Source organism: Mus musculus, chromosome 15 (assembly GCF_000001635.26).
Source record: "Mus musculus strain C57BL/6J chromosome 15, GRCm38.p6 C57BL/6J".
NCBI lineage: Eukaryota > Metazoa > Chordata > Mammalia > Rodentia > Muridae > Mus > Mus musculus.
In genome coordinates this window covers 34,052,367-34,196,545 of record NC_000081.6, presented here as the reverse complement: position 1 = coordinate 34,196,545, position 144,179 = coordinate 34,052,367, and the positions used below count along the sequence as shown (strand labels likewise).

Sequence of the window (144,179 nt, the reverse complement as noted above, 5' to 3'; positions counted from 1 at the left end):
TTTGAAGGGCTGGATCCGTGGAAAGATATTGTATGAATTTTGATTTTATCATGGAATACTTTGGTTTCTCCATCTATGGTAATTAAGAGTTTTGCTGGGTATAGTAGCCTGGGCTGGCATTTGTGTTCTCTTAGGGTCTGTATAACATCTATTCAGGATCTTCTGACTTTCATAGTCTCTGGTGAGAAGTCTGGTGTAATTCTAATAGGCCTGCCTTTATATGTTACTTGACCTTTTTCCCTTACTGCTTTTAATATTCTATCTTTATTTAGTGCATTTGTTGTTCTGATTATTATGTGTCTGGAGGAATTTCTTTTCTGGTCCAGTCTATTTGGAGTTCTGTAGGCTTCTTGTATGTTCATGGGCATCTCTCTTTAGGTTTTGGGAAGTTTTCTTCTATAATTTTGTTGAAGATATTTACTGGCCCTTTAAGTTGAAAAATCTTCATTCTCATCTACTCCTATTATCCGTAGGTTTGGTCTTCTCATTGTGTCCTGAATTTCCTTGATGTTTTGGGTTAGGATCTTTTTGCATTTTGCATTTTCTTTTATTGTTGTGTCCATGTTCTCAATGGAATCTTCTGCACCTGAGTTTCTCTCTTCCATCTCTTATATTCTGTTGCTGATGCTCGCATCTGTGGTTCCAGATTTCTTTCCTAGGGTTTCTATCTCGAGTGTTGTCTCATTTTGGGTTTTCTTTATTGTTTCTACTTCCCCTTTTAGGTCTTGGATGTTTTTTTTTTTCAATTCCATCACCTGTTTGGTTGTGTTTTCCTGAATTTCTTTAAGGACTTCTACCTCTTTAGCAGTGTTCTCCTGTATTTCTTTATGTGAGTTATTAAAGCCCGTCTTGATATCCTCTACCAGCATCATGAGATATGATTTTAAATCTGAGTCTTGTTTTTTGGGTGTGTCGGGGTATCCAGGACTGGCTGAGGTGGGAGTGCTGGGTTCTGATAATGGTGAGTAGTCTTGGTTTCTGTTAGTAAGATTCTTACGTTTGCCTTTTGCCATCTGATAATCTCTGGTGTTAGATGTTCTAGCTGTCTTTGTCTGGAGCTTGTTCCTCCTGTGATTCTGTTAGCTTCTGTCAGCACTCCTGGGAATCCAACTCTTTCCTGAGTCCCAGTGGTCAGAGAACTCTATGCAGGCAAGCTATCCTCTTGCCTCCTGGCTGAGGATGAAGGCCTGAAGGGACCCTGTCCAAGAAGCTCTGTTGCTTCTGCTGCCCACGTGCTCTCCTGTGTAGCCTGGTCTCAATGATCCCAAGATCCTGGGTGTGCTAAGGCCTGCCCAGTTCGTGCCCAAGAGGGCAAGGGGCTGGAGCCACCAGGAGGAATCTCAGCCTCTGGTTGGGTGGGGTTCCTTTGTCCCTGTTCCTGCTGGCACAAGACCCTCTGGGATTCTTTGGAACTGATGTTGTGTTCCACTCACCAGGGATCCCAAGGTCCTGGGTGTGCTGGGGGCCTGCGGTATAGAGAGTCCTCTGGAGACCCTGGGACCCTTTGCTGGGTTCTCAGATCCCATGAACACTCTTTAAGGTGAGCTCAAGGAAGACAGAAACCTTTCATGGAGCAGAATGGGCAAAGGCTCACTTGATCTGGTTTTCAGTATGACTTCAGGCTGTGAAAGAGGAGCTTCTTTCCTCTCTCTCTCCAGAAGACTGAATGTATATAGATTTAACATAAAGAAACACTTTTAAGTCTGTACTTAAAAGACAACCAAAGAAAACTTACAATCTGGAATATGTGACTATGATAGTAGATTTAGTCTAATTTATCAGAATTCCATTGATTAATCATTAAGCTATGAACTATGACGTTTTACTACAACAGTAGCATTGTAAGGGGAAGGAATTGGATGCATTTTCATTCCTTTGATATATCTTAAATCACTTTCTTATCACCGTTTAAGCTTTCACTTGCATTTACCAACCTTAAAACACTTTCTTAGACCCTAAAACTCTTTCTTAGATCCTCACAACCTAAGCTCTAATGGCCTCAGACATTACATAAACTTTTCATCTTTTTTTCTGTCCCAATAACCACATTAATTCCTGGTAGCAGTCACTGTAATATAAGTTCCTTTATATAAGAGATATAAAAAGTTATATCTGAAACCTGTTTGCATTATTTTAAATTAAGAGACTAAGTAGTTTTAACTGTTGGCATTTCCCCTAGGCTCTGCCCAAGTTACTCACCAATAGCAAGGTACAGGCTTGCGTATAAGAACTGTAGTTACTGTGCATGCTCTCTCTACCTAGTCTCCTCTCCCTCCTCTCTTCCCCACATGTGTCCGGCCTCTTCCTCTCTTCCTCTTTCTTATGTTCTCTGTCCCCCCTTTTCTGGCTCTACCCCCTTCTCCAGGTCCCAAATAAACTCTCTTTTATAATAAGCTCGTCCTATGCCTGATCTCTCAGAGGGAATGCCTTGGCATGGACTGGCCCAGACCATTCTGCCACTTCACTGTCACCATTTTATAAAACACAACAACTGTGGCCATTTTGTATTCAGTCTCCATTTTGCTCAAAAGGTGAAATTAAGTTCAGGTTCTCAGACTCCTTTCCCCAGAAGTGATTATACCATAGCTGACACTGAAAAATTCTTCTAAAAGGTCATGACACTATGGTTGTATTACTTATTCTCTGTTATCTCAGTGTTCTGAAACTCCCCTGTTCACTACCTCTCCACTATCCCTCTTTCTTCACCTAGGACCATTCAGTTTAAAGGTTAGCTGATAATACTTCGTCTAGTTAGCCAAAATGTAGCACTGCCTCCACCCTTGCCTTCTGAACTTCTTATCCTGATTTTTTCCTATAAAAAGCCTGTCTTGAGAATAGGCTGGTAGCACAGTTAGCCTCCTGAGTTCTCTTTTGTGGTCCTGATCAGTCTCAGGGTGTGTATCCAATAAACTATTCTTGCTTAACTAGAGATTGGTGTTCATATAGTTAGTATGGCGACTGCTGAACCCCAACATTTGGTCCATTATTTCCATCTTGGTCTAGACTTTTGGAGACCCAAGAGAAGAGAGCTCTTAGGATCAGAGGAGGTCAGGAGACATCCTGCTTCCTCTCTAGTTCCCCCTGGGGGAGCACCAGGTTCTGGGTTCCCTTGAACCATCTGGTTCTCTTCCCTCTTCCTCTTCTCGACCTCTAATGGTTGTCCTTGGTGTGCTAGTCTGCCTGTGTATGTCAGTTTGTGTCTGCAGTTTCATTTTTGTTGTGTGATTGTTGTTCTGTGTTTCATATTCAGAGGGGGGAAATGGTTAAAACTTTATCTGTTGGCAGTTAACTCCTGGGTTTAGTTTTAACTCATTTCAAGGATTTTTGGGAAAAGTGCCCAGTTGAGAGAACAACAACTGATAAACTGGTGTTGCTCTCAGAGCCCTGCCCCTGCCTTGGGGAGTCTAGCTCTGTTGAGTAAGCTCTGCCTCCTGCCTGGATCAGGCCAGCAGCAAGCCAGGGGTAGCAGTAGTGTCTTACCTTCTCTGGTAAGAAAGCTGATGGCAAATTCGTTTACAAAATCTCTGTGCCCATGAGAACTGGATTCCACACGTGCTCCTTCCTTGAAATTAAAATTTTGTTGTCTGTTTTAAATGTATAAATACATGTGGCCACTATATCTTTATTTTTGACTAGTCTTAAATGTATAAGTTTACTATGTTCTGCATGTCTTGACTATAAAATATAGATTTATAATGTATTGTTAAAATTTTGTAAGATCAGGACTGGAGAGATGGCTCAGCAGTTAAGAGCACTGACTGCTCTTACAGAGGTCCTGGGTTCAATTCCCAGCAACCACATGGTGGCTCACAACCATGTGTAATTGGATCTGATGTCCTTTTCCCGTGTATTTGAAGAAAGCAACAGTATACTCATATTCATATGTCCTTCAGAACTTTGATTTGAATAGGAAAGAGTATGCTTTTGAAGACTGGTGGCCAGAGATGGGTAATTGCATTCTTGAGCTCCTATTGACCTAAGATGGAGACAAACACCAAAAAGCTGTGTTTGCCCTCCATGATGGGTAAGAAGGAGCGATATGCACATGGACCTAAGACAGACATGGCCTTCTAGCCACTCTATTCCTCAGACAGGATCATGGAAAACAAATAAATCTTGTGCTCCCATTCAGCTCATCTTAAAAAAAGAGGGAGGGGGAACTGTACCCTTCCCCCAGCCTTGAGTACGCTAAATGGAACACCTGATGGTTTTACAATCTGACTGGAATCACTGCCTGGCCTCTCCTCATTTGCAGTTCCATACCAGAGCTTTGAGGAGTTGACTGCCTGCTGAACTTGCTTTGCAACTCAATCCAGCTAAAACAAAGGATGGGTGTAGTGACTGGTTTTGTGTGTCAACTTGACACAGGCTGGAGTTATCACAGAGAAAGGAGCTTCAGTTGGGGAAATGCCTCCATGAGTTCCAGCTGTGGGGCATTTTCTCAATTAGGACCAAGGGGGGAGGACCCCTTGTGGGTGGCCAGTAAGAAATATACCTCCATGGCATCTGCATCAGCTCCTATTTCTTGACCTACTTGAGTTCCAGTCCTGACCTCCTTTGGTTATGAGCATCAATTTGAAAGTGTAAGATGAATAAGCACTTCCCTCCCCAACTTGCTTCATGGTCATGATGTTTTGTGCAGGAATAGAAACCTTGACTGATGTCACGGGACTCCGGTGGAGTCAGCTTGTCAGATGAAAGTCTGAAAGCTTTCTCATGAGGAAAGAGTTTCAAGGAAACTTACTCCCGGATCTTTGGCTATTCCCCTAACCCATAAAATTAATTTTCCAAATCCACATTAGTCTAGTGTATGGATCCACGTGCACTCTATATAGTATTACCTTATAGTAAATGCCTTTTAAGATTGTATTCTAACATAGCTAAAGCCTTTTCCCAGTGTTCTTAGATTCCAGATAGCAGCAAGGAGTTTAACCTATTCAGTAACTAATTAAGCTCTACCATAAAACAATAAAACATCTGTCATTTACTCAGCTGTCTGTAGATAGAGACTAAAAGTCTCACTGAGATAGAAATCTTTTACTACAGGCTACATTCCATGTCAAGTATAAGTTGATATACTACCCTGATAAGGGGGAACTCTCCAGACAGGGTAAGTTTTACTAGACCTAAGAATTTAGAGCTCCTGATAACACACTACTCTTAAGGCCTATCAAGAGTTAACAACCCCCTGATGCTTTTAGGCTGATCCTAGGCAGGGCTTGTTATCCCTCATGTAAACATTTAATTAGTCCCTGCAAATTCCTTTCTGCTGTAACTGGTGAATTTCAGTGTATCTTGTCTTTTTGTGATTTGTATCCTCTGATAATTCGTTGTAATATAAGTCTGAAGCTCAACCAGAACATTACATTCAGATTCAACACCTCTCTTGTGTGTTTGACTGCTTGTCAATACATCCTAATCTTTGCTCATCTACTCTAGAGACTCTTTCCTACGCAGGCACAGGGGACCAGAGGGCCTGCGGCAGACTGAGACAATGGGTTTGTGGGTTTTACCTATATAAGCACAGAGCTGAAAATTAAACTTTGAGCCTTAATCAGAAACCTTTGTCTTGGCTTCATCCTTCTCTCTCCCACCCATTCTTTTTCATTTCCAGTCTCCCTTTCAGGTATACCCAGTTCATCCATGACTGCTGGACAGCTACACTCTGTCTCTCAAAAGCCATTGGTTGCCTAGTTGGTCTAGCATGGGACCTTGGAAGAGAGAAAAGGAAGAATCTAAGAGCTAAAGGACCAAGATGCTTACTGCAAGGTAGTATATTCTAGACAAGAATTCGCAACATGGTTGTGTAAATAAGACCTGCATATTGACATCAATTTACATGCTAAAATATACCTCTCAATTTTTGTTATTTTTAAGCATTTCTTTCATTATTAAAAAAAAGTTTGTTTGTTTATTTATTTATTCAATTATGTGTAGGTGCCTGTGGACAGATTCCTTCAGAGGCCAGAGGGTGTTGGATCCCCTAGAACTGGAGTTATAGGTGGTTGTGATTTAACTACTGTGGGTGCTAGTAACCAAACCTTCTAGGTTTTGTGCAGGAATGGCAAGGGGCCTAACCACTGAGCCATCTCTCCAGGCCCTAAATTTATTTACTTTCTTTTTAAAAAAAATGTGTATGAGAGTTTGTTGGCATGCATTCATGAATACCAGATGTGTGCCTGGTAGCTACAGAAGCCAGAAAGGAATGTACTTACAGATAGTTGTGAGTCACCATGTAGATGCTGGGAACTGAATCCTGGTCCTGGTCCTCTGCAAGGTATTCTGCTGAGTTGATTCTCAAGGCACTAAAACATTGCTTTTAATGGCAAAATTGAGAAACATTGTTTTCTGAGGAGAACAAGGTCACGTGTAGGCAAGGCTGCTGTGCTCTCATGTTTTTGAAAACTGCCTTTTCAAAACCCCAACCCTCAGTCAGTGGCCCCGAGTGAGACACCAAGATGCAAATTGATGCAAAAGCAAGAGGCTTATTTTCTGGTGCATGGGGGTCGACCTTCAATTAGTCCCTAAGACCCGAGTTACTAAGAGGGCAACCCCAAATGGCTATTACAAGCAGTTTTTATACTTCTTAGGGTCACAGGTTACATCAGCAAGGTTACAGTTCAAACTTATTAGCTAAGCATATTGACCTTTAAATAAATTGGCTAGCAAGCATGACACACATTTGAACTCTACCTGGGACTTTCCAGAAGGTCAGGTGGCTATCAGAACATTCTGAGAATTTTTTACTCAAGAATGTTCCTGTGGGTGAAGAATAGACCTTGGTCTAGCCTTGACTCCAGGCAGGAGGGGAAGCTGTAAGGATAGAGTGTGGGACTGGAAAACACCTTAGGGTCCCTCACCTTCAGCTGCTGATACCCCTGCCCACCTCTCCTCTTCAGCACTGAGGCTCCTGCTGTGCACCATGTGAGGAACATCTTTTAAAAATGAAACACAATCTATCATGTTTAGATATACATGCCAGACATCATTAAAAGTACCACGAGTCGATTGTCTTAAGGAAAAAGTAAGACAATATTTAATAACTACACTATTGTTTTATCTACCATTTGTGTTAAAGTCTAGGTAAAAATATGAAGACCTAGGTAACTGTTGCCTGTCTAGCCTGTCATTTTGTTCTGTACCTCTCTCTCTCTCTCTCTCTCTCTCTCTCTCTCTCTCTCTCTCTCTTTTTTAAAACTTCCTCATATGTTGTTTTTGCTGTTACTAGTAAACTTTCTCATGCCCAAGTTGATTACACATGTTCTGTTGTGTTCTATGCCCTTGGAAGCAAATCACGATTGTGATGGTTTGTATATACTTGGCCCAGGAGGTGTGGTCTTGTTGAAGTAGGTGTGTCACTGTGGGTGTGGGCTTTAAGATCCATATCCTAGCTGCCTGGAAGCCAGTATTCTCCTACCAGCCTTCAGATGAAGATGTAGAACTCAGCTCCTCCTGCAGGATGCCTGCCTGGGTGTTGCCATGTTCCCACCTTGATGATAATGGACTGAACCTGTATGCCAGCCTCAATTAAATGCTGTCCTTCTAAGAACTGCCTTCATCATGTTGTTTGTTCACAGCAGTAAAACCCTAAGACAATGACAGAAGTCAGTAAAGTCAGTTGAACTGCTTTGTATAGTTACCACAATAAGCTTAGACCTGAAACAATCAGGTCGCAGCACTTCCTAAACCTGTGTACACATTTTTATGGTATTTGCTTTTATAAGCTGCCCCTGGGATGGACCCCAATATAAGAGAGACACCTGCATCAAAATAAGAAGACTTCCATTTTTAGTAGGGGGTCGAGTAAAGTTTAAGTTCCCAAGACCTCCCCGGGAACTAACATTCTTGGCAGAAAGAGACATGTACGTGGGCAAGTGACATCCTGGTTGGAAAGTTAAGACATGAATGTTAGACAAGGCAAGTCCCCTGCCACACTTGAATACCCCAACCAATGAGAGCAGGATCAGTGTACAACAAAGCAATGTTCCTAAAGAAATCCCCTAAATCCTGATTGGTGGAATAACTTGGCACAAATATTTGTGGATTTTAGGCTTAAAAGCCCTGTAGGATCCTAACTCAGTGTGAGGGTACAGTTTCTGAACCTGAACAGTGGCCCTGATTGATCAGTCCTCGGGTGTATGCTCAATAAACTCTCCCTATTTGGCTGTGATTGATGTTTGTGTGGTTTGTGAGGCAATCCCTGGACCCCAACAGTTTGCTCACACATAATTGGGAGCCTTTAAGGGTTTAATGGGGCCATGAAATCTCAGAGCTGCAGGCATTTGGAATCCACTTGAACCAGCCATTTTATATTCCTGAGCTAAGGCTCAGAGAGGCCAAGCAACTGGCCTAGGGTCTCACAGCTAATCCATAACAAAGCTAGAGTTTGATCCTACAGAACATCACCTCTGAAAACTGATAAGTAAGAGAGGTTTTGGGGAGGAAGGTTATGGGTCCAAAGCACAGAGGGGTACGAATAGCAGCCCTAAGGTGTCAGAGGTAGTGGCTGAAAAAAGGAGCCAGGTGGTCAGGTGTTTGAGATTGGTGTCTTCCACAGGGGTTGGAAAGTCAAGAAATGCCCAGTGGTAATAGTCTATGACTATGGCCTCTGGTCATGGGCTGTTGACCAGGCACTGCCTTGCAGGCATGACCTTAACTACTAGGGGCTATCACTAGGCCAAGCTGTGCTGGTGTTGTAGAGAACAAAGCTCAGTTCTAGTGCATCAGGACTCTGAGGGCCCAGAAGACCGTGCAGTCAGACTGGGACCTGACTCCAACTTCTCTCTCTCAGATGACTCTACCCTCTCTCTTAGATGGTCTCATTCACAAGGACTTCTCTTTGGTTTGGTTTGGTTTTTATAGTCTGAAGCAGTTTTCTGCAAGTTAAATAGTGAGCAGAAACAAAGATTGCATTTAAATCCAGCTTCCTTATTGAAATGCAAGTTAAGGTCAGACTAGATTAAACAAATTCTTGGGAAGGTTTTGCAAGGAAATTTCCATTGAGTTAGTCAACCATTTTAGATCGCACGATGCAATCTCTATGCTATGCTCCTAGCCACAGGATTTAGCACACTCCAGAGAAGATCTTTGAACCAGTCTAATGTCATTTTGTTGCTGATAATGTTTAGCATCCTTTCTATTTTTTCCATGAGGGAAAAAGTATCAAACTGCTGTTTTAAAAATGAACTGTAGGGGGCTCAGTGGTTAAGAGCACTGACTACTTTTCTAGAGGTCCTGAGTTCAATTCCCACAACTACAGGGTGGCTCACAACCATATGTAATGGGATTTGATGCCCTCTTCTAGTGTGTCTAAAGATAGCTACAGTGTGCTCATATAAACAAAATTTTGAAACAAACAATAACAACAAAACAAACTATGTTAACATCTGGAGTCCATCCTAAGCTAAACAAATGACTGAAATAATAAATAAGAGACAAATCCTCCATGCAGAAAAATTCCAACTAGTTTTATGTAGCTACTTTGCCAGAAGAAGGCAGTATAGTGACTGCCTTCAGAAGAGCACAGAGTGGGCGAAAGACCATGGTGGTGAAACCGGTCCTGTCAGCTAGTTTTCCCTCACAAGGGTGAGGCAGCCCAGATAACCAACTGAAAAAGAGGAAGGCTTGCTTAGGATCATAGCTTTAGAGATTCCAGTCCAGGATTAACAGGCTGTTTCTTTGGGCCATAGTGGGGAGCACCTCATGACGGGTGAGCAAAACCACTCCCCTCGTAGCCTGGAGGGGAGAGATGGGAGGAGAAAGGGTTTAAAAGTTAACCCTCTCCTTTGGAGAGACTGATCACACAACTTAAGCTCACACAAGATCCCAACTCTCAAAAGTCTTGCCACTGTTAGGAACAAGCAGACTCCATTTAGTCATAGCGAGAAACTAAATTCAAGGTCCTAGGCCCTAGGGGAGCCTCCTAATAGCTCAACAGCTTCTATTTTAAGGAAGTTGTTGTCTGAGTCCAGATATCCGAGAAACAACTTGTAAGGGAACAGTTGTCTAAGCCCAGCCATCTATCTCAAGGACAACTTTTCTATATTGCTGACAGGGTCAAATAGGTTCACGTTCCCAGGCCCAGGAACCTGCTTCCTCACCTGATTGGTGAAAATTCCCTTGATCAACCCCTTATGTCAAAATACGATTGGACAATGCTACAGCTCACCCAATCCTCCTTGCTTTGTGATCTCATCTTTTATATATGCTGTATAATTTCTCTTCAGGGTTGTAGTTCAGCTTCTGAGTTTTTTCTCTGGCCCTGATCCATCAGGAGCAGCTTGATTATAATAGATTTTTTGTCATCTGCATTGAACTGGTGTTGGAGTTTTGTTAGGTTTATGTTGGATTTTAAAGAACCCCACAATACCAAACCTATAACCAAACTTTTACCTCATGGACCTTTGAGGGAACATTCCAGATCTAAGCCATAGAAGCTTTCTTCTGAAACAGTCATGTACCACACAATGTTTTGGCTAATGGGGTATGTCCCATGTAATGGTGTCCCCTGAACATGCAATAGAGTTGAAAATTACTACAGCCAGGCACAAACATAGTTGTTGTAAGATGGTAGATCATGATATTTGGATGTTGTGGGAGGGGGTGTTTGTGGGGGGAGAGGAGGTGCTGATGTAAATGAGCACACCACACTGCTTCTGGTGGAAAAGGATAGCCCATAGGTTCATACTTGTACAACATAATGTCTGATCCTAGCTATGTTACTGGCTCATACCTTTACTATACATACTATACTATTTTTCTGGATAGACATGAATAAATGTGTATTTACCCCAGATGGGGCACTGAAGACAGAATATAACTTGCTGAGCTAAAGAACTCTCTGGGGCCACTTACCAGTGAGTATGAAACCAAGACAGAAGCCACATTGTCATACATTGAAACATTGTTGCACATTGTTACAAAGTCTCCCTGCCTTACAAGAGTACATTGCTGTTTCCTAAGTCTAATGTATCCTGCAGACCATGTTTCCTATCCTTATGCTGAACTTGTGACCCCCATGGTGTATGCCCAACCCTTCGCCTTGCTAAATTCCTGAACCTGTGATACAAGATTGTCCCTTTGTCTTAAAAAAAAAAATGTGTCTTCCCAGACCCCTTGATAACTCTCCTTCTGTAAGATATATTCTTGCACTTATCTACCCCAGGCAGTCTTGAGCCCTGAGTTCCCTACTCTTCTGTCCAGGTGCCAACAGCCAATTATCTCCACAGCTGTTGTCTACCAATCTCAACCCTTCCCTATAAATGAGACCTCAAAAGCCATTGAGCTGCTGCTCTGTGAAATCTGGACTTTGGGAGAGATTTGTTCTGCCAGCCCCCCTGATGCACCTCTAAATACAGCTTGCTTTAACTAGACAGTAGGAATTGCCCCCCACCCCAAGGTCTAACAGTGAGGAGTTATTTCCAGGAGTGTGGGTGAGCAACTGTAGCTGCATCACTGGAAAGCCCACCCTGACATGAGTGACAGCTCAGGAGAGCTGGGTTGCTGGAGCTCTCTGCACAATTTGCAGGCAGTCTGGCCAGCCCAGGAGCCTCTTCTTGGCATTTGAACTGAGAGGGGCTTAGGAATCTTTTCAGTTTCCAAAGTTTACTGAGTCTCCTGAATGATGTGTGTCTTCCCTGCAGGGTGTTTCAATTCTGAAGAAGTAGCTCTATGACACTATGTTATAATTTTTTGAACATTATTTTAGTTAAAAAAACAATACTTCCGGGCTAGAGAGATGGCTCAGTGGTTAAGAGCACTGACTGCTCTTCCAGAGGTCCTGAGTTCAATTCCCAGAAACCATACATAGTGGCTCACAACCATCTGTAATGGAATCTGATGCCCTCTTCTGGTGTGTCTGAAGACAGCTACAGCATTCTCAATCATATACATTAAATAAATAAATAAATAAAAAAGAAACAATACTTCTGACCAGGTGGTGGTGGCACATGTCTTTAATTCCAGTACTCAGAGTTCAATACCAGCCTGCTCCAAGACAGCCAGGGCTGTTAAACAGAAAAACCTTGGTTTAAAAAAAAAAAAAAGAAAGAAAGAAAAGAAAAGAAAAGAAAAAGAAAGGAGAAGAAAAGAAAAAGAAAGAGACAATACTTCTATTTATAAAGAAAATCCTGCTGTCAGTCAAATGCATATACACAAAAATAAGTACAATTAAAAATTGAAAATTTGTTCTTTTTTTTAAAGATTTAATTATTTTATGTATATGAGTGCACTATTGCTCTCTTCAGACACACCAGAAGAGGGCATCAGATCCCATTACAGATGATTGTGAGACACCATATGGTTGCTGGGAATTGAACTCAGAACCTCTGGAAGAGCAGCCAGTGCTCTTAACTGCTGAGCCACCTCTCTAGATCTGAAAATTTTTTTCTTAAACCTTGATGGTTATGCCCTTCCATCTGAGGCCTGTGGTTGCCCTGTGGCTACCAGGCCCCTTCTCACAGAGTTCTGAGGTGCCCTGTCTGAACTACCGCAGGCAGGCAGCTTCCGCTCATAAGGTCTTTCCATACAGCAGTCTTTTTGTGTTAGCTGAGACTGAGGGTGGGGGTGTTGAGGTAGAGTGAGGTGTTCCAGAATGTTTCACTTCAATTTTAAAACCAAGAGCTCCCAGGAAAACTGAGACAAGTTGGCCACCTTCAGCAGCTTTGTCCCTGGTCTTCGCCACCACCATCCAGCTTTGTAGAGTGACCAGAAGATCCACACAAATCTGGTCATGTCACTGCCTTACTGGAAACCCTCGACAATGCAACCAGTTTTGTGTTCCCCTTTCCTTACCTGCTCAGTTCCCTTCCCCCATACACACACACACACACACACACACACACACACACACACTCCTTAAAGACAAGCCCCTTACACAAGGACAGGAGCTCTTTAGGATCCAGTCCCTGATGTCTTTGGCTTTGTTGTTAATCAGGAGTCCTCTCTCTGGCCAGCTGCACTGTGGCATTCATGAACCGAACCCTGCCAAGAAAAGATTGTCAAGTCTTTTTTTTTTTAAGGTTTATTTATTTATTTTATGTATATGAGTACACTGTAGGCTGTACAGATGGTTGTGAGCCATCATGTGGTTGCTGGGAATGAAGGGCTCTCACTCCAGTCAGCCCTGTTCGCTCTGGCCTTAAGATTTTATCATTATATCTAAGTACACTGTAGCTGTCTTCAGACAGCTACCAGAAGAGGGCGTCAGAAATTTAATCTCCTTCTTGTTACATCATAACCATCTGCTTATGAGCCACCATGTGTTTGCTGGGATTTGAAATCAGGACCTTCAGAAGAGCAGTCAGTGCTCTTAACCGCTGAGCCATCTCGCCAGCCCAAGTAAAAGTTGAGACGTGGGGCTGGCGAGATGGCTCAGTGGTTAAGAGAGCCGACTGCTCTTCCAAAGGTCCCAAGTTCAAATCCCAGCAACCACATGGTGGCTCACAACCATCCATAACGAGATTTGACTCCCTCTTCTGGTGTGTCTGAAGACAACTACAGTGTACTTACAAATAATAAAGAAATAAATCTTAAAAAGAAAAAAAGAATTAAACATTGGACCTTGATCATTTGTTTAAAAAAAAAAAAAGTTGAGACGTCTGTAAGCCATAAAGTCTTTAGGAGGCTAGAAAACTGTCTACAGAAGCCTTGTCCTTGATGTGACCTCTTCTGAGTTTTATCTGGTCCTCCTGGTTTGAGTTAGGGTATGTATCTGTTAGGATGATCTCTGGCTACTGAAACAGAGGCCCAATGATTCTGGCTTAACAAAAAGGAGATTAAACTTCGTTCCCAAGTGAAATGACGATGGAGATATAGTGCTAAGGGCCATGGGTTTTCACTCATGGGTTGGGGGCAGGGTTGGGTATCCTAATTCTGTTCTTCATCTCTGTCACATTGTGGTTTAGTGCTGAGTGGACCATAGTCACCTGTCACAAGAGGCACCAGACCCCTTCAAGCTACCCTTCTCTATACCACAGAGCAGGATCATGATTAATCTCTGCCCACATCTGGCTCCAGAAAATACTCCTAGAGAACGTCGTTTGTCCCAAATACATCTACCTGCTTGGTTATGGAGAGCTTACCCTGGGCTCTACCAACATTCATCCTTTGTCCCAGAATTACTCCCTTACTCCCTAAAGACCAATCAGTAAGATAAGGAAAGAAATCACAGGCCTCCTCTTGACTGACAAGCACAGTGTTAACCTGCATCTAGTAAGACCCTCAATTCTTTTCTTCTGGTTGTTTTGAAATATTCACAGTGCCCCTTACCATGCAATCTAACACCAGAGAAATCTTATCCTAAGTGTGGCCCTGTACTTGCTGATCAGTCTCCTCCCACTCTGCACTTGCTGATCAATTTCTCCCCACTCTGTAATTGCTGTTCAGGCCTCCCCACCCCACCCCTGCTCTGCACTTGCTGATCAGTCCCCCTGCTCTGCACTTGCTGATCAGTCTCCCCCCTCCACTGCCCTCTGTACTTGCTGATCAGTCTCTCCTTCTCTGCACTTTCTTTTCCAGCTTCTGATAGCCACTAATCTCTCTATTCCAATTGATAGACCAAAACAGGAACAATATACTTTGCAGGTTAAGGGTTCTGTTTGCAGTTGAGACAGCTAAGAATAAGTTCCTGTTTGTCCTGTGTAGGTTAAGGTTTCTGTTTGTAGTTAAATAATAAGTTCCTGTGTTAAGTCCTTGAAAATTAAGGTTTTTCCTTGTAATGAAGAAGTTCCTGTTTCTTATATCTGATGTAAGCTGTGAAACACGTTTTTCAGCCTAGATCAAGCATGTGACCCCACTCACGTGATGTATATCCTTACTTGTGTTCCTTCCCTTTCATTGTATTTTTAAAAAACTTTTTATTAATTCTGTGAAGTTCACAGCAGGCACTCCAATCCTACTTATCTCCTCAACTCTCATATCAGCCTATTGTTTCTTTCTAACAATGTATAACAACCTTCCCTCTGGCCTCTATAAACACCTTATCTCTCCTATAAAGAGGACCTCAAGAGACTGGCAGATGCTGCTCTCTCAAATCCCAACTTAGGGGAGGGAGGCAGCTGCCTGGTCAGTCCTGGGTGTACCCCAAAATATGGTTCTCTATAATTGGCCTTTTCTCCTCAAGATTCTCAGGTTTAACAGTATAAAATTTGTTTCTCTAGATTTCACAGATGAGTTAAATCACATAGCATTTATCTTCTTTTGTCTGGTTTATTTCTCTTAATGGTCCCCAGTTCCATCCCTGTTGCCTCAAATACTTGGATTTCATCCTTTCTGAAGGCTGAACTGTGGTGTATTGTGCATGTGGGGCACTTTTCCCTTCCGCCTGGAGCCTGAATTCGGCCTTCCTGTCCCCAGATGCCCACTTCTTTGTTCTTTGTTAGTTCCCCCTCAGCCCCTCCCTCTTCCCCTCACTGTATGCTTAAAAACCTGGCATTTCAGCCTAATAAACTGAGACCTTGATAGGACCCCCTTCTTGGTCTCCACTTCTCCTTTCCCTCCCTCCCATTTTCTCCCAGGTTTGCAGTCCTCCTCGCACCCACGAATAACTGAGTCCTGCTGGATGGGACAGCCATGTTTTTCCTTTCCTGTTTATGTCTTTTTTTTTTTTTTTTTTTCATTTAAGGAGGAAAAAGGAATTGCTTATCCTTTCTTGTAAAATTGCTGGAAAGACAGAGAAGGAGGAAGTGTTGGTTCTAGGCTGAACTCTCAAGGCCTCCATAGTCTAAAAGGCCACTTAGTCTAAAGAACTAATAAAATGCATAAGACATATTATGCATTTATTTAGTAGTAAAATATTATAGAAACAGTGCTGTAATCTCAAGAAAATGACCACACAATCCAGAGTATAGTTGGCAAACCAAGAAGTTTTCCTTGTACAGAATGCAGGCAAGGAATACCTCCCCTGGGGGAAGGGGGCCCTAACTCAGAGGAGTACTGTGTCTGGTCACTCTGTGAATTCATAGTTCAGCTGTCATTTTTTTAATATATATTTTTATTAGGTATTTTCCTCAATTACATTTCCAATGCTATCCCAAAAGTTCCCCATACCCTCCCCCCCACTCCCCTACCCACCCACTCCCACTTTTTGGCCCTGGCGTTCCCCTGTACTAGGGCATATAAAGTTTGCAAGTCCAATGGGCCTCTCTTTCCAGTGATGGCCGACTAGGCCATCTTTTGATACATACGCAGCTAGAGTCAAGAGCTTCAGGGTACAGGTTAGTTCATAATGTTGTTCCACCTATAGGGTTGCAGATCCCTTTAGCTCCTTGGGTACTTTCTCTAGCTCCTCCATTGAGGGCCCTGTGATGCATCCAATAGCTGACTGTGAGCATCCACTTCTGTGTTTGCTAGGCCCTGGCATAGTCTCACAAGAGACAGCTCTATCTGGGTCCTTTCATCAAAATCTTGCTAGTGTATGCAATGGTGTCAGCATTTGGAAGCTGATTATGGGATGGATCCCCGGATATGGCAGTCTCTAGATGGTCCATCCTTTCGTCACAGCTCCAAAATTTGTCTCTGTAACTCCTTCCATGGGTGTTTTGTTCCCAATTCTAAGAAGGGGCAAAGTGTCCACACTTTGGTCTTCGTTCTTCTTGAGTTTCATGCGTTTAGCAAATTGTATCTTATATCTTGGGTATCCTAAGTTTCTGGGCTAATATCCACTTATCAGTGAGTACATATTGTGTGAGTTCCTTTGTGATTGGGTTACCTCACTCAGGATGATGCCCTCCAGGTCCATCCATTTGCCTAGGAATTTCATAAATTCATTCTTTTTAATAGCTGAGTAATACTCCATTGTGTAAATGTACCACATTTTTTGTATCCATTCCTCTGTTGAGGGGCATCTGGGTTCTTTCCAGCTTCTGGCTATTATAAATAAGGCTGCTATGAACATAGTGGAGCATGTGTCCTTCTTACCGGTTGGGACATCTTCTGGATATATGCCCAGGAGAGGTATTGCAGGATCCTCCGGTAGTACTATGTCCAATTTTCTGAGGAACCGCCAGACTGATTTCCAGAGTGGTTGTACAAGCTAGCAATCCAATCAGCTCTCATTTTTATGTGATTGCTTAACTTAAAGCAACACTGCTGATAAGCAAGGCTTATCAAAAACATCAGAAAGCTTGTACTGGAGAGATGGCTCAGCAGTTATGAGCACTGGCTGCTGCTTTTCAGAGGTCAGTTCCCAGCAACCACAAGGTGGCTCACAACCATCTATGTGAGGAATAAAATAAAGAGGGCTGGAGAGATGACTCAGCAGTTAAGATCACTGACTTCTCTTTCAGAGGTCCTGAGTTCAAGTCCCAGAAACCACATGGTGGCTCACAACCATCTGTAATGGGATCTGATGCCCCTCTTCTGGTGTGTCTGAAGACAGAGACAGGGTACCCACATATATTAAGTAAATAAATAAACAAGCAAATAAATAATAAATAAATAAATCTTTTTTTAAAAAATAAAAAATAAACAAACAAATAAAAAGAAAAAGATTCTAGCTTAAAAAACAAAACAAACAAACCCAAAACCTTCAGAAAGCAGGAGCAACCTTGAGCATAGGTGCAGCCTTTGGCACAGAAGCAACGTTGAGATTGAAGCAACATTTCAATCTTAGAAACACACACACACACATTCACACACACTGATTAAATGTTTAAAAATTTTAAGGCAAAGAAGATTGTTCTGTACATGAATTATACAATCTGAATAATTCCTGTGAAAAGAGCTCAATTGTATATAGGTAGTTCACTACTATAACTTTTTTTTTTTGTATAGAATAGTTTGTTCATGGCATGGGGAGGGGAGTTGAAAGCGTTGTAGAGACAGAGAAAGGCAGAGAAAGTAGAGTAGAGGCTGGCCATGAGCACATGGAGGGAGGGGGGAAGAGAAGGGGAAGGGACAAGAGAACAGAGGAGGAGCTAGAAGGCAAAGGAGCTACTATATACTTTTAAAATATGTTACAATGTACTACAATCTGCTCACCCTTCTCCTGGGAGACTTTGCTGCCATTTCCAGCTTCTAACTTTTTTTGAATTAAACTTCAGTGAACATTCCTGTAGCTATTTTTGTATAAACAGAAGTTTCATCAATCTAAACAAATGTCTCCATTATAATTATTGCATTCTATGGTCATTGCTCATACAGTTTTAGTGTTAAAAAAAAAAAAGAGTCTGGAGAGATGGTTCAGCAGTTAAAAATGCATAATACTTTTGGGGAGGACCTGAGTTTAGTTCCCAGTATTCACATTAGGCTGCTCACAGCTGCTTTTAACTCCAGCTCCAAGGACTCTGATACCCTCTTCTGGATTCCATGGGTACCTGCACTCACACATACACACACACATGCATGTATACACACATATACATACAAGAAAAAAATAATTAATAAAAAACTTTTAAAACAACTAAATAAAACTCATTAAACTATTTTCTAGAGTGGCTGTACTATTTTACACTCCTGAACAGCAAGGCTGTGTGGTTGGGGTGTAGTCCAGTTGGTTGAAGACTTGCCTGGCATGCAGGAGATGCTGGGTTCCACCCACCACATTGTATAACTTGTAGTGACACATGCTACAATCCCAGAACCTGTGAGCTGGAGGTAGAATTCCAGATAAGATGTTCAGGGTCATATCCAAATACATAGCAATTTCAAGACAGCAATTTTTGAGATACTATCTCAAAAATACAATGCATACATACATACATACATACATACATACATACATACATACATATGTACATACATACCAAAGACTTTCAAAATAAAAGTAACCTGAAAATAAGTCTAACTCCTGTTGAAAATTAAATGTTTTGTTAAAATTAATGTGCTTAAGATTAAAAGCTCCAGAATGTTGAAATCTGCTGAGGTGTAATAACCTATAAGCTCCACTTGGGGGCAGTTAACCTGGTCACTACCTGAAGCTTGAGCGAGTCACAAATACTTTGAAACAGTCATTGTCTCAAGCAGGCTTTGATAAGCTGGTAAAACTGAGGTGAGACCAGCAGGCTATCTCCCTATCTTAATTTGAGATTCTTTTTTATTTTTAAAGTAATCAATATTTTTCACACTGAAACAGTGCTGTTGACTCTTCTTATTTTAAACCCTAAATTCTTTTCAACGATCCAATGAAAATCAGTATTAAAGCGGCTAGAGCAATTTGTTGCTCTTACAGGGGAGCAGGTACCACCAACACAGTGCACACAGAGACTCGCAGGCAAGACATCCATACACACAGAATAAAAATAAATCTTTCCTAAGGGACTGGGTGGCTGTGGGCGACAAGTGGTGTCCCACGGTTGGCCCACCACAGGGCTAGGGCTCAGGGTCCTCAGCACCGCAGATGCTGCTGCTGGATGCCTCGGAAGAGCTGAGAACGAAGTGAGGCCCGTGAGCCGATTCTAGCCCAGGACTGAAGGGAAAGGGCAGAAGGAGAGCTCCGCCTGGTTCTCTCGGGGAGAAGTGTCCTGTGCTTGGTTCGACAGCAGCTTGCTTGATGGAGATTGGCTGAGAATGCAGAGAGGCTTCCGGCTCCATTGTTCCCCACAGTGGGTCTCGATGAGTAGAGGAAGTCCACAGTTTTAAGGCGTCTATTGGCATGCCGGAGAGTTGTGTTGAGTGAAACCTCACCCCACTTTCTCAGGGCAGGCCTAAGATTAAATACCTTTTGCAGGGAGGAGTGTCTGGGAAGGAAAGCTTAATTGGCTAAGCCCTTCAGGCCTTTAGGTATCTCACTACAGTGGAGATCTGTCTTGAGGCTACATGACCTGTGGTCATGTCCTCTACCTGTGGAGGGGCTGGGGCATTGCCCTACTTGACTTATGGAGAGCTGAGGCCTTGTGTCAGGAGCCTGGTGTCTAGGAGTGTGCAGGCAAACACTTTCCATCCCTTGCAGTTATCTGCTGAGTCTCCAGGGTTTAAACCTAGCTTGACCAGAAAACAGGCTGCCTTTCACAGTCCCACAGGTGGCAGTGACACACACCTTTGATTCCAGCACTTGGGAGGCAAAGGGAGGTGGATGTCTTGAGTTCAAGGCCAGCTTGGTCTACAGAGTAAGTTCCAGCATTCAGGTCTACATAGAGAAACCTTGTTTGGAAAAACAAAACAAGAACAACAAAAAAGAAATCAGTATTGGGCAGTGGCTCACACCTTTAATCCCAGCACTCCAGAAGCAGGGGCTGGTGGATGCCTGTGAGTTCCAGGATGGCCTAGTCTACATAGTAAATTTCAGGGCAGCCAGGGCTGTGTAGAGGACTCTGTCTCAAAAAAGAAAGAAAGAGAGAGAGAGAGAGAGAGAGAGAGAGAGAGAGAGAGAGAGAGAGAGAGAGAGGGAGAGGGAGAGGGAGAGGGAGAGGGAGGAAGGGAGAGAGAGAGAGAGAGAGGAGAAAATAACAATAATAGTAATAAAAAGAGCCTTATGTTAAGGGGGTCACTGCAGTGTTGTACAGGGAAGCAAACTGCAGGAAGAGATAGAAAAACTCAGATTTGGTTTTCAATTTTCAAGATTTTCTTCAACCTGGATAAGACTTCAGGAAGTCTAATAACAGGTGGTTTGTTCCCAATGTATTTCAGCTCGGTGTAATTTGAAGAAAGAAAGAAAGAAAGAAAGAAAGAAAGAAAGAAAGAAAGAAAGAAAGAAAGAAAGAAAGAAAGAAAGAAAGAAAGAAAGAAAGACTGTCCTGGTACAATATAATCCCTGGTGCACAGAGAAGTGTAATTACATTAAAACTCAGTTCAAGGTAGTGTCATTTCTTCAAAGAAAATGGTTTCTAGACCTATGCTCCTGTGGGCCCGAGAGTCTGGCCGGGTCATATGTAACATAGAGGTCATTTAGGCTATTAGCCACCTCTAGTTCTGGTTGTAGGAACATAATATGGTCTAGCCCAACAGATAATGCAGATCACCAATCATTTCCAATTCTTAGCTTTCTGGATGGAAGACCAGGTTTTTCATCTTTCCCATTGGAAAGACAATCCTGTGTGCATACATGCATTCATATATGTATATACACATGGCGCGCGCGCGTGTGTGTGTGTGTGTGTGTGTGTGTGTGTGTGTGTGTGTGTGTGTGTGTGAGAGAGAGAGAGAGAGAGAGAGAGAGAGAGAGAGAGAGAGAGGGTGGGGTGGGGGAGACAGACAGACGGGCAGGCAGAAAAAGGTGAAAACAGAAGGGAAGACAGAAATTACCAGAAGGGGCAGGAGAGGACTGTTTGAAGTCAAAAATTGTTGCAGTTCAGAAGTTGCCCCCACAAACCACATGAACAGCAATCTCAGTCAAACAAGGATAGTTTATTGAACACACACCTAAAGACTTACCAATCAGGGCAACCGCTTCAGAATCGAGATGAAAGCTTCTCGCCTGTACATTATTCAGGGTCAGTCTATATAGGAGAAAAAAAACCATGCTAGGCTAATGAGAAGGTGAGACGGGATGGGCTGCAGGGGGCTTGTTCTTTTTTCCAAATTTCGTTAGTAAATTAGACATAACAGTTCAAGCTGACCCCTATCCTGCTTGGTCCTGAGTGAAGGCTGCAGCTGGGGAATTTTCCAAGGAGAGCAGTTCTCAGAATGTGACAACAAATATCTGAGCACAGTGTATATATGGTCAATTTAAACTTGCTTTGAGCCAAATTATTTCTCTGTGTCTTATAGTCAGGCTGCCTTTTTCTTTCTTAGCATTATCAATATGGAATGGCTGGCAGGCGTGAGGCAAAATGGCTATAGTTATTTCTAAGAAGTAAGGCCAGGGAACTAGGTTAGAGAAAGACTTCAACAATATACAAAGCACGGGGTATGCATACATGAAAATGTAATGAAACCTGTTATACTGTATGCTAACTTCAAGAATAGTAAGAAAAGCTGGGCGTGGTGGCGCACGCCTTTAAACCCAGCACTCGGGAGGCAGAGGCAGGTGGATTTCTGAGTTCGAGGCCAGCCTGGTCTACAAAGTAAGTTCCAGGATAGCCAGGGCTATACAGAGAAACCCTGTCTTGAAAAACCAACCAACAAACAAACAAAGAATAGTAAGGAAAGGGGATAGTAAGAACTCTACAAAAGAATGTAGGTTGATTTAGGTAGATGAAAAAAGACAAATTCTTCCTTTAAAAAATTACGTTTCATTTTTAAAGTACGTCTTTGTGTCTGGGTCTGTGCGGGTATACATCTATGAGTGTAGATATCTAAGGAGACCAGAAGGCACTGAAACTCTGAAGCTGCTTGCCACCAAACTTGCTGGGAACCATACTTATGTCCTCTGCAGAAGTGGTATATGTGCTTAATATTTGAGCATGAGCCATTGCTTCCACTCTGAGAAGGGCCTGGGGGGGGGGTATTTGTTTTGCCTTGGTTTGGTTTGGTTTATTGTTTTGTTTGTTTAATTGATTGCAGCTTTTTTTGGTTTGTTGTTGTTGTTGTTGCTGCTGCTGCTGCTGTTTTAAGACAGGGTTCCTCTGAGTAGCCTGGGCTGTCTTGGAAGTCATTCTGTAGATCAAACTCAGAGATCCACCTGCCTCTTTCCTCCCAAGTGCTATGATTAAAGGCATACACTACCATACTGGACCAAGAAGGATCAATTTAGCTATTGAAGTATTAGTTTTGGAGCTGGAGAGATGGCACTGATTGCTCTTACAAAGGTCCTGAGTTCAATTCCCAGCAACAATATGGTGGTTCACAGCCATCTGTAACAGGATCCAGTGCGCTCTTCTGGTGTGTGTAAGACAGTGACAGTGTATTCACATAGATTTAAATGAGGGAGTGGCACCATTGAGAGGGATAAGGAGGTACAACCTTGTTGGAAAAAGCGTGTCACTGGGGGTTTGTTTGGGATTCCAAAAGCCCAAGTCTGTTTATGTGTCTTTCTCTCCCTGCAGCCCGTGGACCCTGATGTAGAACTCTTCATTACTTCTCTAGCACCATGCCACCATGCTGATAATGGACTAAACCTCTAAACTGTAAGCCAGCCCCAATGAAATGCCTTCTCTTATAAGAATTGCCATGGTCAAGGAGGCGTGGTGGCACACGCCTTTAATCCCAGCACTTGGGAGGCAGAGGCAGTCGGATTTCTGAGTTCGAGGCCAGCCTGGTCTACAGAGTGAGTTCCAGGACAGCCAGGGCTACACAGAGAAATCCTGTCTTGAAAAAAAAAGAATTGCCATGGTCATGGTGTCTCCTCACATTAATAGAACACTGACTAACATAAGGATGAAAAGTGAAAATTAAGATTAAAAAGAAATGAAATAGATCAATGATTATGACAGAGAATGCAAAGTTTTAACAGTAGTGACAGAGTTGTTCTTTGGTCTTTTGGAAGAGAGAGCCTTGATCAATATATTATGTTCATAGTGTAGGTAAGAGCAAAATTATAGGTGAGGCACCTTGAAGACATTAACAGTACGAACTATAGTCAGTTCTGACTACTTCTAATGCTTCCTATTACAGCCTTTAAATATCCACTGTGTGTGTGATCTGAATTTTGAAAAAATGTTACCTACTACATTTGTTTGTTTGTTTGTTTGCTGGTTAGGGGGCCCACAGGTGCACATCAGAGGACAACTTTCAGGAGTCAGTTCTCTTCTTCTACCACATGGTTCTCAGGAACTGAAGTAGTCACCCTTGGCAGCAAGGATCTTTATCTTCAGAGCTACCTCTCTAGCCCTAATCTAGAAATTTTATACACATTAACCATATAAGACACAAGGTGACATTTTATGTGTGCATGTGTACAGTGTGTATGATGTGTGTGTGCCTGTTTATGTGTAAATATTCATGTATGATAGAGAGTATGTGTATATACATGGGTGTGCATGTATGTATGCGTGTGTGTTGGCATATGTGTGTCTGTGCCTGTGTGTGTGTCATGACCTGTATGTGGAGGTCAGATGACTATCTTGGGTGTAGCTCTTTGTCTTTCATGTTGTTTGAGATAAGGTCTCTTGTTATCTACTACTGATCTGGGTAGACTGACTGGCCCACAGGCTTTGGGGGAATCCTCCTGTCTCAGATTTTCACTGTGTTGTAGGAGTACTGAGGCTACAGACATGAGTCAAAGTCATGATGGGGACGGGCAAGTCTGAAATCAGGAGGTAGACCAGCTAGCAGGAGTCCATGGTCCAGGCTAGAGACAGAAGCCTTTCTCTTCCTGGGCCATCAGACTTTCCTTTGAGGAAACAGATACCCCCCACCACTCTCTGAGGCAGGCCATCTGCTTCTCTCAGTCTGTTGACTCACTTGTTCTTGATATATAAAAGATACTTTCACAGTAACATCTAGACTATGGTGGTTGGCTTGCTTGTTTGAGACTCTTTCCTTTTTTCTTCTTTTCTTATTTGCTTGCTTGCTTATTCATTTATTTATTTATTTATTTATTTATTTATTCATTTATTTATTATTGTTTTGGACAGAGTCTGATGTAGCCCCTGTTGGCTGAGCTTGTCATGTAGCTTAGGATGACCTTGAACTTGTGATTCTCCTGCCTCCACCTCCGAAGTGCTGGTATTATGGGCATGGGCTGCCACCATACCCAGTTTGGAAACTGATCTTTGCCCAAAGTGGTTACCACAGTCTAGTTGATACATAAAATTCATCACTACAGTCTCCAAGACAAAAACAAAAACAAAAACAACAACAACAACAACAAAAAAAAAAAAAACGCCCTCAAGTGAGGGAAGGAAGGACTCATCTGTCTGTCATAACATATCAGAGATGAGGAGTATGAAAGACAGAGGCCCTACCTTACCTCCAGGGGTGAGAGAAAAATAGAGGCCTTCCATTTTCAGATCCCTAAGGTTATAGCCTAGCCCAGGGGAGAATGAGGGATGGATGTAAACGAGAGTCCTACACTGAAGACAGGTGGTGTCTTTCAGCATTCAAGAAGGAGAAAAGAGCAATGAGGGCTCTGTGCTTGACCTCACCTTGACAACCAAACTGACCAGAATGGCTAAGAAACCCACTGCATCTTGCACCAGGTTCCATTGGCAGTAAAAATCACAAGCGTCTGCTTGAGTTGTCTCTGACCCGTACATATTTTAATTCGTTTTTATAAATCGTCATTAGAAAAGCAATTTGCAGAGAATTAATGCATATATGACTTATGACTTAAAAATATTTTTATCCCAATGGATAACTAGAAAAGCAATTCAGTTTATCAAGAATCACACTTAGGGAATTAAAGTTTTTTGAAACATTTATGCAGAAATCATAATGGTAGCTAAACATGCCATGCTAGACCTTCGAGGCTGAGAACCTGGATTCAGGAACAATCCTGGACACTGTGTGATGTTGTGTTGCTCAGCTGCTTCTGGAAACATCTTCTGTATGCATTTCCATGCTTCCCCAAATCCAAAGGGAAATGCTGGAGAATGGTCCTGGAAAGGTGATTCAAATTTATACCAACTCATATTATTCCATTATTCATTTCTGTGAATCTATAAAACTTAAAAGGTAAGAATTACCAAGTGACATTTTAAAAAAGAAGAAATTTGAATGATAATGAGGACATTTAAAGCCTCTTGTGTCCTCTTATGTCACCTGCTGCTTCTTTGAGATTTACTGAGTACTTACTGTAAAGTGAGCAGAACTAAGACTGCACTGAAGGAGAAAGGGAAGTGGGCTCAGCAAGGTTCTCTGATCAGCCAGGAATTCTCAACACAGCTCTGCCTGGGTAAAAGATTGTGAGTGGCTGAGTCTGTTGATGCATGCCTGGAATCCCAGCACTGGGGTTGAGGAGAACAAGACAAGATAGGGGATGGAGAGGACTAGACAGAACACCAGGGCTGCATAGAGAAAATGAAAATAAAACATGAGAAGTATAACAATTCAGTGCAGGGCTGGTGAGATAGCTCAGCGGTTAGGAGCGCAAAGGTCCTGAGTTCAAATCCCAGCAACCACATGGTGGCTCACAACCATCCGTAATGAGATCTGATGCCCTCTTCTGGAGTGTCTGAAGACAGCTACAGTGTATATAATAAATAAATAAATAAGTAAATAAATAAATAAATAAATATTTAAAAAAAAACAATTCAGTGCAAGGACTTCGGAGCAAGATGGCAGACTATAACCTTCTGTGTCCGTAATGAGATCTGATGCCCTCTTCTAGAGTGTCTGAAGACAGCTACAGTGTATATAATAAATAAATAAATAAATAAATAAATAAATAAATAAATAAATATTTAAAAAAACAATTCAGTGCAAGGACTTCGGAGCAAGATGGCAGACTATAACCTTCTGTGTGACCCACACCGAGAAGTAAAGAGAAGTGAAAACAACAACCTCTTATACAAGGAAGAGAGAGTGAGCTTAGAAAATAAAATTTAAAAAAATAAGCAATATACATCTGGAAGTCTCAAAGAAACAGAGTAAGAAGCACAGACAAGAAGAAGCCAATGTGCCTCCATCCCTTGCATCTAGCAGTTGTGGGAGAACACAATGGCCTTTGGTAGGAGTATTTTAATTTTATCTTTTTGGATTTTTAAAGATTTGTATGGTTTTGTTTGGTGTTTCCCTTCTTATATTTGATTGCAAGTTTTCTGGTTGAGAGATTTTTTTAAAGATTTATTTATTTTATGTATACGAGTACATCATAGCTATCTTCAGACACACAAGAAGAGGGCATCAGATCCCATTACAGATGCTTGTGAGCTACCATGTGGTTGCTGGGAATTGAACTCAGGACCGCTGGTAGATCGATCCAGTTCCTAGTTGAGAGATTTTTTTTTTCTCCCCTTTTGTACTGGCTAGTTTTGTGTCAACTTGACACAACTGGAGTTATCACAGAGAAAGGAGCTTCGGTTGAGGAAATGCCTCCATGAGATACAACTGTAAGACATTTTCTCAATTAGTGATCAAGGGGGAAAGGCCCCTTGTGGGTGGGACCACCTCCGGGCTGGTAATCTTGGTTCTATAAGAGAGCAGGCTGAACAAGCCAGGGGAGGCAAGCCAGTAAAGAACATCCCTCCATGGCCTCTGCATCAGCTCCTGCTTCCTGACCTGCTTGAGTTCCAGTCCTGACTTCCTTGGTGATGAACAGCAGTATGGAAGTGTAAGCCGAATAAACCCTTTCCTCCCCAACTTGTTTCTTGGTCATGATGTTTACGCAGGAATAGAAACCCTGACTAAGACACCTTTCTATTTTCTTTTCCAGTTTTTCTAATCTGTTGCTCTTTTGCCCCTCCATTCTTCCTATCTTCCTCCATTAATTAACCCTCCTTCTCCTCTTTTTTTTCTTTTCCAGTTTCTTCCTTCACATGACACACTTTGTCAATTACACTAAATCCATTTCCCATTTTCTATTAGATGTCAGATGCTGATATACAAGTAGGCTTTAATTAATCTTAAATTTATCTCTTGTTCTCGTTTCATTTTTGTTGCTGTGATGAAAACACCCTGGCCAAGCCACACAGTGGTGTAACATACCTTTAATGCCAGTGGATCTCTGTGAGTCTTGGCCAGCCTGATTTACAGAGCAAGCTCAAAGACAGCCAGGGATACACAAAGAGATTCTGTCTCTAAACAAAACAAAACAAAACAAAACAAAACAAAACAAAACAAAACAAAACAAAACAAAACAAACAAAATCCCCAAACACCCTGGCCAAAAGCAACTTAGAAGGAGGAAGGGTTCTTTTGACTTAGTTTCAGATTGCAGTCCATCACTGAGGGAGTGTCCATGTGTCAAGCGGATAATCACATCATATCCACTGTTAAGAGCCCAGAGAAAACTCAATGAGGTGCTCAGTGGGTAAAGGCACTTCTCATCAAACCTGACAACTCAAGTTCAATAACTGTGAGTCATGTGGTAGGAAAGAGCCTTCTCCGCAAATTGTCTACTAACCTCTACACTCCTGCTTAGTTAGGCCAGGTTCCATTCTCCACCCTCGGGAACATTCTTGAGGAAACAGTTCTCAGAATGTACTGACTGATAGTCACCTGACCCTCTGGAAGTTCCAGTTAGAATTCAAATGCTTGTCATGATCTGTTCATGCTTGCTAGCCAATAGATTTAAAGGTCAATATGCTTAGCCAATAAGTTTGAACTGTAGCCTTGCTGATGTAACCTGTGCCCCTAAAAAGTATAAAAACTGATTGTAATAGTCATTCAGAGGTCACCTTCTAGTCACTGGCCTTGAGGGACTAATTGAAGGTCTAGCATGACAAGCAGGAAAATAAACCTCTTGCTTTCGCATCGATCTGCATCTCAGGTGTCTCACTTGGGGGCGTCAAGAAGTAAGTACCACTGACGAGGGTTGGGGTCTTACACATGTATATCAACCTAGTTTATAGCTCAGGGCTCCATTCCTAGGAAATGGTACTACTCATAATGAGCTGATCTTCTGCATCAACTAACAACCAAGACAATCCATCAAAGACATGTCCAAAGACAAACCTGATTAAAAACACTTGAGAACTTGGAGAAATAGTTGGTAGGTAAGAACACTGGCTATTTTTCCAACAGACCGAGTTTGATCCCCAGCATCCACATGGCAGCTAAAACAAAACAAAACAAAACTAAATCACCCCATAAAAGTAGAAGAGATATTGAAATCAACAGATACACAAGCCACAGCACAAAGATGTGAAAAAAGCAAAGCAACCTGATGCCTTTGGAAGAGCCTATCTACCTACCGAATTCACAGAAGATGCCAAACCTCACTAACAAAAGCTATTGATAACCTCCAAGGGAACACAAACATACAGAGATGAACATCTGTACTGATGTTCATCTGAATTGATCAAATACAGAAGGGAAATATGAAGATCAATACAGAACCTAAAGCAGCAGCCAGTGACACAGAGGAAGAAGTCAGCCAATGGGATGGACCTTAACAGATGGAAAAGCCAACACCACTGCAGAGGAACTGGGTATCAGCTAGTCATAATGGAGCACACCTTTGATCCTAGCACTTAGGAGGCTGGGGGGAGATAGGCCTCTGAGTTGGAGGACAGCCTGGTCTACATAGTGAGTTCAACAATAACCAGAACTACACTGTAAAACCCTGTCTCAGCAACATCCTTCCCCCCAAAAAAGAAATTGAATATTTTTAGGAAAAAATAAGTTTTGACAATGAAAACCTTAATGAATAAAATCAATAGCACAATGGAAAAAAAAAAAACAAAAAACAAACCTGAGCTACATCCCTAGCTCAAAAAAAAAAAAAATTCACTTTTTAACTGTTTTTAAATTGGGGTCTAGAAAGATGACTCAGACGTTAAGAACACTTACTTCTCTTCCAGAGAACCCAAGTTTGGTTTCAAGCACCCAGGTCAAATGGCTTGAAGTTACTCATAACCCCAACTCCAGGGGATCTGATGTCATCTTCTGGCCTCCCAAAGTACACAAGTACAAGTGGTATATATACAGGCAAGCAGGCAAATAACCTAACATTTATTTTTTTAATTTTTATTTTATATATGTGAGTACACTGCCACTGTCTTCAGGCACACCAGAAGAGGGCATCAGATCTCATTACAGACAGTTGTGAGTCACCATGTGGTTGCTGGGAATTGAACTCAGGACCTTTGGAAGGTCAGTCAGTGCCCTTACTGCTGAGCCATTTCTCCAGCCCCACACATAACTTTTTTAAAGCTTTAAAAAAATGTATCATATTGTGATGGTTTGTATATGTTTGGCCCAGGGAATGACGCTATTAGAAAGTGTGGCCTTTTTGAAGTAGGTGTGGCCTTGTTGGAGTAGGTGTGTCACTGTGGGTGTGGACTTTAAGACCTTCCTAGCTCCCTGGAAGCCAGTCTTCTCCTAGCAGCCTTCAGATGACGATGTAGAACTCTCAGCTCCTCCTGAACCATGCCTGCCTGGATGCTGCCATAATAACGGACTGAACCTCTGAACCTCTGAACCTGGAAGCCACCCCAATTCAATGTTGTCCTTATACGAGTTGCCTTGGTCATGGTGTCTGTTCACAACAGTAGAATCCTAACTAAGACACAGATTGATTTATTTTTATTTTTTAGATCTGTAAAAGAGGATTCATGTACCAACGTACATTTGTAGGGCTCTGTCGCGTCTGCTCTAGACCAGCAAGAACGACACAACACAGTCGGATTCTTCTCAACAGCCTTTATTGCAGGAATGCCTCGATGCTTCTACGGAGACCCCGGGCGCCCAGGGAGCCCTGCTTACATGCACCCCAGCACAGGAGAAGGCTCCATGGCCCCCTGGGATTGGTCAGTCTGGTGGCACCCAATTTGCATGCACCCTCTTGGGAGGGGTTGGCGCCAAATTCGAATTGACGCCTGTGCAGTGGTGTTGTTTATGACAACGGCAATCGGAAACTGGCGCCATCTTGGAGTTGGCTTCCCACAGGGTTCAGAGGACAATCTGCAGGAGTCCATTCTCTGTCTACCATGTGGATCCCATGGATTGAGCTCAGGTTGTCAGGTTGCCACTCAGTCACCAGGAAGTGAAAGGAGTAGAAGAATTAGGAGGCGTGGCCTTGTTGGAGTAAGTGTGCCCCTGGAGGGAGCTTTGGGGTTTCTAAAGCCCCTGCCAGACCCAGTCTCTCTCTTGACCAGGATATACATCTCAGCTACTTCTCCAGCCTACTTGCCATGTTCACTGCCATGATGGTCTAAGCCTCTGAAGCTGAAAGCAAGCCCCCAGTTAAATGCTTTTCTTTATAAGAACTGTCATGGGCATTGTGTCCCTTCATAGCAATAGAACACTGACTATAATAAGATACTTCTGGTAGAAATATAAATTAATATAGTCACTATAGAAATCAATATAAAAATTCTCACAGCTATACCATCCCTGGGTACTCACAGCTCAAAGACCACACTAATAGATGGTTTCATGTCAAAATGCTGACCATTTTTCAAGGAAGTTGTGTCTACCTGACCTGGCACTGAAGATGTGCACTGACTCTGCTCTTAACTCCCTGGCCAGCCAGCTACCCTTCTATTGTATTGTCTTCCTATAATATAAAGACTGTTAAGCTTATGTGTTTACTATGGTGCCTGTTCCAACTGCGAAAGGTGGAAAGAAACCAACTAAGTGTCCCCCAGTGGATGCATTCTGCATCTTATCTCTGGAATGTAGATACTCCTTAACAGCCTTGGGTGTCAGGCTGGGCTCAGCATGTAACTCATGTCCTTGGAAGTCTTGGGAGTCAGGAAGAGATAAGGAAGAGGGGACTATAATTCATCTTTTTACAGCCTCAGGTGCTAGCAGGGGAATAGGGAGGAGGGGGTGATGACCGGGTCCTTAGCACAAGGCCGTTTGGCTTGTTAGGGTGGGAAGCTGTGAAAGGCTTGCTTTCTCATGGCATGGTCTCCGACACATGGCTGTTCCTATGTAAGATAGAGGAGAAAGTTTATTATAGATATGTAGGAGGCATAGCCAGAGGCAGACACATCTTGGAGAGTCCAGAGTGGTCATGACCCAGAGCCATGTCGGAGGGGAAGGGAGAGAGGAGAGCCAAGTACAACACCTAAAGGCATAGCAGAATTTTAGTAGAACCTTTGTATCTGGCATGAATCTGTCATGATGGCACCTAAGCTTTGAAGAAGCCTTTTGTTAGTGATTGCTATCAGCTCCTCTTCTTCTTCTGGCCAGCCAACCTACTAAAACTACCATGTTATTTCCTTTACTAGATTCTCTGGTAGATCCCCAAGTCTGGGATGTTACTAAACACCATTCTCCTGTTGTCATCCAATTACTGGACTCTATCAGGTATATAACCCAAGCTCAGCAACACCCCCCCCCTCCAGAACTTCAGGGGACTTAAGCCTATCATTTCTGACCTCTTGAGAAAAAAACTCATTCGCCCTACCTCTCCCCCCCCCCCCCTTTAATACCTCTATACTAGCAGTTAAGAAACCTAATGGAACCTATTGCCTGGTTCAAGACCCCAGGCAAATTAAATCTGCAGTAGTACCTCTCCATCTTGTTGTGGCTAATCTTTACACACTTCTTCCCGCTATCCCCTCAGGGACTCCCCATTTCTCAGTCCTAAATCTCAAGGATGCATTTTTCTCTATCTGTCTAGATGTCCAGTCATAGAACATATTTACCTTTACCTGGACAGATCCTGACACCCACTTTTCTACCCAACTTACCTGGACTGTTCTACCTCAGGGATTCCAAGACAGTCTGCACCTATTTGGCCAGACCCTGGCTTCTGACTTACTCTCTTTATCTCCCCCTAAATCTAAGACTGTACTTTGTGTAGATGATGTCCTTTTCTGTAGGCCCTCTCTAGAAATTAGTCAAGCTGACACCTCTGCTCTTTAAATTTCCTTTCCAGTCCAGGCTACAGGGTCTCACCTTCAAAAGTCCAACTGTCTATCCCTCAGATCACCTATTTGGGACTAACAATTACTCCAACCCCAAGGCTTTTACCTAAGATAGAATCTGATTCAGTCTCTAACTGTTCCTTCTACAAAGGAAGAGATTTTATCATTCCTAGGAATAGCCAGTTTTTTTGTTCGTGGGTTCCTTTATTTTCCCTCCTTTCTCGACCCTTATATGAAGCAGTGTTAGGCCCTACCCATGTACCTCTTCTCAAACCTATTACCAAGCCCTTTCAAAGGCTCCAACAGGCTCTCCTTAAGGACCCAGTCTTACATCCCCCTGACCTGACTCCCTTACAGCCTCTCTTTTCCCTCTACATAACTAAAAAGAAAAAAAAAAAAGGGATTTGCCCTTGGAGTCTTAGGTATGGGACCTTCTTTTGCACCTATAGCATACTTGTCAAAAAAACAAAAAAAAAAAACTAGATCTAACCATTCAAGGATGGCCATCTTGTATCCATACCTTAGCAGCCACTGAACTCCTTATTCAAGAGTCAAAAGAACAAAACTTTGGGTCACCTATAACTGTCTTCTCTCCCCACAACTTGTCACAGCTCCTAACTTATAAAGGCTTACAGACTCTACCTCCCTCCAGGGTTTTTTCTCTTCAGGTATCTCTAATAGAAGACCCTACACTCACCTTCCAGTCATGCCTACCTCTCAATATTTCCAATTTTCTTCCTCGACCAAATACTGACCATTCCTTATCTCACTCCCGCACTGAAACTTTAGAGGAACTATTAATCATCCTTCACACATACAGGAGGGCACATTGCCTCAGGCCATCTATACATGATATACAGAGGACAGCTCCCTTTTACATGAAGGGGCCAGAAGTGCTGGCTATGCCATAGTATCAGACACTGAGGTGGTGGAGGCACAGGACCTTCCTGCTCATACCACCAATCAACAGGCTGCACTAGTAGCCTTTACCCGTGCTTTTCGACGGGCACAGGGACAATCCCTCAACATCTACACAGATTCCAAATATGCTTTTCATACCCTCTTATCTCACGCTGCTATCTGGAAGGAGCACGGGTTACATACCACAAAAGGAGGATCAGTAACTAATGCAAACCACATTATGGCCATGCTAAAGGCCTTCCATCTCCCCACAGCTACTGGGATTGTCCACTGCAGATCCCACCAGTTGGATGACTATATTGTCTCCTGAGCTGGTGAGGTAGCTAGAGCTGTGGTCCTTAGGGGCCTAGACTTGTTTCATTCTCCCCAGGACATTCTTTTTTATTTATTTATTTATTTATTTATTTATTTATTTATTTATTTATTTATTTATTCGAGACAGGGTTTCTCTGTGTAGCCCTAGCTGTCCTGGAACTCACTCTGCAGACCAGGCTGGCCTCGAACTCAGAAATCCGCCTGCCTCTTCCCCAGGACATTCTTACATTACAACCTCTATCTCCACCTTCATCCCCGACACCTACCAAACTCTGACTTATCTTTACCAACTCTTTCATCCTAACAGCCAAGCATTGTCTTCTTTTGTTAAGACTCACCAACAGCCTAGTCCTGAGGATTTACCCTTTTTAAAATCTATCACTGCTTCTTGCAAAATCTGTCAGATGTCTGACTCCAACTCAAGGTAGCATAGCACCCCTTTTCCTACCCATCAGGCTAGAGGTTCCCTTCTTGAAACTGACTGGCAACTTGACTTTACCCACATGCCCACTGTCAGACATGCCAAGTACCTCCTGGTCTTGGTGGACACCTTCTCCAGGTGGGTAGAAGCATTTCCCACAACTAACAAAAGGGCTCAGACAGTCTCTGATCTCCTCCTCCAAAAGATCATCCCCCGGTTTGGTGTCCCAGCCTCTCTCCAATCAGAAAATGGTCCTGAATTTACTTCCCAAGTTTCTTATCCTATCTAAGGCCCTAGACATCCCCTGGCATTTTCCTATTCCCTATCACCCTCAATCTTCAGGTAAGGTAGAAAGAACTAACCAGTCTTTAAAAACCACTCTTGTTATAGGACACAATGAAAGCAGATGACCAGAAGACCCAGCAATACCTTTCCTGGGCATATACCCAGAAGATGTTCCAACTTGTAATAAGGACACATGCTCCACTATAATAGCCAGAAGCTGGAAAGAACCCAGATGTCCCTCAACAGAGGAATGGATACAGAAAATGTGGTACATTTACACAATGGAGTACTATTCAGCTATTAAAAACAATGAATTTATGAAATTCTTAGACAAATGGATAGATCTGGAGGATATCATTCTGAGTGAGGTAACCCAATTACAAAAGAACACACATGATATGCACTCAGTGATAAGTGGATATTAGCCCAGAAACTTAGAATACCCAAGATACAATTTGCAAAACACATGAAACTCAAGAAAAAGGAAGACCAAAGTGTGGATACTTTGTCCCTCCTTAGAATGGGGAACAAAATACCCATGGAAGGAGTTACAGAGACAAAGTTTGGAGCTGAGCCAGAAGGAAGGACCATCCAGAGACTGCTCCACCTGGGGATCCATCCCATAAACAACCACCAAACCCAGACACTATTGCATATGCCAGCAAGATTTTGCTGAAAGGACCCTGATATAGCTAGCTCTTGTGAGGCTATGCCAGTGCCTGGCAAATACAGAAGTGGATGCTCACAGTCATCTATTGGATGGAACTCAGGGCCCACAATGAAGGAGCTAGAGAAAGTACCCAAGGAGCTAAAGGTGTTTGCAACTGTATATGAGGAAAACAATATGAACTAACCAGTAACCCCCAGAGATTTTGTCTCTAGTTGCATATGTAGCAGAGGATGGCCTAACTGGCCATCAATGGGAGGAGAGACCCTTGGTTTTAGGAAGATTATATGCCCCACTACAAGGGAATGCCAGGGCTAGGAAGCAGGAGTGGGTGGGTTGGGGAGCAGGGTGGGGGGAGGGTATAGAGGACTTTCAGAGAGGAAACTAGGAAAGGAGATAGCATTTGAAATGTAAATGAAGAAAGTATCTAATAAAAAAAGCACACAATTCAAACAAAATACAGCATTTTAGGAAAACTGCATTAAAGATTTAAAAAGAAATTAAAAAAAAAAACACTCTTGTTAGGCTGTCAAAAGAACTTCACCTTGATTGGGTAAAACTCCTGCCTCTGGCTCTTTTCATGCTAAGAGCTCTCCCCAGGGAACCTCTCCTCATCTCACCCTTTGAACTCACATATGGACATCCAGTCCTAACTCCTGGTCTTTCACCTAAATGCTTTCCCCTCCCAGACCATCTACTCACCCCATTACTTTGCCACCTCCATTCTCTCCTATGGAACTTTGCTGACCACCATCTACTGCAGTCATACACTGTCTCCTGTCTACTGCCTGTCAACATTGGAGACCAAGTCCTTCTATCCCCTCCATACCATCGGCCCTAACCCCTCTCTCCCAAATGGCATGACCCTTTTAAGGTAATCCTTGTGATACCTACAGCTGCTAAATTCAAGAGACTCTCTCATTGGGTCCATCTGTCTCACCTCAAACCTTTCATTCCTCCACCTAAAAATGACTCTTCTTTATACACATCAACCCTAACATGACCATGCTCTATTAAGTTCTGGGCGACGTTGAGACCATCCACCTTGTCCCCAACCCCAGAAAACGAGACTCCACTCTGGCAGCGAAGCTTGACCTCACTGAATTAGACATGGGTTTCTTGTCCTCCCCCTGCTGTTCATTTCCATCCAGGTCAGCCCTTACATCTGGAGATTCGTCAAGAAACCCCCACAGATAACGAACAGTCTTTCCAAATAGGGTCAGGAAACTGCTCCATAGCCAGATGCCAGGAACTGATCCAAATTGCTATCATCCCTGTATCTGTCTGTTATCCCATCTAACTATTATGATTTCTATACTTGCTTTCTCTTTGACCAGACAAGAGATTATTGTAGAAAATGGCCAGATGAATATGGGGGCTGCCCATATTGGTCTTGTCAGATACATATGCTAGGATCACGGACCAATCATTTCTTCTATCAACATCGCAAGACATTCTTTTTCTACATACAAGACCATGGGATTCCAGGTGGGAGACAGGAGGTGTTGGTAAGCTCTACTGTAAAAATCAGCCCAGTTCCCCAGTAAGTACCATCCCTATCCAGAGAAAATATGTCTCAATTGCCCAATCCCTAGATATTGGAAAAGTAGGGGAGATAATCAAACCCTCCTCTGAGGTCCTTACCTCTGTGACATCACCCCTCATCAATGCCACCACCTTGTCATTTCTCCTTTTGCTTTAGACTTTGTCCTCGGCATACCAACTCCTTAATGTCACCAGGCCTGGATGCTTTAAAGATTGCTGGCTATGCGTACCTCCTGGAACTAACTCGCAATTGTCACTTACAGCATCTCTGGTGATATTGCCAAGTAACCTTACCTCATCCTTTGTCAGCTGCCCTGACTCTAATGTTGCCATGACTCCATACCTTACCTCTATCCCTTTCTTTGGTGTAGCAAACTGTTTTAAGACCTCCGGGACTCATTCTGTAGGAACACTGAGCTCCCTGGAATGCAATAGAACCATAACCCTCGATACATCATCTCTGCCACAATGCCCCGCAGACCAGAACACGTCAATTCTCTGTGGCACTCAGGTATATCATCGCCTACCGTCCAGCTGGTCAGGACTTTGCACGTTGGTACTCCTTTTCCCTGAACTGGGAGTAATCCAGGGAAATGAGCCTGTGCCAATCCCAGATGTAAATATGATAGCTGCTCAAAATAAGAGGGCAGTTCAGGCTCTGCAGTGGTGTCCCACGCCTTTAATCCCAGCACTTGGGAGGCAGAGGTAGGCAGATTACTGAGTTTGAGTCCAGGATGATCTACAGAGTGAGTTCCAGGACAGCCAGGACTACACAGAGAAACCCTGTCTCAAAAAACAAAAACAAAACAAAACAAAACAAAGAGGGCAGTTCAAGTCTTGCCAGTCTTGGTGAATAGCCATAGGTGCTGGTACTGGAATTGCAGGGATAACAACTTCCATGACCCAATATAATACATTCATGTCCAAGTTTAAAAGCAATCTTCAAGAAATATCTGAAACTGTACTTAATATCCAGAAACAGATCGATTCTTTGGTGGCCGTGGTGCTTCAGAACCGATGCGGGCTAGATGTCCTGACAGCTAATGAAGCTCCTGTCACAGGATTACCAGTCGCTGCCCACAGAAGAGCTGCTGTCCACAGAGGAACCTGATGCGAACGTTTACCAAGTAGATCCCAATGGTGAAAGTCAGCTACCCTCCAAAATTGATGACTCCCCTAGACAGTAGGTCGTAACTTAAGAGACACACCCTTGTTCCCTTTTCACCATCAGCTTCCCCCTCCCTTTTTCTTTCCTTCTCTTTATAACAAGAAGGGAGGTATGCTGGCATCAGGATCTCTCAAACCTATGACATCACATAGCCGACAGAGCGACCTACAGACCTTTTGCCAAGACAACGGGCACCATATTTCCAGAATCCACTTGATTCACCTCCCACCTTTACCTGTGTTACATCGTTTTCTATATAAATAAGGGGAATGCCCCTTCCCCCTTCTTTTCCCCCTTCTCTTTCTGTTACCACCCCCATACACCCCCACCCCCATATAAACCTCTCACATATGGAATTGTTTTGGCCTAGTGTGCTGTGTTCAGATGCAAGCCACTATTTTAACACATCATGAGCTCCTGCAAATCATTGGCCCTCCTGATGGGCAGGGCAGACAATACAGGACTCATCCCCTTTCCACTAGTGAGTTATACAAATAAATAATGCAGAATCCTAATTTCTCTGAGAAACCCACTGCCCTCATAGATATATTCGACTCTGTAATGGTTACTTATGAACCCTCTTGGGACAATTGCCAACAGCTTTTGCAGGTACTCCTCAGGACTGAGGAGTGAGTGACAGTGACATCCGGAAATTGGTTCTAGGTTCTAGTGGCACGTCAATATAGATGTGGCTTTTCCCTTGGTTTGCCCTGATTGGGATCCAAAAATCTCCTTTATGAGGATAGGCTTAAGGTCTACTGCCAGATTCTAATGAGGGGTCTCCAAAAGGCTGCTAGGAGGTCTACAAATTTGTCTAAAGTAGGACAGGTCATACAAGGTAAGGAGGAGACTCTAGGGGGCATTTCTTGAGAGACTGCTGGAAGCCTACCACACCTGCCATGAACCAAGCATTTGTCAACCAAGCAGTGCCAGATATCAACCGAAAACTCCAATGGCTAGAAAGATTTGAAGGTAAGCGCATGGTTGAGCTCCTGACAATAGCTGAAAAAGTCTTTAACAACAGGGAGACTCTGGAGGGTAGGCAGACCAGGGGACTCCAGAAGGTGGCTTCTGGGAGGGAGAAATCTGATATCTGAGTTAAAAAAAAAAATAGCATATGGAAGAGAAATGGGGAAGCAGGCCTGTTGTGGGAAATATTACAAAAGAAGATGGAGTTGGCATGTCCCTGCACTCATGCCTCTGCCCTGGAGGCCTGACTGGCCACGCACTGGTGGGCAATGGCTGACCTGTTTCTATTTCATAAGGACTCTGACTCAGAACTCCACAGTCTCCTCATCCAGCCCACTAGGTTCCTAATGGCAGGTTGTTACCATGCCAACCCCGTGCTTCAAATCCCCCACGGCCTTTGTGGTGCACATCTGGCAAACCCACATTTTGCTGCTGTACCTTTCTCCCTTGAACCCAGATGAGCTGCAGTGTGAAGGAAAACGCAACACAAGCTTAGTTCAGAGACAATGGTAACTCAATCTCTGGGCACAACAACTAAAACCTAATCTTGTAAGCCTTATTAAAATCCTATTCCTCTGATGGTGAATCCTTGTGTACCCACCATTATACCGGGGAACGCTAGCAGCTACATCTTATCCCTCTGGGGCCCAGTTCCAAAAAGGACCTAACTCTCTCCTGCTTCCTCTCTTCCTCCATCCAACCCAGAAGTCCCGCCTACTTGATGATTGGCTCCTTTATTCATTAGGGGATTGTTTCACAGGAAACCACCTGAGTATGAGCCTCATTCTTCATTTCAGACAGTCTCTCCCAGGAGAGCAAGCAGCACAGAGCCATCAACAACATAGGCCCTCTTCAACCATGTCAGGAGGGGAGGCCCTGACTCCAGAAGGACCAATGTGCATACTGTAATGAAAAAGGCCATTGGAAAAATGAATTTCCCAAGAGACATAAGAAGGGAGAATCAAAGGTATTTGAAATAGAAGAACTGAACGACTGAGGGTGTCAGGGCTTATGTCCCCTCCATGAGTCCCCGGTAACCCTAAAGGTGGAGGGGAGGCTGGTAGAATTCCTGGTAGATACTGGGGCACAGAATTCAATCTTAAAACAACCTATGGGATCCCTATCCAACAAGAGAACATAGGTCCAAAGGGCTACTGGAAGCAATCAATATTCATGGACTACCCAAAGAAAAGTGGACCTAGGAATGGGACAGGTAAGCCATTCTTTTATTTTCTGAATGCCCATATCCACTCCTAGGCCAAGACCTCCCAACCAAGATGGGGGCACAGATCCATATTGGCTCCAAGGGAGTGCAGGTCTTAAATAAGAGCAGTCCCATACATGTACTGACTGTGACCTTAGAAGAATATAAGAATAAGAATATATGTCATCCTTAAATACCCATACCTAGAAAGGTTATGAGACGAAATTCTTGGGGTATGGGCAGAGAAAAATCTTGCAGGGCTAGCTAGACACTGTGCTTCAATCCTGTTGCAACTGAAGGCCAATGTCAGGCAAGCTAGTGTTCACCAATACCCCATGCCTAGAGATTTGAGATAGGGAATAACGCCACACATAACTCTGGAAGCAAGGGAAACTGGTCCTTTGCCAATCAGCCTGGAATACACCCCTCCTGCCAGTAAGAAAATTCCACTCCAGTGACTACCAGCCCATACAAGACTTAAGGGAAGTGAACAAGAGAATAGAAGATATTCATCATACAGTCCAACCTTTACACTCTACTGAGTAGTCTGTCTCCTGAACAGGATGTCTAACTGTACTAGATCTTAAGGATGCTTTCTTTAGTGCTACTAGCACCAGATAGTCAGCCTTTGTTCACTTTCAACTGGAGCAATCCCTAACACAGATTTAACTGACACCTAACATGGACTAGGCTGTCACAAGAATTCAAGAACTCACCCACCATTTTCGATGAGGCATAAAGACCTGGGGGAGTACAGGCAGGCCTACCCCCAAATAACTCTTTTGCAGTATGTTGATGACCTCCTTCTAGCTGCTCCAGATGAAGACAATTGCCATTTGATGACAGAGGCCTTGCGCAGACAACTAGACCAGATGGGATACCAGGTGTCTATGAAGAAGGCACAGTTCTGCCAAAGTGAGGTAACCTTGGGTACATACTTAAGGGGGCAGAGGACAATGCCTGCTATCCCAGGCCAGAAAAGAGACAATCTTCAACATCCCCATCTCCAAGACCTGGTATCAGACTCATGAGTTCTTGAGCTTAGTGGGGGGAGAGGGGGTGTTTGTAGACTCTGGGTACCTGGATTTATGGAAAGCCCCTCTATACGGCCACCAGGGGGCAGGAGAATACTTTGAACTAGACTCCCGAGATGGACAAAGCTTTTCACAAACTCAAGGAGACATTCCTTGGGGCCCCAGCACTCACCCTGTCATAAGCCCTTCTACCTGTACATAGACAAGAACAGAGCATAGCCAAAGGGGTATTGACTCAGACCCTGGCTTGTCTGTCTAAAAGGCTGGACCCTGCAGCCATTGAGGGGATTCTCAAAAACTCCCCAGACTGCTGGATATCTAGTGCCCACCTGGTGCACTATCAGTCCCCGTTCCTAAACCTGCCTTGCATTAGATACCACCCTGCTTCTGTCATGAACCTGGCTACTCTGCTCCCGAGCCCAGACCTGGATGTCATGCATGACAGCTCAATAGTGCTGAGCCAGGTTCAGAGTCTGAGGCCAGACAGACTGCGCATCCTCTGGCCAGATGCGGAAGCGACTTATTTTATGGATGGAAGCAGCTTCGTGGAAGGTGGTGCAGTGGGGGCTCTTGACTCATATGGGCTTCGGCCCTACCACCTGGGACTTTGGCTCAGAAAGCTGAATTAATCACTTTGACACAGGCCTTAAAAATGGCAAAAGGCAAAATTGCTAGCTTCTACATGGACAGTCAATATGCTCTCACTATGGCTCATGTTCATGGACTCGTATATAAAGAACGGGGTTACTCCTTTTGACAAAGAGTTTAGACTGTCAAAAATAAAAATGAGATCTTGGCCTTGTTAGAGGCATTATGGCTGCCCATCAAAGTAGCCATCATGCACTTCCCAGGACAAAAACAGGGCATGGAAAAGAGAGCAAGAGGAAACAGGCTAGCTGATAGGCTGCAAAACAGGCTGTGTTAGACTCTACAGCCAAAAGCCATGGTAGTGCTGATCCCTCCAGAGCTTCCCCTGACTCTGCATTACAGCCTGGAAAAGAAAAGCGATCAAACAAAATGTCTAGGACTTTAACAGAAAGGATGGTTCCACTCAGTAGATGGTCATGTGATCCTTCCTTCAGAATTTACTAGATAGCGAAATTCATCAGAGAACCCACCTGGGTCCCAGGAAACCCAAATAACTGCTAAGGAATGCCAAATACAAAATCTTCCACCTAGGACCCTTAGTAGATGAGATCATTTCCCACGGCCTGGCCCGTAAGGCAGTAAACCCCCTAACCAGGGGCAAGGAAGCCTGGGAACCAGGCTACGAGGACAAAGGTCAGCTGCAAACTGGGAAAGACTACACTGAAATTAAGCCAGGTCTGTATGCATGGATGTAGATACCTTTTCAGGTTGGGTAGAGGCGTGGTGGCCAAGAAGTTACTGGAGGACATCATCCTCAGGTATGGTCTGCCCTCGTTGCTGGGCTCTGACAATGGACTGGCTTTTGTCTCTCAGGTAACACAATCACTTGTTAAGACATTGGGGACAGACTGGAAACTACATTGTGCTTATCACTCCCAGAGTTTAGGGCAGGTAGAAAGGATGAATTGGACCCTAAAGGAGTCCTTAACTAAATTACCTCTAGTAACTGGCGGTGACTGGGTGGTCCTTCTACCCTATGCCTTATATAAGGCTAGAAACACCCCCTATATTTTGGGATTGACCCCTTTTGAGATACTGTATGGGAGAACTCCTCCCCTCCTATCTAACCTTCAATCTGAAATTCTTGCAGAATATGACCATCAGAGATTTCTGGACATGGTGCAGGCTCTTCACAGGATGCAAAAGCAAATATGGCCAAGCATTTGTCAAACCTGTGAGTCTGCCCTCCCTCCCCATTGTTTTGAACCAGGTGATGAGGTCTGGATTAAGAGATAACCACAAGACCCTTGAGCCCTGTTGGAAGGGCCCCATACGGTGATACTGATAACACACACAGCTATAAAGGTTGACAGGATAAAGACTTGGATCCATAATTTCCACATCAAGCCTGCTGGGTGAGAAACAATTCAACAGCTGAAACACCGCAGGGAACAGCTTCTAAAAGATCAAGCACCCGAGGTCAGCATTGGATGTTGGCCAGCTGTTGCCCATTTGCAGGATCTACTAAAGCTAAGAGTTCAAATACTCTTGGCTCTCAAGTACCCACACTGCACCCTAGACCATAGGTCCTACTAGATCTCCACAGAGCTCCTCATACTTGCTTTGCTTAGAAATCAGGCCATAGCAGTCAACCCTCACCAAGCTGTTACCAGCAAACTGATACTTTGAAACCCCAAGAGGCCTAGGGAGAGAGGTACAGACTTTGACCCTAACTGGTCCGATGAGTACCACCTTTCCTGTTTTTCAACCAAGACATTTACACCTTAGCTGGAGACATATGGAAGGATCCAGGATCATATCAGGACCTGCAAAAAGCTAGGTTGACTTGTAAAAAGGCCTGGCAAGACTGATAATTTGCAGCTATCCAACTCTTCATGTGCCCAGGGACAAAGGACTAGGAGACTTGCTGTGGTACTGAAAGCTTCTTTTGTAGTATGTGGGGCTGTGAAGCTAATGCGATATGTGCATGGTAATCGGGATCTTATCCAGATCCAGATGTGCAGGACAGTGAACCCAACACCTGGAGGACTGGTAGGCTCAACATGGGGGAGAGACCCATCCCCATCTCAGGAACAGAAAGGAGATCGAAGAGTAGAGGGTGGGAAGCTGGAAACATTTGGGGCTTAACATCATGAGAAAAATAGGGGACTCCTTTTCCAGATCTAAAAACAAAAAGTTCCATCTGGATTTACCCCTGTAGCAATAGAATCAGTGGCCCCAGTGATGTTGATACCTGTTCTAAGAACCTGTGAGTTCAGCCTGTCTCAGATTCCTCTTCCCTCATAAACTCAGTTTCATCCTGTTATCACACCTCTCTCTCCCTAGAGTCTCATCTCTCCTGTTTGGACTGTTCAACTTTACCTTCAATTTTATTAACTTACACTACTAACCTTACCAGAGAAGATTGTAAGCTCTGCTTGGACCCCGGACCCCTATATTATACTGGCTGGTCTACCACCGGAAATCTGTTAACACCTCTAAAAAGCCCACCAAGGTATTCCTGGGGAACATCCCCAGTTTTGGGAGGTGTGGCCTTGTTGTAGGTGTGGTGTTGTGACTGTGGGCTTTAATACCCTTGTCTTAGCTGCCTGGGAGCCAGTATTCTAGCAGCCTTCAGATGAACTCTCAACTCTTCCTGTACCATGCCTGCCTGGATGTTGCCATGTTCCTGTCTTGGTGATAATGGACTGAACCTCTGAACATGTAAGCCAGCCCCAATTAAATGTCCTTAGAAGAGTTGCCTTGGTCATGGTATCTGTTCACAGAAGTAAAATCCTAAGACACCCTTCAGTGACTGGAAAGGGGCTGTATGTGACAGGAGAAGGGGGAAGATTAGATAGCTTCCCTCACCTTAAGCATCTTTGCGATCATACCCTTGTCACAGAAAGTAGCAACTCCTGCCTCGTGACTTGGATTGCATGTACCTGGGGCCATGCATGGATACTCCAAAACTCCAGCCTGTGTGTTCTGGTTGCACTATTCCCTCGTTTACTATGTTCCTGTCAGCACCTATATGGAGACGGGGAAAAACGGGACTTGGGGGCCTCAGCAAGTCTACTTTCGGTGCTTGTGGGGTCAGGCATAGCTGCAGGAATCTGCACTGGTGCTACAGCCTTAGTCAAAACTGATCAGACTCTTCAGGCCATAGCAACCTTATGGTTTCTATTTAGCTCACTTAGAAAAGTCTATCTGTCACTTAGAACAGTCAGGGGACTCAATGGCTGAAGTAGTACTACAAAATAGAAGGGGATTAGAATTATTCTTTCTGGAGTGGGGAGGGCTCTGCCAGGCCCTGGGAGAGCAATGTTGCTTCTATACCAGTATCTCGGCATCATCAGAAATATTAAAGGCAGCTTTACTGGGAAGCTGCTCTCAGGTGACTTCACTGAGCCCAAAGGCCAAGGCCAGGGAAGTCAACATGGGAAGAGGAGCAGGGAGGAGAAAGAGAAAGAGATAACGTATAAGTACATAAAGACAGGAGAGAAGGGGAGAGAGGTAGGGGTTGGGGTGAGAAGGGGCAATAAGACCAAAATGTCTGGATTATGTAGGGAAGATCCTCTGGGAGATAGGCAGCCCAGCCCCCAAGCTGGAAAGATCGGGATTGGGGACAGGGTATGCCAGAAAGAGACTGAAGGATGCTAGGAGGCCAGGTCTGCTATGTTAAATATGCACCTCAGTCCCTTGTTCCAGGGTCTGAAACCAAACAGGAACAATCATTGTTTTAGGGAATAGAACAAGTTGGCTAGCCATCTGGAAAGCTCCCCTAGAGCCTGGGATCTCGAACTTAATTTCATCTTATGATCAAAATGGTGTTTGAAAATAAAATGGCAGCACTTAGGATAAGTCTCATTTGATCCTAACATAGGTGCTTGTTCTAGCTGATTTGCCAGTGGCTTGTCATACTTCTCCACCATAATGGATTCCTCCTGGAACTATAAACCAAACTAAACTCTCTTTTCTTTAAATTGCCTTGGACATGGTGCTTTATCACAACAGAAAGGTATATTCAGTCAAACCTGAAACTCTCTAGGTAGCCTTGGTTGGCACTCCTCTTGCCCGAGTCTTTTCAGTGCTGAAATTATAGGTGTGAAGCACCATTCCTGACTCCAGAAATTCTTCTGTGACACAACTTTCACGGGCATTCTGGTGAATTTATCAAACTTACAAATGTTCATGTCATTTGCCTCTTCAATTTTGCAACCTAAGATTTTTATCTTCAGCTATACTTACACATGAAGTTTAACAGGTAAGCAATTATTGGCATAAACTTACGTGTTTAAATGTAAATTCTTTCCATATATAGCTGGTTAGGTGATTTCCAATATATCTACACAGCACTGTGATAAAAAGAACTGATATATTTGTGGAACAAGGTGGAGAGATCTCTAAGATACACTGTAAAACAGCCAAAGCAACAACATGCTGCTAGTTATGACATGCCAATCAATATCTGCCTTAAAGGAGGGGGAACATGTACCTCTGTACTTCTATCTGTATATTAATTTACTCGCATATGAATATAAACATCTGCACAAGAGTATATGTGAAATTAGTGACATGCTTTGCACATCTGATGGGAAGCTAGGCACAGAAAAGCAAACATTTTGACTTCATTCTCTGGTATACTAAGTTGGAAGCACATGGAAGCAGTATTAAGACAAAGTACATTAAAATATGCACCATTGCATACACTAGCAAGATTTTATCGAAAGGACCCAGATGTAGCTGTCTCTTGTGAGACTATGCCGGGGCCTAGCAAACACAGAAGTGGATGCTCACAGTCAGCTATTGGATGCATCACAGGGCTCCCAATGGAGAAGCTAGAGAAAGTACCCAAGGAGCTAAAGAGATCTGCAACCCTATAGGTGGAACAACATTATGAACTAACCAGTACCCCGGAGCTCTTGACTCTAGCTGCATATCTATCAAAAGATGGTCTAGACGGCCATCACTGGAAAGAGAGGCCCATTGGACACGCAAACTTTATATGCCCCAGTACAGGGGAACGCCAGGGCCAAAAAGGGGGAGTGGGTGGGTAGGAGAGTGGGGGTGGGTGGGTATGGGGGACTTTTGGTATAGCATTGGAAATGTAAATGAGCTAAATACCTAATAAAAAATGGAAAAAAAAATGCACTCATAGTTGGGCCGTGGTGGCTCACATCTTTTAATCCCAGTGCTTGGGAGGCAGAGGTAGGTGGGTCTCTGAGTTCTAAGCCAGCCTGGTCCACAAAGCAACTTCTAGGACAGCCAGGGCTATTACACAGAGAGATCGTCTTGAAACAAACAAAAAAATAAATATCCATTCATAGTGTGCCCAGTTGTATCTGATGTTCTCCCTCTAAGTGCCCTTTGCTTTGCCTGTCTAAGGAGTCATTTGGTTCTGTATAAATCTTCCCTTTTTACATATGAAAAACTAATGTTTTTCTTACCTACATGACTACCAGTTGCTAGCCTAGTAACAAAGGGTTGCCCTTTTTCCTTCCCTTTCCCTTCCTTCTCTCCTGTCTTCCTCTCTGCTCTTGTGATGAAGCCATGATTTATGGTGAGGTGTTTAGTGAATCCTTGGGGGCTTTTTTTTTAAACATAAACAACGGCCAGGAGTGGCATAAGATGCCTGTACCTCCTGTGGAAGGAGGAGTCACAGGCGTTCAAGGTCATTCTCAGCTACATCATGAATTTTGGTCAGCAGCTTGGGCTGTGTGAAACTTTGCCTCAAAACCAAAGCAAACAGCCCCGAAGAAGCATCAACAAAAGGCATGCATACAGTATTTCAATCAGCCTCTGGACACTGGGAAATTAGCACAGTGTTTCCTCACCTGTTAACTAGAATAATAACCCCCCTCTGAATGGCTCTAAGGAAAGAAGTGAGCTACAGAACACACAGTGAGTGCTGGGTGCCTTTAATTCAAGTAGTCAGGATTCTGAAGCAGGAAAATACTTGAGTCCAAGTTCAGCCTGGCCTTCATTTGGAGTGTCTGTCTACAAAACCCCCACAACAAAACAAAACCAAAGAAGCAAGACATAGTGAAGACTTTCTATTAGTCCTGTACAAATGTTGGCTATTATTTATAAACTAGAGTTACTGATTTAGTGGCTATGGAAACAGCTCAGTTGAAAGTGCCTGGCAGTGGTGGCGCATGCCTTTAATCCCAGCATTTAGGAGGCAGAGGCAGGCAGGGCTGGTGAGATGGCTCAGTGGGTAAGAGCACCTGACTGCTCTTCCGAAGGTCCGGAGTTCAAATTCCAGCAACCACATGGTGGCTCACAACCATCTGTAACAAGATCTGACGCCCTCTTCTGGAGTGTCTGAAGACAGCTACAGTGTACTTACATATAATAAATAAATAAATCTTAAAAAAAAAAAAAGAAAAGAAAGAAAGTACCTGGCAGTGGTGGCACATGCCTTTAATTCCAGCATTTAGGAGGCAGAGGCAGGCAGACTTTTGAGTTCAAAGCCAGCCTGGTCTACAAAGTGAGTTTCAGGACAGCCAGGACTACACAGAGAAACCCTGTCTCAAAACAAAACAAAACAAAGTAGAAAAAACCCAAAGCAAACCAAAAAAAAAAAAAACCAAAAAACCAAAAAGACCCAAAAAGAAAATTCACTTTCTATGCAAGCATGAGAACTGAGTTTGATACATTAAAATGGGGGAGGGAGGCTAAAGAGATGGCTACATGGTTAAGAGTACTTGTTGCTCGGCAGAGGACCTGGGTTTGACTTCTATTACCACATGCTGGCATGCATTCACCCCTAACTCCTACCCCAGGGATCTCATGCCCTTTTCTGGGCTTGTGAGAGTCCGACACGTGTACATATACACACATACAGACAAGACACTTACATATATACAAGTTTTTTTTTTTTAAAGTTTAATTTATATTTTGGTTGAGACAAGGTTTTTTTTTTTTATGTCTATGCTACAGTGTATCTCTCTCTGTTATTTATTGTGCATGTGTGCATGTGTATGTGTAACTGGAGACTGGCCTGAGACAAGGTTTTTCTGTGTTTGCCTTTCATTTTATTTTTTGAGACAGCGTCTCATTGACCTGGCACTTGGCCAGCAAGTCCTAGGGATACTCCGGTCTCTGCTTCCTCAGTGTTGGGATTAGTCTCAAAGTGCTGTGGCCAGCTTTGACATGGATTTTGGAGATTTAGACTGAGGTCTGTGTAGAAGCACTTTGCCCACTGAACCACCTTCCCACTTTTTTTTTAAAATTAACATAATGCATTTCTCACCCCTTCAAATGCAATATATAAGCGATGGTTTGAACACTGTCCTACCTCCATCTCCCAGTGCTGGGATTACAGGCATGTGCCTGTATCATGTTAGTATTATATAGGGGGAGGGAGGGAGGTAGAGATGATGCTCATCAGTCAAAAATGTCTGCTGCTTTCAGAAACAACCACATAGGGTGGCTCACAGCTGCCTATTACTCCAGCTATAGGAGATCTGGTTTCCTCTTCTGGCCTCTGAGTGTACCTATACACATGTGGCATATATACATGCACATAAATAAAAAATATGAAGTGTTATATTCTGAGGGGGTATCATGTTTGGTTGCCAGAGAGAGAAAATAAGAAAGCAGTACACAAATGTGTGTACTGGATGATGTCAGAAATTAGAACAAGAGAAAAGCAAAGACCCATTTAAGAGAAAAATATACAAAGAAACAACCTTGGATAGCAAACCACTGGAATGCAGGCAAGGAACGACTTCCAATGCTTGCCTATGCATGTCTACCTGGTGATGTGCCACCTGCAGGTTCCTGTTTGAAAAACAGCACTCAGGGCCTGACTTGAAGGAGAAACTGCTCATGGCCAAAGTGATCCCTCGTGGTGTTTCCAGATTTATTTCTAATGTTAAAGATTTTGTGTGTATGCGAACACACAGGCACACACAGGAGCTGGAATTGCAGGTGGTTGTGAGAGGCTTATCCTGGGTGCTGGGAACTTAACTCAGGTCTTCTGCAGAGCAGCATGCATTCTAAACCACTGAGTCATGTCTCTAGATTTCCTATATACGCCTCTTAAGCCTAACCTGTTGTTCCAAACAGATATCCAGGGCTTAATAGCAAAGACAAACCTGTCACAGACACTCCTCCAGTTCTTCCTCTTAATCAGTTACCTGTAACTATCTACTTGGAGACTTAAGAGATTTTGTTAGATGTGGGGATGGAGAGGGAGAGGGGAGCAGTAGCCTGGGCTACATGAGATATTGCTTCAAAATATCTTGCTTGGGAAGTCCTGAAGGAAGCCAATGGATCAGCTGGAGCTGGAGTCCTTGCAAATTGTGGGTCTCCCTGCCTGGGAACCAAATTCCAGTCCTCTGGAAGAGCTATAAGGGACCTTAACTGCTGAATGTTTGAACTTAGAATTTGGACTGATACATGGATTTGTCTCCCTTGCAGCAAGTCAGTGAGCTTGGTCCCATTTTATAGCTCTATATATAGTTATATATATTTAAAACTAGGCTTACAAATACAGTGAGTTATTTATGTGTTCAGGGAGTTCCCGGTTTATTGGTGTGTGTGAAATTCCTGTGAAGTCAACTCCCTACCATTCCTGTGGTGGTGGCAAAGAGAACTGAGGGCCTTGTGATTACCAGGCCAGCATCTTACCACTGAGCTAAATTCCAACTTCACACTGATTCCAGGACTGACCAGTAAGCATTGTATTAGAAAAGTCTGTCCCAGAGAAAGTCCGTATTCTCTCTTTACCTCTCCGAAAAGCAAGCCACCTGCCATTGTTTGCATTGGTTTATTTTTGGTTGTGTCACATCTTAATTTTTCTGTAGCTAAGTTGTTCCTGTCAAAAGTTAAATTAGATTTAGGGTTGTAGTTAGAATATATTTGCCTATATCCATGATATAGAAACCTACAAATTTTTTCTTTCATTTTTGTTTTCAGGCAGGACCTTACAGAGCCCATGTTGGCCTCAAAACCTCTCTATAGCTAAAGATGACCACAAACTCCCTTTGATATTTGTCAGATCTTCAATAATACACCTCATAGAACCTCACTTTAAGTGAGGCACTTGCTGCTCCCCTAGAAGAGCTTTATGCTTGGCTCTATCACATACAGTTGTGCTCTAACCTCCAGGCAACATCATTCAGATTTAGCCATTTTATCTATGCACATTCAGAAACTTTTCCAGGAGCTATCAGTTCAGTATCTTAAAAGTGTCTATGGACCCTTAGTCATTTCTTCCAAGGTAGGCATTTGAGAGTACTGAATAGTCAAGCTCACCTCTGATGTTCCCATGCTGTCACTATTTCACTTAAGAACACTGGTGGGTTTAGATGTAGATTTATTATGCTTTAAAGTTTCTCGAAGTGTTGCATATATTAAATTTGAATACTTTGGTACATATGAAAAGGAAACCACACAAACATAAAATGGCTGGACCAGCAAGATGATTCTGTGGTAAAGTGCTTGCTCCCAAGCCTGAAAGAAGAATCTCCAGAAAGTTGTCCTCTAACCTCCACATGAGTGCCACAGTACATGTGTACCCAAACACATAATGTAATAAAACACAAGCCAGGCAGTGGTGGTGTATGCCTTTAATTCCAGGACTTAGAAGGCAGAGGCAGGTGGTTTTCTGTAAGTTTGAGGACAGCCTGGTCTACAGAGCAAGTTTCAAGGTCAGTCAAAACTACACATAAAAACTGTCTCGAAAATCCAACACCAAACCAAACCAAACCAAACCAAACCAAACCAAACCAAACCAAACCAAACCAAACCACAACACCAGACAGAAAATAAACAAAACCAATCCTCCCTCCAATAACAACAAAACCAATCCCACAATGGGAAATCACATGCATGCCTTGATGCTAGAGTTAGAAATCACTGTCTTGTTTAAAAATGTCTTACATTAAAATTTAGTCAACACTTGCAGCGTGTGGTAAATAATCAATTATTTAGTGTGGTGGCATGAACATGTGCAAGCCAGAGTAGGACACTGGGACTCTTCCTGAGCTTGCAGCAAGGCTGCCACCAGCAAGGCCCCTGTTCTTACTGTGTCCGTCTCCTTCTCACACTACAGTGCTGGGAGTCAGTCATGCTTGTGCAATGAGCAATCTTACCTGAAGCCAACTCCCCAGCTCTCAAGCTGTTACAGAGCAGCAAAAATTCTTTCTGGACTCTACTACACAGAAAATTGGGCCAACCGTGTGGGTCACACCATTAATGGTAGTGGTGCATGCCTTTAACCCCAGCACTTAGAAGGCAGACAGAGGCAGATGGCAAGCCTGGTGTCCTGAGTGAGATTTAAGACAGCAGGAGATACATAGTGAGATTCAAGGGGGGAAAAAAAAAGAAATTGAGAGCATCCAAGAGCCTTCAATTTCTGCACAGCTGGAAAAGCTAAATCGACCTCATCAGTGCTTTGGTGCAGCAGAGAGACTGTGTTAGAGACTAGCAGCATCTGATACCAAGTCTCTTCCTCAGTAACAGAAGCATAAAATATGAATCTGGTCAACAGGCACCTTGAGTAAGAGCTACTCCTGGCCACTACCACCCCATTCTTTATGGCTGATGGGACCAAGCACCTTTTGCAAATTAAGTCTCCAGAGTGATGTCTATGAACATTCTCTGGGAAATGCTTTTTCCAAGTGGCTCAGGTGCTGACAAGAATTGTGAAGTGAAAACCATCTGTTTCCAACCAGGAATCAACATAGAAGAATCCTCGCTGCTGTACTGTGTACTAGGCCTGGGTTACATCCCCGACCAGTTATGAGTATGTATTTGTTTGTGCAGGTGTGCATGTGTGTAAACCAGGGATTAACACAGCTGTCCTCTTAGATAACTCTTCATACCTTTATAAAGGCAGGGTCTCTCTGACCTTGTAACTCAACAATTTGATTAGACTGGCTGCCGGCAAGCCTCCCTATTACAGAGATTACATGTTCACACTAATACATCCAGGTTTTCTAAATGTGGGATTTAGTTATCTACCACACTTTAAGGATTGAGCCATCTCCCCCAGATTTATTTTTTAATACTTACAGAAAGTATTTATTTACTTTACAACCTAATACCAGCCCCTCTTCTCCCAGTACCAACTCCTTGCAAGCCCCTGTTGCCCCTAAATGTCCCCCCACTCACATGTTAAGTCGCTGCATCTACCCAGATTTTTATATACAATAGAAGCAAACTATCATAAGTCACTACACTACTGTTTGGCAATGCAGTTAATCTACCACATACCAACTAATGCACGTCAAATTCTAGTTTAATTCCTTTAACCTAAAAAAAAAAAAAGTCATACTTACTAAGATGACTTATGGCTGATTCCCATGGAGGACACTATCATAAGTGCTCATTCTCTTTCTCTTGACCACCCTTCACGCCCCAGACAGGGTCTCACTATGTCCCGGAACTCACAGTGTAGAGACTTTCAGAGATCTGCCTGTCTCTGCCTACTGAGTGCTGGAATTAAAGGAATGTATAACTCTGCCCAGCTGCACATGCTCATTCTCAGAGGTTTGTAACTTTGAATATTTGGTTTGTTGGTGGCAAAGCCTGAAATGATGATTTTAATGAAAGGAAAAGTAAAATCCATGAACCAAAGGCGTGATATCTTATTAGACCACAACAAAAGGACAAAGTCCCTTCCCACAGAGAATGTAACAATTTAAACAAAACAAAAATGGTCTGTTTTATTTACAACACTCAGTGCATCTTACACATGACATATTTTCATTCCCCAAGTCTTTTGAAAGCAATTCCAATTCTAGTTTGTGCAAAGAATTTACAGAAAAACTTTAAAATAGCCATTAGACCTTAAACTTAAATCCTAAATTTTGATATTTCACACTATATTAATAGAGGACTACTTTTAATTAAGAAAAACCAAACGCTGCAATTAATTACTACACTCTGGGATCTTTAACTCAAATACAAACTGGATTAGCCTATGAAATAATACCATTAGATTTGGATAAATTATTCCAACCTCCCATCCCCAATAAAATGCATGCACAAATGAAACATGGTAATTACATCAATGATATTTCAACTTTTATTTTTGGACTCTCTCAACTGTTTGTTTCTCAATTTAGGGTATAGGTATAATGCAGTTGGAGAACTCTGACATGGCCACGCCCTGCTCCACAACAGAAAGGCTTTTCAGAGAGCCTATTTCAGGGAAACAGGTGGCATCAGAGTTTTCTGAGTTGATGACAGAAGCCAGTTCCTCTGTTCAGTGACAAAAAAAAAAAAAAAAAAATCACTGCCCTGCCACACAAAGATCTATAGAGAGGTAAAGAGCAACGATTTTAAGAGAACTGGATTTTGACTCATATACCTGCCTCCTTCTACCGGCGTGGGGGTTGGGGGGGAGGGGGGCCTGGCTCACAAGCCAGCGAGAAGGAAGGCACAGAGGCGACTTCCACACTGACCTACCCAGTGTATCGCTGTGCTTCCACTCCCATAATACACATCTCTTCAAAAAGGTGATATTCTTACTGCTAAGTGTAGTTACCACCTCCTACAAGTGATTGAATCGGGAGATACTGAACCGAAAAATAAAGTTTCTGATTTGACCTAGCCCAGAGAATTATAAGGAAAAGGAACAGTGAGGTAGAGTTGAGAGAGTTCAATTAAACTTGTGAGCACTGACCTTGGCACACTCTGTAATTACAAACCCCTCATTAATCTCTCCTTGAGACATATCTTGGCATCCCCTGAGGGAACACGAAGCTCAAAGCAGCCATCTGAAGGCTCCATTTGTGGCACATCAGCTCTTATTCACCTCAATAGTGAAGCAAATAAAAACAATGCTACCCAGTTCTGAATTTATTTAAACAAGTAAATTAATTTAGAAATTCCATTCAAAGAAAACTTCTGACGACATGTAAACATACTGCCATGTTCTTGAAACAGATGTTAACACCCAATAAAAAAGTTGTTAATCACTTCTGAGGAAAGCTGTCCATTAATAAGGCCAGTCTTCAACAGAACAAAAACCATTTTAGCTTTCCTAGTTGACAATACTATTAAACTACAGTTTAAGGACAGTATTTAATGGATAGATCAGTACCATTGGTTATAGCTTTTAAACAGGTTCATTTCTGGCGCCACATGAAAACAAGCCACTCACATCAATAAATCATGGCTTTTTTTAAAAAAATCACAATTTACTAAAGTGATGTTAATTATGGTCCTTGTCAAACACGTTTGGTAAAGGCTATTTACAGTGTACATGGCCGAGCATGCACTATTAACAGTTACAGAGAGGCCTGCCACTTTCCTAGGGATCACACAGTGCCTGAAAATGGTGACAGATCATACGTCATTCAAATCAACACAGTTTCAAGCAGAAAATGTTCCTTTCTGTTTTTAACCACAATTGCAATAGTTACATGAAAATTCTTATAAAAACACGAATCCCCTTCAAGAAACTGATGCATATTCTACTCACTACAGGAGGTTAAGGCAGTAAAAAAATGTATTCCTGATAACCGGAGGTCTCCACAATATCAATTAAAGCTGTCTGACTACTTTTGCATTCTCCGTCATATGCTCAAAAGTTGCGAATTACTTCATTTTTAAGGTAAAAAAATTACTAGCAACTAAGAGTTGACACTGGAAAATTGCTAGGGAAAGGAAAAACACTAAGTTGGATTTGCCTGAAAACTTTTCAAATCATAAACAAGAGCATTGTTAGTCTCAGTCTTAATGTATCAAACAAATAATATATTTACCTTTCTTAATTTAAAATATACTGTTATTTTGAATAATTCAAGTAATGTTAAGACTATCAAAAATAACTTTGTAAGTCATACAAGTGTCTGTCAATTGCATTTTTTAATGTTTTAATTTAGAACTTTTAAAGAACTGTAAACTAAACCAAGACAGTTTAGTTAAATAAATGATAAATGACCTTTTAATTTGCACTTGTGATTCTTTTAATACAAACTGCTACAACAAATATGTAAAGATATGGCAGATTATACATTTGATCAAAGCACTTTGATTTAAGCATAAAACAGATTCAAATGGTCTAAGGTCGTGCATAAGATCCAAGGACTTGCCTACTGGCCTCACGGCAGCCTTCTCTCTAATCAGAATCCATTCATTATTCCTCAGCTGCAGAGGAGACAGGGCACAGTCTGTTGTAAACAGGTAACTGTTGTAAAACCAGGATAATAGTCTTAAATTACGATCATTCTCGTTCAATTGAAAAGACTCTCCCAAGTGTCTTCCAGCACTGTGTATTCTGTTGACCTCTTTATTTCATAAATTAACTTTCCTTTGATTCCATTTTATGGTGGTTGTGTTCAGTTTTGTTTTAAAAATTGGTTTAAATTTATATAAAACTCTGTACATGTTCACAAATTATTGCATAAACAGCATAATCTTCAAGACAGTGTTTGTAAACACATGTCCAATTCAGGAAAAAAAAATTCACGTTTCCCGTCTGGCCTTTTTCTTCTTTTTTATTTGTTTTGGAGATTCCCAGTTAGTTTCAGACTTGGCTAAATGGGAAAAAAAGGGAAGGAGAAGGTGAGGAGAGAAAAAAAATGTAAGGAGGATAACCAGTATATATCAACAATATAAAAGTAACAACTATGGTGCCAGGTAGTGGTGGTGCATGCCTTTAGTCCCCACACTCGGGAGGCAGGTAGATTAGTTCAAGGCCAGCTTGGTCCATCCACCAAGTTCCAGGACAGATAAGGCTACAAACAGAGACCCTGTCTCAAAACAACAACAAAAAAAATGAAACATAAAACAAAACACCCGCCCCCAAAACCCAAAAAGTAACACTGATGAAAAAACTCTACTAATGTTAACATTTTATTGTTTAATAAGTCTTCCAGTCTTGGATATTTTCAAGTTAGCTATTCTCTGCCTCCCTTCTTTTACAGCCCAGGGTATTAATTGTAACTGCTGACACTGAACTGATGGCAACCTACAGAATCTGCTTTTTCTTTTTCTTTTCTTCCCTCCTGCCTCTTTTTGAGAGGGGACAGCCTTATGTTGCTTAAGCTGGCTCCTTGGGATAGACAGCTGCTGAAGGAGGGAAAAGGAGTAACACGAAACACAAGGTCCCAGAAGTCCCAGAGACATGTGCAGATTTAAAGGGCAAATAGCCAAGCAAGTAGGCACGCCCCTGCTTACATCAGTTTAGCAGCCTGGTCCTCACAACTCAAGCCTGTGAACTTTCAAGGGACCACACATTTTTAGACAGCAGTGCTGCTCTACTATCGCACCAGACTGCTAAATTCTTACAGGATGTAAGAAAAAGATGCAAGACAAACAAAGCACTTACTCTGTGAGGGAGGCACACTGTTTTGCTTAGCATTTGACTTGGGCTTGTCTGTGTCTTGTAACATCGGTGGCACTTGGGAAGAGCTGTTGTCAGAGTCACCTTTTGATAAGGTAATAGATGGCTCGGCAGAGATAGCAGGAGGAAGAGTCTTGACAGGCTATTTTGGAATAAAATTGTCTCAGAATTTTGTAAATTTCATATAATATGAAATAGTAAAGCCATATCCAGAGACTAGCAGCAAGCAAAATTAAAATGGCTTCTGATTAGTTTATATGTAGCAGTGTAATTTATTTCTGCCCTCTAGAGACACAACTAAACAAAACATCATCTATAGCATCTATGAATATAGCTTGAGATAAAATGATAAGCACTGCCTGGTGGTGGTGGTGGTAGATGCCTTTAACCCCAATACTCCAGAGGCACAGGTAGGGGATCTCTGTGAGTCCTAGGCCAGCCTGGTCTACAGATTGAGTGCCAGGACAGTCAACAAACATACACAAGTTAATATTATGAAAATCTAATTTCAAGGGGGAAGCTTTTAAAAAAAAGTAATCTCTACTAACTTGGGCTACCTGGCAGAATGAATAAAGGCACACACTCCATAGTGGGCTATCCAGTTAGTTTGGTTACTATGTTGCCCACATTGAAAAAAAGAAAAAGTTAAAATAGCTACTGAATCTCAAGTAAGAGGGAATAATTCTACGTTTTCATTTTCTTGATTCATCAGAAAAGCTTAAATCAATGTACCAGCTTTGAATTCGTGAAAACTGTTAAAAGACAAACATATTTACCTATTTAGTACCCCCCACCGCCCCCTTTTTGTTTCTCTTTTGAGACTTCCAGTCTATTAGAGCAGGTTAAAAAACTAGGCTGGCTCTGAACTCAGGACATCCTTCTTGCTGATACATCCTAACCTCAACAACCAGGGATATTGCAGTGTGTGCATCAGGGCTAATGCAAACAGTGGTAGCAGCGTGTACATTCCACAAGCAGACTGTGGGAATGCTCCTACTGATTGAATTGACCTGTCTAAATCTTCAGATATGGAGTCTAATAATGAAAATAAAAAAGTTTAGGGTAGTGACTAGTCAGGGCAGTATTAAGAATGCTTATTTGGAGTACCCTGAGGCAGAGGGATGAGTGGATCTTTTCACTAGCCAGCTTCACCTCTACCATCACTCAGAACACAAGGGGGAGGTTATGTTTCTCTTGTTCCTACTCTTCCTAGCTCCACAGACACAAGAGAAGTGGTATGAGTTCAGCACTCCTTCCTTCTATAGAGGCACTGCATCTACATTCATGCTGCTCTGTATATTACCACATACTTTCAGTTTTATTACTACTTCTCATCGTCTTTCCCTTCTATTTCTCACTTTACTTACATCAATTCATAGAAAGGCTCAAATGCATTTTTATAAGACGACCTCAAGCATAATTTAGTTGAAACACTAAATGTCTCCAACTAGAATGTCAAAACTATTCTTTGCAATAATAATCACATTTATGTATACTGAGATTATATCCTTTTACCTCAGAATACTTTTAGGGATTTAAATATATCAAATCTACGTGTGAAGTATTACTATCACTGTTTTAGAACAATGCTGCCACTATTCCTTCTTTAGCAGCCAGTTTACTAACATTAAAAGTTTCCTCAGACAGATGTTAATGGCTTGTCCACTGTTGTAATCTAGTTCCTCAAATAGCAGGTGGCTCATGAACCTCAAAAATAATTTCTGAATGTGTGAGTCAGGCAATTCAGTAGAATGTTATTTTATTTAAACCTTTAAGATTATGTATGTTTGCCTACAAATATGTATGTTTCATGTGCTTGGTGCCCAAATGAAGTTACACGTGGTTGTGAGCCACCATGTGGGTGCTGAGAACCAAATCCTGGTCTGCAAGAGCAAAAGGTCTTCCCAACCACTGAGCTAACTTTTAGCCCCCTTACTTTAGTAAAGCTCTGTGTATTAGTAACTATCCTATTTTTGTTTAGAGACATCATGATCAAGGCAACTCTTAGCAAAAGAAAGCATTTAATTGGAGGCTTGCTTACAGTTTCAGGGTTAGGCATTGTGGTGGGGAGCATGGCATTTGAAGATTTTTTTTTTTTCTGAGACAGGGTTTCTCTGTGTAGTCCTGGCTGTCCTCAAACACAGAAATTCACCTGCTTCTATCTCCCAAGTGCTGGGATTAAAGGCATGTGCCACCACTGCCTGGCTGAGCATAGCATTTGAAATCTCAAAGTCCATCTCTAATGACACATTTCCTCTAACAAGGCCACACCTCTTAATCCTTCTAAAACATTTAAGTCTATGAGCCTATGGCAGGTTACCCAATTAGAAACCATGTTTTCATTTTGTAAATTAAGTCTCTTCTGACTCATTAATATTTCATAATATTTCATATTTCCACAGAAGGGATATGATTAAAAAATTTGTCACTGTCAGGTACAAAGGTACATGCCTAAAATCCCAGCAATTAGGATGCAGAGACAGGAGGTTCAGGAATTTATGCCAGCTTTGGCTAGACAGTGAGTTTAAGGTCAGCCAAAGCTATATGAAATCTTGTCTCAAACAGTAACAGCAAAGCAAAACCAAATGAAAACCAAATTAAAACAAACATAATCTTAAAAAATTATCAAAAATTTAAACAAATGTTTCATTTTGGGAAACTGAACTGATCACATAAGGTGTATACTTTGGGTTAATGTGGCTGCTGAAAGCACTTTTTCTTTGGTCCTCTATTCTTTAGGAGAAAGCATGATACAGCAAACCCCTTTAGCACTGGGGAAATCTGTTTTATAATTGGCAGTGGGAGCTTAAAACTGCAGGTAGTACCTGGAACTTGCTTTGTAGACCAGGCTTTCCTTGAACTTAAGAGATCTTCCTGCCACTGCCTCACGAGTGCTGAGATTAAAGATATGCACAACCATGCCTGGCTTGTTCTACATTTCCTCTCAGGTTTTCTTTGTGGTTTAATTTTATATGTTTAGCATAGTACTTTAATAAAATATTGATTATTGTATAATTATTAAGGCAACAAAATTTTATTATTCTTTAAAAGTTACCTGGCTATTTTTGATGAGTACTTCAGCTGGGTCACTAGTGCTCATGGTCTTCAGGGAACAAGCTTTCTCCTGTTTTGGTCGGGCTTTTGAGGTATTCACTGGAAGCTCTTCTCTAGTGTCCTTTTCTAGGTCTTCTGTGTCCTGCAGAAGAAAGCTGTTTATTATATTAAACTTCTTGATGACTATAACAATCATTCTTTATAGCTTAAAATCCACTTTGTTTATTGTCCTGAAGACACCCTAAAGTGTCTTCACTTAAAAAGGTGTCCAAGCCAGGTATGGTGAGCCTATGGCTATAATCTCAGTACCTAGGAGGTCAGGGCAGGAAGACTGCTACAAGTTCAAGGCCAGCCTGAGCTACAGAATGAAACCCTGTCTCAAATCCTGCCCCCTTAAATTATATATACTAACGCAGATCCTAGAATGGGAACCTTTGTGATCCTTATTTTACAAGAGGAAACAAGACTTTAAAAACAGCATTTCATTCAGTGACTTCAAGGTGTAATGTGTTTATATATATAAATTATAAAGGGCATATAGAGAACTTCAATCAGTCATGATATTTAAGTCATGTAATTTCAGGGATAAATGTCTCAGTTTCTTTGTTCCTTTATTCCCTTAGCTGTAAAAGTTTGTACAGGAAATGTCCATCTAAGTTTTAATATATTCCATGTTCATTGTTTATATTTTTAAAGCTTAATAAAATAATCCTAAGTCACATTACATGCTTACATATATAGAATGTACTGCATGTCAATGCACGTGAATATCATACTCTAGTGACTATTTTAACAACTGCCCAAAATGACCGCAAAACTTCCCTTTCTGGGCAGTGTACTCACTTGTATCCAGGCCCACAACTTGAATCTGATACCCAGCACCCACATAGAAGAGAACTGACTTCTCAGCAATTGGCCTCTGACCTCCACACACATGCGCACACATGCATGCATGCAAACACACACACACACACACACATACACACACACACACACACACACGCCATTAAAAGTTTCCTTCCAATACTGCTAGTCTATGAAATGTAACATGACAGTACTGAGTTTGACTAGCAACTAAGAAATTCTGATATGAATTTAAAGTTTAGTGTGTAGGTTTTTTTTATTATTTTCCCTTCTCTAGATAGGGTCTCATAGCCTTGAACTCCTAAGAACTAGGATTAAAGGTATGGACTACCAAATCCGGGCAGCCACCTTTAAATTTTCCTGAGACAGTGACGCTCACTGAACCTGAAGCTCACTCCCCACTTTGGTGAACTTGGCTGCACAGAGTTTCAGGGATTTGCCTGTCTCTCGCCCTGCCCATCTCTGCTGAGACTGTGATTACAAGCACACATCACCATGTCCAGTATTTTTTGTGGGCTCTAGAGATTTAAACTCAAGTTTTTGTATTTGTGGAGCAGGTCTTTCAGCAAATGAGCCATCTCCCAACTTCCTATTTTCTGATGAACTTGAAATGGTCCTCTAGGAAGTCAGAGGCGACGGAGGAGTTAGGGGTACAGGAAGGACTCAGGGCATGAAGATTAAAGTACATGGATCAGGTTTCTTCAAGACCAGTGAGTCCAAAATTCTACCCTTCATCTCCCAAGGCTTCTGTTTTCTATTGTCTTGGAAGATCATAGTGGTTTAGGAAACACTTGAAGCACTTGTACTTCACAATCAAGTGGCTTGTGGAAAACAATGGAGCTCTATTATCCTTGACTACTTCTGAAGTAAATGGCAGGTCATGGTTGTTAACTGTATGAAAAATAGCCTGGTTTGGAGGCAGGAAATAGGTACCATGCTCCTGGGGAATGTTACCACTGGAGAGGAGGATTAGAGGGTAGGTAGAAAGGAAAATGGAAGTGGTCCACGATATGCTGGTGAAGCTAAAAAGGCAGCTCTGGGATTTGTTTTGTCATGTGTGACCTTGTGCTGCCTTCCCCATCTCACCATTTCATAATAAAAAGTACATGTCTAATTTTATTTAGTTTTAAAGGCATAAATCATTGAAACACTTTTTAGGGTGACTCAACTTTTATTATAATAATATAATGTATTATATTAACATGTTAATGTATCTAATATCTAGATATCTCTAACATGTCTAAAACTTCAAAATTCCAACTTTCCTATTTTAAGAACTCACTTGAGAGGGCAGTGGCCAGGATCACTTGCTGCTTTTGTACTGGAATTGGGTTCAACTACCATCCACATGGTGGTTCACAACCATCTATAACTTCAGTTCCAGAAGATCTGATGGGTACTAGGACTCATATGGTACACATACATACAGGCAGGCCAAACACACGTTTTTATAAGTTGTTCACACACTTTAGTTCACCTCTACATATCTTAGGGCCTACATATCACCTTTCCACACCACCAACAGTGGATGCATCCTAACGAATGCTCATTGTTCAGGTACGTTACCTGTGTGTGAGAGTTATCTTCCCCTTGCTTCTTCTTTTTCTTCTTTTTCTTTTTAGATTTTCCAGTTGGAAGAGCTCCCTCCCCTTTTTCTTTATCATCATCTGAAACCTGATGTTAAAAATAAAATACTGAAGTAAATCCAACTGGTTAAGTCTATATTACTCAGAACAATTGTGAAATAATTTCAGCCACTATGTTTGCTCTTTATCTTCAAAAATATAAATTAGGCGGGCGTGGTGGCGCATGCCTTTAATCCCAGCACTCGGGAGGCAGAGGCAGGCGGATTTCTGAGTTCGAGGCCAGCCTGGTCTACAGAGTGAGTTCCAGGACAGCCAGGGCTACAGAGAGAAACCCTGTCTCAAAAAAAAAAAAAAAAAAAAAAATTAGAATAAGCTAATTAACAAAAATTTAAGAAAACTTTTAAAAACCCACTGGCTCTGGCCCTCAACAGCTCCTGCACTTGGAGAGTGGCCTGCACCTTGCCTTAGAGCTGCCCCTGATCATGAATGAGGCAGAGTGGGCTCTGGGAACTGTGATGATGCCCTCCTGGCTCCTTGTCCTCTGTAGTAATCAGGAGAGCTGGCCCTGCATCTCACCTGGGCAACACAGTGGAGCTGGATCTAGAGGCATGGGTGCAGATGGGAGACGGAGAGTTTCCATTGCCTCCTACAATGGGTAGGCTATCCAGGCAAAGCTGAGGCACTCACCTTGGCGGTGCCAATGTGGGAGAGCCAGTAGGCTGACTACCTCAGCTACCACACAGGCTCAGATCAAGGGCTTTTGAGTTGGCCCACCCCAAAGTCTCTATCATCTGTGAACTGCTGGAGCTCATGAAAGGGGAGGTGTGCTGATCCAAAGCTACAGGATCGCCATGACACAGGAAAACAACAGGATAACAGGAAGAAGTCCGGGTGAGGATCCAATATTGATGTCACAGAAGCCAGAGATCTAGAACCAGACCAATTACTCACTGAACATTTGCAAGTGAAAATGTGTGGACAGAGAGGTACACTGCAGACAGATAAACTATATGCTTCCATGACAAGCTATTAAAAACTTTCTTATGGGGGGGAGGTTACAAAGCTGGAAGGAAGATGTGAGTGGGACTTGGGTACATGATGTGAAACTCAAAGAATCAATAAAAACTTGGGAAAAAACCTCAGTGGATGGGAACAGGAGGATCAAGACTTTAAGGCCAGCTTGGGCTAGATGAGGCTCTCTCAATCAACATTACCATCAACTCTCAAACTCTAGGTCCTAAGAGAGGACCACTACTTTGAATTTTTGTGTACATTCATTTTTTTCTAGAGATTTATACAGACATAACATTTTATAGAAGTATACAATATCACTCAGCTTTTGCTTACTGATTAATTCATTTCCAAGTGTCTATTCATACTTTGTTGAATATAGCTTTAATTCCTTTTTCTTTTTTTATTAGATATTTTCTTCATTTACACTTCAAATGCTATCCCAAAAGTCCCCTATACCCTCTCCTGACCCTGCTCCCCACCCACACACTCCCACTTCCTGGGCCCGACATTCCCCTGTACTGGGGGATATAATCTTCGCAAGACCAAGGGCCTCTCCTCCCAATGATGCCCGACCAGGCCATCCTCTGCTACATATGCAACTAGAGACACAGTTCTGAGGGGTACTGATTAGTTCATATTGTTGTTCCTCCTATAGGGCTGCAGACCCCTTTAGCTCCTTGGGTACTTTCTCTACACCTTCATTGGGAGCCCTGTGTTCCATCCAATAGATGACTGTGAGCATCCACTTCTGTATTTGCTAGGCATTGGCATAGCCTCTCAAGAGATAGCTATATGAGGGTCCTGTCAGCTAAATCTTGCTGGCATATGGAATTCTTTTTTCTTTTCTTTGCAGTGTAAAGGATTAAACGCAAGGCTTTGCATACAAACTAAGCAAGGGATCTACCCCTGAGCAGCTGAGCTGCACACAAACATCCACACCACTCTCTAGATCTCAAACTTTATTCTTGACTTTATTTGCTCATATATAATAATGCAGTGGACAGTAAATTATAGCCTATCTCAAGGCCTACAGTTTTTCCTTCCTGCTGTGTGTATACAGACAGATGTCTGCACATCTGTGTTTGTATGACCATAGGCCCATTTGTAGCATGTATGGGGGGGGGGGGAGGTCAAAGAGTCCTTGTCTCCCATCTTAAGACAGAATCTTTTTAATGTTTAATGTCATGTATACCAGCCTACTTGGCTCAGTAATTCCTAGGATTCTTGTCTCCACCTCCATCTGAGTAAAGGACCACAAGGATTAAAAGGTATGTGCTACCAGGTGTGGCTTCATGTGAGTTCTGGGCATTTAGGAACTCAGATGCTCATGCTTGTATGGTCATCTCTCCAGCCCTTTCCACATATGTTTATACAAGCAAATTTCAATTTTATATTGTTTAAACTTACCTGCAGAACACAGGGCTTCCTTAGACTCTATGGCTCTTCGGTAGCTAGTCTGCCACACCTGCACTAAAATCTCTATCCTCACCCCCCATCCTTCCTCCTACTGTGTTTTACTGTCACCCACTGCCTCTCCTCCAGTTCTATCTACTTTTCCTCCTGAACCTTGTTTGCTAATACTTCTTTTTAAAGAAAATTATTTATTTTATGTGTATGGATGGGTATTTTACCTGCTTGTGCAGCATTGCTCTATCTGAGGTGTTGGATAACTTGGGACTGGAATTACAGACGGTTGTAGGCCACCATGTGGGTGTTGGGAATCAAATCCAGTCCTAAGAGTAGCCAGTATTCTTAACCCTTGAGCCACCTCTCCAAACCCTAATAATAATCTCTTAACTTCTTAACTTTATGAAATATGGCTTTAAGTCCAGGATTCTCTTAATCTTTTTGATACTGAGGACTGAACTCAGGGCCTTGTACATGCTCAGCACATGCTCTTCCACAGAGCTACACCCTCAACCCTGATTCCAAACTTTGTAATGAAAAGCACACAGACAATCTTTAGGTCTAACCACTCTGTTTCTTATAGTGTTCAATACCACCTCCTTTCTGAGACTCAATAGTGCCTGCCTCTGTGCCCTAGAATTCTCCTCAGTCTCTTTAACAAGTATTTACCTTTTGATCATTAGAAATTGGTTCCTGGGACTTCAGAAGTGAAGCTCTATCTTCATCTACCCAGTTCCCCCACTCCTCTGCTGGTGCATTCCAGTCTGAGCTAGGGTCAGCAGAAGACAAACCATCTAAAAAATAATAATTTCAATTAGTTATCTGTCATTTTGCCAGAAGCTAAAATCCAAACACTAAAAGTTCTTTATATGGAATTAAGCTGTAGTTTTAAACTATTATTCTTTTCCCTGAGCATATTTTAAGAGCTAGGAAAAAGTGAAAACATTGTCCAAATGTTGCTAAGCACAAGATTTAGTGGAATTTTTAGACATACCACAAAACATATTTATTAGTTATTAATGTTACTCTCCTTTGTCAGTCTTCTTAATCTTCACTTTTTCCTCTGTCTATTTTTAACCTGGCCATATTTTTATACCAATTTATTTTTTAGGGTACAGAATTAAGCTTTATTTAATAATAGTACCAAAATTATATACCCTCATAATACACTTGTCCCATCCTTGTAAGTTTTTTCAAGATCAGGCTCTTCAGGTTTACCAAATCATGACAGACTATGTAAGCTCTTTCTTTTCTTTTTTCCTTTCCTTTCCTTTCCTTTCCTTTCCTTTCCTTTCCTTTCCTTTCCTTTCCTTTCCTTTCCTTTCCTTTCCTTTTCTTCCCGTTCCCCTTCCCTTCCCTTTCCTAATACTTCTAGCCTCCTAACATTTTCAGATGATTCAAATGCCTCTTATCTGATGACTCTAAAAGCATCCGACCTTTGGCCTTCCAATATGACTACAGACCAGTGACTCTCCAGGATTCCACTAGGCCTTCAGTGCTATACCAGGACTGCTGAGGCACCTCGTGGTATGACTAAGCAGCTTCTGGGTTCTCAGCCTTTCCAGTGTGCTGATAGCCATTGTAGGATTCCCCAGCCCATCTGATATAAATCAGGTAAATCCCTTTTTATATGAATATATATTTATTCAGTTGGCTCTGCTCCTCTAGAGCATTCCAATACACATGCCTAGGACATTATGTTTTCTATTTTAAAATTTTACGATTAACACTTATTTAAGAGATAACTCTTTTGCAATCTTTGTGTTTGGCTTTCAATCGTTAAAATTGTATATTATATTTGTAAATTTTAGATTAAAAAAAAAAAAAAGCATCCGAGTCACCTGCAGGGTTTTCGTCACCACAGTCTTGAGGCATTGCCATTTTACTTAGGAAACTATCACTGGTCTATGCTAGAGGTGAGCACAAGCCTTTGCTTCTCTTTGGCTAAGTTAACGCTTCCCTCTTTCTCGGCAAACCATTCACTCTCACATACATTCTTATAGTATCCACTTACAGTCAAGTTTTATTTAAGATGACAGAGATTATACTTTACTTCAAAGTGGTCAATAAGTCTTCCTAGCATTGTTTAACTATAAGGAGTCTATCAATTTCTCACCATTTTTTAATGCTACTAATACCAAATACTAAGGTTTTTCTTTCTTTTTTTTTTTTTTTTTTTTTTTGAGACAGGTTTTTTCATATGCACTCTATTGCTTCTGGAATTTCTACACCGTTCGACTGATCTGTTCCAAGAATAATGCTAAACATGACTTGAACACACATTTTAGCAACAAGGAGGCACATATGCCTATTTTATGCTTATTGTTACTTTTTGCTATTTTAATTTTCCCAGGTAAACTTTTTGTTCATAGGAGAGATACTCACAGATCTTCACAAAAGCTTTAATACACATCTGAGAAAACCAAAGAATGATCTGAGAGAATGCTCACAGGGAAACGAACAAACAAACGAACAAACAAAACCAAAAGATTCTGCATAGTATGTTCCCAAACTTATGTGAAGAAGACACACATTAATAGTAAATATATTCTATCAGGATTGCCAATTTCCTCTCCTCATAGTTAGTAAGCTCTAACTATGTAGTAGAACCAGAGTTAAGTTGGTCCAAGAGTTTTAAGACATGTGCAGAAGCCACTCTCACATGGAGTTAACAGTCTAACTATTCAGTGGAGATATGTAAGCATAATAAAAGAATGATATATTTTTACCACAGGGGACTGTGAAAATAGAAGAGTGGGAAGTCCCAAAGTAAGCAGAGCTTATTGTCAAGAAAATGTGCAACAAGTGATTACAAGGGTGAAGTGTGCTACAAAAGACAGTCTTTTCTTCCATCTCAACATGTATCATCATGTATTATGAGCCGATGAATATTCAGTCAGTACTTTGGAGTATTAATATAGCGGTTAAGAACATGGACCTCATTGTCAAACAAATGTTCATTAATAAACCTTTATCAATGTGGCACAGCACTGCTTAATTTTTCCTCCTTTTCTTTTCAAGACAGGGTTTCTCTGTGAAGCCCTAGATGTTCTAGAACTCAGATATCTGCCTGTGTCTGCCTCAAGTGCACCATCAAGCCTGGTTTAGTCCTCCCACACACTGCCTCCTGATTTGTGTTTAGGTGCACTGGTGTTTTGCTTGCATGTGTGTCTGTGTGAAGATGTTAGATCTGATAGAACTGGAGTTACAGATAGTTGTGAGCTGCCATGTGAGTGCTGGGAATTGAACCTGGGTCCTCTAGAAGAACAACCTATGCTCTTAATTGCTTAGCCATCTCTATAGCCCCCTGGCTAAGTTTCTTAATATTAAGGAGCTCTAAATAAACTTCATGGAATGCTAACAAGATGATATAAGATACACTTAAAGCAGTAGTTCATAGCAATATAATAAACAAATCAACAAATGGCAGCTATTGTTTTTAGTATCAATGATGACATTAGGCATTTATAATTAAAACCGGTGGATTTCTGAGAAATGTCTATGAGATACACTTGTTCTTTATTTTAAATGCTAGGAATTCATTCCAGGGCCTTGCCCATTATAGTTACATCCCACCTCTAATATATTTTTGGTAACTTTATCCATTAGTCTCATCTCTAAGATTGATTTCCAGAAAAGAGACTATCAAGTACAGTTCAACTAAATATACAGCATACTACTAACATATGACACATTTCCTCAATGAATATTATAGAGTGTGTGGGAAGAAATAAAAATCTAATTTAATATTTAATGAATTACTTTTCAAAAGGCATAGAATAGATAGCTTTCAAGCCTGGAAAATAGCTGCACTCTCTGGTTCAGTTTCTGTAAAAACATTGACAGAAGCATAAATCTGTGGTGACTACATAAAATCCTATGCTATTTTTTGCTTACTGAGTAGAGAGTAATTTTTTCATTAACTGTGATCAAACAAAAGCTACTTAACAGCTTAATAACCCAAATCCAAATACTACCCAGAGATTTTCCAATGACAATGCTCAAGATTCAAAGGTTTACTGTGTTAACAAACTATGTAGTTTTTGTCTGTTTTTGTAGGACAGGGCTTTGTGCAGGCTAGGCAAGCCAAGCCCTCTATCAATGAGCTTTATCCATCACTAATGAACTTCTTCAACAGTTTTCTTAAACATAAGTCATACTGTATAGCCTACCCCACTCCCCACCCTTGACTATGTAACAGCCCTGTCTGTCCTGGAACTTTCTCTGTAGACGAGGCTAGCCTTAAACTCACAATACTTCTGCCTCTGGGATTATTAAACAGGATAATTTCCCTACCACATTTTTTTAAACCAGTCTGCCAATGCCTTTTAAAAAAAGCTATAATATATATATGGGTAAGGAATTTCTCTCTTCATTTACTCTTGTGGAATGTTTTAGGTTCAAGTATAGCATTGTTAGCCTCAATCTGGGGAACAACTATTTTTAACAGAACTCCCGTAAACATTAAGTTTTATGATTTAGTAAAACACAGCTATGTTTGAAAGACACTCTCCAGTGTTTAAACACAGTATCAATACTCCATTGAATAGCCTTTTGCTCACTTGACCTTCTTTTGTCACCAAGTTAATTTGTCCCGCTGCTGCTGCTCCAACATTCGCTCACAGCAGACCCCATGTTTCCAAGCTTTCATCTCAGACGAGAGGTCAGAGACTCTCCAGGAACATTCCAGGCTTCTGGCACCAGATTCGGACTATTAAACCACCCTACCCTATGGACTAAGTGTTGCCCTACAATTAGAGGACTGTTGATTCTAATTTGTGGCAAGCTGATATTAAAACCAACTATAAGATACTTTGTATTTCATTCTATAAATCAGGAGTAATAATTAATGAGTATAATAATTCAGTGAGTTAAAAAAAGACACATTAAAGATGATATACATACACCAAAATAAAATTCAGAGAACATAAGTTAAAAAGAAATTGTGGACATAGAACACTGCCAATATAGCACAGACAACATAAAAAAGTTATTCTTATATATTAATTATAAAATTTTTTTAGAATAATATCTTGTTCAGGTTGGCCCTGAACTTGATACTGACTATAATCAAGAAAAGATTTTGAATCCCTGATCCTCTGTCTCTTCCTTCCAAGTGCTTCTACCTCCCAACTACTCGGATTTCACTCATTTACCTCCACACTTAGCTTTCTAAAAAAACAAAACAAAACATATTTTTTGAGTCAGACAGGATTTCTCTGTGTAGCCCTGGCTGTCCTGGAACTCATTTTATACACCAGGCTGGCCTCGATGTTAGATGTTGCCTGACTCTGCCTCCTGAGTGCTGGGACTGAAGGTGTGTACTACCATCATCCAACATTTTTCTGTATTTTTATTTTATGTCTATGCATGTGTGCCATGCCCATGGAGGCCAGAATAGGGTATCAGATCCCATGGAGCTAGATTTCAGATAGCTGTGTGCCCTTCTGTATGTGCTGGGACTGAACTCAAGTCTCCTATATGAGCAGCAAATGCTCTTAGCCCCTGAGCCACTTCTTTAGACCCACCAGGACCAACCCCTCCCAATAAGATTGTTTATTTAGTAATTCATTTTTTGTATATTCATGTTTATGTATGTGGAAATGAGAGGACAACTTGTAGGAACTGGTTCTTTGCTATAATGTGGATTTTGAGGCTTAAACTCAGGTTGTAATAAGGCAAGTACCCTTATCCTCTAAACTATCTTCCCAGACCACACTTGCTTTAAGTATCTAGAATCCTACCAACACACTTTTATATGTAGTTTTTCTTTCTTTATCAAACTATTTCTTTAGCAGCCAATGATGGTTTTTCATATTTAAAAGTTTTGTACAGGTAAGGTAAAATGTCCAGCAGGAAACCTGTGGCTGCTTGTGCGGTGCTCTCATTAACACTCAGCAGCCCAGATCCTTTACTGGTGCTCTCCTGTAATCACTCTCTTGTGTTTACTGTAGACACAGTTATTTTTTCCTAAAGCAGCATAGATTATTTTGTCTTGAAAACCCATGCTTTTGCATCCTTATACACCAATATAATTTAAAGTTTTCCCAAAACTATTCAAAGTATGCAGAATAAACTATTTGTTCTATTTTATAGTTTAATATAGATACTTTTATTTTATTTTTTTGTTTTTTCTCCAAGAGGTTTCCCTGTGTAGCCCTGGTTGTCCTGGAACACTCTGTAGACCAGACTGGCTTCGAAGTCAGAAATCCACCTGCCTCTGCCTCCCAAGTGCTGAGATTAAAGGCGTGCACCACTACTGCCTGGCAGATACTCTATTCTAAATCCAGGATTAAAACTAAACTTTCCAAGCAAGCACTCTTAGTTGGGAATCGTGGTACACACCTGTAATTCCAGAACTCAAGGATTGAGAATTTGATGCCAACTGGGCAACAAAGTGAGAAACATCAACACAACAGCAAAACAAGTTTTTTGTTTGTTTTTGTTTTTTAAGACAGAGTTTCTCATGGTAGTCCTGGCTGACCTTGAACTCACTTGGTAGACCAGGCTAGCTTTGAACTCAAAGATCTTCCTGCCTCTGCCTCCAAAATGCTGGGATTAAAGGTGCGCACCTCTTCCCCCAACACACACACGCACACAGAGTAAGTCAGTCTTGATCTCATCTTTGGAGATGGGCCTCTCTAATCATCTTTCTAACCCCATCTCAATCTTTAAGGACTCTGCTTCATTCACTGTGTTACAAGCTTGCCTTCATGATGATTATTAACTATCTTTATTTTTTCCATTTATATATTTTTACGTGTTGTGGCATTTTGCTACATGTATGTCTTGTGATTGTTATTTTCACTGTGACTGTAACAAGCAGGAGTTAATGAAAACAAGTGGTATAAGACAAGACCAGCAAGGCTTGAATCTCCTCCTTTTCCATTTAACTAGCCTGTAGAAAGTTACAATTTTTTTTTTTTTGCTTCAATTCCTTTATCTGAAAAGTGTGAAGAAAAACTGCATCTACTTAATACACCTGTTTGAAGTATTAAGTGAGATGCAGAAATCTGGAACCAGTCCTGGTCAAATGATTTGTGCTTACTTTCATCACCATTACTACTTCTAAATCATTACTTTCGTCAAACAGTACACTAAACATTCTACAAAGAACTGCATGCAATAGCTGGGACTGTGGTGCCTGCCTTTAATTCCAATACTTGGGAAGCACAGTAGGAAGATGGATCACCGTGAGTCCTAGACTAGCAAGGGGTATTTAGTTAGGACCCCCCACCCCAAGCACTACACATATATATAAGAATTACCAAGTTTTTCTTTCAGGAGGTTTCAACTCAAAACCAAAACAAAACCCATTTAAAAAAAAGTCAAAGAAAAAAAAATAACACCCAGAAGATAATTTTAAAAAATTATTTAAAAACTTTTATATAAAACATTAAATCTATACTTTCTTTTCTAAAATAGGGAGCAAAATGACAGAATATATGCAAGGTAGGAAAGAATATGACATACAAATTCAGAGGAAAGAATAAATTCTGAAATTTGGAGTTCTGGGAGGTGGGCGAACCTTATAAGTTCGTAATTTTAAATGAAGATAGTAAGCTTTTTTAATATGGAGACAATTTTCTTCTTCTTCTTTTTTTTAACTTTTATTTTGAGAACAGGATCTTGTATCACTCCTGCATAGATCAGACTGCCCTTTCACTCACAGAGATCAATCAGCCTTGCCTTGGTTTCCTGGCACAATGGGGTGCCACAATGCCCAGGTTACACACACACACACACACACACACACACACACACACTCTCCCTCCTTTTTAAAATTATTTCTTTTAAACATATGTTTCTATTGGAAATTGGGCTATGGTTGTCAACTAGCACAAAAATGTGCATATATCACAATTAATTCAAAGCCATAGCTATTGTCTATTTCTTCTTTTATACTAAAACCAGCAAAATAAAACTATTTATTTAAAACAGAAAAGAAACCAAAAAATTAGTCCTATAGAACTAATAAAACTAACACCGCCTTAGTCATTAGAGAAAGTTAGTTTTAGTTCCATAAGTATTCAGAGTCAAGTTCCAAGTAGTATACAGTTGGTGTTAAATTATATTACTATGACCTATAAAAGGGGTAAATTAGGATTAAAATTAAGACATAAAGCATGAATTCAGGGTACTAAAAAGAAAATTCTGAGAGAAGTAACTGAAAAAATTTAAAAGGACATACTTAACCCAGACCATTCATCATCGATATAAGGTTGATTACGGCTAACATCCCACTGATAATCAGAAGTGGTAGACTGAGAAACTGGCTCAGCAGTAGATCCTTAAATGAAAAACGAATGCAATAAAATTAAAAATGGAACTTCCTAAGGATGTTTCACAACAAAAGTTCTATACTTTTCACATGGACTCTATTTCTTATTTCTCCTAAAAGAAAATTTAGACATAACAGAAGAGTTAAATGAAAAGTAAAAGTAAAATTGAGGGCAATTTTAAATTGAGTATAATATAACTAGATCTGAACACCACCACCATTTCACAACAATTAGAATCTGACTTGTCGTCTGCAAATTAAAATGTCGAGAAAAAAGCTCCATTTGTCTTCTTAAAGGTGAAGCAGTAAAGCAAACAGCCTCATCGCTAGACGCCTCGGGGATGCGGATATCCTCGGGACTCAGAAAAACCACTAGAAATGTCTGAGTTAGCTCAACTCTGAGGCCACAGAAAGTTAAAGAAAGAGAATTAACCAGAGGTATGACAGAGAAAAGTCAGAGAAACAAGAGTTGCTGGAAGTTTAGAGTTATGTTCAGATGCACTGAAAAGAAAAGAATATTATTTTCTAAGTTTAGTTGTTGGAAAAAGGATGAGGGGGAGGGGTTACAAGGTTTCTTAGGAACCGGATGAAAGCAGTGGTGGCCCAATGTCCAGAACTTTTTATGCAAAAATCTGAAAATAGTTGGGCATAAAAGTCCATGAATGTAAGGTCAAAACCAATTGCTCTACGGCTACAAATTTTAGAATGCAAATTAGCATTCTATCAGGTGCACAGAGACACACATATACATGCTACCTTTTGAATCCAAATTTCATGCGCATTAAAGAGTCCTTAGGTGACTCTGATAGTCACTTGGATTCAGAGCCACTGACAGGAAAAACTTAAGAAATACAGGTTCCTGGTTAGAATAAATAAAACTAACAATCACTTCATTACCTTATAGTCTTAGTTATTACATTTCCACTTAGTTATGTAGACGGATTGCTGATATTTCACTAATTATATACTCAAAATGGTAATATATTTTAATGTAAAATTAAGCACATCACCCTACAAATGTGGCTAATATTTAGTATATTAGCCACTCAAGTTGCATAAATATAACCTCATTACTTCAGTAGCTCCTACTGCTTTCTCTGAATGTATGTGCTGCATAGTCATAAAATGAAGGAAATAATGAACTTGCTCTTCTGGAAATGAAATATGGTCAACAAGACGAGGAGTTAACAAACTGCACTTTGTAGGTCAATTCCAACCATAATTGGCCCATTAACCAAAGAAAATTTCCTATTTTTAAATGGCTGAAGAAAAGGTCAAATGAATAGTGTTTTTAAGTCAATATACTTATTTGTCTTTGATCTCTGATTGCTTTCTTGTTATCACGGGAGAGCTGAGTTGATAGTTGTGGCAGTGACAAGTGTGGCCCACAAAACCTAAACTATTTACTATTTGCTTCTAGGCTACTGTTCCAGACATATGAAATAACATCATTATGAAGGAAGTCCAGGAAACTTTGTGAATCAGAGTGCCTCCCTACTTATATATTTGATAAAATCTGTAGCTCCTGCTGATTAATAAGAGACCTATCCATTTAAGTGATGCTGGGCTGATGGCTTATAGTGTATGCACTGAAGCAACAGGTCCCTAAAACAGCTACTGTGTGTGTGTCAAAGAGAGGCTGATTTATAAACTCGTAACAAGTGAATAGAAATACGCTAAATTCAACTTAAAGTTTGGTGGAGTGTACTAAGCATGTCCTAACCCAGCAGTTCTCAATCTGTAGATCATGATCCCTTTCATAGACCATCAGAAAACACAGATATTTACATTATGATTCATAACAGTAGTAAAATTACAGCTATATGAAGTAGCAATGAAAATAATCTTATAGTTGGGGGGTCATTACAACATGAACTGTATTAAAGGGTCATAGCATTAGGAAGATTAAGAACTACTGTCCTAACCTAAAGGGAAGGTCTTCCAGGTGTATTTATACTAATAAATTGCCAGTGGTAGACCACAGAATCCATATCATTGGCATATAAGGACTTAGATGTCCCCTACAACTTAAAAAGACCTTTGCTATTATATATATTAATTATGTTGATAGCAATATATGATGTTAATCAATTTTCTAAATAATAAGTACTAAAATCAAACAAAAATGTTTTGGTTAACTGAACGAAAGACTGTTTTCACATACCAGAGACAGCAGAGTTAAGTGTGAGAGATGCAAAAGAAGCAGAGTTCTGTTGAGAGGCACTCATCCCCCTAGCCACACTAGACCAAGCAGCTGGCAAAATAAAAAACGTCACTTGCAACCTTCAATTTGCAAAGAACTTGAAAGATGTACAGATTTAAAACTATGATAGCAATATTTAAAGATTATCTTAAAAAAATGAGAACTAATATTCTAGCAGTAGCTATTATTTACTGAGTGTCTACTATGTGGATGGCTCTTTTATACACTGAGTTCTAATCCTTAGAGCAACCCCGCTAGGTCATTTTAAAGCTAGCAAAATGATTTGCCAATACTTAGAAAACTGCTTAGGTATAACTGTTTCCAAGCCTACTCGTTCCACTATACAATCATTTCTATCATAATTTAAGCAAGTACTTTACACTAGGCACCAACTTGGTGCCTGACATTCATTACAATCAATTCTCAAAATTACTTAACTATGAGGTTCATCAGGCTATATAACTAAATGCCCACACACTCCTAACAGGTCTGTCTGAACTAGTCTATTTGTATTTACTATACCATGCTATCTTTTAATATTTTCAAAGTATTTTTCTGAAAACAGAATGACACGTTGGTCAATAGTAGGCTACATAAGCATGTAGCACTAGAGACTTTCTGACCTAGTGACAGCCTAGGTTCTTAGTGTGTAAGTACATGCCATGATGCCTACACAATGACAAGCCACCAAGCATGCATTTTTTAAGGTGGCTTGTTACTCAGCATGACAGCATACACACCTCCTCAATGACCCATCATAAACTTAATACAGTTCTCTTTCAATTTCAACAAAAATTTAAATCCAGCTAAAAAAAGCCCATCTATCTAATTTGCTGCCTAATTTTATCTGTAACAATACTAACCAAACACTACCTAAATCCATGCTCTAATAGTAAAACTATAAAGCTTCTATAGTAAACTAGAAATATATTACAAGGTCAGTGTTCCTAACATTATTCCATAAAACCTGATCATTTCTTTTACTAAATATGAAAGGATACTTTTAGTATGGCAATTTTGTTCTGTTGAAAACGATGGTAGGAATTTAGAGATTATCTTTGTAGACAAGACTTTTGTATTTCTAGATAGTTTTGGACATTACAGGTGAGGAGAGCAACTTGAAACAGAATTAGTGAATGAATCACAATTTGCTTGTTGAGAGATTAGTCTTTTAAATAGGATGGAAAGCTAATAGCTAAGGAAGACATTGTGGGTGTTTTGTTTTTCCTCACAAACTAAGCACTTCCTAGTATTCAATACTACCCAAATTAAACTAAGGTATTAAAAATATCTGCCATAACTACAACAGAAAAAAAACTGCATGTTCAAAGTATGGCATGGTAGCTCACAACTCTTATTTCCAACATTTAGAAGGCAGATTGAATTGTCCATGAGTTCCAAGCCAGCTTTGTAAACAAACAGTCTTCTAGGCTAGCTAGGGCTACATAGTGACTCTGACAAAATAAAAACTCCTGAAAAATAAAATAAAAAATTATTTACTGTACGGGGAATTATATAATTCTTTTTAATTTAATTTAATTTATTATTATTATTATTTTTTTTTTTGGTTTTTTCAAGACAGGGTTTCTCTGTGTAGCCCTGGCTGTCCTGGAACTCATTTTGTAGACCAGGCTAGCCTCAAACTCAGAAATCTGCCTGCCTCTGCCTCCCAAGTGCTGGGATTAAAGGCGTGGGCCACCACGCCCGGCTTTTTTTTTTTTAGTTCAAATTTAAAAAGCCAAAAAAGAAGCATAAGGCCACTAGACAAACAGCAAAGAATATGAATAGGTAATTGGTGAAAGATGTAGAAATGACCAGTTAATTCATGGAAAAAAAAAAAACCTAACTTGCATCAATGATTTAAAAGCCAACCAAAATAATTTATGCATTTTTTTGCTTATCAAAACAGAAGACTAAGAAAAAAAAAGTTCAACCTTGGTAAGTAAGAATACGATAAATGGTCACTTACACTGAAGATGAAAGTATGATAATAAATGAAAATACACTAAATACATTCATATTCTCTTTAACCCCAGTTATTCCCAAGAATCTATCCTAAAAAATACACTAAATGTAAAATTACCTGAAATAGTTTATAAAGTCAGATACAGAATGCTACAGATCTAGGTATAAATAGGTAAGTGAACTATATTACATTAAACGATATAGCTAGCACACAGTGCCACTAAGTAAGCATGCTTATAAGAACAAGTAAAACCTTTCTTATCAATTTGGGGATGGGGAAAAAGAAACATAAAAATGTATATTCAATTTAGTTTATTGTAAAAATCAAAAATTATACACAGTGGAGGAAGAAAAACAAATACAAAAACTGCAGCTGTCACTAGGTGGTATGATAATATGTTTCCCTTTGCTTATTTATAATTTTCCATATTTAATAAAGATTTTTTTTCTATAATGTATAATAAGCACACATTGCTTAAAAGATCAGAAAAAACTGCATGTTCAGTTTAACTTTCAGTAGAAACAAACTACTAGGTACTAATTTTTACCATTAAAATCTAAGGAAAAATAATTATAACAGGCATGTATAGACTATAAAATGGACGCTATAAACTTCTCTAGTACTTTTATTTACTATTTTTATTTAGATTCAAACTGCTAAAATCTATCATGTCAACTCACACATTACATTAATGCTATCACTAAGAATATACAATTATGGGCTAGAGGGATGGCTTAGCGGTTAAGAGCACACTGACTGCTCTTCTAGAGGTCCCGAGTTCAATTCCCAGCAACCACATAGTGACTCATGACCATCACCCTCTTCTGGTGTGTCTGAAGTCAGGTACAGTGTACTCATAAATAAATACATACATAAACCTTTAAAAAAATATATCAATATCACACAAGTATATCAGTTAGCTCTACTGATGAGCAAATGTGATCAAGAATGTGAAAGCACTACACAGAAAGTAAATGATGTTAGTCATGTTAGTTGCTCTATTCTGTGCAAAGAATCTAAGATAAGTTAATTATCACTATTACTTCTGCATGGCAAGACTAGTATTTCTTTGCGTGTGTGTGTGTGTGTGTGTGTGTGTGTGTGTGTGTGTGTGTGTGTGTGTGTCTGTGTGTGTGTGTGTGTGTGTGTGTGTCTGTCTGTCTGTCTGTCTGTCTCTCTCTCTCACAGTATCTCCTGTAGCCCAAGCTATTCTCTAACTCATTATGGCACTGAGGCTAACCTCCCGATCCTCCAGCCTGGGATTGCAGGAATGCACTACTAACATGCCCAGTTTAGGATTATTTCTATTAATGGCTTGCTTTCCTTCACAATTCCTGAAAAATTCAAGCTGTATCACATTACCAATTTTAAACAATTTTTTTTCTAAAAGTTCTTACCAATGCCAGAAAATATTGAGCGATCACTCCAATTCCTTCCCCAGTCTTTCCCATTTGCATTAGTGTCACCAGTGTCTTGAGTCCAAGCCGATGGCTCTGTTTTCCTCTTGCCTGCAGAAGCAGGTGGGACAGAGTTCCACTTCTCCTCACTCAATTGTGAGGAGAGTTTTACAGACTTTTCACTCCAGCCTCCTCCATTGACAGTAAGATTTTCATTCAGCCTTGAAGAAACTTAAAAGAAAGTAAAGATTAAAAACAGATATATGGTTTCTTGTTAAAAAAATGGGGTAATTCTGTATTTCTATGATAGCTCAGCTTATCAGTACTTAGTACTCTTTCCTTCCCTGTTAGTGTCCTTTAAGTAGCCTGAGTATAAGAAGGTAAGCTATGAAGTTCTTACATGATTTTAAAGTTTGTTTCTGAGATAGGGTCTCACTACGTAGCTTACATAAGTCTCATGGTTCCCCTACCTCTCCCTCGATATGCTGGGATTACAAGCATGCACCACAATGCCTGGCTAACAGATTCCTTAATTTAAAAGTCAACAGAAAATGCATACTAGTGATGTTCTCAATAGCAAAATGACTAACTGAAAACACATATCTAGTATACTCTGAATACTCACCCACTATGAAAATGAAGACTTCTCCTTAGTTACATGTTCTTCCCTTCGATATAATTTTGTATATTATATTACATATAATGACTGCACATTAGAACCAAATGAGAAATTTAAAGAGACTCTATGGCATCAGCCAAGACCAAATCAATGTCAGGACCTCAAGGATAGAGTCTAGGCTTTGAGTGAGTGTGTGTGAGTGTGTGTGTGTGTGTGCGTGTGTGTGTGTGTGTGTGTGTGTGAGAGAGAGAGAGAGAGAGAGAGAGAGATTGATTGATTGATTGATTGATTCCGAGATGGGTAGCCAGAATTGAGATATGAGGCATGAGGGCATAGAGCAAGCAATGGTGTTAAGACCAAGCACAAAGAGCTGGAGAGATGGCTCAGTGGTTAAGAGCACTGACTCTTCCAGAGGTCCTTGAGTTCAATTCCCAGCAACCACATGGTGGCTCATAACCATCTGTAATGGGATCCAATGCCCTCTTCTGGTGTGTCTGAAGACAGTGGCAGTGTGCTCACATAAACGAAGTAAATAAATCTTAAAACAAACAAACAAACAAAAAAGAACAAGCACAAAATGAGAAGGTGACACTTTTCCTGTGACACTTTTGCTTTTAGGCTGGTATACTGCTCTTCCTGCAGTGATGAATAATGAGCAAATTAGGTTAATTTTGTTTGTGAAGCACTCAATAACCTTAAACTAAATTCATTATAACATATTTGATACCATCAAGGAAGCCATTAAAATTTATAGGAACTACATTTTCTTAAGATATAGAATAGTCTTTTATCCCAAACATGCCCATATTACATTCATGTCCAACAAAGATCCTTCTCTCTTGGAGTAAATGATGCAAGAAGCAAAACTGTACATAAATTACTACTGAATGTTTTTATATCTGTGTGTGTGTGGAGCTACAACATACCAAACTCCGAGTGTGAATGATCTTCCTTTTCCATTTTTCAAATTCTCTGGACTATGATCATATTAATTAAGAAATTAAAAACATCTTTAATCCCTTTTCTTTCCTTTAACATCATATAAGGAAAGACACATGTAGTAAAGTTTCTATTTTGATTGGCCTTCAGGTTAAGTGTCATGTAATTTCTCTCACCCTGCAGTGTAGAATCTCCTTTTCCAGACTTAAAGTTGCTAACTTGAACATTTAGATGAGAATCACCTGGGTTGAAATAGAAATAAAATTTATTTAATACTAAACAGGCTACTGTGCACATTAAATCAAGTGGAACATACAATTGTGATCTATAATAAATTGCTCCTTCAAGTGCCAGTTTTGACATTGGAAAAAGTGATTTTACAACATATTTCACATGTTCACAGGGAATTGAGTCTTTTTAATCAATTAAAATGCCAAATCCTAGAAAATTGCCAAAATACAAGTAAGGGACCATTATTCTGCAATGCTTCTGAATTCTGAGGGTTCTTTTAGGTAGGAACTGAAACATTGAACTCTGAAATTGGATTCAACTTTGCCTCATCTTAACATGAGCTGCCTTTTCAATAATCCCAGAAGCAAGCACACCAATTTAAGAAAACTGTTGCCACATTTGGGATTATAACATAGGAAATATGGTTAAAAAGTGAGAATTTATGTTTTAACATAAAAATTCCAATTCTCTGGCACAAAATAAGCACAATTATCACAATGTACCAAAACCAAACCAAACTCAAATCCCATGAAACACAAAGTGCAAGCAAGGCAGGCATGCCCAAATCAGTAAGAGTCACCATCAAAGCACTGATAATATATGACAGCAGAATGAATAAGGAAAGTTCATTACTGTACTATGGCAACAATTTCAGTTAAGTCAGCAGGCAAAACAAAACAAACAAACAAACAAAAAAAAAAAAACAAAAACGAGGTTAAGAAGGTGATCTGCTAACAACTAAGGGATAGAAAAAAGGGAGGTCACTAACAAAAGACAAAGGAAATAAACTAGTGCTCCCATGAAGTAGCTATCAATATTGGATTGCTTACGCATCTGAGTACTTGGTAGGAAGGACATTGGCTCAATCATCTTTGAAATTCTGGTTTAGCTTTATTAATACCTATAGAATTGCCAGAAACAAAACAAAAAAACTGGGGTGGATAGACAGAACCTGCACTAACCAGAACATGCTTGTTTCATCTTGGAATGAAAGTGCCCAACATGCAGAATGGTGATAAATATTCCATTTAATCAATGTTTTATCCACTGTAAGAAATGGAGATGTAAGAGGATTGGGGCAAAGCAACACACACAAGGAAAAGCAGCAACAACATTCTCTAATGTGACTCAAGGCAGAAAGGCAAATTTTAATTTAATAAGCCATTCATTAGGCAATATTAACAACACTGCTGTTACATGGTAAACCAGGATGTGGTTCACAAAACTCTCATGAAGAAGGGTATATCAGCACAAAGTTAGCAGTTCAAAAAGATTGTGACATATTTTGTACATCTGGCTTAAAGGAGTTTGATTTGATGTACCACTCTTATGTTCCACTAATATACCTTTATTCTTCTTGGAACCAACAGGAAATGATGCAGTTGTAAGTTGCTCGGTGGTAACTGTGATGATATTTTCTATCCCAGGGATAGTTGAATCCAATGAACCAGAATCAGTCAGCACTTTATCACGTTTACGCTGTTGTCGTTTCTCTCTGTGACTAATTTTAGTTTCCCAGGCTCCTGACATAGCCCGAGAAAAAAGATGTTATTCAGTAGGGGAAGACAAAAAAGTTGTAGTTTGAGGGAAAAAAATAGGGTGGGACAGATATAATAAATTTAGATACTAAGCTAAAAACCAAGAGTGCTGATTATATTAATTTACCCTAAGAATTTATCCTAATCTCATGTTATACTAGGGAAAAAAAAAACTATTTTTATTCTAGTTTTGTTTCTAACAAAATGTGTCAACTACAGTTAAGAAAAAGTGACAGAAAAGAATTGTCTCTTATCTTTTTATCCTGTTGGGTAGAAGTGACAGGAGAGTTATATGCTCCTGATACATGAGTTTAGGGTGTGATAATAAATGGCTTATTCAAGAATTTTGCACATAGCCTTTTAGGAATGGTATATTTAAGAAAAATGGGAAACTCCAAACCATATTTATAGGAAACAAAGACAAGATGAATGGCCTCTCAATTGCTCACAATATTGAGCAAACATAAATTTAAAGAATAAATAAGCACTATTAGATGCTAAAATGATTTAGATAACCAAAGTGTTTCTTAATAACGTCACAGATCTTTATGATAAAATTTATGGCAATTAAAAAGTGTTACATACAAGATTAAGTGAAACAATGGAGCTTTTATACCACACACCTCAGTTTAAAAACTTAAATATTTTCTATAGGCCTTTCCCTTGCTCAAATACCTTCATCAACTTCCTTTCCATCATGGCGTGAACTGTTTTGCACTGCTTTAGCATCTGACTTTGATTTCTTCTTATTTTTCTTTGACTGAAATAGTAAAATAGAGTATTACTTGTTTTAGAAAAAGTAGGAGCCAGTAAAATACATAATGAAATGTATGAAACTGACAACTAAGATATTTCAGTTTGATTAAAAAAACCAGTGTATTAAGGTAGCAATGAGAGGTTAGAACTGAGTGATTGGTTACTTTATGCTAGTTACAGTAATTTTCTAATTTATTCTCCCCCCCCACCTCCCCCCCCATCCCCACAGGGTTTCTCTGCATAGCCCTGGCTGTCCTGGAACTCACTCTGTAGATCAGGCTGGCCTCGAACTCAGAAATCTGCCTGCCTCTGCCTCCCAAGTGCTGGGATTAAAGACATGTGCCACCACTGCCCAGCTTCTAATTTATTCTTTAAAAATACAGAAGGTATTAACCCATTTTAGATATGAAAAAACAAAGGTAGAATAGGTTCTACTGTGTCATGTTAAATTTAGTAAGTAAAGTTAAAATTGAAGGTTTGCTTGGCTCCAAACCACACTATGCTCTTACACAAAATGTGTCCTACATTATAGTAGAAATAGAATACTGTAATATGCTGCTCTAGGAACAATGAAATTACAATCCACCATCATTTTCCAAAGGAAAATTATGTACCAAATAGTGGTTTGATTGCATAAGATATATTGCTGATAACCTATGTACTACTAATCAATTGTATAAAGCAGGGAGTATTTGGTCAAAGCGGGGTGGGAAAAAAACCCTCAGATTGTATATGCTTAACAGTTCAATAAAGATAAAAATACCAACGCAAGATACATAAATTCTGGAACAGTCTTCCAACTCCTTACTGCTAATTTTATATTCTCCTTTCAAAAGTGTGCCAAAAACTACACATGATTTCTGTATTTATATAGATGTCTCCAGAAAAGAAACAACATTAACAATATAGTAGGGTTTTGGTGCTGTTGTTTTATTGAGATAAGCTCTCCTTTACCCTAAGCTGACCTCAAATATAGCAGAAGATGACCTCAAATTCCTAAGCCTCCTGCCTCTTCCTCTGAAGTGCTGGAATTATTATTATATATTATTATATATAAGTATTGACACACTTGAATTATAGGTGTGCACCACCACCACACCCAGCCTTAAACATCTGGTTATACATATACTGCAGTCACTCATTTAGTTACTTACTGAGATTAGCTATTCACTCATTACTGTATACCATCTTTAAGTTACAGGTTACACCAGGCAGTGGTGGCGCACGCCTTTAATCCCAGCACTGAGGAGGCAGAGGCAGGCAGATTTCTGAGTTTGAGGCCAGCCTGGTCTACAAAGTGAGTTCCAGGACAGCCAGGGCTACACAGAGAAACCCTGTCTCGAAAAACCAAAAAGTTACAGGTTATGCTTTAATTACAAGATATTTATAATACGAATAAACAATAGTATAGCTTGAATGAACTGAATAGATGGCATCAAAATGCTTTTCCTATCTATGAGGAACTTGCAAATAGAATCAGCCTTATACACTTTTGAGATTTCCATCTACCATTTCAACCAACTTCATTTGGAAATACATGGAATAAAATGCTCCTGTACACAAGCACAGACTTTTTTGGTCAGCATTACATTTGGTCAGAATAATACAGTATGAAAACTATTTATATAGCATGTATTATTAAGTACTATAAATAATTTAGATACAACTAAAAGTATGGGAGGATATATGTGATAGATATTACAAATAAAGTAACATTTTATAGTATAAGGAATTTAAGTACCTAAAAAATATTGGTATCTGCATGGAGTTCAGGTGCTAATACCATACAGAGATCAAGGGACAACTATATTCTTAAATGGTATGAATTGTGAAATGTAGTAAAAACTGTTTTAGACACGACAATCTATTTGTAAAAAATACTATTTTTTATAAGTTGTCTTATTTTCTTCATAACTGATCTGCATTTGGCTTTAAAAACAGTTTTTATTATCATGTATTATGTTTAGCATACTGCTTTATTATATTTACTAGATTGTTCATATCTACTTTTTAAAAGAATTGTACTTGTAAAACTACCATTATAATATTCCTTAGCCCTAAATAGAAACCTTGACTCCATTAGCAGTCATTCCCCGGCTCTCTTCTTCACTGAGCTACTTATTTCTGTCATTACGATTCACAAGAAAAGGTAACACATTGAATAGCTGCTATAGTCCAGAGCACAAACAACAAGCTCGGTCTATTAAAGACTAGAGAAGTCAGTGTTTTAAGCTTTAAAGGCCAGATAGCGTTGTGACAACCGTATCTCTAGTATTAATTCAGGCTTACACAACATAAAAGTGAACTGATGGACTGTTCTGATAAAATTTTATTCATGAAAAAAAAATCAGGATATATTTGAGAGCCAGTGTCTGCTGTTTCCAGTTTAGAAAAGAACTGCCTAGCATAAATATAATGTAAGCTGTATAGATAAAATTAACATTTATAAGATAGTTTATAAACCTAGACATTTAATACAATATATCTAAAATAATATCACTTCAATGAGTAATCTATTATTAAAAATAGTTTAGTGATTTAATGACTAATGAGATAGTATGAAAAGATGAATCTAAGTCTTTGATATCTGGAATAATCATGGCTAATCTTGTCTGAAACCTAGTGTATACAGTATATCTAATCTCAATTCAGATTAGTTATATTTTGAGTATTTACTATCCACATGTGGCTAGTGGTTTCTATAATCAGTAGTATATGTCTCCAGAAACTAGAGTAACCATTCCTCCTTTACAGATAAGGAATTTGAGGTTATAAGGAGATTGCAGAAACTCTACAATCATGGGTTATAAAGTGTGAAACTAGGCATAAAGTCCAATTCTAAATCCAGACTTAGCACTTACAAATGCCCTGTTAGTTTAACTAATTGCCAAAGCACATTTAATAATGATAATTAAAGATAAAATGATTTATGTAGTAGACAAATCAAGGTAGAGGTGAGCTAAAAAGCTTCCTTTCTGCTGTCTTGCTTTCAAATGCTAGAAGGTGCTACATAGGCTGCTGGGGGAGAATTGTCATCAATGGTCTCACTCTGCCAGGCAAGATGTGCCTGAGAGGTGCAATAGAGGAACAACTGGTATGGGAGTAACCAATCTCTTTGACTGGATCTGAGGCCTGCTCCAAAGGAGGGAATTCACATTTAATACTGTAAACATTAAAAAGGGGGTGGTGAGGATGAGGCCATATGCTTTAGTGAGGAAGCTACAATGGTTTTTGTTAAAGAAACACGCTGTAACTCTCTAAGTGCTTTCTAAATATTTGTTTATACCAGATTAGTGCTGCTGTCAGCTTTGGTAAAGAAGCTTATTTTTGCAATGGACAGTGGTTATTTCAGAGACTCATAATTGTTCAAAATACCGAGAATGAATGAAATGCTCAGCCCTACATGGGACATCTGTGTCACTCCCTTGGGGGCTTAAAGAACAACATGGAAGAGGATTTTTGGAAAGGATACAAGAGCCAGAAGATGAGGCGGAGTGTAGTTTTATAGGCAGGATATGATTATTATACTCTTTAACCCCCAGTATCTACACAAAACCTGTGCAAGATGAGGCTTGTCGACATTCCATCATGGAGTGAGGAGATGCTTACAAGGCCCTGTCCCTCTGAATTATTATAGTTAATGGGTTCTTTGGGGGGATAGGGTGAGGCATTTTCTTCAGTCATGTAGCCACTGGATACCCATGTTCCTATAATACCTTATCCATGACCCTCTGAGATTAAGTTAAGTTGTACAGCCCCCAAAAGATAGAAACTGGGCGGGGGGAGATAGATTATAGTTGCCCCAGTATACTAAGATTTGTCAGTAAATACCACTTTGGACCAGACTTAAATATGCTTTAACTTTACCACTATCTCTAAAAGTTTTTTACCAAAAATATACATTCAGATGAGACTGAAAAATATTCAAGTAAAACTTTAAGATAAACATGTAATACATAGTTATTTGTCCCAGTTATCTCACTGACAAAGCCTTCTTTTGTGTATAGAGTACATTCATGTTATGAACATTCTGCCCCTGAGCTCTATCTCTAGCCCTAACTCTGCAGCAGAAGAGGCAAGCCTTAATTAAACGTGATTTTTCTTGTCTTGGCTTTTCATGTGGCTAAGATAACAGGCCTGTGCCCTAAGGTCTCACTTACTGTCTTACACTTTTAAGGAGATCTACTACAGCTAAGACATCTAGGGGAAACCTTGACACAATAACTTAGCTTTCTTGTAATTATTCTCCCAACCATACTTTGTTGTCATGTTCCACCATGAAATCAGGTAGATTATTAAATCTTGTCCAAACAATGTTAACAGTAAAAATCCTAAATAATTTGATTTAAAAATATAAATAATCTGAATAGATATTTCTGAAAAGGCAACAAGGCCAGTAAGTATATGAAGAAATGAGCAACACCCCAATCATCAGGGAAATGTAACTCAAAACTACAGTGAGATATTACTTTACCTCAGTTAGAATGGCTCTCTCTTATCAATAAAACAAAACAATGGCCGGCGTGGGAAAATGGCTAATTAAGGTCAGAGTCTACCATTGACCTGATGGTTTTCTGGGGCTTGGCTTGTAATGGAGGATTCCGTTTACTTGCAGGGCTTCTCCTTCTCTGGGGAATTGTAAGCTCACATTTGCCTCAATTAGATTACAGGATCAATTTCCTTTCTTTCAATAAGAACCTGTTCAGCATTTGGCAAATTGTATCTTATATCTTGGGTATCCTAAGTTTTGGGCTAATATCCACTTATCAGTGAGTACATATTGTGTGAGTTCCTTTGTGATTGGTTTACCTCGCTCAGGATGATGCCTTCCAGGTCCATCCATTTGTCTAGGAATTTCATAAATTCATTCTTTTTAATAGCTGAGTAGTACTCCATTGTGTAAATGTACCACATTTTCTGTATCCATTCCTCTGTTGAGGGGCATCTGGGTTCTTTCCAGTTTCTGGCTATTATAAATAAGGCTGCTATGAACATAGTGGAGCATGTGTCCTTCGTATCAGTTGGGACATCTTCTGGATATATGCCCAGGAGAGGTATTGCTGGATCCTCCGGTAGTACTATGTCCAATTTTCTAAGGAACTGCCAGGCTGATTTCCAGAGTGATTGTACAAGCTTGCAATCCCACCAACAATGGAGGAGTGTTAAACTGTATAATTTAGCAACACTCTGTTTAGATATATATCTAAGGAAGTGAAATCATTCTGTCAAGGAGATATTGCATGCTTCCATTCAACTGGGGGATTTTAAAGAGTTAGTAAGGGGCTGGAGAGATGGTCAGCAGTTAAGAACACTGACTGCTCTTCCAGAGGTCCTGAGTTCAATTCCTAGCAACCACATGGTGGCTCACAACCATCTTTAACGGGATCCGCTGCACTCTTCTGGTGTGTGTCTGAAGACAGCTACAATATACTCATACATATAAAATAAATAAATCTTAAAAAAAAAGTAATATGGAAATATAAAGTAGAATAGAGGTCACTACAGGGTATGAAGTGCAGGGAAGATGACAGAAGCACACAAAATTTGGGGCAATAGCTCTAATGTTCTCCAGAACAGAATGATAATTATAGTCTACAACAATTAATCATACATTTTCAAAACAACTACTGAAAAAGGGATCAAAGGTACTCTCTAGACAGAAATGCTAGTATCTGAAATGAAGAAAGACACTGATAACCCTGATTTGACAAATACATATTTATATTCAATTATGTTATTAAACTCCATAAATAGGTACAAATATTATGTCAATTAAAAAAAAACAGCCTTTTCTTGAATGAGCTCTATACAACCAAGATTTATAAGCTATTTGCTATGTGTCAGATGTCAATTTTGAAGCTAAATATAGAGAACTAAATGCTAGTGAATATCAGCTCTGCCAAACACATAAGTAAACAGATATCAGGAAACATTCTCATCTTCAAATGCTACCTTTACCCTATTTATATTAAAAATACATTCTTTTCTCATACAAAATATCCTGACTATAGTTTTCCCTCCGCCTACTCTTCCCAGTTTCCCCTATTTGGATTCCCTTTTTCCTTTATTAGAAAAGAGCATGCTTCAAGAGACAACAACAAAACATAGCAAAATAAAACATGGTAAGATAAAACAAAGACAGTCACAAAGTTGAATAAGGCAAACCAATAGAAGAAAAGGCACAAAGAGACTCACTTGTTTACACACTCAGGAGTAAGGGCTACCTTCTTAATGCTTAACTTCCAGCAAATCTATACTAGTGTATTCTTTCATCTTCATTCCTTCGAAACAAAACAAAACAAAAACAAAAACAAACAAACAAAAAAACCTAAGACGTGCTGCTTGGAAGATAGTTCAGTGGGTAAAGTGCTTGCTGTGCAAGCAGGAGGTCCCAAATCCAGATTTTTAATACCTATGTAAAAGTTGGGTGTGATGGCATGTAACAGATCTCAGGAGCTGGCTATTCAGCCAGTCTAGCCAAACAAAGTTCCAGTTTTAGTGAGATCTTGTATCAAAATACAGTGGAGTGGCTAGAGAGGTGGCACAGTGGCTAAAAAGCACTTGCTGCTCTTGCCGAGGATCTGGGTTCTGATTCCAAAATCCACACGGAGGCTCACAACTACCTCAAACACCAGTTCTAGAGGATCTGACACCCTTTTCTGACACCCTTTTCTCAGGTTTCTGCACACAAAGAATACACATAAGCTCATGAAAGCAAATATGCAATACACATAAATGTCTAAAAAAATTAATACAGTGAGAAAACTGATTGAAAAAAACATTCTTACCTCTAGTCTCTATACACACAGAGGCAAGCATACATGTATTCACAAATGCACACACACAACTGTAGATGCTTCCTGTCACCTGTAAAGTCTGGCCTCCTTGTATGATATGTAAAGGGCCTTCTATAAACAGATTTCAATATACATTTATATTCCTTTACTCACACATACAAACTTTGGTTGTAAGACTGTTATTTATACATTTTTGTCTTTAAGCTGCATGAATCTGAACAAAGTGTTACAGCTACTGTTAGGGTAACTGTTTTTTGGTTCTCTACCTCATGTTCAATGCTTGATATTTATATTAACTTTTTGGATACAGCTCAAATCCCATTCCATTTGCCCCCCGCCCCCCTCCTCCAATATTCTCCTTTGACCCTCAACCTGCCACCTGTACTAGTGATTGGATTCAGGGCCTGTCTATTCTTGTAAATATGTAGAACAATATATTTGTAAGTATTTAAAACTCACAAACTTAGTCCTCTGTCATTACCTTTCCTGAATGCCAATAATGTTTTAACTTTCTGTGCATAAGCAATAATTTTTTTTTCTAGCAACTTCTTGCTAGACAAGAGAATAAGAGATTTTATTACATTCAACAAAATGTCCAATTTCAGTGTTCCACTGCCAATACAATGAAAAAATGTGCTCTTGAGTAACTCATTTTAACAGCAAAAATAAGCAGAGGCTCAGATGCTAAAGAAACACTTCCAATAGTATCTGAACGATACTTAATTCATCAGATGATCCTAAAAAACAGTATGCCAAGTAAGCATGTTTGTACTATATCCCATTTAAATTTCTCCTGTTTTTTCTTATTTCACATACACAAAACAGATACAAAAGTGTAGACCATTAGCCGGGCGTGGTGGCGCACGCCTTTAATCCCAGCACTTAGGAAGCAGAGACAGGCAGATTTCTGAGTTTGAGGCCAGCCTGGTCTACAAAGTGAGTTCCTGGATAGCCAGAGCTACACAGAGAAACCCTGTCTCAAAAAAAAAAAAAAAAAAAAAAAAAAAAAAAAAGAAATGTCTATAAATGTGTCCACATAAATGAGCACATATATTTATACACGTTCTACTACTTCACTTCTGAGATAATGAGTTAAATGGACAACAGACAACAGCTTTTGTGTGGCCCATGACTTGTTCATATTCTCTCTCTTTCTTTCTTTTTTTTTTTTGGTTTTGAGAGACAGTGTTTCTCCATGTAGTCCTTGCTGCCTCTGCCTTGAGTTCTGGGATTATGGTCATGTGCCACTGCTGTCCAGCCTGTGACTTGATATTTCCATTTTGAAATGACTCCTTTTTTTTTTCTTCAGATTTAGACAACAGAAACAGTTTAATAATTGTAAAACCCACTATGACTTCTTTCTAAACCTGCTAAACATGTATATTTTAAATGTAAATATATATGTGTTTCTGCATGTACACACACACACACACACACACACACACACACAGAGTTGGGCACAGAGGGCCAAGCCCTTTTAATCCCAGTACTCCAAAAGCAGAGGCAGGCAGAACTGTAATCTTGAGGCCACCTGGTCTATACAGCGAATCTAGGACAGGCAGGGCTACAGAGTAAGATCCCATTAAAAAAAAAAAAACACAGCAAAAATTTATATATATATATATATATATATGTATATATATATATATATATATATATGAGACATTTACTCATCACATCATATAAAGTAGTATATATTACTATATATTATAACATACTTATAATTTAAGACAAATTTAGAGAATTCCTTAGAAATTCTTAGAATCTCCTTAGGAATTACCCAAAATATGCAAATAAGTTGTTCTAACATTCAATTGTGAATCCAGGTAAACTCATTTAATACTTAAAGTGTGTATATAGTTGAAAAACAGCCATGGCTTATAAAGCTCTTACTTAAATTCTGACTCTATTTTCTAACATGCATTACACAAATGTAAGCAAATAAGCACTCTGTGTATGCAGGAGGCATTCAGTGTTGCTACAGGCTATTCTAGTTGATCCTTGCTTCAATTCATGCTGCTCTGGATTGTTTTGTTTGGTCACAATTCTTAAATCTCTTGGTCAGAGAATACTTTTGGATATAAGGACTTATTTATTTAGTTATGCTAATTTATTTCAAAATAATCACAATTATCTACCTAACTATATCTATATAGTGGTATTTTACACATCAAATGACAATGTGAGAACATCATTTCAAACATGTTTAATTTTTTAATAACTAATTTACTATCTACTTCTGTGTCCAACTTACTGCAATAACTTGTTTTTATTGTGTACCATGAAGAAAATGCAGAGATGCTCACAAACATGTGAACGGCTTTAACCCAGGGTACCGTGCATGGTAGGCAAATGATCTATTACTGAGCTACGATACAGGCTCACACAGACATCTATCCAATGGAGAAGGGAGGAGAATTTTTCCCCCTCTTCAGATAATTCTGAGCATTCTGCCTTACTATTACATCAGATTAGTGTTTCCAGGGTTGGAAAAGATTAGAAGAAAAAAGGAAACAACAAGTAATTACTAAAAGGCATGAGATTTCTTTGGGGAATGAGGAATTTTATGTTATTCGATTGTGGCTGTATGTAGTTTTTTTTGGTTTTTGTTTTTTAAAGACAGAATTTCACTATGTAACTCTAGCTGTCCTGGAATTCCCAGAAATACACCTGCCTCTGCCTCTTGAGTTCAAGGATTAAAGGTGTGCACAACCATGCTATGGTGCTTTGATTATGTTTGGCCCAGTGAGTGGCACTATTAGGTATTGTGACCATGTTGTGGAAGAAGTATGTCACTCTGGGTGTGGGCTTTGAGGCCCTCCTCTTAGGTGCCTGAAAGCCTGCCTTCTGTTTGCCTTGCTCCTCCAGTGCCATGCCTGCTTGGATGCTGCCATGCTTCCTGCCATGATAACTATGAATTGAACCTCAGAAATTGTAAGCCAGCTCTAATTAAGAGTTGCCTTGGTAAAGATGTCACTTTACAATAATAAAACCCCAAGATGCCCCGACTTGCAGGACTTAAACAACATGGTTCTCGAGGGAAGGGAGCTACGACGACAAATTTTGGGATCAGAAAACTCAAAGACAGACCAAATGGTGGTGCTAGGTATCACATTAAGGTCAAAGGAATGCCCCCATTGTAAAAAGGTCCCGAAAAGAGTGTCCTTATTGTAAAAGAAAAGGAATGCCCTCATTGTAAAATGTCCCGAACAGGAGTAAGAGAGTGGAAGAAGCAAAAGAGTGTTAGATAATGGCCCAGGGACAAGATTCCAGGGGCTTCTGGGCCCCCATCACTAAGATACATGACCAATTTAGTAAATTTTTTATCATTTTTTTCAAAATAAAACTCCTTTAAAAGAAAGGAAAGGAAAGGAAAGGAAAGGAAAGAAAGAGGGGAGGGGATCCCCCACCCCACCTTCTCATGTATCTGCACGTACACCATGCACATAAATTTACAGGCATATACTTAAATAAATAAAAAGCAAGCAAGAAAAAAAAGAACTGTGAAATGCCTTCTAAGCTGAGAAAACATGAAGGATTTTTAGCAAATAAACTATCTGTAACTAGTTTCAGAGGATCCACACGCAGAGGCAAAACACCCATACACATAAAATAAATCTTTAAAAACCTTTCATACTCTACCATATTAAAATTAACTTTGAATGAATATTAATATTTTTTGTTGTTTTGTTTTAAAAGATAGGGTGTCCTATGTAGCCTTGGCTGGCCTTGAACAGAGATCTGTCCGCTGGTACAGTGCTGAGATGAAAGGCTTCCATTACCGTGCCTAGTTTATACATGACTCCATAGTATAAAGGTACTGGTTCACTAACAAATTTTATGAAATGGTAAGATATTCCATTGTAGATTTTTTTTTTCTTTTTTGAGACAGGATCTCATGTAGCCTAAGATGGCCTCAAACTAAACTAGTACTTAGCTTGCTTGAAACTATCCTTGAATTTCTGATCCTACTGCTCCCACTTCCCAAATTCTGGGATGAAAAGCATGTGCCACGATTCCAGGCTTTTTTTTTTTTAAATCATATTTATAATATCAAAAGTGATGTCATAGCCGGGCGTGGTGGCGCACGCCTTTAATCCCAGCACTTGGGAGGCAGAGGCAGGTGGATTTCTGAGTTCGAGGCCAGCCTGGTCTACAAAGTGAGTGCCAGGACAGCCAGGGCTACACAGAGAAACCCTGTCTCGAAAAAAACAAAAAAAAAACAAACAAACAAAAAAAAACAAGTGATGTCAGAAATGTTAAGTATTAGAAGTTGTTAATGTCATGACAGCAAATCCAAATCTTCCACATTTCTAATTTCATTTGACAGGTCCTTTTATCATTTGTAGTAAATGCTATCTTGTTTTCCTTGTCCTGATAGAATAATTTTATTTTTGAGAAAATGCCTACAGGTAGATACCCATGTCTAAAAAGCCAATCATTTCAAAGAAAAACAGAATATGAGGTAAGTTGTTAGTTCATCTTACCATTCACTATACAAGTGGTTTTTCTTAAAATAATCACTGTTGTCCAGTATGAAAGTATACCTTTATACATTCACATTTCACCATGCAAAACAGTTAAAAACCATGTACTTTAAGATGGCTTATCAGGTAAAAGTGCTTGCTTCCAAGTCTGACAACCCAAGTTCATCATCAACCTCTAGAATCCACAAGATAGAATGAGAGAAACAATTCCTCTTTGCAAATTATCCTGACCACATGTTTGCCTACATACATATACACACAAAATAAATGTAATAATACAGATTAAGAATTAAGATTAACAATCTTTTTTATTACATCCTTCATAAAGCACTCTTAAGTGAAACTAGGAAGCTTTCTTCTTCCAAAATGCAGTAAGAACAAAGAACAGCTATAGTTCAGTGCTGTTGTCTTGAGTCATGGTGAAGAGCCAGTAAGCCAGTAATTTTTCTCCCCCCACCCCATTAAATTTTGTATTTGCTTTACCTCCTGATAGAAGCCCCCCTCCTACTAGCCCCTTCCCCAAAACCTCCTCTCCCACCCCCTCCCTTTCTCCTCTGAGAAGGGAGGGGACCCCTGGGTACTAGCCCATCCAGGCACATATAGAACTGGGCCCTCTCCTACTAAAGCTAGACAAGGCTAGGAGAACAGGATCCACAGGCAGGAAACAGAGTCAGAGACAACCCCCACTCCAGTTGTTGGGGGGACCCACATGAAGACCAAGTTGCACATCTGCTACATAAGTGCAGGAGCCAGTAATTTCACCCACTGCTTTGGTACCATCAGTACAAATACCAACATAGTAAAAAAGGCAAATCATGTTTTAATTACTATGACAATAGTTTTGTTTTCAGGGATTCAACCAAAAAGGGTCCTTAGGGCTCCTTTCTCAGGGATTTAATGACCAAATTTTGAGAATTGCTGCCTTAGAGTAATTGAAGTATTATTACTAGCTATGTGGTCTCGTATAGTTAGCTACTTATTTAGCTACTAAAGATAAATAAAACACCCCCTTGGTGTTGCTTATTAGGATGAAGCAATATGAAAATATTTTGCTCATTGAATGCTGTTAGTTCTTATAATGAATATTAGGAATGATGTTAGGATTTCAGTGGATATCATTGTCTTTATCTTTTAATAATCTACTAGTAACCAACCTTTATACATTTTGTTTATGACTGGTTTTCTAATTAGCAATTTTCACATTTCCCCCTTTAATTCAGACCTGTATAATTCTAGATGCAAAATGGATGCATTAATCATAAATACTGCTGACAGATGAATCTGCCTGAAGCTTTACATATATGTAAATTAAAAAGAAAAAAATCATATGCCCCCCCATTTTTACTTCCTAAGAGTCTTTAAGGCTTTTTTTCCTGAGTATGAATAATATCAATATTCATTTGATTTTCTCCCTCCAAAACTGGCTTCCCTTTCCTGTTACTAAAAAACCACCCATCTTTAATTAAGTCAGCATTCTCTCTTTTTTTCCTTTCCTTTCCTTTTGAGACAGAGTCTCATCATGTAGCCCTGTCTGTCCTGGAACTCACTATGTGTACCAGGGTGGCCTTTAACTTATCGAGATTTATTGCTTCTTCCTCCAGAAGCTGGATTAAAGGTGTGCACCATCATCCCCAGCACGTCAATCTTTTCTGGCTACCCCAGTAGGATTTCCTTTCTCCTTTCTCCATTGAATACCTGGCATCAAATAACCTATTTTATTTAAGTTTCTCTATTTGCCTTCCCAGATAGTGCCTTTGTTTGCTTCTCCTTACTTAGACTGCAATATTTCTGAGGGTAAAAATATGTAGCTCTTAGGAGGCAGAGATAGGTCTATCTTTTGAATTCAAGGCCAACCTGGTCTACAGATTAAGTTTCAGGATAGCCAGGGCTATGCAAAGAAACCCTATCTTAAAAAACAAAACCAAACAAACAAAAAACAAAGAAACAAACAAAACAAACCCAAACAGATAAACAGACAAATATAAAAACCTGTTATTATTTCTCTATCCAGTAATTATTTAACACAGTGCCTGGCTAATAGCCCTGTATGATCTCTACTAGAAACTAGTTACCAATGAGGCACTGATTGCTTCTATATCAAAACAAAGATCTAGAAAACAACTACATGTGGTGGTATGCACTTGTAATCCCAGCATTATGAAGGTGGAGGCAGGGGAGAAATATATTAAAAAAATAAATAAAGCCAACCTAGAAAACTATGGCAGTTTAATCTGATATACACAAAAGCTTGCTCTAGCTCTTCATATATAAAATATATGGGTGTGTTTTTTTCCTTTCTATACCAAGTTTTATCTCTATAGACTTAAACAAGAAAGACACCCAATATTATAACTTGAGATATAATTACTCTTTGTACAAAAATCAAGCTCCATAGGGCTGGAGACAGCTCAGTGGTTCAGAGCAACTTTTCCAGAGGACCCAAGTTCAGTACCCAATGCCCTTGATAGGCAGCTCACAACTCTGTAACTCCAGCTCCTGGGGGATCCAATGCCCTCTTCTGGTCTTCACAAGAATGTAAACACACACACTCCTGCATGCATGTGTGCACACAGGCACATCGAGGAGCACTTGTGGAAGGAAGCCAGAGGACAATTTCTCCTACTATGGAGATGAGTTCTAGGGAATTGAACTTAGGTCTTCAGGCTTGGTGGCAAATGCCTTTACCTCTCAGCATAGAATTATCTTGTTAAATAAAGTCAACTGTTTAGCAGGTAGATAATTCAATTCCCCTAATAAGGGAAATCAGTTTAAACGATACCACTGGACAATTTTGCTACACATTTTTTACATTAAAAAGTACGTTATTATGAGTAACAGGATTCTATTATGATAGAATCATGTTAAGATTTGTATCAGACCTATAAAGCCAGAACCTTAAACAGAAGATACTCAAGTTGCAAATGACTTTAGGCACAATGAAACATTTACTAACACCACTGTAATGTTTTTAAAAAAAAAAATGGTGACATAGTCTTCTTTAAAAACAAAACAAAACTTTAACTTTACAACCTACCCATGACTACTTCATATTTTGCAGTTTTCTTAAATGGAAGACTACACTCTTATTAACCATGAAAGCATAATTTTATGTCATTAGCTTTATTAAAAACTTTGTACATATGCGTTCCCAAGCTTACCTTTTCATTTTTCTTGTCTGTCTCTGGTGCTTGTTTTGCAGTTATACTTCGGGGATTTCTAACAACTTCATCCTCGGGTACTTCAACAGTCCGTCCATTTGGCTGTATAGGTAACAAGAAAACAATGTAATGTCAAACCGACTGACAGATAAAACCAAAGATTTATAACTGGGAAATAACATATACAACAATGAAATTCTTCCCTGACCCAAATGAACAGGGTTGCTTTTATATATGCCTGTACCATCTGAATCTCACTGGACTAATGAGTTTTTGTGATGTGTGTTTTGTGTATATAAATGAATTTGTTTTTAAGTCTTTATTCACTTTTATTGTGTGAATGTTTTGTCTTACATGTATGTCTATTGGCCCTGTGTCTATTGGCCATGTGTCTGGAGAGGTCAGAAGGCATCAAATCCCTGTAACAGAAGTTATAGATGACGAGAACCCCTTAGTGGGTGCTGAGAACTGAACTTGAGTCCTCTGGAAAAGGAGCCCTCTCCAGCAGGCCCACCCCCACCCCATAATGAATGTATAAACAATTCTGTACCACACATTTTCTGATCACACACAGTAGTTCCTCTAATTAAAGAAAAGAAAAAGAAAAAGAAAAAGGAAAGGAAACAGAGGTAGTGACAAGGGGCTCTGAAATGTATTTACATTGTGATTACCACTAGCTGGGTCATCTCAGAACACCTATCTCTAGATTTTATTTTATTTCCATAAGTTTGGTACTATTCAAGAGTCAGTAAACTTTTTTTTTTAAGTTGGGTTTTTTGTTGGTTTGTTTAAATTATGTGTACATGTGTGTGATTTTGTGCATGTTAGTGTGGAGGCCAGAAGAGGCTGTGAGATCTTCTGGAGCTTAATTATAGGTGGTTGCAAGTCACTCAGTGTGGAAAACAAATTCAGGTCCTCTGCAGTGGTACATGATCTTAACCAGTAACCGCATTGTCCAGAACCTCAGCAAACCTTTTTGTTTGTTTTGAGACGGATTTTCTCTGTTCAGCTCTGGCTGGTCTAGAACTCAGATTCACCTGACTCTGTCCCCCCCCACCCCTCCCAAGTACTGGGAAGCAAACTTGACCTGGTTTTTCTCTACAGAACTAGACAGAAAATATTTTAGGATGTATGGGTCATATAGTCTTTATTGAAACTGTAACTCGTCCACAGCAGAAAAAAAAAAAAATTAGGCAACAATGATATACAGATCAATGCATGCTAGAAGACCCTAATGTTGCTTCTAATTTTATAGTGTAATGGCTAAATCCCACCGCCACAGACACAAACAAACAGACAAAACAATTACTTCATCCCTAACATTTTAAAAATGAGGGTGTTTGTGGGCAGAATCAAGTCTATGATCTCCAAATCCACTTTGTAATCAGAATGGTTCCTACTTGCCCCCCTTTTACAATTCTGAACTCTATTAACAGAAATGGAGACTGAGGACTTGGATAAAAGGAGCCCATGCTATTTATCCATTCTTCTTTCTGAATCCCGCATTGCTCCTTTTCACTTATCTATTTCTCCATATTCAACCCATTAAAGTCAGTACATTAATGTACAAGTTTTTAAAACTTTGTTTCTAATATTTGCAGAATAGACTTTTATCAAGTTGCACATCATGGTATAGCTATATATTGAAGGAAAAAAATAACTGTATGTTTCTTATGTGCTTTTTCTTTGGCTCTCCTCCCAACCCCCTTTTGTCTTGTACTTCTCTCTCTAATGCACGTAAGTATACTAATAAGAAGGAAACAGGTGAGGATTTGGGTGGCTAGGAACTATGAGAAGGCTGGAATGAGTTGGGGAAAGGGAAATCATAATATTTTGTATGAAAAAATGTATTTTAAATTTTTAAAAAGTGTCTATAATGTGACTTTACATGCATAGTTACAAACAGTCAAGCAGGAGCTGGAGACGGCTCAGTAGTTAAGAGCACTTGATGTTCCTGTAGAGAACCTATCACCCACATGGTGGCTCACAAGCATAATGACTAGTCCAGGAGATCTGATGCCTTCTTATGTCCTCCCTTGGCACCAGGCATGCATGCAAACCACTTATACACATAAAGTAAAATAAAAATAAATCTTTAAAAATATCTGACAGAGTTAATATGAACTGAAAAACAGTCTATGATAGCTTTCTCATATATAGGCTTAGCTTCTTGGAAGGCTAAAGTAGGAAGTTTGCGTATGTCTAAGGGTTTAAGACCAGTTTAAAAGAAAAAAGAAGTCAAACTGGTAGCACACACTTAACCCTACCTTAAAAGAGGAGTGGTTAAGAACACTGACTGCTCTTCCAGAAGTCCTGAGTTCAATTCCTCACAATCACATGGTGGCTCACAACCATCTATAATGGGATCTGATGCCCTCTTCTGGTTTGTCTGAAGATAGCTACAGTGTACTCATATAAATAAAATAAAAATATTTTTAAAAAAGGAAAAAAAAAAGACAGAGACCATTTATATTTTAAAACCCAACTTGTAGGTTTTCCAAAGATTTGTGGCAGGAAGTCAAAACAAAAGCTGTTTTCATAGTTGAATAAATGCCTAATTAATTAACATTTAATCTGCTGGGTCCTAACCTGTTAAAATAAGACCGTGAAAGTCAAAACCAAGTTTCCTTACTCTTGACCTGGTTTTCTTCTGTGTGGCCTGGTCACTGGGTAAGTGTGTGTTATAGTACACGGAAAGGGAAGGTAAGAAACCTCAGGAGGCAATCTTTTAAATCTTGTCTTTGTTTTTAGGTGAAATCTTGCTATGTTGCCTAGGTTAGCCTCAAACTCACTATCTTTCTCACTCCTCTTTTAAGGTAGAGTTAAGTGTGTGCTACCAGTTTGACTTCTTTTTTCTTTTAAACTGGTCTTAAATCCTTAGATATACACAAACTTCCTACTTTTGCCTTCCAAGAAGCTAAGCCTATATATGAGAAAGCTATCATAGTTCATATTAACTGTCTTCTCTAGCCAAACTTAACTGCTTTAATTTCCTGTGGTTAGTTTTTCCTTCCTTCCTCCTCTTCTCCTCCCCTCCCCTCCTCTGAGACAAGGTCTCATTGTGCAACTCTTGCTGGCTCTTGCTATATATATAGAACAGGTTGGCCCTAGCCTCTGGAGTGCTGGACTTAAAAGCCATGTGCTAATGCACCTAGCCTGCTCTATCTCTCTATGTATCTGAACAATTTCTCTTCTTAAAAAAGGAAAAAAATAGGACAAGGCAAAAGGGGGTTGGGAGGAGGAGAAAAAGTACGTAAGAAACACACAGTTATTTAACTTTCCTTTTTTCCCCGTTTGGTTACAATGATTAACTGCAGACTTCTATTTCATTTGAGCAGCCTTTACTTAACAGGATTGTAAAACAATCTGTATCTGAGGTAAGCATTTATAAAGTTTAAGGAGTGGCTTCTAACATGAGCCCTATTTTCACTTAGGCATGTAAATTTTATACCTAGCTACAAAATTTGAACACCATAACTTAAAAGTACTTGGAAACTATTTAGAAACTAGAAGTTCGGGCTGGAGAGATGACTCAGTGGTTAAGAGCACCAACTACTCTTCCGAAGGTCCTGAGTTCAAATCCCAGCAACCACATGGTGGCTCACAACCATTCGTAATGAGATCTGATGCCCTCTTCTGGTGCATCTGAAGACAGCTACAGTGTACTTGAATATAATAAATTTTTAAAAAATTAAAAAAAAAAAAAAAGAAACTAGAAGTTCAATTAGGAATTGCCACAGAAGTGGAGCATGAGTTTTGGAATTTGACAAACTGAGATAAGATTCAATAGCTACAGTTAACCTGTGATTTAAAAATGTGTGTGTGTGTGAGGGGGAAGGAGGGAGGGAGGGAGGAAGGGAGAGAGGAGAGGAGAGGAGAGGAGAGGGAGAACATGTGGAAGTTAAGAAGAAGACAACTTTTGGGAGTTGGTTCTCTATTTTCTATTATGTAGGTTCTAGAAACTGAACAAAGCTCACTGGGTTAGCAGCAAGCACCTTTACCCACTGGGCTATCTTGTTAGCCCTAATCACTGATTTTTAAGCATTTTTCTTGATTTCACTCCCAACTTCATGATTTGTAAGTATGAGAAAACTGTGTACCTAGCTTCTAGGGCTCTTGTTAGAATATACCAAATGGGAGCATGTGAAAACATACCTGTTCAAGAAAGTTTCCTCACTTCTAATATCCTTTCCTATTTAAAAGCATGATGCCCATGAGCCCTAATCTCATATTCAAGCACTTATGGTCATTTTTATACTAGCAATCTCACAAATGTTAAAGCCTGGTGGTCGAATCCTACTGGACATGCATCCAACAGATACAATGCTCTAGACATAAATTCTTTCAGAAAGTTAATACATTACAACTAATACGTAAACATATTCTCTCTAGGGCTAAAAATACTGTAGGGTTTGCTTTTCAAGAAACAGTATATTTTGTTACTTTCTGATAAAACACAAAAACTACTAGCCCAGTGCATACCTTTAATCCCAGCACTCAGGAGACAGGGAGGTTGGTAGAGCTCCAAGTTCAAGGCTAGCTGGGTCTACATTGTGAATTCCAAACCAACCAAGGTTACACAGTAAAATTCCATTCCTAAGAAAATTATGTGGTATTTACATGTTCCTACAACTAATACCCAGTAAACAACAGAGTAACGTGTAGACTCCTGAAAATCCTGAAACAAAGAAAAGCATGATCCCTGTTCTTCAGTAGTTTACAAATAGCAGAGCATGGTAGCAGAATGTGTTGGTTATCCTAACTCTTGGAGGTAGAAGCAGGACTGAGGCCAGCAATATAGCAAGCAAATTCTAGATCAACATATGCCATACCATTAGTCTCACTCCAAGGGGTTGGGTATTTAGCTCAGTGGTAAAGCACTTGCCTAACAAGTACAAGGCCCTGGGTTTGGTCCTCAGCTCTGGGGGTGGAGGTGGGTGTGGGAATGTCTCACTCCAAAAACCACAAAGGCACAGCACAGCAGACAAAAAGGATAGAGCATAGCAAAGGAACTTGAGTATACAACAGCACACACCAAAATAAAAAGGGAACAGTGCTGGGCAGTGGTGGCACACGCCTTTAATCCCAGCACTTGGGACGCAGAGGCAGGTGGATTTCTGAATTCGAGGCCAGCCTGGTCTACAGAGTGAGTTCCAGGATAGCCAGGGCTACACAGAGAAACCCTGTCTCAACCAAAACAAAACAAAACAAAAAAAGTATACAGTACTCTTATTTCCTCTTTCTGAAAAACAAGGGTGTCCTGGCTGGGAAGATGGCTCAGTCTGTGGAGTGCCATGGTGGATCATGAGGGCTTTAGCTCAGATCCCCAGCACTTAATATAAAAGCCAGGCTATGTGTCTATAATCCCACCACTGTGACAGCACGGTTGGCAGTCTGGCACGTGGAACAGAAGGATCCCTGGAGCTCACTGGCCATTAGTAAGAGACCTGTCTCAAAACAAAAGAAAACAAACAAGAAAGAAAGAAAAAAAGAAAAAGAAAGAGGGAGTGTTTGAAGAAGATAATCACATATTAATACACATTCTCGTGTATATAAATTCTATGTAGTTTGATGGCAAAGAGAGAGACTAAGATTGAAATTCAAAATGTGTGTCACCCTGAACATGTTTCTACTTCACTAGATTTTAAAATTTTACTTAGGTTAAAGCTATAGGGAACATGCAGTGTGTTAGCGTACATCAGAAAGATGGTAAGAGGTAAAGCATGAAAATTCAGAAGAGGTAACTTCAGCAGAGAAGTTGGAATCCATGTATCCTTACAATAACTAATTTCTGAGTACTTGTCCTGCGCCCAGAATCTACCAGAGGCTTTACATACATGACTTTTCTTAATGGACAAGAAAGTATCAGAGTCTGCCCAAGAAGTCAGGCAAAGTTAACTCTGGATGTATTCTCCACAAGAAAGACTTTTAGTTGTAAAAAATTCTGATACAAATTCCAGATAATTTCTTAGGAGTTTAAAAACAGATTGATACATGTTAGATACTTTATTAACTACACACAGTGCAGCCTGTAATTTATCTATCTTAAAACCCAACTCCAATTAAAAAAAACTCTTCATAACCATTAGAACAATCTTATGAATATAATCTATAATACAATTTGCAAATTTTGCCATATAGTCTGAGCTACTTCATTTAGTAATGAAGATCCCAGTCTAAGTCCAATTCTTCAGGGATTCCAAACTATTTCCTGATTAATTGTATCGTGCATGCTCAATACCTGTCACATGGTTAAATTATGCTGTGGATGATTTCTGAATAATGAAATGCAAGGACTGTTTTCAGTTTGACATAATGAGAACTGGGATAAGGACTACAATAGATACAGCAGATTGTCTATGTACTTCTTGGCTAGATTTGGATGATGGTTTCTAGAAGTTTAGCATTCTGTGTATCAGTTTCAAAATTATTAGTAGAATTGGAAAGAAAACACAAGAAATAAAAAAACTCCCTAGATAACATCAAACTTAGAACTACTAGATAACAAACTTAGAACTACTTTGCTTGATTATTAAAAAATCTCTAAACACTTTTTAAAATTTTTATTATATCCCAATTGTTTGCCCTTCCTCCTTTTCTCCCTGTCTCTTCCCCACATCTACTCTTCCTCCATTTCTGTTTAGAAAAGGGCAGTTTTCCGATGGATATCAACAAAACATGACATATCAAGTTGTAACAAGACTAGGCACCTCCCCTCATCCTAGGCTGAATGAGGCAACCTGGTATGAGGAAAACAGTCCCAAAAGCTGGCAAGAGTCATAGACAGTCCCTGCTCCCACTATTAGAAGTCCCACAAGGGGGCTGGTGAGATGGCTCAGTGGATAAGAGCACCCGACTGCTCTTCTGAAGGTCCGAAGTTCAAATCCCAGCAACTACATGGTGGCTCACAACCACCTGTAATGAGATCTGATGCCCTCTTCTGGTGTGTCTGAAGACAGCTACAGTGTACTTACATATAATAAATAAATAAATAAATAAATAAATAAATCTTAAAAAAAAAAAGAAGTCCCACAAGAAGACCAATCTACACAACTGTAACATATATACAGAGGTCAATCCTATGCATGCGCCCTAGTTGTCAGTTTGGTCTCTGTGAGCTTCCAAGGCTTTCTTATACTCAAAAAGTAGAGCATGGACCAATAACATGAAAGTAGACCAAATATGCAAAAAGATTTACTTAGACACATAAAATAAATAAATAAATCTTAAAAAAGAAAGAAAGGAAGAAAGAAAGAGTCACATACCCAAACAAATGGAACCAAAATTCTAGACTTTTAAAAAAGTCAGAGAAATCAAATGACCTAGGATAGTCAGTGATGGCACATGCCTTCAATTCCAGTACTCAGGCAGAGGCAGAGAGGCAGAGAGGCAGAGGCAGGCAGCTCTCCATGTATTCATGGCCAGCCTGGTGTACAGTGAGAGTTCCAGGACAGCTAAAGGTACTACGCAGAGAAACCCTATCTTGAAAAGCACCCCCCACCACCACCAAAAACCAAAATCAAACAAAATGCAACATGCCCTTCTTAGACTGGAAATTAGAATATCATTTTGCATATGAAACTCCTTTTGCCTATGACCTCAAGTATGTCACTTAATCTCAAGGCTCTTTTGTGAAACCAGGAGTATTCCTTCTTTCCTTTTTTTAAAAAAATTCATTTATTTTATGTATATGAGTACACTGTAGCTGTTTTCAGATATACCAGAAGAGGCCGTTGGATCCCATTATAGATGACTCTGAGTCACCAAGTGGTTGCTGGGAATTGAACTGCTGAAGACCCCTGGAAGAACAACAGTCAGTGAGCCATCTCTCCTGTCACACTTAAAAGTTTCTTAATCCATTATTATTTAGAAAGATTTTACCTTTTAAAACATTTGTGTCTGTAAGTATATGTAAGCATATGGAGGTACCAATGAAGGCCTGAGGCATCTAAACCCTGTGGAGCTTGAGTTACAGGTATTTGAGAGTCACTTGATGTGTGTGCTAGGAAGAGAACTCAGGGATCCTCCTTTAACTGTTAAGCCACCTCTCCAACCCCATATTACTACTATCCTTCTAGTAATTAAAGCCAGAGGTAGACTTTAAGGTAAAGAAAGGGTTGTAACTTAGTGGTAGAGCACATCTGTAGTATATAGGAGACTTGCATTCAATCCTTTGTATGTATCAAAAAGAAAAATAGACCTATGGGTCAAATGATACAATTTAAGATTTAAAAAAAAAAGTCATGTGTATGAGCCTGTTTATTATGTGTAGGCCCCTGGAACTGGAGTTATGAATGGTTGTGAGCTACTAAGTGAGTGCTGGGTATTAAATCTAATCCCATCCAAATTTATTTTCAGTAGTACCAGCAAAACCACTACCAAAATAAAACAAAACCAAGTTAAAACAGTCCTAGTTCTACTGGGAATATATTAAACTATACATTTATTGAGCTCAATAACCACAAGTGTGATTTTAGGCATTTCATGTCAACAAAGCCTGTCCCGTCAGGAGGGTTTGCTTTTCACTCTAACAGGCCAGGCTAATCTTGGAAAAAACCTTTGAAAAGTAAACAAGAAGATCCTATCCTGATGACTATCACAAAGGAAACAATCTATTTTAAGGCAGAATACTGAAGGGGATAACAATTTCAAATCCAGTGATTGGAAAAGGATTTTCTGAGGTTTATTTTTATTTTCGATATATGTCGAGAGTCAATTGCCTGGAGCCAAGGCCTGCCTTGAATTACTAACCTTCTTGCTTCCACTGCCCAAATGCTGGGATTACACTTTAGCCATCTCTTCTGGCTTTCTAAGGTGAATTTTAAGATAAGATCTAAGGGCTGATAAAACTAATGGTGAAAGACTATTCTAGAAACTTTATCATTTGTTCATGTAAAGACAATGAACTATGAAAACATTTGTGAAGACGCAAATCAGACAACAACAATAACAACAAACCACCAGTGTAGTTTAAAGTAGCAAATAAGATGAAGCTACCAACTGGCTTTGAAAGAAAAGCAGGTGGCTGGAGAGATGGCTCAGGGGTTAAGAGCACTGACTGCTCTTCTTAAAGGCCTTGAGTTTAAATCCCAGCAACCACATGGTGGCTCACAACCATCCGTAATGACATCTGACGCCCTCTCCTGGTGTGTCTGAATACAGCTACAGTACATTTATATATAAAAATAAATAAGAAATAAGAAAGAAAAGCAGGTGCTGGGACAGATAGGCCATGGAAAGAGGTTTTGATTTTGAGTATAAAAGCTATGAAAAGTTCATTTTAGGCAGGATGCAAATTCATTATTTCAAAAGACTCCTTACTAGCTAGCTAAGCATGGGGGCAAATGAATGCCTGCAATCCCAACAACACTCAAGAGTCAGGATACCCCCACCGAGACAGAAGGCTCCTGAGTTAAGAGGTGAGCTTGTGGTCCTAAGAAAGACACTAAAAGCACAGGGGCTAGAGAGATGGTCCAGCAGTTATGGCAGTGGTTCTCAACCTTCCTAACGCTAGAGACAATTCATCTAAGATCCTACATCTTCTGAAATCACTACTCAGACTAAAATATTAAATGAAGAATATATTTACTCATTTAAAACCTGAATTGATTTGGGGCAACATGAAAAACCACATAAAGGAATGATTACTTAAAATGCCAATAGAAGAGAAAAAGAATGAAAGAAAAAAAAAAAAGCCAGCAAATGAAAAGTACCCTCAAAAAACAAAAAAACGAAATGAAATGAAATGAAAGGAAAAGAAAAAAGAAAAGAACCCTTTCCTTTCAGTTTTAGAGATAGAGCACCTGCAGTTCTCACCTAAAAGACCTATAGCTAGATTTTTATTAGGGGATAAAAAGCAAACCAGTGTATTAAAAATATATAGGTTGAGAAATATATTTAACAACAACAAAAAGCAAACACAAGGTGGTGGTAACACACATCTTTAAACCCCAATACTTAAAAGCCACAGGCAGGCAATCTCTCTGACTTTGAGGTCAGCCTGGTCTACACAGCAAGTTCCAGGACAGTCAAGACTACACAGAGAAATCCTGTCTCAAAAACTTAAAAAAAAAGTATTTAAAAGGCTTAATATGGGGAGGGGATAGGGATGTAACATTTGAAATGTAAATAAATAACCAATAAAAATGGGGGAAAAGGCTTAATATAAACAAATAAAAACAAAGTTTTAAAAATAAATCTTGGGGTTCTGGGGAGAAGGCTTAATTGTTCCCAGCACCCACATAAAAGCCACTTGTATTTCTCAAAAACAAAACAACAACAAAAAGAAAACTAAGACAAAGTCAGTAAGACAACTTAGTCAAAGCCTGGGTAGCTGGCTACTACTGTTGCTGTGCTAAAGGGACATGATATCAAAACCGCCTTTCTAAAAATTTATGTTTATGCCATAGATCAGAGTGACGGGCAGTAATTTAAAAAGTGACTCAGAACCAAGTAAATGCTGAGAATACATGATATGGATGCTCAGCTCCAAAGACAACATCTGTATCACCCCCTCAAGGCTCAGAGAACAGAGCACTGTGGAAGAAGGGGAGGGAAGAATATAAACTCCAGAGGATTAAGAGGAGTGCTATGAAATGCTCTTTTGGACACTACATGGCTACTGTACTCACGAAGAAAGAGTAACTTTGTTACCTGCCCAAGATCAAGCCACTCAAAAGTCCCTCATGGATGGGGCATGAACTTTCAGGCCTCACTCTTAGCTAAGGAGTTACTGGCATTTTACAGGTGCTGGGACAGAGGGAGTCAATTTTCTTTCAGGGCACGACTACTGATAAGTTGCCTAAATTAAGGTAGGTGGGAAAGGTTCACACCATCAAACCTTAGTGCATCTAGGCAGCACTAACTGGACTCAGTGGGTCACTAAAAAAAAAAGAATATGTGAAGTTGGGGACATCTTAGAGGGGGTGAGGGAGTGGGAAGAGTAGGTATGGATATAATTTATTAAGAAACAAAAAGCCAGTGGTGGCAACACATGCCTTTAATCCCAGCACTTGAGAGGCAGAGGCAGGTAAATCTTTTGAATTTGAGGCCAGCCTGGTCTACATAGTTTCAAGATGGCCAAGGCTGCACAGAGAAACCCTGTTTCCAAAAACCAAAACAACAACAACAAAAAGAAAAGGTTTTCTTCAATGGAGTTCTATCAAACACATTCCAGGGCAGGCCCCATGCCCTGACGCCTGAGTAGTTAGCCACCACAAACAGAATCATGTTTTATGGTGCACCTTCTGTTTTGTTATTTATTTACCTGTCTTACTGGTTTTGACTCTTTTGATTTAAAAAGAAGAAATATGTATTTTATATCTGTGACTACTCTGTTGCTGTCTTCAGACACACCAGAAGAGGGCATCAGATCCCATTACAGATGATTGTGAGCCCCATGTGGTTGCTGGAAATTAAACTCAGGACCTCTGGAAGAGTAGTCAGTGCTCTTAACCACTGAGCCATCTTTCCAGCCCTTTTGTTTTTGAGGGTGCAGAAAATAAGAGTATGTGAAGTTGGGTGGTAGGGACGATCTGGGCGGCTGGGGAAGGGCAATGAATATGGTCAACATGTATAAAAATTGAAATAAAATTTATTACTTTATTAAGAAAAAAAAGAAGATGATGATGATGAAGAAGGGGGCTGAAGAAGCAGTTTAAAACACTTGTTTCTTCCAGAAAGATTCAATTCCCAGCACCCATATGGTTGTTCATGACCCCTTGTAACTCCAGTATCAAGGGATCCACTGCCCTCTTTTGGCCTCCATGGCCCCAAGCAAAGCTTATGTGCAAACAGAACATTCAAACACATAATAAAATGTTTAAGACAGAAAGGGGTGGTTAAGGAAGACATTCAACATTAATTTTGGCTTCTACACCCACACATGTACAAGTTCACACAAACATACACACACACACAAACGTTTTGAAAATATGGATTTTCATGACTTAGGCAATATCCTGAAACATAAAATGTTCATTCAAAGAAACTATTAGTTTATATGACTAAATCCACCTGAATAAGTAACTCAACTTAAAAAAAAAAAATTGGGGGTGGGGGGGAGGCGGCACAGAGTCTTGCTGCATAGCTGACCTCTAATTCAAGATCTCCCTTGCCTCTGCTTGAATTTTATGATTACAGGCACACCACCACTGCATGGCTAGGAAGATTTTTTTTTTCTTTTGATGAATACCAGTTCAAAATGGCATGGACCTCAAAACGTAATTCTCTAGCCTCAGTGCCGAATTACAAGGTCATCTGTATAGCGGTGCACATTTTTAATCCCAGAACTTTGAAGGTAGAGGCAGGTGAAGCTTTGTGATTTCAAGGCCAACCTGGTCTACATGATGAGTTCCAAGACAGTGGGAGCTGCATAGTGAGACACTGTCTCTAAAACAAGCATACAAAAAAGAAAAGAATAAAAGTTCTTATAGTATAGACTTTATAGTTCTATTCCAGTGAGTGGTTTTCAAACTAATCAGCATGTTACGAATACAAATTTAAGAAGCCAGGCAGCCGGGTGGTGGTGGCGCACGCCTTTAATCCCAGCACTTGGGAGGCAGAGGCAGGTGGATTTCTGAGTTCGAGGCCAGCCTGGTCTACAGAGTGAGTTCCAGGACAGCCAGGGCTACACAGAGAAACCCTGTCTCGAAAAAGAAAGAGAACAAAAAAAAAAAAAAAAAAAAAAAACAAAAACCAAAAAAGAAGCCAGGCAGTGGTGCACACCTGTAGTGCCAAAAACTCAGGGCTAAGGTTGCAAGGAGCACTTGCAGCCAGGAATTCACAATCATCCTGAGTAACAGGCAGGTACAAGAAAGCAGGTTCCCTAGATCCAATTCTAAAAATTTTTAACTTTAGTGGTCTGAAATACAACTCAGAAATTCAGAAATTTTAAGGGCATTCAAACTGACTCTACTGCAAATAGCCAAAAAGGGAGACTCCTTCAGTGTTTTAACTAAGATCTTCAATTTGGACATATATAATAAGTCAAACAGATTAGGTTAAATGTTTTATTCAAATTTAGGGCTCCCTATTCCTCTCAAGCTGACAGGACTTCTCCAGCTTTTAGTACTTCTCAGGCTTTTCCCACTAATCTGATTCAATCTTTTACTTTAAAAGCAACTTTTGAGATTAGACATTTGGTGCCTCCCTCTCCCCAACCACAGTGGGGCTGGCATTGTTGTTTTGAATAAAGCGCCTCAGTATCCATTGGAGAGGAATTCCAGAACTCTCAAGAATACCAAGAAGCACAGATGCCAAGTACCTTATAAAATAAAATAAAATGAAGTATTGGTATGTCAGAGTACTTATACTTAGTCCAAAGTACATATTTTATATACAGTTGCTATGCAATATAGGTAAGGAACTAATGACAAGGAAAAAGCCTGGACCTAATTCAGTACAACTGCAGTTTTCAAAAATCATTGATCTGGGGAAGAGAGGTCTCATGTATCCCTGGATGGCCTCAAGCTTAAGATGTATGGGATGACCTTCAAAGTCTCATTCTCCTGTCTCCACTTTGAATGTTGGGACTACAGGCATATGCCAAGACCCCCAGTTTATGTAGTTTTGGCCAACGAACCTAGGAAGTCATGCATGCCAAGTAAGCACTCTAACCAACTTAGCAACATCACCAGGCCCTAAAAATAAAATGTTGGTCCTTAGTTGGTTTAATCCATGAAAGCAGAGAATACACAGGGAGTGGACTGTGTATAAACATCTTTTGTAACTGGCACAGAGCTCCCTGGGGAGACAGAGTTTTTACTTTTCATGTTTCCTTCATAGTAAGACATAAAACACCACCTTTTTTTGCTTTCAACCTGTAAGTAGGCCTTGTTTGATTTTTTTCCTCCCCTAAGTAAAAATGCAGCACAGTACAAGAAACAAAATGAACAGGAAATAATGAAGTTTATACTTAGCCCTGGAAAGCAGTATTTTTCTAAGGGGAGGGTGGGATGGGGGTGTCAGGCCTTATAATCAAATAAGAAACCAATTTTGTGAGTCACAAATGCATTAAAGAAAAACAATTTTATGCCTGTGCTAGAATACAAAATATATTTCTGAGTTGCATCATAAGTTTCAGGACCAGCCGGAAGGTAGTGGTGCATGCCTTTAATCCCAGCACTTGAGAGGCAGAGGCAGGTGGATTACTGAGTTCGAGGCCAGCCTGGTCTACAGAGTGAGTTCCAGGATGGCCAGGGCTACACAGAGAAACCCTGTCTCGAAAAAAAAAAAAAAAACCAAAGTTTCAGGGCCATAACTTCTCTAATACATTCTTACTATGTGGCAGAAGGTTATTTTTTTCACCTAATTCACATTCAATGATCCAACGTCAATTCCAGCTCCTCAAAGATCTCAAGTAGGTTTACTTATTACCCATTCCCCCTTCCTTAACACAAATGAAAATCAGGATGAGCCAAATCCTATCTGTTGTACATTTTTCATAGTGAAGTGTGTGTTCTTCCTTCAGGTGAGTCATCTGTGTCATGATGCACTTCAAATGGACTCTCGAAGCACCTGTCTCTCTCCTCAGGTCCATCTGAAATTCTAAACATCCTAAAGAGACTTTGATATTTTGAAATTTCATAACTTGCCACAATCCACACAGGCCTTAGTATTAATGCACGCAGTTTGTTTCAAGATCACCTTTACTCTGAAACGAAGAGTCTACTTTCATTAAAACATTACTTAACCCTTGATGCTGTCTACAGAACTTTTAATTATGCATGATCTCAGTGTGCTGTTTTCTCCTCTCCTAACTTCAGAAAGTATTATACTGATAACTTTCTAGGTTTCCTCTCTTCTATCTTCCCACTCAGCAATCAAACCATGAGTGCTTATCATATGAGCTGTCAGCTTTCTATTTAGTACTTATGGGTCCATGAACAGAGTTTTTACGAACCTGTCTCCCACTCGATTGACTTTAATTCTTATGTGCCCATCAAACATACCAGAGCACATCTCTTCATAGTAAGAGCCTGGTACTTACTGAAGTGTTCTCAAAAGGTGGAGACTTACATTCAGATAATATTGGAGGCAAAGTTTCTCTATGTAGTCCTTGCTGTCCCGAAACTATAAAGATCAGGCTGGCCTCAAACTCAAAGATCTGCCTGCCAAGTGCTGGGATAAATGCATCCACCACCACCACTACACTAATAAATATTTCTAATGTTACTTATCTTTCATATTACACAAATTATGCAAAACAGGCTACTAAACAGTTCAGTGGGTAAAGGCACTTGCCAAGAAGCCTGAGTACTGGAGTTCAATCCCCAAGATCCACTCTGTGGAAGGAAAACCAACCCCAGTAAGTTCTCCTCTGACTTCTGCATGCATGCCACGGCACAAGATCTCTCCAACAAATATACACAGAACAAAATATTACAGAGAAATCACAACACAGGATACAGAAGTAAAACACTAAGGCCTAACAAAAATGGAATAGCTTTCGCATTTCCACATGTGGTCCAGCAAACTGCGGCTTGAAATCTCCTCTCAACCTTCTTCAGCATTTTAATCTGTCACCTCTTTATGCTTTATTAAAAAACAAAAAAGTCTTCCACATCCTTTGACTGTACTATAGACTACTTTGCTGTACTTGCCTTATGTTTTTCTCGGGGCCATATATCCCGAAGGCGTATTAGATCGCCAGCTCCCTTTTGCCCAGTTCCTGTACCAGCAACCCAATGGCCACACTCACCAGGATAAGACAGGGTAACCATTTCCCTTTAACATTTCCAACTAAGATGAGTATGGCTTGATCTGAACACCTGTAATCCTCTTTAAGCCAGTTTTTAGGTCACCCCTATCTTCCGTGACGGTCTCAGGTCTCAACGTGGCTTGAGATAGACATCTCTCTCTACCGGGCAGTCTTTTCAGAACTTCCCAACGTCACTGTAAGGTCCCATTAACCTCCACATGCAGCCTACTTTCTTTCACAGGCCTCTAGGAAGGATCTGCTTTTGGGGAAACCAAGGTTCTCATATGATGGCTGTAAGTTTGGTCACTTTTATTTATACCTACCCCTGGAGTTAATTTCCATTCAGGAAAACGCGACTTTCCTACTGGTTCTTACACTTTCCGACTTCCCCCTTCTCAAGGAACGTGTTCACCTACCACCTCGACCTGAGCTCTCGCTTCCCTTGACCACCGGGCTCCTCGCCACTACTCACTTTGGGCTTTTCAGGAAGCTTCTTCCGGTTCTTCTTCTTTTGCTCCTCGCTTCTGAGATTCTTCAGCTGGGCTAGGTCGTCGGGGGCCGGAGTCGGCGGGGCCGCCTCCTCCCGTTTGCGGGGCGGGCTCCTTCGCTTCTTGCGGGCGCCGGCGCAAGCCGCGGCCCAGCCGTAACCTAGAAGGAAGAGCAGGAGCAGCCCGAGAGCGCCGGTGCCCACCAGGATCACCCAGCCCGGGTACCGCTTCGGCTCTAGCCCCAGGTCGAGGCCCAACTCCGTGCGCAGAAAACCTAGGCCGACCGAGAGCAACTCCCGCAGCCGGGCAGAGCCCTCCTCGGCCTGCTGGGCCAGCTCGTCCTGCCAGCTTCGTGCAGCCATCTTCCCTCCCGTCAGAGAGACTCGCGGGATGACGCCGGGGAGCGGAGCCGCCGCTGGAACAGTCGTGGGAGGCGACAGGGCCGCGACACCTCAGGCCGAGCGCATCGCGGCCAACCCTCACGCCGGAGTAGGGGATAGAGGGCCGCCGCCGCCACGGGGAGAGCCAAAGGTTCCCAGTCTCCGCAGCCGGCCTCACGCCGCCGCCACCAGGAGGACACGGGGCGGCGGGGACAGAGTGTCTCCAGAGGCGGCCGCTAAGCGGCGTCGGGGCGCCAGCGCCAGGACCCGCTGTCCTCCCCCGGCGGAACAATGGCGGCTCCGGCCGCGATCCACGCTGCGCGCGGAGGCCGGTCGGGTCACGTGGAGGCTGTGGGCGGGGCATGCGTCACATGGGGCGATGGGCGGGGCCGGGCGGACTCTAGTCTTGGAGTGGGGTCTCCTTGAGCTGTGTGGGTTTGGAGGCTTGGGGCGACTCGGAGCTTGCGAAGCGGGAGCTAGAAATCTGACGGTGGAACTCCTTCAGGCTCGGGCTTTCTGGATGCTGAGAGGGATTCAGGTGTGAGGCCTGCGCACGAGCAAGGCGGCCAAACCCATCGGAGTATGAGCAGGCTTTCCGCTCTCTTTCCTGCAGTGGTGGTGCAGTGGACCGGCTTTTTCTCCCTAGGTCAGGGGCCAGTTGGATGCTTCCAGAGGGAGCTCGGTGGACTCTGAGGCAGCGAGCACGTGTAATTCACATCCGAGTATTTCTTCGGGGCGGACTAGCATATTAACGTTTGCCAACGTTTGCGTCTGTTCTGTCGTTCACTCCTGCTGTCTGTTGTCAGGCTCCAGATTTAAAAAGTCGGCAAACCCGTGGGAGGCACTATTATTTTTCTACTGATTTGTAGCCTTAATAGGAAATATTGAGAGGAAGCCCTTAGACTGTATTTATATGCAAGAGAAGCATATTATTTTAAGCTTTTATACAACCCCAAAAGAATTGCAATTTTTGAATGCTTGTGTTGTCCAACAGTCAAATGTAGCATTAGAAGGAAACTAGGTGGGTTGGGGAATGTCGCTCAGCAATAGAACATGCTTACTGAACATATGCAAGGCTCTGGCGTCGATTCCTAGCACCAAAAATAAAGAGCTGAGGCGCTTCTTCCCTTCTTAATTTTAAAAATGCTTGAGGACTACCCTACTATTTGTATTTTGACTTTGCGGTAAGGAAACAGTGTCTATAATTAAATGTTAATTAGCATGTAAGCAGCTGAAGTAAATACAAACTAAAAACCTATTCATGTATTTTGACCCATCAGTATTGTAATGAGTCTTGTGATTAATGGGTGGAATAGAGTTTTATACGTAATAAGCTACTCTTGCTAAGCTTTTTTGCAGACTTATAATTAAGGGCTAAGTTATAAAGGCCAGAACCTTAAAATGAGATCTGCATGACCTCTAAAATTAACAAATTCCATTCATATTTTTGGAATAAGATTTATAACCCCACCTATTTGGGTTGGTCATAGTTTTTCTAAGAAGTTCTACTGATCGTTTTAGATCATCACCTGTGGATTTATGAATTAGAGAATTACAGAAATTGTAGGTTAGCATACTAGTCCCTTTGACAGTCTAGCAAGTAAATGATTTAGTAAGATCAGGTCATCTTGTAGTTTTTTTTTTTTTTTTTTTTTTCCACTTGCTGTATTTGGTATCAGGGACATACTTGTCATTATATCTCGCCCTCCTTCTCTCACTCCCTCCTCTTTGTGTATGCACATGTATATGCACTTCGTTTTTGTATTCATGCTGGGGATTAAACCCAGATCCTTAAGCATGGTAGGCAAACGCTCTCCCACTGAACTATGTCTTTATCCCACCATGCACTTATATTTTAAAAACAAAAAAGTAGGGTCACAACCAACTGGTTTGCATTCATTACAGTTAACAAAACTTGTAAGAATATAATTATACTTCCAGAAAGTTAGGGTTATTTGTTGCAATAGCACAAAGATTAGATTAAAATTTAAATAAAGCAATGCTTTGAAAGAATCAGGGCAAAACAGCTGTGTGTGATGGAATACTAGCTCTGCTCTAAGTAGACAAAGTCCTAATTCCTCGTGAATGACAACGATAAAATGCAAAATGTGTCTAAAACTCTCTATGAGAAGTTCAGGGTTGGAAATGAGTGCTTTTTCTGAGTAATCATAGATAAACAGGAAGGAGCTATAAACTCATACAGCGGTGTGAATATCAATGCTGAGGAGAAGAAGAAGCCATAGTACCTAGGGTATGATTCCATTTGGGTATAATTAGAAAATGAACACTGATCTACAGTGATAGCAAATCAGTGGTTACTTAGGGGTATGGGGTGGGGCCAAGGAAGCTTGAGGAAGGTCTTAAGAAAGGATCCAAGGAAATGTGGGAAAGGTGAATATGTTCTTTGTTGCGATCATTTCATAGGTTTTCCAAGGTTCAAGTTACATACCTTAAATATTTTGGCTTAGGACTTGTCAACTGCTTCCAAGAAGCCATTCAAGATGTTTTTAAAAGTCGCTTATCGGACTGGAGAGATGGCTGAGCAGTTAAGAGCACTGACTGCCCTTTCAGAGGTCCTGAGTTCAATTCCCAGCAACCATGTGGTGGCTCACAACCAACTGTAATGTGGTTTGATGCCCTCTTCTGGTGTGTCAGAAGACAGCTACAGTGTACTCACATTCAGAAAGTAAATAAAGAAATAAATCTTTAAAAAAAAAAAAAAAGTCGGGACTGGAGAGATGGCTTAGCTGTTAAGAACACTGACTGCTCTTCCGAAGGTCCTGAGTTCAAATCGCAGCAACCACATGGTGGTTCACAACCATCTATAGTGAGATTGAATGCCTTCGTCTGGAAATAGCTATAACGTACTTACATTGTAAATAATATTATAATAGTAATATAATACTATAATAAATAATTTTTTAAAAGTCACTTATCCCTAGGTATGGTGGTGCATGTTTGTGATTGATCCAGGAGTCAGGAGGCTGGGGCAGGAGGACTCAGAGTTCCAGGCTAGTCAGGGCTTCGTAGTCAAGCCCCATTTCAAACAAACAAAACCCCAAAAGCTTATTTTTATTGCTGTGATAAAATATGACCAAAAGTACAATATGAAAGAAAGAGTTCGTTTTGATATACTGTTCAGAGGGTCCATAAGGCTGGAAGGGCATGGCAGCAGGAAGCTGACTGGTCACACTTTGATTGACAGGAAGGCACAGAGAGAAAAGTAGCTGTGGGGTGATTCTATAACCCTCAAAAGCCCGACTGACCGCAGTGGCTTTCTCCTTCCAATAAGGCTCCACAATCTAAAGGTTAGGTGCCATAAACTCCCAAAATAGCATCACCAAGGATTAAAATATTTGGACCTCTGAGGGACTTCTCATTTCACACCCTCCCAAACCAAGCAAAACCTCATCACTTTAGGTTCTGCAAAAGTGGGATTCCAAGCAAAGGTTTTTTGCACCCATGATTTTTTTTTAACTTCTTCGTTTTTTTTTTAATTAAACTAATAAAATTTATCTTAAAATATACAACTCAGTATTGACATTTTTTAAGTCATCAAAATAATTTATAATAATTAAATGCCTTCTGAAATGATGTCTTCTGAAGCTAAAAGTAATATGCACTCAACCAGTTTTTAAAATCTATCTGGAACACTAAACATGATAGGAGTAATAACATCTTATGAAGTCCTCTATGAAAGGAAATTGTGACAGGTTCCTGATAAGACAGAAATCATTCTGTCTCCAAGGGAGAATATGCAGTGTAACTGTGGCTTCATAGAATGAATTGGTAATGTTCCTTCTGTTGCTATTTTGTGGAATAGTTTGAAGAATATTGGTATTAGGTCTTCTTTAAAGGTCTGATAGAGTACTCCACTAACCCCAACTGCTCCTGGGCTTTTTTTGGTTGGGAGACTTTTAATGACTGCTTCTATTTCTTTAGGGGTTATAGTACTCTTTAGATTGTAGATCTGATCCTGATTTAACTTTGGTATTTGGTATCTGTCTAGAAAATTGTCCTTTTCATCCAGATTTTCCAGTTTTGCTGATGTGATGGTTTGTATGTTCTTGGACCAGGGAGTGGCACCATTTGGAGGTATGGCCTTGTTGGAGTAGGTGTGTCCTAGTTGGAGTAGGTGTGTCACTGTGGGTGTGGGCATAAGACCCTCACACTAGTTGCCTGGAAGTCAGCCTTCTGCTAGCAGCCTTTGGATGAAGACGTAGAACTCTCAGCTCTGCCTGCACCATGCCTGCCTGGTTACTGCCACGCTCCCACCTTGATGATAACGGACTGAACCTCTGAACCTGTAAGCCCACCCCAAATAAATGTTGTTTTTATAAGACTTGCCTTGGTCATGGTGTCTGTTCACAGTAGTAAAACCCTAACTATGACAGCTGAGTATAGGCTTTTGTAGTAGGATCTGATGATTTTTGTTTTTTAATTTTGTCAGTTTCTGTTGTTGTATCTTCCTTTTCATTTCTGACTTTGTTAATTTGGACACTGTCTCTGTGTGCTCTGGCTAGTCTGGCTAAGGGTTCATCTATCTTGTAAATTTTCTCAAAGAACCAGCTCCTGGTTCTGTTGATTCTTTGTATAGTTCTTTTTGCTTCTATTTGGTTGATTTCAGTCCTGAGTTTATTTCCTGCCTTCTACTCCTCTTGGGTGGATTTGCTTCTTATTGTTCTAGAGCTTTCAGGTGTGCTGTTAAGCTAGTAGTGTATGCTCTTTCCAGTTTCTTTTTGGAGGCACTCAGGACTGAGTTTTCCTCTTAACACTGTTTTCATTGTGTCCCATAAATTTGGGCATGTTGTACCTTCATTTTTGTTAAATTCTAAAACGTCTTTGTTTTTTGGTTTTGGTTTTTGGTTTTTCGAGACAGGGTTTCTCTGTGTAGTCCTGGCTGTCCTGGAACTTACTCTGTAGACCAGGCTGGCCTTAAACTCAGAAATTCGCCTGCCTCTGCCTCCCAAGTGATAGGATTAAAGACATGTACCACCACACCCAGCTCTAAAAAGTCTTTAATTTCTTTCTTTATTTCTTCCTTGACCAAATTATCATTGAGTAGGGCATTGTTCAGTTTCCATGTTTATGTGGGCTTTCTGTTGTTTTTTGTTGCTATTCAAGACCAGCCTTAGTCTGTGGTGATCTGAAAGGATGCATGGGATTATTTCAGTCTTCTCTTATCTGTTGAGGCCTGTTTTGTAACCAATTAAATGGGCAATTTTGAAGAAGGTACCAGGAGGTGTTGAGAAGAAGGTATATCCTTTTGTTTTAGGATGAAATGTGTAGATATCTGTTAAATCCATTCGGTCCTTACTGTTATGTTCTTTGTGGCTCTGTTTAGTTTGTATTTCCATGATCTGTCCATTGATGCAAGTAGGGTGTTAAATTTTCCCACTTTTATTGTGTGAGGCACAATGTGTGCTTTGAAATTTAGTAAAATTTCTTTTATGAATGTGGGGCCCTTGCATTTGGAGCATAGATGTTCAGAATTGAAAATTCTTGGTAGATTTTTCTATAATGAGTATGAACTGTCTTTCCTTATCCTTTTTAATAACTTTTGCTTGAATGTTGATTTTATTCAGTATTAGAATGGCTACTCCAGCTTGTTTCTTGGGACCATTCGCTTGGAAAATTGTTTTCCAACCTTATACTCTGAGGTAGTGTCTGTATTTGACACAGAGGTATGTTTCCTGTATGCAGCAAAATGCTGGATCCTGTTTATGTAGCCAGTCTGTTAGTCTATGTCTTTTTATTGGGGAATTGAGTTCATTGATGTTGAGATATTAAGGAATAGTGATTGTTGCTTTCTTTTATTTTTTATGTTATTTTTATGTTTGTGTGGATATAATTCTTTTGGGTTTGTTGGAAAAAGATTACTTTCTTGCTTTTTCTAGGGGTAGTTTCCCTCGTGTTGGCATTTTCCATCTTTTATCCCTTGTAGTGCTGGATTTGTAGAAAGATATTGTGTAAATTTGGTTTTGTCATGGACTATCTTGGTTTCTCCATCTATGGTAACTGAGAGTTTTGTTGGGTATAGTAGCATGGGCTGTCATTTATGTTCTTTTAGGGCCTTTATAAAGGCTGCCCTGGATCTTCCAGCTTTCATAGTCTCTGGTGAGAAGTCTGGTGTAATTCTGATAGGTCTGCCTTTATATGTTACTTGACCTTTTTCCCTTACTGATTTTAATATTCTTTCTTTGTTTTTTGCATTTTTTATTTCAATCATTATGTGACAGGAGGAATTTCTTTTCTGTTCCAATCTATTTGGCATTCTGTAGACTTCTTGTGGTGTTCACAGGCATCTCTTTCTTTAGGTTAGGGAAGTTTTCTTCTATAATTTTGTTTAAGATATTTACTGGCCCTTTAAGTTAAAAATCTTCACTCTTCTATACCTATTATCCTTAGGTTTGGTCTTCTTTTTGTGTCCTGGATTTCCTGGATGTTTTGGGTTAGGAGCTTTTTGCATTTTGCATTTTCTTTGACTCTTATGTCAATGTTTTCTATGGTATCTTCTGCAACTGAGATTCTCTTTTCTGTCTCTTGTATTCTGTTGGTGATGCTTGCATTTATGACTCCTGATCTCTTTCCTAGATTTTCTATATCCAGGGTTGTCTCCCTTTGTGATTTATTGTTTCTATTTCTATTTTTAGATCCTGAAAAGTTTTGTTTAATTCTTTCACCCTTTTGGTTGTGTTTTCCTGTAATTCTTTAAGGGACTTTTGTGTTTGCTCTTTAAGGGCTTCTACCTGTTTACCTGTGTTCTCCTGTATTTCATTAAGGGAGTTATTTATGTGCTTCTTAAAGTCCTCTATCATCATCATGAGATGGTGTGTTGAGGTACCCAGGGCTCACTGTGGTGGGAGATATGGGTTCTGATGGTTCCAAGTAGCCTTGTTTTCTGTTGCTTATGTTCTTGCCCTTGCCTCTCGACATCTAATTATCTCTGGTCTTGCTATCTTTGACTGTGACTTGTCCCTCCAGCAAGCCTCTGTGTCAGTATTCCTGGAAGACCAGTTCTCTCCAGTAAGAATTTGGGTATGCAGAGCTGTGGTACAAGGTTCGCTCTGGGGTGTAGATAGAAACCAGAAGGATCCTGTCTCCAGCTGTTCCTTGGTTCCGATAGCTCTGGGTGGACCCCTCTTGAGCCAGGAATTTGAGCAGAAGTGGCAGTCTTACCTGTGCTCACAGACATGTCTGCACTCCTATGAGACAAGCTCTCTCCTAGTAATGGTATTTGGGTATGGAGTGCTGTGGCATAGGATCAGCTCTGGGCACAGACAGAAACCCAAAGGCCCCACCCATGATTTTTAAGAACAAAATTTCTCAACAATACCATTATTTATTATACAGATAATATTTTATACTTTTATACAATAAATTTGCACATATAGTATCAGTTTTAATGATAAGATATTATGTGTAAGTAAAATTTATATTTTTGAGAATTTCATACATGCATGTAATATGATTATAACCCACTCATCATATTTCCTTCTAACTCCCCTCACATTAGCTCTCAACATGTAATTACCAAATTTCATTCGTTCATATATATATATATATATATATATATATATATATATATATATATATATATATATAAAATCTGCCTGTATGTTCATGGATAATCTACTGGAATGTGGGAATACTACCAGTGTAAACAACCTGAAGAATGGATGATTCTCTTTTGGTCAGCAGCTGTCAACTCAATGGCAAGACGTAATATTGCTCATCTCTACTGTGATTAAAAAACAGAAAGGATCAATTTTCTTACTTTATGTGTATTTTTGTTGTTTCATACCTTCCTTCCTCTGGCCATGCATTGTCCGTCTACTGCCATTGGCAGACAGCAAAGCCCTAGCCTACCCAAGAACCTTCCAAACTAGCCCAGAAGACCCAGAATTCCCAACCAGAGCCTCAGCTTAATCCCAACCCAGGGCAGTTGCATCAGGGCCACCAACCTCAGTGCAGTTCTGTTTTGCTTTCACGTATGTAAGTGCACCATATGCATGTAGTGTCTGCAGAGTCCACAAAAGAGCACCAGGTCCCTGGGCCTGGAATTGTAGGTAGTTGGTTGTGAGGTGCTTATCTAGGTGCTAGGAACCAAACCAAGGTTCTTTATGACAGCAGCTGTGCTTTTAACTGCTCTGCCATCTCTAACACCTTCTACTGTGATCTTATATACTTTATTGTTAGACAAGCTATAGATTTTGTGTTGACATCATATATAATTGTCATGAACATGCTTCTTAAATATCCTTCCTTACTTCCCTGAGGATAGAATTCCTGGCACTGTACTACTTAAGCAGTAGTATATTAAAAATTAGTTAAATGCTTTTTGTTTGTAAGTTTTGTTTCAATATTTGTTTGTTTCAAAGAGCCTGAAGGGATATTATTTGAAGCCAGTAATTTTATAGAGAAGAGGGTTAAGCTTTACCCCAGTGTCTAGGGACTGAGCTCAGTCCTAAGACCAGAATATAGCACCCCTCCTGCTCTTAACCCTCTGGTAACATGTGTTTTTCAGTATGCTGTGCAGTCATTTCTTGGATTTTTATGCATGTGTGAATGTTCTCCACTTGACATAACAAGTTACTACAGACTGGGTCTTGTATAGGCTGCTTTCCTTGTTGCTGTAACAATAGACCCTATAAAAGCAACTCAACGAAGGGAAGAGGTTTGTTGTTATGTTGGACGGTGAAAGGCAGTCTGTGTTCTGGCTGAGTGAGGCTTACTTGAGAGACCCAGTAGAAAATTCTACAAGGGACAGAACAGTGACACACACACTCCCACATACTAGGCTCCTGACACTATGAGGCCCACAACTCCATAATTCTGTGGCCATCAGTCACGTAGGGCAATGCCCCAAGTTTCCTGGTATTCTGGCTCAACTCCATCCCCACAGTTCCCTGGCCACAGCCAGGTATGTTCCTCCCCATAGTTACCTGGCAACAGCCAGGTAGGTTTGGCCCTCTATAAAAGGGGCTACTTGGCCCCTCTTCTCTCTCTTAACCTCTTGCCTCTCTTACCCTCTTGCTTCCTTGCTCCCCTTCTCTCCTCCTCCCTTTCCCCCTCTTTCCACGTGGCCATGGCTGGCCTCTGCTTCTCTAATCATTTCTCTCTCTCTGCCTTTCTACAATAAATGCCTTAAAACCATGAACTGCCTCCTTTCATCTAGACTCGCTGTGCTGGAGCAATGGAATAGGAGGCCTTGCCCTAAAGAGCTAATCTCCTGCAGGTAGGCCGCCCAGAGTATCCAGCCTCCAGGCCCAAGGACTCTTGCCCTCTCGAGAAGAACCAAGCACCTCCCCCCTCTCCCGCCCCCTTTCCCCTTCTGCTTAGAGCCACTGCCGCCCTGGGAGTCCTCACCCATTCTCAACTCTTTCTCAGTATTCAGTGATGTCCTGTGATGCCCAAGAGCTAGAACCTGTTGTCCCTGGCCTCCACGAGGCCCAGGGACCCTGGACTGCTCCCTCCCAACCCCTGCAGACTGGAGTCCCATGGCTTCCCACAGCCAGACACCCTTTTGGAAATACCCTCACAGCTACACCCAGCTGTGTTTCCATGGTGATTCCAAATCCAGTCAAGTTGACAGTGAAGATTAATCATCACTTAGAAACATGTTTTCTCATGGTTCTGGAAGGTTGAAGTCTACTATGAGGTACTGTAGTACCTTCATATCCATCTGAGCTCTGTGACAGTCAAGGGGTGAAAAATCATTGATTCCTAAAGGAAATGGAAAACCTTATTGAATAAAGTTCAGTTCTAGTATGCATACTGAGATATAGTGTATCTGAGGAATTAAAAAATTGTGAAGGGCGTTAGAATAATGTTTATCCTACTAAGTAATAGGGGATAATGAAAAATTGTTGAGAAACTGTGATAGAAAGAAAATAACAGTCTGTTTTGTTAAGGCCCTGTAGACCTAGATATGGTATTGTGTCACACTCCTATAATCCCAGCACCTGAATGGCCTAGGCCACAGGATTGAGAATCAAGGCCAGGTCGGGAGAGAGAGCACAGTGGTTAAGAACAGTTCCTATTATAAAGGACTGGAGTTCAGTTCCTAGCACCTTCATGTGGTGGCTCACAACCTTAACTTCATGTAGTTTTATGGAATCCAGTGCCCTCTTCAGGCCAGTTTCAGTCACTACATATACATGGTACATCTACATACATGCAGGCCAATGTTCATAAATGTTCTGGAAAAAAAAATGTAGACTGTGCTATGTAGCTAAATTTTGTCAAAATAAAAGTGGATTTCTTCTAGAAAAGTTTATATATATATATATATATTTTTTTTTTTTTTTTTTGCTTGTATATATGTGCAAGGACACATATATGGAGGTCAGAGAACAACAGTAAGGTGCCAGCTCTCCCCTACACATGAGTAGAATGAGGTCATCAGGCTCGGAAAACGCCTTTACACCCTGCACCATCTTACTGACCCTGGTTGCTTTTCTTGTTGCTGTGATAAAATACCAGAAGTGGGTCATGGTGGCACACACCTTTAATCCCCACACTCAAGAGACAGAGAGGCAGATCTCTGTGAGTTTGAGGCCACCCTGATTTCCATAAAAAGTGAGTTAGTTTTAGGCCATCCAGGGCCAGAGTTTTGTCTCAAAAAAAAAAAAATCCTCTCTCTCTACCTCCCTCCCCTCCTCCTCCTCCTTCTCCTTCTACTCTCTCTCTGTCTCTCTCTCTGTCTCTCTCTGTGTGTCTCTGTGTCTCTGTCTCTGTCTCTCTCTCTCTCTCTGTCTCTCCAAAGATGCAGTTAAAAGGTAGAAGGTTTTATCTTGGTTCTTGGTTGGAGAGGGTGCCACCCATTATGCTGGGGAAGGCACGGCAGAGCTGCTGGCAGTGGGAGAGTGCCCGGGGATTTCTCATTACTTGGGTAGGAAGCACAGGGGCTAGGGCTTGAAGCAGGCCTATCTTCTTCCAGTCCTGTTTCCTAAGACTCCACAACCTACCCAAATGGCACCACCAGATGGAAATCAAGTGTTAAAACACAAGTCTTAGGGATATTTTATAGAGAAAACCCAAGGGTTGTCAAGATGGCTCAGCAGTTAAGATCACATATTAATTACTCTTCCAGGGAACATGTGTTTGCCAACAGCCACAGCAGGTGGCTTACGAGGAGATCTGACACTTGTAGCCTCCACAGGCACCCCACACACTTGGCATACACTCATAGGGATACACCCAAAGACATGATTAAAAATAAATCTTCCAACAACAAGCGGACTATTTCAGTTAGGGTGCCGTGTTTTTGGTTAATCAAGTCTTTTAACCATTATTCAATTTTTTGTTCACCTAATTTTTATTAAATCCCAGTGCTTTGCTTTTAAATATCTAATGTCTCATCAAAAATCTCAAAACTGAAAAAAATAACAAAATAATGAACAAACAAACAAACAAACAAACAAAAAACTCAACTCCAAACAAGAAGCAAACGATGCCTTTAATCTGAGCACCAGGGAGGCAGAAACAGGAGGGTCTCTGTGAGTGAGTTCCAGAAGGCTACATGGTGAGTTTCAGAATAGCTAGAGCTACACAGTGAAACCCTGTCTCAAACACACAAAGCCCCTGAAAAACTGATGTCAATAGAACCTTGTATAAGGCAGTGAGGATCGTTGATTTGAGCTGATGCTGATGCTAATGCTGATGCTGTTGTTGATATAGGGCTGGCTGTGATCAGTGGGTCCTTAGATCCCTCTAAGAATAAAGGCACTTCTGAACATGCAATAACAGCAAAAGACATCCCTTACTCATCATCCTTTTGGAGAAATTCCTGAAACTTCCTCAGCCAAAGTCATCTTTCTTCCAAGGAGTCATTAGCCTAGTGAAATATAAAGTTCTGGGCTGTTTGCTGCAACTTGGTGGAACCTCAAAGACTTTTGCATCTCAAATTCATTCCCTTTCTGTCCAGTTCCACTTCCTTGTCCTTTCTCCACCAACTGGTTTCAAGAGCACATACTAACAGACAACGTGCATGGTGATCTGTTCCCAAAGTCTCCTTCCCACAGGACCAAGTTCTGTCAGGGCTGGTGGAGTGTTTGGAGTCACTGAAGATCCAATTGCTTTAGAGAGACACTAAATGCAACAAGACTTAAACTTGAAGGATGAGTTAGGATTGTTGACAACAAGAGGAAAACGGGATAGAGAGGAATTTGTAGGCAAGAGGATCAGAAAAACTCAGAGGAGAGAGCAGAGCTGGAAGCAGGTCTTGGTTTCCTTGTTTCAAATTTTCGTTTTTCATTCCTTTAATGCTAGGCTTCCAGCTCCTTGTATGTGCTTTACTTTTTGTATGTAATTCATTTTTGTTCTTTTCCTAGATATTTGCCATGCAATTTTTATATCTCAAGCAAACAGTAATTTTCTCTGAGGAACTGTACCCAACCACGAGGTCACTTTATTTGCTCATTTTACAGATTTCCACAGCCTTGTGACTGTTTCTCAGTATTTGTCAAAGTTGTAAAATTTCTTCTGATACAGGTTTCACTCTCTAGCCCCAGCCAACTTGAAACTTGCTATGGGGACCAGGCTGGTTTTGAACTCCCAGAGCTGCCCCTACCTCTGCTCCCTGAGCTCTGGGATTAAAGGTATGCACTACCCCACCTGGCCAGATTTTCTGTTTACTCATACAGTTGTTTTCTCTCTGCCCCTATATTTTCCATAAGGACAAGAACCATGTCTGGTTTTGGTTACTACTGTACTATGTGCTAATGCAGCATAATGCCTCTGAACAGATTTAAGAGAGTAGTTTATACAAACTGGATGTGAATACACAGATTATTAAATGTTCACCCACATGGTACATCTGTATTTTGTGGAAGACTAAGACATCTGTCACTTTTAATGACCTAATCGAGTCCTTTGGGGACAGGGATACCTGTGACTTCCTTCTACTCAATAGCATATGGCAAAAAAATAAAATAAAAAATAATTTTAAAAATTGTATTACTTCCTAAAGACAGCCTCCATCTTGCTGGCACACTAGTTTTCCTTTCTCGACTGGCTTTGGATAAATCACCTTCCATGAGGAGAGGCACAGTGCCAATAGACTTTAGTGGTCTTCTGTCAGACAGAAAGAAAACAAGATTCTAAGTTTGAGCCGGGTGGTGGTGGCGGCGCACACCTTTAAACCCAGCACTTGGGAGGCAGAGGCAGGCAGATTTCTGAGTTCGAAGCCAGCCTGTTCTACAAAGAGAGTTCCAAGACAGCTCAAAAACAAACAAACAAACAAACACACAAAACAAACCAAAAAAAAAAAAAAAGATTCTAAATTTGGATTTTCCAGCCAGTCTGACAACCCAGAAAAAAGAGAATCTTACTAACACTCTCAAGAGTTTGGGAATAGATTCCCTCTGGTTGAGCATCAAACTGAGAAGCCAAAGGTTTTTACGTTCAGACTCCATTTTAGAGAACCTGACCTAAGTTTGAACTCACGTAAACTAGCAGGCTGGTAATTAGCATTAGTTTCCAAGTTGCCTCCAACAAAACCTGAGCCTAGCTCCAGTCTCTAGGCTAATCCCCAACAAGACCAGCCTTCCCGAGGTTACACCCTCAACAAGACCAGGGTGTCTCCAGGTTATTCCAACAAGCTTGCATCCCGGGTTACAAGCCCACCCCTTGCCTAATGACCACCAATGCAGAGGGGAGCAGAGGTTAAGTCTATGATCTGACTCCCAGCACCAGCCAATTATGTTAAAGGCCACGGGAGCTTTCCAATTAGATGCTTACACATGTATTCCCTGCTTGCTGCTTACTATAAAGCCTTGCCCCATAGACATTTGGAGCTCCATCACCACCAGCAAAACCATCCTGCATGATGATAGTGCGTTGGGTTAGGGGAGAGGGGCAGCGAGCTGGCATGAATAGAATAAAGACCCTGCTGTGAGTTGTATGAGATTAGCTTCTGTTTTGGGGGATCACTAACATTTCCCTGGCACAACTAAACAAGCTCCAGAGCTAACACTTTCTGAAATGTCCCAGAGTCAAAAAACCAACTGAGCTGCACCCTCCTCACCCACAGAGACCATGCATTGTTTTACATTGCTACGCTTGTGGCAATATTGCTACACAGGGAGAGATAATTGATCTGAATATTTTGGTACCTGGTAAAAGGATGTTGCTATAATAAAAATCTGAAAATGGAGTGGCTTTGAGATCAAGGAATGGTCATCAGCTAGAAGAATTTTGAGAAACATGATAAAATCCAAATTGCTTTGAACACAGTATTAGTAGAAATAGGAATTAAATCCATTTTGAAGCTCAAAAGGATATGGACACAGTTATAAACACTGGAGGAGTGTCCATTTTTGTCACATCATGGTAGAAAACTCAGTCAAGTTTCTCCTGAAACTAGGTGGAAGCTGGCCACATAGAGACTTAACCTGTGCAGTGATAGTTATTCCAAGCAAAGTATCAAAGGTACTGCTACCAGGTGTCTCAAAAATAAGACTACAGGCAGAAGTGATAAGTTATTTCTCTGCTGGTGAAATGAGCTAAGTCAAACCATATTAAATTACATTAAATGTAGGTTTATTAGGTAACTGCTCTGAGACAAATTCACTGGCCCCAGGAAAGGAGGCCATGGGAAAGGAGAGGAGGAGAAGAGAAAGAAAAAGTGCACATGCAGAGAGAGAAGAAAAGGAGAGAGAGGAGACCAAAAATGTCTGGATTATATAGGGAAGAGCCTCTGGGGGCTGAAAGTTCAGGATTGGGGGCAGGGTATGCTAGGGAGGGGCTGAGGGATGCTGGGAGAACCTAGACACCAGGTCTGTTTTGGTATGTAAGACATGCTCCTTTTGTTTGAATCAAAGAGGAAGAAACTAGCGGAACCACGATGGGAAAAGACCAGGTACTTGGTAGATTTGAACTTCTTTTTTCTTTTTCTCATTTTGAGACAGGTTTCTCTGTGTAGCTCTGGCTGTTCTGGAACTCATCTGTAGACAAGGCTGGCCTTGAACCCACCAAGATCTAACTGCCTGTGTCCAGAGAGTGCTGGCATTAAAGGCTTGCACTACTACTGCAGGCTGGAATGATGAGGTTTTGAGTGTATTGTACTTTTTTTTAGACAGGGTCTCACTGTGTAGCTCTGGCTGGCCTCAAAATTCTGGTCTTTCCCACGGCTTAGAATTCTGAGTGGCTAGGATGGCTGATATATGCCACTGTGCCTGTCTCCTAAGGCTATTATTTTTAGGACTTACACACACATTAGTATAATTGAGTTTAAAATGCCTTCCTGGGTAAGTTGTGCCATTTATATCAATGTTACTTCATGAAGACTAAGACAACCATTGAGTGTTAAAATAGGTGAACCCAGGCCCTTTACCAATATCCTAGTAGCTTCTAGGGTTCCAGCTAAATTTTTCGATGTTTTCTAACACTGTGAAACTAACTAATAAAAGGAAAACTATTTTTCAGAGATGATAAATAAATATCTTTAGAAGAAAGGGAAAAGAATAGCATCATAGACTTCGTGGAAAACCTGAACTTTGTAAAAGAGAAGAGTTATTCTGGGGTTTAATGGGAAGGAAAGAGGGAGCTGCCCCCACTGAGGAAACGAAAAGTTTATGTAAATTAGTGACCTCAGTCAGAAGCTGACAGAGGAACTGAACACAGAATCTGAGAGCTAAGCTTTGGCTTTATACTACAGCTGCTCTTCCTACTGTGAAGGCTAGGCTATTTCCATGACAGGCTTCAAATTGTCAGTTAAAGAGACTAGGCCTAAATCTCTGTTTCCAAGAATTGGGCAAGTCCAGGCAAGCCCAGGCCTAGAAGTTGCCCTGCCACTTGCCCTGAGGCAAGGACGATGGGTCAGCATCAGTTTCTAGACTTCCTCAGCTACTTCCTCAGTAACAGTCCCTGGACCTCCCTAGCAAGTTTCCAGCCCCAACACCCTGGTAATGGAATGTCCCTAGAGTTGGCCCCAACAGATTAACATAGAAGTCACCTACCCAGGAATTCCCAAATGTGCTTTAAATCAGGCCTGCAAGCTCATTTGGGTGTCTATCTTGATATTGGGAGACCCCAGCATGCTGGACTTGTGCAGAATAAAACATTCTGTCATTACATACTATTTGAGTCCCCCCCCCCTCTCTCTCCTCTCTCCCCATCTCTTTCCTTGTATCTCTCTCTCTGTCTTTCTGGCTAATATGGCACACTGCAAGTCTGCTTGACTCTGTACAAACTAATTTTGTCTGTGCTTTGCCCCTGGATGTGAGAGCTCCACTTACTTCTAAACAAACCTGCCACCATCACCAATAAAAGAACTCTATTGATGGGAAACACAACTTTTTCAGACACTTATGCCAGGACATCATTTTCTTTTGTTTGTTTTTGTTTTTGTTTTCGAGACAGAGTTTCTCTGTATAGCCCTGGCTGTCCTGGAACTCACTCTGTAGACCAGGCTGGCCTCAAACTCAGAAATCCGCCTGCCTTTGCCTCCCAAGTGCTGGGATTAAAGAAGTGTGCCACCACACCCAGCTCTAAAAAGTCATTTTCTAAGAAACCAAAAGGGGAAAGCTATAATATGAAATAATTGTTTTAAAGCTTTATAACTGTACCTAGTTTGAGCCATGGAAATTGTCAATTCTCTACTCTTCAGAATCAGATGAAACCTGTCTACTATATGTGTTTGACATATGCAGAAACAGCTCAGGAGCCTCATTGCTGAGTCACTTGATTCCCAACATGATGTTGCTTAAGTCACTCTCAATGCATTATGACTAAGGCACAAGCTGATGCACACACAAGGTATGATCCACACACCTTGCTACTCCTGTTCCCACCAAACTCAGGTTCCAGACAGCAATATTATTCCTCCACTGCAGTTAAATACAATTCTCCAAACACACCTCTTCTTTTCCACTTCCAACCTCTGCTCCAGTTGCTCATTCTCATCACTAGGCCTGATTTTGTTGTTGTTTATTTCAAGACAAGTTTTCCTCTGTGTAGGCTGTCCTGGAACTCTCTCTGTAGACCAAGATGGCCTCAAACTCAGATCCGCCTGCCTCTGCCTCCCAAGTATAGCCTTGAACCCCTATTACCCAGCACCATACCTTTTTGAATGAAGAACCCCTTATAATTTGGAGCTTAACTGTAGACAAAGCTAGCTCTTCCTGCCTAGTACTGATTGAGTAGTTGATAGAAGAGAAAGCTAGACCTAAAGTACCAACAGGGGCTGTTCTTACACCAATACCAGACAAAATCATACTGCATTTGGGGTGGCTTAACCAACATCAATTTATTATCCTCACATTTCTGGGGTTGGAAAGTCTAATGTCAAGGTGCTGCTAAGGTGAGTTTTTCCCCCAGGCCTCTTTCTTGAGGTCATAGGTGGCCTCCTCCCTCATATGTTTTCACATGACCTTTTGTTGTTGTTGGTCTCACAGGACCTGGTGTGTATGCTGGGGGCAATTTTGAGAGCTCTTTCTGTGTTTGTTTTTTTGAGACAGGGTTTCTCTGTGTAGTTTCAGCAGTCCTATAACTCCTCTGTAGACCAGGTTGGTCTTGAACTCAGAGATTCTCCTGCTTTTACCTCCCAGGCACTGGGGCTAAAGGCTTGTGCCACCGTGCCCTCTCCTTATAAAGAGACCAGTTAGACCAGTTGTCAGGTTAGAGCTCTACCTTTATGGTGCCATTCCATCTTAACTACTTTCTTTAAGGCTTTATCACCACGCTAAGGGCTTCAGCATGTGAGTTTGGTGGTAGAGGTGGAAGGTACGTAATATCTGGGATTATTCTAGATTCTTTCTCAACAGGGATGTAGTATAGTTGGTGTGCTGCTTACCTGACCCTGCCGTCTGTGGCACTGCCAACCTTGTTACTAAATAGTACTTGTTACCAAAGATATTTGTTGATGAAACGAATTAATGACTCCAATTGGAAGTAAAGTGGAGAGGAAGCTGTTTCTGGGTCTGAAACATGAGTTAGCACATGCCTAAATTTAATGGTGGAAGGAAAGAAGAGAAAGGGTGACAATGAGTGACCATGAGTAGTGAGATAATAGGAAAGAAAACATTGTGGAAGGCTAATGTGACCGAGCAACATGATAACTGTTCATTAGTGAAAAATTGTGGAGTTGAACCAAGCTAGCTATCACTACCAAACTAGCTATCATTACCAAATTAGTTATTACTACCAAACTAATTATCACTACCAAAACTAGTTATCACCACCAAAGCTAGTTATCACTACCAAAACTAGTTGTCATTACTAAAGTAGTTATCACTACCAAAACTAGTTATGACTACCAAAGCTAGTTATCACTACCAACTTTTATTCTGAAACAAAGTGACTCTTAGGACATTTATAATTGTGAAATTGAAACTCCTCGTAGCTACTTCCAGGTGTTTCCTGAGAGTTATTTGAAGACTTGTGATTTCTATCTCAGATATGTTCAGGGTTGTTATTTTCTTATCATTCCCCCCCAGCTTTTGTAGCCTAAAGGCAATTATGAGAATTGGATACACATTTCTCTTGAACTGATAGCTTTTCTCTTCTCTTCTCTTCTCTTCTCTTCTCTTCTCTTCTCTTCTCTTCTCTTCTCTTCTCTTCTCTTCTCTTCTCTTCTCTTCTCTTCTCTCCTCTTCTCTTTTCTTTTTTTCTTTTTTTTGGTTTTTCGAGACAGGGTTTCTCTGTGTAGTCCTGGCTGTCCTGGAACTCACTTTGTAGACCAGGCTGGCCTCGAACTCAGAAATCTGCCTGCCTCTGCCTCCCAAGTGCTGGGATTAAAGGTGTGCGCCACCACGCCTGGTTAGAATTTCTTTTATTTGTGATCACCAATGCAGAAATAGAAATGTGGTCACCTCAGGCATCATCCTGCTAGGCACTAAAAGATCTTCACTTAAAAATTACTTCTTGGGGGCTAGAGAGATGGCTCAGTGGTTAAGAGAGCTGACTGCTCTTCCAGAGGACCCAAATTCAATTCCCAGCAACCACATGGCAGCTCACAACCATCTGTAATAGGATCTGATGCTCTCTTCTGGTGTGTCTGAGACAGCTACACTTTACTCATATACATAAAATAAATAAATCTTAAAAAAAAATCTCTCTTGGACATAGAGCACAGTTGGTAAAGTACTTGCCTAGCTTAAATGAGGTTCTGAGTACCTTTCCCTAGCACTAGTGTCAACTGGGTGGGCTGTTGTGTGCTTGTAGTTCCAGGGCTTAGGAAGTAGATACAAGAAGATCATAGGTTCAAAAACACCACTGACACAGAAGTAGTTTGAATTCAGCCAGCGCTAGATACTTTGTCTTAAAAACAAAAATTCCTTACTTCTTGTTTATTTTTTTGCCTTTATAATTCTATAAGAAAAGACTCAGTTTTCTTTTCTAGTTCCCTAGTAGAATTATTTATGAATGGAAAATTGTATCTAGTGGCAAAGTACTTTCTGAAAGAGCTCACACTCATCACAATTCTAGTTTATATCAAAGACTTTCCAAATATGTTCATTCTCCATCTGGACAAACTATTCTTAGCCTGCTTTAAAACTGAAGCTTACAAGACTGTTAAATATAGATTCAGAGTAATTGGACTACGCTGACGGTTAGGATTTAGCCCTAGGAAATCACTTGTTTATTGTGGATACCTGAAATGTTTTCTAGTTTAAGGAAGCTGATGCACAAGGCCCAGAAAGAAATTCAGTGTCCTGCACATTCCTTTAACACACTGTCCAGACTTTCCTTGCTATGGGCAGCATTTTGCATACCCTGGAATATGGTTATTTGCTGCACTTGGACTTTCATAGCCAATGACTACCATGACCATTTGAAATACTGTATGCTTTTGTCCTCAAACTTTGCAACATTTCCATTCCTCTTTGTTAAAAAACAAACAAACAAACAAACAAGCAAACAAACAAACAAAAAACCTGTGAACTTTTTGACTGTCTTATAGCTACTTGCCTTGAATACTCTAGCAGTTAGTGGAAATGAAATAGCAATTAGTGACATGGCATAAACTGAACATAATCTAATCTAAATGTAATAAAATTTAAATAGAAACTGTAGGATATTTCAACAAGGATAAAGATTCAGCTGCTTTAACTAAAACTAGAAATTTAGTCAAGATAAGATTATTTCTATTGATACTCTGGTTTATTTCTTGCACAGTGATAATGTGTTGGCCTCTTACATCCATAAATTTAAGTACTCTAAAATATTAATTTCATTTGCTTGGTCCTAGATGGCTTGCTGCAAATCCCAGGTCCCTTGCACCAAGGTGGGAGACTATTGAGTAGAATAGGAATACATGTTCTTTTTAGGACACACATATAATGAGTTTTACTTGTTATTTCTGCTAATTTGACCAGACCTTAGTTGTAGGAATATTGATGACTATCCAGGAAGTCAGCTTTCTCTGCCAATTGTTTGAGTTTTAGAAGCCGTGTCTTTGTGCTCCCTGCATATTCAGGTCATATTAAGTCCTTCTAAAACTCTGGTGGAGTTGAAGGCTAGTTACAGTCTCACAATGGAACTTAAGTTGTTTAGCATGGAAGTTGTTCTAGACTTAAAAAGATGATTTTCAGATGGTAATACAAGTTAAAATCAAACATGATTGAGGTACAGAATTATAATTTTTTTTGAGACAGGGTTTCTCTGCAGCCCTGGCTGACCTGGAACTCGCTCTGTAGACCAGGCTGGCCTCAAACTCAGAAATCCGCCTGCCTCTGCCTCCCAAGTGCTGGAATTAAACATGTGCGCCACCACCACCCGGCTGTAAACTTTTAAAGTTAGGATAGATGATAAAATACTTCATCTAAATTGCCAAGTATAATGAACTGGATGTTATAGTGTAATTCATAGTTAATAATTTTCATGATTGTTTAAAAATAGTTCCTACTATGTATTGTTTGTTACTGTAAGAGAAAGAACCTTTTTAAAAATATTTTTTATTAGATATTTTCTTCATTTACATTTCAAATGCTATCCCCAAAGCCCCCTATACCCTCCCCCTGCCCTGCTCCCCAACCCACCCACTCCCACTTCCTGGTCCTGACATTTCCCTGTACTGGGGCATATGATCTTCACAATCCCACTGATAGCCGACTAGGCCATCCTCTGCTACATAAGCAACTAGAGACACAGCTCTGGGGGATACTGGCTAGTTCATATCTTTGTTCCTCCTATAGAGTTGAAGACCCCTTTAGCTCCTTGGGTACTTTCTCTAGCTCCTTCATTATGTCCCATCCAATAGATGACTGTGAGCATCCACTTCTGTATTTGCCAGGCATTGGTATAGCCTCACAAGAGATAGCTATATCAGGGTCCTGTCAGCAAAATCTTGCTGGTGTATGTAATAGTGTCTGGGTTTGGTGGTTGTATATGGGATGGATCCCCGGATGGGACAGCCTCTGGATGGTCTTTCCTTCCGTCTTAGCTCCGAACTTTGTGAAAGAGCCTTTTTTAATTGGACAAGAAAGGAAAAATGTAGTGGGTTGCCTTAATGTTGTTTGTATTCTGATGTTAATACCGGTTCCTCAAGATGGCTTGCCCTGGATGAGCAGACCACCAGGTAGTCAGGTGATTTCATGTGAACCTTCTCCCATGGTAACTGGTCAATAAAAGGCTAGAGCCAGTGATTGGACAATGGACTGGAAAGGTGGGACTGGAGAGTGAGGGGGCAGGCACATAGGAGGAAAGGAGGAAGGTGAGAGAGGTAGAGAAGAAGAGAAGTAAGGGAGAGGGATAAGAGAGGATGGAGGAAGAGGAGGAGAAGCTACTATGAACCAGAATCACATGGCTGGGAGAAACCGCAAGTAGCAAGGGGTCTTATGGCTAGGGAATAAGTTAGTATATTGTTAGATCTGCCCAATCTAGGCATATAACTTATAATTATAACATCTTGATTGTGTGATTTTTAAATGGGCTTAATAGGGTTGGGAATTCCAGCAACACTTAGTGACACGGTCAACCTAGCTACAAGGGACATTGGAAAATAGCTCCAGCTAAAACTCAGACTCTGTTTCCTAAAAGAACATGGGACAGACAGATATGGCTTGCCAAATGTTAGCACTCTTCACCTCAGATATGTGCTCACTGGACTAAGCGTATTGCCTTCTAACCATGAAGCAAAGACAACAAAAGTAAAAATATGAACCACCAATACAACCCTGAAAAGAAATTGTCAAAAATAAGTCTGAGAATGGGAGATGGAGGTGCAACACCCCTGGATTCTACCCCCAGTTCTGCACAAGCCAACCCAAGTATAAAGAGGAAGTGCAATTAAATGTTACATATCTTAGAGGAAATTCAGCAGTGGACACTACCGCACTTGTAAGTCTATTATTCAGTTTTCAAAGATGTGGTCTTTGAGTTTACTAATAAGTCACTTGTTTTATATGAAAACTGAACAATCCTCTTGAATAGTGATTTCTGCCTCAGCCTTTATCCTTAATTTTTTTAAAATGATAGAATTAGCATTACAGAGCAAGCTAGATGCCTCTGATTAGTCTAGTCTTCAGCTAACATGGTATAATGAGTTTTATATTTACTTTCTAGAAACATCTTGTCTGTTGTTATGTAGAAAGTACAGATTCATGGTGGATTGTTTCTGGGACTTCATTGTATATCAAAATCCAAAGATGCTTAAAGCCTTTATATAAAATGTAATATTTGCATATAATCTATGTTTATCTCTCTGTATCTTCCTGGATCCTCTAAGTCCCTGTGATTATAATATTTAATAAGATATAAATAAATATATAGAGACATAAAATATGATATGTAAAAATATTCTATTGAACTATTAAGGAACAATGACAACACAGACTGTTCATGTTCAGTGCAGATGCAGATGCAGATTTTGTTCTTATGAGCAGTTGAGCTCGTGGATGTGGAGCTGGTATGGAGAGTTTCTGCAGTTTGATTTGATGCACAGAGAAGAGTCTGTTGTTGGGCACTGGCGATGCCTAACTGCTGTTAGAGAAAGCTCATTTTCCAGTGTCCCAATCAGTGCTCTGGTGGCACTGTTAGCCCTCCCTGGGAGAGGGAAGAACACAGCCTGTGAACAAGTGAAGTTCCAGGAACAGAAGAGGTGGACCCAAGGTCCAAGTGGGCTCCAGAAGAGGTTGATCAGAAAGGCCAGTGGTACCAGATCAGTAGGGAGAGGTCATGTGGTACTAGGCTGTGGGAGTGCCAGAACCTCAGCAGGGAGAGAGATAGATAGGTGGGGCTGGGAGACCCATCTCCTGCAATTCAAGAGTCACTGTTCACTTTGATGAGCAAACACAACCATGTAGATATCTGGTTTGGCTTCTCTCAGGGGTCTCTTACATCAAACTCAGTCTTGGTTTATTTTATTTAGTAGCCTATGAGTCCTGAGGTATATCTGATAAGTATAGGATGCCATAGCTTCCTTGGGGCTTCAATGTTATGAATTTTCCACCATTGAATATATTCCTTTAGGTTAAGCAATAAAGTTGAAACAGCAACAACAAAAGCAAATATGCATTTTCTTTGAAAGTATTTCTTATATTTCCAAAGTTAGTGGAATTGTATCTCTAGTTTTCTTATCTCATAACTCTCTGTAACTGACCCATCTGGTGAACTACAAATAAGAGAGAGTTGAATATCAGCATCTGTATTCCAGGCTACAGTAGTGTAATAAGCATGCCAGCAGCAGAATGGCCAGGCCTGATCTTGAGGATGCCTAGCTGAGGGGTTCAGGGTCTTGGTGTTGCATGGCTCAAAAGAAGGGTGTGGCAGCTGATCACATGAAGAACATTGGTGTGTATATTTTATCCAAGGCTGCTTCTATTCTGACTTCTTTTAAGCTTAGAATGCCTGCAGTAGAAGCAATATTCATTGTTATGATAGCCCAAGTCACTGTGGTCTAGCACTTAAAAAATATTTTTCCTGTTAATATTTCATGAATCTTTTTGTTTTGTTTTGTTTTGTTTCGAGACAGGGTTTTTCTGTATAGCCCTGGCTGTCCTGGAACTCATTCTGTAGACCAGGCTGGCCTTGAACTCAGAAATCCGCCTGCCTCTGCCTCTCAAGTGCTGGGATCAAAGGTGTGCATCACCAAGCCCCGCTTCATGAATATTTTTTGTTTTCTGTTTTTTGAAACAGGGTCTCATGTAGCCTAGGCTGGCCTTGAAGTCCTGATCCCCTTTCACTGTTGATTCTATAAATATTTCCTCTTTGACACAACTTCTGTTCTCAAGCATGATGATTCTGGTTTTTGCCATTCCTGAATTAGTTGTTAGACCTGTACTGACTCTCAAGGGTTCTATTAGTTTCCTTCGCTCTGAAAGTTCCCCATTCTTTTCAGCCTTTTGTACTGGTGGCTCATTTAGGCCTTGGCTTTATAGAACCCTGGCGTCATAAAGTTACTTTATACTTTAAAGCACTTTCAAAACAATCATCCCCACCAGAGTGAGGTATGCTTTCATTATTTTAAAAGTCATTTCGCAACTTAAAACTTTTTTTTTACCACATTCATGAAAATGTTCTTTTGTTCATTCTTTTAGTACAAAAAATGACAGCTCAGGTTCATCCTTCTCCGCATATATCCAAGGAGTGTTGTAACTCAAGCTAGAAAGAAACTCAAAATCCTCATCCAGGTGTGGCGATGTACGCGCTTGGTACTTGGAAGGTGGAGGCAGGAGGAGCTCTTTACTCCCATCAACCATGAATACAAGGAACATGGTACTCACAGTGTTGTGTATAGAAACATACACAAAGAACCTGAAAGCCCCCTTTCCAAAAGTAAAAACCCCCAAACCAACCTTCGTGCTGAAATTCAGTCAAAGACACAAATGAAAGTGAAAACGTTAGGAATGGTGAAAGGACCAACAGTGAGCCTACGATCTATTGTGGAACAGAGCAAAGACTTAATGGGAATGTAATCATTACAGAATACAATGTGATGGCTTATACCCTGGCAACACACAGAAAACAAGCAATTGGGAGAGCCAAAGGAAAAGCCAGAGGTGGGAAAGATTGCTAGGAATGTCGCTCCCTTATCTCAGAGAGCAGAGAGCCAATCCATGCTGTGTAAACTTAATCCACATGGTCCAAGAAGGGAGGGAAGTCTCCTCAAACATCTGATGCTTTGTGTAGTCTAAACTCTCTTTTAAAAGCTAAATATCTCTGAGTTGCTTGGCAATTGCCACCTTATTTTCATTTAATTTTTAAATTACGTGTGTGTGTGTGTGTGTGAGAGAGAGAGAGAGAGAGAGAGAGACAGAGACACAGAGACGGACACAGAGACAGAGAGAGAGAGACAGAGACACAGAGACAGACGCAGAGACAGAGAGAGAGAGAGGACAACTTGCAGGAGTGAGGTTTCTCCTAGCATGTGGTTCCTTGAATTGGACTCAGATCAAAAGAAGGGCCATGTGGGGAAACATTTGTGTGAAGCAAGTAGATCTTATCATATCATATCTTTCCTTTGTTTTGTGAAATGTATTTTTTTCTGACCCAACAAATGATATTTTCCTATACTTTATAACAAAACAATCTAACCTTTTCCTCAACTGGACTATACTCCAGCCTTAGCCTTATAAAACCGGGAGTGTTTGGAGTGATTTTCATACAAGTGCTTTGAGGCACGGACTAGTGTTTCAAAGACGCCGTGCCTTTTGCAATCTTGCTCTATTTAAAGCCTACTTTAGGGCTCAGTTGTGTCACCTCTTAGATATTTCTTTGGCTCAAATCTAACTCTTGGACCTTTAAATAGAGGGCAGAGTGGAACTGAAATGAAGCCAGAAGAAACAGGTGATGGGTGGAATCTCCTTTGGGTGATCCTGTTCCTGACTGGAAAGGCTGCACAGTTGGTCAGCCCTAAGATGTGTCTAAACTTGAGGTGTGTGTAAGGATTTAGTAGACATGATGTGTAGTACAGCAGAAAACTGAAATTAGGCACTGCACAAAGAACTGCAGAATTCTTGTGTGTGTGTGTTTGTGTCTGTGTGTGTATCTATGTGTGTGTGTGTGTGTGTATGTATTTCTGTCTGTCTGTCTGTCTGTCTGTCTCTGTCTGTCTCTCTGTCTCTGTCTCTGTCTCTCTCTGTCTCTCTCTCTCTCTCTCTCTCTCTCTCTCTCTCTCTCTCTCTCAGTGAGTGAGTGTGTGCTTGCATTTGGAGGAGAGGTTGATGTCAGATGTCTTTTGTAATTACATTCCACGTTATTCTTTGAGACAGGGTCTCTCAGGGAGTCTGGAGTTCATTGATTTAGTAAGTCTAGCTGGCCAGCGAGCTCCAAGGATTTTCCTTTTAAGTTACTCTCAGCTCTTATTGGGGAATCTTGTAAAAATTAAGAAAACTTGCTGTTGCTTACATTTAAAAATAAAATCAATATTGGATTTATTTATGGCTTCAACATGTGCAACCAGTTTGAATTTCTTTAACCATCTTACTAATTTTACAAGTTCAAAAGCATAGTGTCAAATCTAAGATGTGATGAATTGTAAGATGCACTATTTTTTAAAAATATGTTATCTGAAGGGAAAATACACAGTCAATGCTATCTCATTACTTGTGTGTGTGTATGTGTGTGTATGTTTGTGTGTATGTGTGTGAAATACAACTGTCATTGTGTTTCTGCTGCTGTGGGGAGACACCATGATCATGGCAACTCTTATAAAGGAAAACATTTAATTGGCTTACAGTTTCAGAGGCTTAGTCTATTATTGTTATGGCAGGAAACATGGCAGCATGCATGCAGACATGGTGCTAGAGAAGCTGAGGGTTCTACATCTGTTTCCCTCAGGCAGCAGGAAAAGAACTGGTTTGAGGTTCTGAGACCACAAAGCTCGCCCCCATAGTGACACACATCCTTCAGCAAGGCCACACTTCCTAATAGTGCCATTCCCTATGGGCCTATGAGGAGTATTTTTGTTCAAACCACCACAACTAGAGATGAAGGTTGCAGAGTTGTTAATCAATAAGAGAAAGAAAGTACATCTGGAATGGATAAAATATTATATATCTAATTACCTCAAGCAGTATAATTGCAGGGACTATCTATGCATATAAGCAACTCTTGAAAGAACTAAATTTATTTAAATTCTTTCATCATCATAATGATTATGCTAAGCAAGTACCCTGCCACTCTGTCTCTAGCCCTTTATTTAAATTATTTCTTTTTTTGTTTGTTTGTTTTTGTTTGTGTTTTTGAGACAGGGTTTCTCTGTATAGTCTTGGCTATCCTGGAACTCACTTTGTAGACCAGGCTGGCCTCGAACTCAGAAATCCGCCTGTCTCTGCCTCCCAAGTGCTGGTATTAAAGGCATGTGCCACCACTGCTCGGCTATTTAAATTATTTCTAACTGTATCATATTACGTATTTCAGTACTACATATAAACACATGTTCTAAAATAAAAATTAAAATAACCAGAAAACAGGCATGGTGGCTCATGCATGTAATCCTAGCATTTGGGAGGCCAAACAGCAAGAGGATTGTCATGAGTTCAAGGGCAGGCTGCGTGAAATAGTGAGTTTCAAGGCAGCCTGGGCTACAAACTGTGGAACAGTTCAATAAATCACAACTCTGCTGGTTAGTTCTTTTGCCAGCCTGACAGAAGTTGGGTTCCTCTAGGAAGAAGAACTCAATTAGGAAAATATTTCAATAGGTAAAGACATGTGCTATAAATCTGGTGACCCAGTTAGATCTCTGGGACTGACTGAAGAGAACTGAGTTCTATTAAGTTACCTTTTCACTTCCAAATGCCATGGCACATATTTCTTTCTCCCTATAAACAAAATACATAACTATAGCAAACACAAAACAAGGTAAAAGAAAGAAATTGGAAGGATTTTTAATTGATTTATTAAAAATAACAAATGAGATTCTCTTTCAAAACACACATACACACACCGATTAATTTATGCTTGGATTCAGGAAGATAGAAATCTTTATAGTGTGTGACTAGAACTCACTGAATTCTTCATGTTTCATTTCTTAACTTTGGTTCTGTAAACGTCCTTTGTGATCTAGCTGGACTGTTACTGATTTTATTTCCTCCTCCTTCTCTTCCTCCTCTTTCTCGCCTTCCTTCAAGTGCTTGGGGTTAAACTGGGGCCTGCCATGTGCTAGGGAAGTACTCCACCTCTTAGCTACATCCTAGCTTTATTTATTTATTTTTTCCTGAATTTTAGTTTGAGTCAGCATTTCTTTGTGTTGCCCATGCTGGTACTGAGCTCATTCTGTGGCTCTGGTAGGCCTCTGAACTTTTAATGTTTCTCCTCAGCTTCTTGAGTAGCTAGGATTACAGGCCCTATGGTAACAGGATAGGCTTTTTGACTATTGACTTCAGTTCTGAAAGCCATATTATTGAAGTACCACGTCCTACTTTCTTGCATCTTATAGTCAAAATCCAGCTATTGATACTTCATCTGTGTAGGACAGTGTCTGGATGACCCATGGTTAAATAAGGTGTAGATGTCAGTCCTTCATTAGGCAGCAATTGGGCTGAGCCACTGATAATACAGCCCTGTGTGGAGAGTTTTTGGGGCCCCTTCTAGACACTTGGTGGGAATTTGACTTCGGGTCAGGACAAAAGAAGTAAACTCAAGAAGGGAATCTGACTTTGGTCCAGGCCTCAGGAAATAGGCCCGAATTAAGAACATTTACATTTGAGTTAATGCAAAGCTCAGAGTGGGCTCAGCAAGGCTGGGGTGGCAGTGCTTTTGTTTTAGTAATCCTGACTAGCCCCTAGAAAGCTGTTTACCTGATTTTGTTTATTTCTTTGCTTGTTCCTTGACCCAGAACTGATCTTATCATTTTGCATGTACTTAAAGTGGTATAAAAGCAGACTGAAAAAAAAATAAACTTGCTTCAGCCTCAGAACTGGCTGGGGTCATGTTATAATGCTGTCTAATTGTCTTTTTTCCCCCTTTTAATCCTTGCTTCTACCCTGGAGAACCTGTTAACTGACTGACTTGGCTTGGTCAGCTCTGTTTTCATTCTGAGATTCTATGCTCCTTTCAAGGGTAAAGTTCCAGCCTCCTCTGAGGACCAGTGGAATGGGCAAGCTTTGTTTCTTGCTTTCCTCTTGTTAATATCTTCTTTTCCTTTCATAATAAAGCCTCAGTTGTGCTTAGGTTTTTTCCATCTAGAAGGAGCTAATTTCCCAAGTTCCTTGTAACTAGGGACAAAGAATAACCTTTGTAAGACTCTGGGGAGCCTTAGCTTACCTGGGATCTCCCGATTGAACCACGTGGAGCCAGGATCGATGCAAAAAGCAAGAGGAATTTATTGCTCCAGTGCACTGGGGTCATCCCAGACTCGAGGGAGAGGTGGTGACCACCAGCACCAGTTTGGCAAGTTTTTATATGGTTTCCAGGGACAGAATAGAACATCAGCAACTAGACACAATATGATTGGTGGAACAGTGTACCCTTTATACTGATTGGTCTTTAGGGAATGAGGTAATAAGGACGTCCTGCCCTGTGGTCTGAGAAATGCTAATTAGCTTCTCCCTTCTGGAGGGGAGTGTGTTTCATGACCTTCTCAAAGTTCCTGAGCTGACCTTTTCACCTTGACCTATTCTTGGCCCACAAAGTATAAGGAAAAATTCATAATATAGGAGTCTGGGGAGGTGATTATTTCTTCTATAAAGAGCACATTCATTGTTTTTTACTGAAATCTGTCTGGAACAGTGTAATACTTGGAGATAGGGTGTTCTCTCTCTGGTTCTGAGAAAGCAACTGAGAACCTTGTACATGCCACACAAATGATTTGCCCCTGAGTACATCTCTAGCCCAAGGTATCTCTCATATGACCATGACCACATCTGATCCTTTTTCACCATTTACAGCCCCTCCAGGGCTTGGAGGACCCGGCGGACCACACTCTTAGAACCTCTGCTTAAGTGGCTGGGTCTGACACCATTTCTCTACCGTCCTCTATAGATCTTGGTCATGGAACCAACACGCCCTCCCAGCCATCTGTATTTCTGGAGTGGTTTTGTCGGTTTAGGTGGAGACAGACATCTGTTAGCTTTTGTGTGTTTTAGGTCTCTGTTTTGTCTTACTTGTGACTTTGACGATGGGACAGACTGTGACGACTCCTCTGAGTTTGACTTTGAATCATTGGACTGAAGTTAGGGCTAGAGCACACAACTTGTCAGTTGAGATTAAGAAAGGACCATGGCAGACTTTTTCCTCCTCGGAGTGGCCGACATTTGATGTCGGCTGGCCTCCAGAGGGCACCTTTGACTTAACCATCATTTTTGAAATTAAAGCCATTGTCTTTTAGGAAGGGCCGGGATCCCATTCTGATCAACAACCATACATTACTGTATGGCAAGATTCGGTCCAGAATCCCTGACCTTGGGTTAAGCCCTGGGTGCACGGATGGACGGAAGCCAGGCTCCCGAGCCCTGGCTCTCCGAGAATCGTCAGAAAACAAATCAAAGGTGAACGCTTCTCTGCTTGTCAAGGATGCTGATAAGCTCACTCTGGGACAGCAAATAACTGTAGTGGCACCCAATGCTCTTGAAAGCATTATCCGACAGCCCGCTGACCGATGGATGACCAACGCTCGTATGACACATTATCAGAGCCTTTTGTTGACTGAACGAGTGACCTTCGCTCCCCCTGCTGTCCTCAATTTGGCTACCCTACTGCCCGAGACTGATGACTCTTCACCTACTCATCACTGCACTGACATTCTGGCAGAAGAAACTGGTACTC

The 144,179-nt window shown here is 40.5% G+C and overlaps 2 protein-coding genes and 1 long non-coding RNA gene across 25 annotated transcripts; 2 read left to right on the top strand and 1 right to left on the bottom strand.

Moving 5' to 3' along the window:
• Positions 1-29,653: 29,653 nt before the first annotated feature.
• Positions 29,654-43,984, top strand: Gm38594. Of its 13 annotated transcripts, none has more exons than XR_003951613.1 (7): positions 30,414-30,443; positions 31,595-31,673; positions 39,325-39,494; positions 40,542-40,651; positions 42,504-42,587; positions 43,700-43,868; positions 43,959-43,984. It is a non-coding gene; the product is annotated as a predicted gene, 38594 (long non-coding RNA). The 13 variants fall into 13 exon arrangements; XR_003951611.1 differs by having other exon boundaries at positions 40,520-40,651; XR_003951614.1 differs by lacking the exon at positions 39,325-39,494 and having other exon boundaries at positions 40,520-40,651.
• A 9,024-nt stretch (positions 43,985-53,008) lies between these two features.
• Mtdh (metadherin) lies at positions 53,009-114,104 on the bottom strand. 11 transcript variants are annotated; one of them, XM_030248710.1, is made up of 14 exons: positions 113,133-113,859; positions 96,961-97,062; positions 82,438-82,522; positions 81,571-81,747; positions 81,187-81,271; positions 80,170-80,235; positions 78,436-78,666; positions 75,034-75,123; positions 72,780-72,878; positions 65,258-65,382; positions 62,148-62,255; positions 59,719-59,859; positions 56,649-56,805; positions 53,009-55,854 (listed from the first exon to the last, which is right to left on the bottom strand). In XM_030248710.1, exons 5-14 carry the CDS (start codon positions 81,203-81,205, stop codon positions 55,784-55,786), a joined length of 1,107 nt encoding a protein of 368 aa, XP_030104570.1. In that variant the 5' UTR covers positions 81,206-81,271; positions 81,571-81,747; positions 82,438-82,522; positions 96,961-97,062; positions 113,133-113,859; the 3' UTR covers positions 53,009-55,783. The 11 variants fall into 11 exon arrangements, with proteins under 11 accessions (XP_030104570.1, NP_001344855.1, XP_006520214.1 ...); NM_001357926.1 differs by lacking the exon at positions 81,187-81,271 and having other exon boundaries at positions 113,133-113,827; XM_006520151.2 differs by lacking the exons at positions 56,649-56,805; positions 81,187-81,271 and having other exon boundaries at positions 113,133-114,104.
• Positions 113,320-114,804, top strand: Gm41291 (predicted gene, 41291). Its single transcript, XM_011245387.3, has one exon. It carries the CDS (start codon positions 113,539-113,541, stop codon positions 114,070-114,072), a length of 534 nt encoding a protein of 177 aa, XP_011243689.1. The 5' UTR covers positions 113,320-113,538; the 3' UTR covers positions 114,073-114,804.
• The last annotated feature ends 29,375 nt before the right edge of the window (positions 114,805-144,179 follow it).

Coding starts and splice junctions, on each gene's coding strand:
- Mtdh (NM_001357926.1), bottom strand. CDS start 113,510: ATGGCTGCACGAAGCTGGCAGGACGAGCTGGCCCAGCAGGCCGAGGAG. Junction 78,667..80,169: donor AGGAGATTCTACACTGCAGG/GTGAGAGAAATT, acceptor CTTTCTTTTAAG/TTTCTTCAAGGCTGAATGAA. Junction 56,806..59,718: donor TACTCATCAAAAATAGCCAG/GTAACTTTTAAA, acceptor ATTCCAAAATAG/CCTGTCAAGACTCTTCCTCC.
- Gm41291 (XM_011245387.3), top strand. CDS start 113,539: ATGACGCCGGGGAGCGGAGCCGCCGCTGGAACAGTCGTGGGAGGCGAC.